This window comes from Sesamum indicum, linkage group LG3 (genome assembly GCF_026168435.1).
Source record: "Sesamum indicum cultivar Baizhima isolate 11 linkage group LG3, ASM2616843v1, whole genome shotgun sequence".
NCBI lineage: Eukaryota > Viridiplantae > Streptophyta > Magnoliopsida > Lamiales > Pedaliaceae > Sesamum > Sesamum indicum.
Window position 1 is genome coordinate 14,091,398 of NC_142659.1, and position 144,179 is coordinate 14,235,576.

The 144,179-nt window shown below is 33.6% G+C and overlaps 2 protein-coding genes and 1 long non-coding RNA gene across 71 annotated transcripts; 1 reads left to right on the plus strand and 2 right to left on the minus strand.

Moving 5' to 3' along the window:
* Positions 1 to 4,287: 4,287 nt before the first annotated feature.
* On the plus strand, positions 4,288 to 41,074 carry LOC105179725 (crossover junction endonuclease EME1-like). 50 transcript variants are annotated; one of them, XR_016064572.1, is made up of 41 exons: positions 4,288 to 4,581; positions 4,745 to 4,967; positions 5,342 to 5,590; positions 6,182 to 6,318; positions 8,761 to 8,933; positions 9,043 to 9,196; positions 9,292 to 9,406; positions 10,135 to 10,554; positions 11,461 to 11,633; positions 11,743 to 11,896; positions 11,993 to 12,107; positions 12,845 to 13,264; positions 14,171 to 14,343; positions 14,453 to 14,606; positions 14,703 to 14,817; positions 15,555 to 15,973; positions 16,880 to 17,052; positions 17,162 to 17,315; positions 17,412 to 17,526; positions 18,264 to 18,680; positions 19,585 to 19,757; positions 19,867 to 20,017; positions 20,114 to 20,228; positions 20,966 to 21,359; positions 22,274 to 22,917; positions 23,655 to 24,047; positions 24,952 to 25,124; positions 25,234 to 25,384; positions 25,481 to 25,595; positions 26,333 to 26,726; positions 27,641 to 27,813; positions 27,954 to 28,073; positions 28,175 to 28,284; positions 29,022 to 29,413; positions 30,318 to 30,490; positions 30,631 to 30,753; positions 30,850 to 30,964; positions 31,702 to 32,094; positions 32,999 to 33,434; positions 33,531 to 33,645; positions 34,394 to 41,074. XR_016064572.1 is itself a non-coding variant. In XM_088878445.1 (40 exons), exons 10-13 carry the CDS (start codon positions 11,529 to 11,531, stop codon positions 12,893 to 12,895), a joined length of 420 nt encoding a protein of 139 aa, XP_088734571.1. In that variant the 5' UTR covers positions 4,288 to 4,581; positions 4,745 to 4,967; positions 5,342 to 5,590; positions 6,182 to 6,318; positions 8,761 to 8,933; positions 9,043 to 9,196; positions 9,292 to 9,406; positions 10,135 to 10,554; positions 11,130 to 11,181; positions 11,461 to 11,528; the 3' UTR covers positions 12,896 to 13,264; positions 14,171 to 14,343; positions 14,453 to 14,606; positions 14,703 to 14,817; positions 15,555 to 15,973; positions 16,880 to 17,052; positions 17,162 to 17,315; positions 17,412 to 17,526; positions 18,264 to 18,680; positions 19,585 to 19,757; positions 19,867 to 20,017; positions 20,114 to 20,228; positions 20,966 to 21,359; positions 22,274 to 22,917; positions 23,655 to 24,047; positions 24,952 to 25,124; positions 25,234 to 25,384; positions 25,481 to 25,595; positions 26,333 to 26,726; positions 27,641 to 28,284; positions 29,022 to 29,413; positions 30,318 to 30,490; positions 30,631 to 30,753; positions 30,850 to 30,964; positions 31,702 to 32,094; positions 32,999 to 33,434; positions 33,531 to 33,645; positions 34,394 to 41,074. The 50 variants fall into 50 exon arrangements, 9 of the variants coding, with proteins under 9 accessions (XP_088734571.1, XP_088734575.1, XP_088734574.1 ...); XR_016064571.1 differs by having other exon boundaries at positions 22,274 to 22,446; positions 22,587 to 22,706; positions 22,808 to 22,917; positions 27,641 to 28,284; XR_016064536.1 differs by adding an exon at positions 6,519 to 6,597 and having other exon boundaries at positions 27,641 to 28,284.
* A 10,412-nt stretch (positions 41,075 to 51,486) lies between these two features.
* On the minus strand, positions 51,487 to 70,487 carry LOC105157512 (AP-1 complex subunit gamma-2-like). Of its 20 annotated transcripts, none has more exons than XM_088878732.1 (17): positions 70,174 to 70,487; positions 68,254 to 68,362; positions 67,650 to 67,733; positions 66,394 to 66,829; positions 65,139 to 65,231; positions 63,687 to 64,048; positions 63,391 to 63,561; positions 62,981 to 63,282; positions 62,083 to 62,432; positions 61,642 to 61,747; positions 58,677 to 58,924; positions 57,690 to 57,853; positions 57,010 to 57,064; positions 55,806 to 55,928; positions 55,224 to 55,705; positions 54,130 to 54,398; positions 51,487 to 53,319 (listed from the first exon to the last, which is right to left on the minus strand). In XM_088878732.1, exons 4-6 carry the CDS (start codon positions 66,616 to 66,618, stop codon positions 63,707 to 63,709), a joined length of 660 nt encoding a protein of 219 aa, XP_088734858.1. In that variant the 5' UTR covers positions 66,619 to 66,829; positions 67,650 to 67,733; positions 68,254 to 68,362; positions 70,174 to 70,487; the 3' UTR covers positions 51,487 to 53,319; positions 54,130 to 54,398; positions 55,224 to 55,705; positions 55,806 to 55,928; positions 57,010 to 57,064; positions 57,690 to 57,853; positions 58,677 to 58,924; positions 61,642 to 61,747; positions 62,083 to 62,432; positions 62,981 to 63,282; positions 63,391 to 63,561; positions 63,687 to 63,706. The 20 variants fall into 20 exon arrangements, with proteins under 20 accessions (XP_088734858.1, XP_088734859.1, XP_088734860.1 ...); XM_088878733.1 differs by having other exon boundaries at positions 61,642 to 61,761; XM_088878734.1 differs by having other exon boundaries at positions 51,487 to 51,644; positions 51,781 to 51,839; positions 53,156 to 53,319; positions 58,677 to 62,432.
* Positions 70,488 to 119,315: 48,828 nt separating this feature from the next.
* LOC148788680 (uncharacterized) lies at positions 119,316 to 122,337 on the minus strand. The gene is made up of 3 exons (XR_016064829.1): positions 122,214 to 122,337; positions 121,634 to 121,701; positions 119,316 to 120,924 (listed from the first exon to the last, which is right to left on the minus strand). It is a non-coding gene; the product is annotated as an uncharacterized LOC148788680 (long non-coding RNA).
* Between the last annotated feature and the right edge of the window lie 21,842 nt (positions 122,338 to 144,179).

The window sequence follows — 144,179 nt, forward strand, 5'->3', positions numbered from 1 at the left end:
TGAGTTCTTTACTACGGGGAGCTGCTAAAGCAAATCAATACGACACTTTTGGCGCTTATACCCAAGGTACACTCCCCTATGTTAGTCACTGATTTTTGTCCCATATCGTGCTGCAACGTACTCTATAAGATTATTGCTAAACTTATTGTCCAAAAGTTGAGTGTGGTATTGGACAAGTTGATTATTCCTTGTCAGGCTGCCTTTGTCCCTGGTCAGAGCATAGGGGACAATATCTTTCTAGCACAGGAACTATTTATTGGTTATAAATAGGTGCGCCTACCACCTAGATGTGCGTTGAAAGTCGATATTAGGAAGGCATAAGTGAAGTGGGATTTTCTCCTAGCTGTGCTACAATTGTTTGGATTCCCGGTTACTTTCATTAGGTGGATTAAGGAGTGTGTCACATCCCCCTCATACTCGGTTCGGCTAAATGGAAAACCACATGGATTCTTTGCAGGTGCAAGAGGACTACGACAGGTGATCCCCTATCACCTTATCACTTTGTTCTTGTCATAAAGGTTATGCACTTGTTGTTCCTATAGATGATCGAGCAGGACATGTTCTCTTTCCACTGGAAATGTGAGGCTGCTCGGGTGTTTCAACTTAGTTTGTAAATGATTTGCTATTGTTCTGCAAAGTTGACATGGACTCTATTGGGGTCTTCAAACAGGGGCTGGACCGATTTGCTACCCTCTCGGGACTCACACTAGATGTTCATAAGAGCCATCTTATTCTCTCCAAGTCAGCACAAGGGATGCGAGAGCAGATGCTTACGATGTTTGGCTTTCAGGAGGGGCATCTTCCATTGAGGTACTTGGGACTTCCCCTCCTTTCATCTAGATTATCCATTAATGACTGTCAGCCTTTATTGATGAAGATTGACCAACGCATTGCTGGTTGGGAGGGTATGGGGTTATTGTACGCGGGACGGATTCAGATTATTATATCAGTACTCATGGCTTTCAGTATCTATTGGTGTTTAGCTTTTCAATTGCCTAAAGGAGTTATTAAGGAGATTGAGACTGCGAGAGTTCCTATGGAAAGGCAGAGGGAACAGTGGCTATGCAAAAGTGGCATGGAAGTATTATTTTAGTCCGCTAAATATGCTTAATTTTAATTTTAGTCCGATAACTATGTCCATTTTTATTTAGGTCTAGTAACTTACGAAATTATTTACTTTTAGTCGTCTAGCTGATTTTCGGACAATTTTATCCCTATGAGTGCATATGGACTAAAAATATCTTTCAAAAGTTGCATAGGGGTAAAATTGTCCGAAAAAGAGGACTAAAACTAAGCAATTTCGTAAGTTGCTGGACCTAAACAAAAATAGACATAGTTATCGGACTAAAATTAAAATTAGACATACTTAGCGAACTAAAATAATACTTTTCTCTATTATATAATGTTCATACATTTTCTACCAATCTTTTAGTATTCCACTTATATTAAAGTCCAAACCCCTATTCCATTTCTTTCAAATAACTATATTTTCTAAGCTTCTCAAACATATATTTAATTTATCAACTAATTCATAAGAATTAATTTAATCAAACATCTTATATATTTATAACTATCATTTTAATAACATCCGCAAATTATATTACCATTGAAATCTCATTTTTCCCCTTTAATAACATAATATTTCTTAAATATAATTTTCGAAACATTTCTACGAATTTTCTACCAATTTATCATTGCTATAAAATTTAATTAAGCAACAATACATAGAATTACATATTTGGTTTAATCATACCGATTGAATTGTTTGAATAACTATAATAATAATTAAATCTAACAAATCTAATATTTTAATTACCCAACTATATCATTTTCATATCAAATGTGATATTTAATACGAAACTAATTTAATTAGCTAAAATCATAAAATACTCCGATTAAATAGTATATAGCTCAATATAAACAACATTCAATAAACGGACTAATTAAATAATATAATTATATAAATTAAAATCAAATTTTATACGTGAAATATGACGGAACTGTTATGTGCAAATGTGTGTGAGAATGTGAGTACTCCACTTTCCAAAGCATATTACATATATATATACATATTTATTTTTAAAGGGGGGTGAGGCGGTGCCAACTCTCCCCTCTTTTATATATTATATACATATATTATTATTTTATCATCATCATCATCATCATCGTTTTTATTATTATTATATTTAATTTTAAACTTTTCTAAAATATCTTTCACGTCCCTCCTAATTTTCTTAGTTAATATAATTTACCCCTAAATGTTATAACGAACTCCAATTTAATTCGTTCAAGTTTTATTTTATCCTAAATTCAGTATATAATTTGTTTAGTAATTAAATCTAAATTCATAATAATTACCAATTAATCTCCCAATTACGTGAAAAATTCTACGAATGTCACATTAAATATGTCAATCTGGAACCGATTTGCATTTAAAATCTTGTACAGCTGGTTGTTGCGTTGTTTTCTTTGGGATTTTGTAACAAAAGACGTTTGTGGGGAGTAAATATTATCTTTTGACTATGCCTATTATCTCATGAGACGTTTATATGTTATATTGGTAACTGAAAATATCTTACAAAGGAATTGTAATAAAGAAAATTTTGATAATTAGTGGTAATTAAGTATAACATTGTAGGGGGTGTCACAAATAAAGATAAACTATCATATTTATCCAAATTTAAATAAAATAAATTTCCTATACACTTATCCGAATTATTTATTAAATAGTTATATATTATTATCATATAGTAATAATATTTTATATGAAAATTTTGTAATTAGTTAATTTATGTTAAAATCAAATTATTAGTTGGATTGTGACTTAGATGTTATATTATAATAGTCTCTCAATTATATATAAAATTCTATGAAAGTCAAATCTTTTGCAACATTTTATTTTTGATAGCATTAATTTATCACTTTATGAAAATTTGTTTAGTTTTATTTGGTTTATTGCTTAGAAAATTCGTTTGAAATATTCAAGAGAAATGGTAAATAGTTATCAAAAACTATTAAAAATATTGGTTCCTAAAGAATTATTTACCACAATTGCTACTTCGGTTCATTCTAACCGTAAACATGGAATGATATGCAAGGTTATTTTGTTTATCATGACCGTTGTATGTTAAATATTTGGACATTCAGTTTGACCCGTTGGTTATATAATGGATTCTAATATAATTAAATTTTAAAAAATTATTTTTAAAAATAATTATTATAATGTTTGTTTATATAATAAATTATACAAATGCAGATTATAATTAAATTCCAAAGCTAACATCATTTGTAACATTACTGAAGGAATTAAACAAAATATTACTTAACGGACATGACGATAAGTAGATAAAAAATAATTATTGCGATTAAAAGTTAAAAATTGTAAGCAATTATCAAATACGACAATGTTCTAATGTTCTTGTTCAGCTATTTGGAGGCTTGCCCTCAATGTTGTTTTTGTACAACTTATTATACATTCATGAAATTTACCCTTAACCATAAAAAGGATAATAATATTAGATATCTGTCTATATCCTTACAAAAACACAATTCTTCATTATTTTAAATAAAAATCTATATCTTTATATAATTGAAAAGCATCCTATTGGTATTTTCTCATACCTTTCTTAAATATTTTTCTCAACTTCCACATACCTTTTTCTTCTTTTTTAATATTTTCTCATACCTTTCTTAAATATTTTTAATAATTTATTTATCTAATTAACATATTTTTTTAAAATAATAATTAGTTTTTTAAATTTAAAATTCATTGTGCACATACATTTGAGTGTGTCACATTATATTAGTACTAATTAATTTTGAAGATGTGGCGAGCCCACCAAGTTGACCCAGTATAATAGCAAATAAAACCCAACAATAGTGTGAGATTCAATATGGGCTCAGTCCTATCAACAAATTGGGCTCGACCAATTACAGCATTTATTTATTACCATAAATTATATTAAAAACTTTAGATATGAATATGCTATTTCATTTCTTTAACTAGTCAATTAATTGACTTTTCACTCATTTTATTTTTTGAAAAAAAATAACAAAAAATAATTGATTTTTCATTATTTTATTTTATATGAGTATACAATCAAATATTGTCATCACTAACACATTGATAATTAAATAAATATAATTTTATTAAATCATGTTGAATTATAATATATTCTATATAAATAATAAATTTAATGATATAAAAAATAAAATTAATAATATTAAAAAAGACAATTAATTAGTATAGAGTAGGGAGAAGGATTATTCCTTAAAAATACAAGGAAATATTGGTAGGAGTAGAGATGGGATAATAAAAAATAAAAAGGGAGAGGAAGAGAGAAACGGTGTGCTGTGCCTTGCTTCACATTCAGTCATTTCACAAATCCAACAAGCAACAAAAACCCTTGTTCCTTCCTCCCCCTGAAGATCTCAGTTCCATACCCACTCAAATTTCTACTGTCAACACACATATCATGATTCTCCAAACTAAAAAACGTACTGGATTTTACAGGTTTTAGCATGTTGAGGCTGCGGAAATAGTACCAGAATTGTTTATCAATCCATCCTGCTAAAACCCAGGTGATTATTTAGGGTTTTAGTTATTTATTTTGTTATTTTTGTTGATACTTTGGGGTTTTAATTAAGTTAGTATAAATATAGTTATCTGAGTTAGTGTTATTTTCAATCTTGAAAAACCCACGACATGTTTTCACCCCCTTTCCTCGGTCCTCTTCTCACCCAGAAAAACAGTGGAAAGAAAATCAAGAAAAGCCTTTATTCACCAATCTGCATGCCTAGTCTGGTGAAAGAGCCTCGGTGGAGTACGCCGAGGATGGCGGAGTCAAGAAGGCGAATATGGCTAAGCCTGATGATGCCCGTTTGCAGGGCAGCACCCGCAGGAGAAGAGAAGCAGCGGCGGAGGTTGGGTACAACACAGAAAAATGCGGGAAAGAAAAAAATCGCTGGTATAAATACTGAAAATCACTGTTCTCTTCCTTTCATTTCATTTCTTGAATTTTTTGTGAAGAGGGTTTCTTCATTTCATTTCTTGGTAAAAATACTCAAAATCACTGTCAGTCTTATGTCTTGCCATACTACGAGCTAATATATTGCATCAAAACAAGTCGTACAATGCTTTTATTTTCATGTGTTGATAATACCTTTGTAACGAGTCAAATTTTCAAATTCATGATACTAGATGTGATTAGTAGAAGAGAGGTTACGAAGTTCCTAGAGAAGTGGTACAATTAATTACGGTTAAAGAGTGAGTACCTGCTAATGTCAACTCTGTGATAGGTTGATACTTGGAAATTGACTTGACAATATTTTCTTTCTGCAGGGTATCTGCCATCTTTTAACAAATATAGGGACATATTGTAAGGAATCCATCTCAGTGTACCCTCCTTATGAGTTATCACATTTGGATGATTCAACAAATGATCCAAATCCCTCATTCGAATTTGAGAATATGGAGATGGACAATTTTGTTTATGAGAATGTTAGTGAAGATTTTGAAGAAAGTAAAATGGGAATTGGAAGAAGTCCTTCCCAGGCCATGCACCCAAAGATTTTCCAGAAGTAGTTGAAGGTATTGTCCCCGGACTAACAACTTTTATATGTGTGAAAGATGTAAGTTGTTAGCCATGCCTCTATTGAGGATAGCTTCAGTATGACCTGTTGGAAATGAATATTTGTGTTACCCAGGTTTAAAGCACTTCTAATCCTTGTGGAACTGATGAAATATTCATCAATAAGTTTGAATTATCTTACCTGTCCTTTTTCTCCTTTTGTTCAGTTCGAGGAAATATTTGGTTGATGCTTTTTTTTTCCCTTCCTTCTGTGGTATCTTTTTTCTTTAAATGTTTCTACATAATGTGAAAAGGATATATCACTTCTGTACTTGGGCTTGCATTAAAATCTAGTGTATCCGATTGCATTTCCCACACAGCTGGATAGTTATGCCTTGTGGTGGCTCGGATGTTCCAATAGTTGGGTCATACTTTTTCCTTTTGATTCTAACTGTTAAATCTCCTTTAGTTTTATTCTCGTCCTTACTAGATGAGAAGCTTTGCAGCTGGAACCGTGTTTACTCCTTATGGTCCTGTGGCTCAAACAGTGATTTCTTTTGAACTATAAGAGTCCAGGATATGAACTTTGATATTGTTTCTGATTGACATAGATACTGGTATCTCTCCGAGGCCTACGCTGGAACATAATGATATGAATGCAGAAGATTGTCCCGGTGCATTGTCTTCGAGTGATATGTCCAAAGATATTGGCGCCCTTGGTGGAACTTTCCTACATACAAGCTGGCAGGTACAAGGTTACCTCTCGGAGCAAGCAGTTGCTATTGAGAAGTGAATGATTGTGGTTTAAGATACATCTAAATTCTTTTTAATCAATCATATTTCAAACAATCAAACTTTGTAATTATTGACCTCAGTGAAAACAAAAAACATATTATTTATCATCTCACTTCATAACCATTGAATTGAAATCATTTACTCTTGCGGCAGACATGGAAGCTCCTTCCCCCTAAATGCTTTTGAATCTATACTGAAAAAGCTTCAGCAATTGGCACCCGAATTACATCGAGTGAGTTGCTTGTTTGGGACTTTGACATCCATATGCTTACTTCCAAAGCTTGCTTTGGGTGCCCTAAGTGAAAATGCATCATTCCTAAACATAGTAAAGCAATTTCATATCTTCCAAAGCTACTGCATCCAGATGGAGGGGAGACACATTCAACTCCTTCTATCCCTGCACTTTATCATGAATACTCGCATAAGGTGATTGCTAATGATATTGAAAGATCCAGAAATCGATATGTTCAAACAATAGGTTTAATACATCACAGTAGCTGATTACAGCTAGAAGTCCCATCATGTAGGTGCATAGGTAAACTTCTGTGTGTATATGCTTACACAAGGCACTAAGGAGATTTCACCATTTGAAAAGTGGTGATTGAACATAATGATTTATTTCAACTACACAATCCCCTCAAAATTCACAATCCTCAGTAAATTAACAGATAAAGCAGTGGATACTTTGGATAAGTAAGATAACAAGTAATTACTCTCCGTTCTCTTAATTGAATTGCAATTAAACTCGGCCCAATCTTTTACTAAAAGGATTGAGCCGAATACAAAGATTCTAAAAAGGCCTTGTTCTTTGGAAGATCTATCTCGTGTCTGGTATTGCATGGTTCCACTCTGCAAGAACTCCGAATCATTCTCTTGAAGCTCATCCTCTTCATCATAAATGATCTGCTTGCCCCGAAATGACCTGGACCAATAGTATGGCTAGCTTTTTCCGACAGCAGCTAACTCGCTTGTTCTCCCTTGTGCCTGGTCTTGGGCTTTTTTCGAGTGGGATCAAGCTTAGAGCCAGAACCAGTTGTTGGAGTTTTCATATCATCCCTTCCATCCATTGAAGATGGAGTTCTTAGTGCAATTCCCTCTGCCCTTTCAATGTCATGCTGGATGAAGTGAAAAGAAAAAAAGGGGAGAGTTCGTTGCTTTGAATGAAACTTCGTCAACAGCAACTTTCACTTGTTAGGAGTAGGGGCTGAAAAGAGCTCTTTGTATAGGTTGGGTTTTCTAGGCTTTGATGTTTACCTTATTATTATGAAAAGGGGCTAACGGGAAACAGGCTAGGGTAGGGAAAGCAGTAGCCCCCCTTGCTTATAGCCCACTCGTGCTTTCCCACTAGGAAATCACTCGTTGCGGTAGCTGCCCGGAGTTTCTGCTTTACTAAACAAGGCAGCTCCGTACGGATTTTTGTTGTTTTTCTCAAGCCCATCCCGGAGGTGAACCAGAGGAGAAGGTGAAGACACAACCGCTACTGCATGGAAGGTACTTGGTTTGTACTTTGCTGGTTAGGTGAGATGGCTCTTAGTTAATTTATTTTGGTTATAACAAGTAGTTTTCATTAATAATATAAGAAGTGGCTTGCATAGTTGTTGGTAGTTGTTTATCACCTCCACAAAGTTACTCGTAGTAACTCATAATGCTTGAATCAAACTAGCTTTTCAAACAAAAATAGAATCACTTTCTGTGTTTGTGCGGTTGGAACACCCCGAACACTTGTTCATGGAAACTAGTCTTATATTAACAGCGTTGCAATTGAGCACATCGCAGCTGGAATTGCGTATAGTAGGCCAAAATGGAATGGAAAAGCTCCACTTATTTTTTTGTAATTCCCCACAGATATGTGTTGCTTCCTAGGCTTCGAGTTTGTGTAGTGCCTAGTGTAGAAGCATTATTATTTACTTTATCACACGTGGAAATTATATAAATCTAAAGAGTCTCGTGCTAGTATTTTTTGAAATTCTATTTGATAAGGATTTTATAATATAGGAAAGTTATGAGAATATGTGTTCTCCGTATGCTCATTATTCCAATAATTGAGTGAATTCATTCCTCGTAGCTGTACTGTTGTTTTGGAGCTTGTCTGAGAAGCTTCCCTTCTAGCAGATTGGCTACGTCACGAAAATATTGCTGCCATCTTTTCAGTGATCATACTCAAATATGTGAGTGGTGTTGGCATATTGATGGCAGCTAGGATATTTTTGGATCCTATTGTATTCGTTTGCATGCCTTTGACACATTTCTTTCAGTGCCATCCAAAGGAGAATTTTCATTAATAGGGGTTGATTGCATCTTATCACCTACCATACTAAAATATGTGAATTAATGTAAATTGATCCATTGTTTATTTTATAATCCTATTTAAATTGTTGTATTGATGATTCCTTAGGCATGTGAAGACAAAGCCTATACAATGGATTTTGTGGCTCAAATCGTGAATCGACAAGATAAACATGGATGGTATACAAAAGAGAAAAGAAGGCATATGAAACAATGAAACCAAAGAGAATATCAAAGGAGGAGATACTTCGTCTAATGGAAGAAAAGAAACAACTAAAAGAAGTAAGTCATTACTCAAAAACTGCATATGAATATGTTTATATGTGGATGTGCTTGTATGTTTTTCATTTATTCGACACATTATTTAATCTACTTGATTCTTCTAAAATAGCAAGAAAAGCTGATTACAGCTGCTTCGAAAGGTGAAGGTGCTGAGACGAAAAATACAAGAAGGAGGATGCAGAAGTGGGAAATGGGGAAATACACTCTAAAATCCATTGTAGCTTAAATTAAACAAAAAGTGGTTGAATTGGGATCAATTGGAGGTAGGACCTTTCGTTATTTGTGTTTCTTTCTTTCTTCTTCCTTTGGAATCCACTCACCGTCTTGAAGGCGCCTAAGCTATTTTTCGCTTTCGTAGCTTAGGATATCTGGTCACAAGGTTTGCAGAAAAAGGGGTTACATATTGCTCAACGTCAAACCCCATGGAAAGAACTATTGTATGGACTACGGTAGTTCCTGAAGAAACTTATGTGGTAATTGTCCTTCACCTCTTGGTGAACATTTTTATGAAGATTTTCTATGTTCTCATTCATTCAATTACCATGAATGCTATATTTTAATACCACGTTGCACACATATGGTGTATAAATATGTGAATTAACTAGAATTGTTGCTCTTATCTCTGTTTTCCGATTTCTCTTAAAAATAATAGTTTTTTGGCTCTTGTTTCTAGTTTTTACATTCTGAATCCTAGTTGTGTCTACTATTATCTTTTGATGTCGAATGACAAAGGATAAAGGGGAAGAAGTCATTTGGTTCCCTAAAAATTGGGCACGAGAATGAGGATGTTGGAGTGCATTTTCAGTGTCACTTGAAAATAGTTCTGTTTCCAAGGAAATACGTAAGTCACTAGGATTGGATAACAAATTAATGTAATTGTGCAGCTCTAGCTTAACTAAGAATTAATGTAGATTACGTGTTGAACCTCATGCATCCATCGTGCAACTCACATTCCATATTTCCAACTTTTTTGCGTAAATGAATTGCAGACTTCAATATGTTTAAATGGATTATTCTGCATAATTTAGCTGAAATTCATTCTACAGAATTAGTGCACAAAAAATGTGCAGCAGAATCAAGTGAAATGCTGCAGTTTGCCTGTTTCGTTTGCTCCATACAATTTCTACTACAGCAACTATTCTTTATAAGTGATAGGTTGTCTTACACTGACCTCTCTACTTTTCTCGTATTTTTTCAACAGATTTCTGGAGATGCCGTGGAGACAAGCACAAGAGAACTAGGAAGCAAATGAGGAAAAACAATATCGACAAAAGAAGAAAAAAGAAATGAAGAAAAAAAGAATATCCCCGAAAAAAAAGAAAAAGAAATAGAAAAAAGCAATATATAGAAAAGAAAGAAGAAGAAAAAGAAACACAAAAAAAAGGGAGTATCCGCAAAAAAAAAAGAATAAGAAACAAAAAAAAAGCAATATATTAAAAAAAAAAAAAGAAGCAAAACAAACAAAAAAAAAACAGTATCCAAAAGTGAAAAGAAAAAGGAAAAAAAAGCAACATCCACTCGCCAACTTGGAGCCGTTGCTCTTGATGCACATAGAATTGAGTGCTCGGAAAACAATTTTTGCTGTTGGCAAGATGAAGACACAACCGCTACTCCATGCAAGGTACTTGGTTTGTAGTTTGCTGGTTAAGTGAGATGGCTCTTAGTTAATTTATTTTGGTTATAACAAGTAGTTTTCATTAATAATATAGGAAGTGGCTTGCATAGTTGTTGGTAGTTGTTTATCACCTCCACAAAGTTACTCGTAGTCACTCATAATGCTTGAATCAAACTAGCTTTTCAAACAAAAATAGAATCACTTTCTGTGTTTGTGCGGTTGGAACACCCCGAACACTTGTTCATGGAAACTAGTCTTATAGTAACAGCGTTGCAATTGAGCATATCACAGCTGGAATTGCGTATAGTAGGCCAAAATGGAATAGAAAAGCTCCACTTATTTTTTTGTAATTCCCCACAGATATGTGTTGCTTCCTAGGCTTCGAGTTTGTGTAGTGCCTAGGGTAGAAGCATTATTATTTACTTTATCACACGTGGAAATTATATAAATCTAAAGAGTCTCGTGCTAGTATTTTTTGAAATTCTATTTGATAAGGATTTTATAATATAGGAAAGTTATGAGATTATGTGTTCTCCGTATGCTCATTATTCCAATAATTGAGTGAATTCATTCCCTTGTAGCTGTACTGTTGTTTTGGAGCTTGCCCGAGAAGCTTCTCTTCTAGCAGATTGGGTACGTCACGAAAACATTGCTGCCATCTTTTCAGTGACCATACTCAAATATGTGAGTGGTGGTGGCATATTGATGGCAGCTAGGATATTTTTGGATCATTTTGTATTCGTTTGACATGCCTCTGACACATTTCTTTCAGTGCCATCCAAGAGAGAATTTTCATTGATAGGGCTTGATTGCATCTTATCACCTACCATACTAAAATATGTCAATTAATGTAAATTGATCCATTATTTATTTTATAGTCGTATTTAAATTGCTGTATTGATGATTCTTTAGGCATGTGAAGACAAAGCCTATACAATGGATTCTGTGGCTCAAATCGTGAATCGACAATATAAAGATGGATGGTGTACAAAAGAGAAAAGAAGGCATATGAAACAATGAAACCAAAGAGAATATCAAAGGAGGAGATACTTCGTCTAATGGAAGAAAAGAAACAACTGAAAGAAGTAAGTCATTACTCAAAAACTGCATATGAATATGTTTATATGTGGATGTGCTTGCATGTTTTTCATTTATTCGACACATTATTTAATCTACTTGATTCTTATAAACTAGCAAGAAAAGCTGATTACAGCTGCTTCAAAAGGAGAAGGTGCTAAGATGAAAAAATACAAGAAGGAGATGCAGATGTGGGAAATGGGGAAATACACTCTAAAATCCATTGTAGCTGAAATTGAACAAAAAGTGGTTGAATTGGGATCAATTGGAGGTAGGATCTTTGGATATTTGTGTTTCTTTCTTTCTTCTTCCTTTGGAATCCACTCATCGCCTTGAAGGCGCCTAAGCTATTTTTGCGCTTTCGTAGCTTAGGACATCTGGTCACAAGGTTTGCAGAAAAAGGGGTTACATATTGCCCAACGTCAAACCCCATGGAAAGAACTATTGTATGGACTACGGTAGTTCCTGAAGAATCTTATGTGGTAATTGTCCTTCCCCTATTGGTGAACGTTTTTATGAAGATTTTCTATGTTCTCATTCATTCAATTACCATGAATGCTATTTTAATACCACTTTGCACGCATATGATGTATAAATATGTGAATTAACTAGAATTGTTCGTCTTATCTCTGTTTTCCGATTTCTCTTAAAAATAATAGTTTTTTGGCTCTTGTTTCTAGTTTTTACATTCTGAATCCTAGTTGTGTCTACTATTATCTTTTGATGTCGAATGACAAAGGATAAAGGGGAAGAACTCATTTGAGGCTCTTTTGGTTCCCTAAAAATTGGGCACGAGAATGAGGATGTTGGAGTGCATTTTCAGTGTCACTTGAAAATAGTTCTGTTTCCAAGGAAATACGTAAGTCACTAGGATTGGATAACAAATTAATGTAATTGTGCAGCTCTAGCTTAACTAAGAATTAATGTAGATTACGTGTTGAACCTCATGCATCCATCGTGCAACTCACATTCCATATTTCCAACTTTTTTGCGTAAATGAATTGCAGACTTCAATATGTTTAAATGGATTATTCTGCATAATTTAGCTGAAATTCATTCTACAGAATTAGTGCACAAAAAATGTGCAGCAGAATCAAGTGAAATGCTGCAGTTTGCCTGTTTCGTTTGCTCCATACAATTTCTACTACAGCAACTATTCTTTATAAGTGATAGGTTGTCTTACACTGACCTCTCTACTTTTCTCGTATTTTTTCAACAGATTTCTGGAGATGCCGTGGAGACAAGCACAAGAGAACTAGGAAGCAAATGAGGAAAAACAATATCGACAAAAGAAGAAAAAAGAAATGAAGAAAAAAAGAATATCCCCGAAAAAAAAGAAAAAGAAATAGAAAAAAGCAATATATAGAAAAGAAAGAAGAAGAAAAAGAAACACAAAAAAAAGGGAGTATCCGCAAAAAAAAAAAGAATAAGAAACAAAAAAAAGCAATATATTAAAAAAAAAAAAAGAAGCAAAACAAACAAAAAAAAAACAGTATCCAAAAGTGAAAAGAAAAAGGAAAAAAAAGCAACATCCACTCGCCAACTTGGAGCCGTTGCTCTTGATGCACATAGAATTGAGTGCTCGGAAAACAATTTTTGCTGCTGGCAAGATGAAGACACAACCGCTACTCCATGCAAGGTACTTGGTTTGTAGTTTGCTGGTTAAGTGAGATGGCTCTTAGTTAATTTATTTTGGTTATAACAAGTAGTTTTCATTAATAATATAGGAAGTGGCTTGCATAGTTGTTGGTAGTTGTTTATCACCTCCACAAAGTTACTCGTAGTCACTCATAATGCTTGAATCAAACTAGCTTTTCAAACAAAAATAGAATCACTTTCTGTGTTTGTGCGGTTGGAACACCCCGAACACTTGTTCATGGAAACTAGTCTTATAGTAACAGCGTTGCAATTGAGCATATCACAGCTGGAATTGCGTATAGTAGGCCAAAATGGAATGGAAAAGCTCCACTTATTTTTTTGTAATTCCCCACAGATATGTGTTGCTTCCTAGGCTTCGAGTTTGTGTAGTGCCTAGGGTAGAAGCATCATTATTTACTTTATCACACGTGGAAATTATATAAATCTAAAGAGTCTCGTGCTAGTATTTTTTGAAATTCTATTTGATAAGGATTTTATAATATAGGAAAGTTATGAGATTATGTGTTCTCCGTATGCTCATTATTCCAATAATTGAGTGAATTCATTCCCTTGTAGCTGTACTGTTGTTTTGGAGCTTGCCCGAGAAGCTTCTCTTCTAGCAGATTGGGTACGTCACGAAAACATTGCTGCCATCTTTTCAGTGACCATACTCAAATATGTGAGTGGTGGTGGCATATTGATGGCAGCTAGGATATTTTTGGATCATTTTGTATTCGTTTGACATGCCTCTGACACATTTCTTTCAGTGCCATCCAAGAGAGAATTTTCATTGATAGGGCTTGATTGCATCTTATCACCTACCATACTAAAATATGTGAATTAATGTAAATTGATCCATTATTTATTTTATAGTCGTATTTAAATTGCTGTATTGATGATTCTTTAGGCATGTGAAGACAAAGCCTATACAATGGATTCTGTGGCTCAAATCGTGAATCGACAATATAAAGATGGATGGTGTACAAAAGAGAAAAGAAGGCATATGAAACAATGAAACCAAAGAGAATATCAAAGGAGGAGATACTTCGTCTAATGGAAGAAAAGAAACAACTGAAAGAAGTAAGTCATTACTCAAAAACTGCATATGAATATGTTTATATGTGGATGTGCTTGCATGTTTTTCATTTATTCGACACATTATTTAATCTACTTGATTCTTATAAACTAGCAAGAAAAGCTGATTACAGCTGCTTCAAAAGGAGAAGGTGCTAAGATGAAAAAATACAAGAAGGAGATGCAGATGTGGGAAATGGGGAAATACACTCTAAAATCCATTGTAGCTGAAATTGAACAAAAAGTGGTTGAATTGGGATCAATTGGAGGTAGGATCTTTGGATATTTGTGTTTCTTTCTTTCTTCTTCCTTTGGAATCCACTCATCGCCTTGAAGGCGCCTAAGCTATTTTTGCGCTTTCGTAGCTTAGGACATCTGGTCACAAGGTTTGCAGAAAAAGGGGTTACATATTGCCCAACGTCAAACCCCATGGAAAGAACTATTGTATGGACTACGGTAGTTCCTGAAGAATCTTATGTGGTAATTGTCCTTCCCCTATTGGTGAACGTTTTTATGAAGATTTTCTATGTTCTCATTCATTCAATTACCATGAATGCTATTTTAATACCACTTTGCACGCATATGATGTATAAATATGTGAATTAACTAGAATTGTTCGTCTTATCTCTGTTTTCCGATTTCTCTTAAAAATAATAGTTTTTTGGCTCTTGTTTCTAGTTTTTACATTCTGAATCCTAGTTGTGTCTACTATTATCTTTTGATGTCGAATGACAAAGGATAAAGGGGAAGAACTCATTTGAGCCTCTTTTGGTTCCCTAAAAATTGGGCACGAGAATGAGGATGTTGGAGTGCATTTTCAGTGTCACTTGAAAATAGTTCTGTTTCCAAGGAAATACGTAAGTCACTAGGATTGGGTAACAAATTAATGCAATTGTGGAGCTCTAGCTTAAGTAAGAATTAACGTAGGTTACGTGTTGAACCTCATGCATCCATCGTGCCACTCACATTCCATATTTCCAACTTTTTTGCGTTAATGAATTGCAGACTTCAATATGTTTAAATGGATTATTCTGCATAATTTAGCTGAAATTCATTCTACAGAATTAGTGCACAAAAAATGTGCAGCAGAATCAAGTGAAATGCTGCAGTTTGCCTGTTTCGTTTGCTCCATACAATTTCTGCTACAGCAACGATTCTTTATAAGTGATAGGTTGTCTTACACTGACCTCTCTACTTTTCTCGTATTTTTTCAACAGATTTCTGGAGATGCCGTGGAGACAAGCACAAAAGAGAACTAGGAAGCAAATGAGGAAAAACAATATCGACAAAAGAAGAAAAAAGAAATGAAGAAAAAAAGAATATCCCCGAAAAAAAAGAAAAAGAAACAAAAAAAAGCAATATATAGAAAAGAAAGAAGAAGAAAAAGAAACACAAAAAAAGGGAGTATCCGCAAAAAAAAAAGAATAAGAAACAAAAAAAAAGCAATATATTCAAAAAAAAAAAGAAGCAAAAGAAACAAAAAAAAAACAGTATCCAAAAGAGAAAAGAAAAAGGAAAAAAAGCAACATCCACTCGCCAACTTGGAGCCGTTGCTCTTGATGCACATAGAATTGAGTGCTCGGAAAACAATTTTTGCTGCTGGCAAGATGAAGACACAACCGCTACTTCGTGCAAGGTACTTGGTTTGTAGTTTGCTGGTTAAGTGAGATGGCTCTTAGTTAATTTATTTTGGTTATAACAAGTAGTTTTCATTAATAATATAGGAAGTGGCTTGCATAGTTGTTGGTAGTTGTTTATCACCTCCACAAAGTTACTCGTAGTCACTCATAATGCTTGAATCAAACTAGCTTTTCAAACAAAAATAGAATCATTTTCTGTGTTTGTGCGGTTGGAACACCCCGAACACTTGTTCATGGAAACTAGTCTTATAGTAACAGCGTTGCAATTGAGCATATCACAGCTGGAATTGCGTATAGTAGGCCAAAATGGAATGGAAAAGCTCCACTTATTTTTTTGTAATTCCCCACAGATATGTGTTGCTTCCTAGGCTTCGAGTTTGTGTAGTGCCTAGGGTAGAAGCATTATTATTTACTTTATCACACGTGGAAATTATATAAATCTAAAGAGTCTCGTGCTAGTATTTCTTGAAATTCTATTTGATAAGGATTTTATAATATAGGAAAGTTATGAGATTATGTGTTCTCCGTATGCTCATTATTCCAATAATTGAGTGAATTCATTCCCTTGTAGCTGTACTGTTGTTTTGGAGCTTGCCCGAGAAGCTTCTCTTCTAGCAGATTGGGTACGTCACGAAAACATTGCTGCCATCTTTTCAGTGACCATACTCAAATATGTGAGTGGTGGTGGCATATTGATGGCAGCTAGGATATTTTTGGATCATTTTGTATTCGTTTGACATGCCTCTGACACATTTCTTTCAGTGCCATCCAAGAGAGAATTTTCACTGATAGGGCTTGATTGCATCTTATCACCTACCATACTAAAATATGTGAATTAATGTAAATTGATCCATTATTTATTTTATAGTCGTATTTAAATTGCTGTATTGATGATTCCTTAGGCATGTGAAGACAAAGCCTATACAATGGATTCTGTGGCTCAAATCGTGAATCGACAATATAAAGATGGATGGTGTACAAAAGAGAAAAGAAGGCATATGAAACAATGAAACCAAAGAGAATATCAAAGGAGGAGATACTTCGTCTAATGGAAGAAAAGAAACAACTGAAAGAAGTAAGTCATTACTCAAAAACTGCATATGAATATGTTTATATGTGGATGTGCTTGCATGTTTTTCATTTATTCGACACATTATTTAATCTACTTGATTCTTATAAACTAGCAAGAAAAGCTGATTACAGCTGCTTCAAAAGGAGAAGGTGCTAAGATGAAAAAATACAAGAAGGAGATGCAGATGTGGGAAATGGGGAAATACACTCTAAAATCCATTGTAGCTGAAATTGAACAAAAAGTGGTTGAATTGGGATCAATTGGAGGTAGGATCTTTGGATATTTGTGTTTCTTTCTGTCTTCTTCCTTTGGAATCCACTCATCGCCTTGAAGGCGCCTAAGCTATTTTTGCGCTTTCGTAGCTTAGGACATCTGGTCACAAGGTTTGCAGAAAAAGGGGTTACATATTGCACAACGTCAAACCCCATGGAAAGAACTATTGTATGGACTACGGTAGTTCCTGAAGAATCTTATGTGGTAATTGTCCTTCCCCTATTGGTGAACGTTTTTATGAAGATTTTCTATGTTCTCATTCATTCAATTACCATGAATGCTATTTTAATACCACTTTGCACGCATATGATGTATAAATATGTGAATTAACTAGAATTGTTCGTCTTATCTCTGTTTTCCGATTTCTCTTAAAAATAATAGTTTTTTGGCTCTTGTTTCTAGTTTTTACATTTTGAATCCTAGTTGTGTCTACTATTATCTTTTGATGTCGAACAACAAAGGATAAAGGGGAAGAACTCATTTGAGGCTCTTTTGGTTCCCTAAAAATTGGGCACGAGAATGAGGATGTTGGAGTGCATTTTCAGTGTCACTTGAAAATAGTTCTGTTTCCAAGGAAATACGTAAGTCACTAGGATTGGGTAACAAATTAATGCAATTGTGGAGCTCTAGCTTAAGTAAGAATTAACGTAGGTTACGTGTTGAACCTCATGCATCCATCGTGCCACTCACATTCCATATTTCCAACTTTTTTGCGTTAATGAATTGCAGACTTCAATATGTTTAAATGGATTATTCTGCATAATTTACCTGAAATTCATTCTACAGAATTAGTGCACAAAAAATGTGCAGCAGAATCAAGTGAAATGCTGCAGTTTGCCTGTTTCGTTTGCTCCATACAATTTCTGCTACAGCAACGATTCTTTATAAGTGATAGGTTGTCTTACACTGACCTCTCTACTTTTCTCGTATTTTTTCAACAGATTTCTGGAGATGCCGTGGAGACAAGCACAAGAGAACTAGGAAGCAAATGAGGAAAAACAATATCGACAAAAGAAGAAAAAAGAAATGAAGAAAAAAAGAATATCCCCGAAAAAAAAGAAAAAGAAACAAAAAAAAGCAATATATAGAAAAGAAAGAAGAAGAAAAAGAAACACAAAAAAAGGGAGTATCCGCAAAAAAAAAAGAATAAGAAACAAAAAAAAAGCAATATATTCAAAAAAAAAAAGAAGCAAAAGAAACAAAAAAAAAACAGTATCCAAAAGAGGAAAGGAAAAGGAAAAAAAGCAACATCCACTCGCCAACTTGGAGCCGTTGCTCTTGATGCACATAGAATTGAGTGCTCGGAAAACAATTTTTGCTGCTGGCAAGATGAAGACACAACCGCTACTTCGTGCAAGGTACTTGGTTTGTAGTTTGCTGGTTAAGTGAGATGGCACTTAGTTAATTTATTTTGGTTATAACAAGTAGTTTTCATTAATAATATAGGAAGTGGCTTGCATAGTTGTTGGTAGTTGTTTATCACCTCCACAAAGTTACTCGTAGTCACTCATAATGCTTGAATCAAACTAGCTTTTCAAACAAAAATAGAATCACTTTCTGTGTTTGTGCGGTTGGAACACCCCGAACACTTGTTCATGGAAACTAGTCTTATAGTAACAGCGTTGCAATTGAGCATATCACAGCTGGAATTGCGTATAGTAGGCCAAAATGGAATGGAAAAGCTCCACTTATTTTTTTGTAATTCCCCACAGATATGTGTTGCTTCCTAGGCTTCGAGTTTGTGTAGTGCCTAGTGTAGAAGCATTATTATTTACTTTATCACACGTGGAAATTATATAAATCTAAAGAGTCTCGTGCTAGTATTTCTTGAAATTCTATTTGATAAGGATTTTATAATATAGGAAAGTTATGAGATTATGTGTTCTCCGTATGCTCATTATTCCAATAATTGAGTGAATTCATTCCCTTGTAGCTGTACTGTTGTTTTGGAGCTTGCCCGAGAAGCTTCTCTTCTAGCAGAATGGGTACGTCACGAAAACATTGCTGCCATATTTTCAGTGACCATACTCAAATGTGAGTGGTGGTGGCATATTGATGGCAGCTAGGATATTTTTGGATCCTTTTGTATTCGTTTGACATGCCTCTGACACATTTCTTTCAGTGCCATCCAAGAGATAATTTTCATTGATAGGGTTTGATTGCATCTTATCACCTACCATACTAATATATGTGAATTAATGTAAATTGATCCATTATTTATTTTATAGTCGTATTTAAATTGCTGTATTGATGATTCCTTAGGCATGTGAAGACAAAGCCTATACAATGGATTCTGTGGCTCAAATCGTGAATCGACAATATAAAGATGGATGGTGTACAAAAGAGAAAAGAAGGCATATGAAACAATGAAACCAAAGAGAATATCAAAGGAGGAGATACTTCGTCTAATGGAAGAAAAGAAACAACTGAAAGAAGTAAGTCATTACTCAAAAACTGCATATGAATATGTTTATATGTGGATGTGCTTGCATGTTTTTCATTTATTCGACACATTATTTAATCTACTTGATTCTTATAAACTAGCAAGAAAAGCTGATTACAGCTGCTTCAAAAGGAGAAGGTGCTAAGATGAAAAAATACAAGGAGATGCAGATGTGGGAAATGGGGAAATACACTCTAAAATCCATTGTAGCTGAAATTGAACAAAAAGTAGTTGAATTGGGATCAATTGGAGGTAGGATCTTTGGATATTTGTGTTTCTTTCTGTCTTCTTCCTTTGGAATCCACTCATCGCCTTGAAGGCGCCTAAGCTATTTTTGCGCTTTCGTAGCTTAGGACATCTGGTCACAAGGTTTGCAGAAAAAGGGGTTACATATTGCACAACGTCAAACCCCATGGAAAGAACTATTGTATGGACTACGGTAGTTCCTGAAGAATCTTATGTGGTAATTGTCCTTCCCCTATTGGTGAACGTTTTTATGAAGATTTTCTATGTTCTCATTCATTCAATTACCATGAATGCTATTTTAATACCACTTTGCACGCATATGATGTATAAATATGTGAATTAACTAGAATTGTTCGTCTTATCTCTGTTTTCCGATTTCTCTTAAAAATAATAGTTTTTTGGCTCTTGTTTCTAGTTTTTACATTCTGAATCCTAGTTGTGTCTACTATTATCTTTTGATGTCGAATGACAAAGGATAAAGGGGAAGAACTCATTTGAGCCTCTTTTGGTTCCCTAAAAATTGGGCACGAGAATGAGGATGTTGGAGTGCATTTTCAGTGTCACTTGAAAATAGTTCTGTTTCCAAGGAAATACGTAAGTCACTAGGATTGGGTAACAAATTAATGCAATTGTGGAGCTCTAGCTTAAGTAAGAATTAACGTAGGTTACGTGTTGAACCTCATGCATCCATCGTGCCACTCACATTCCATATTTCCAACTTTTTTGCGTTAATGAATTGCAGACTTCAATATGTTTAAATGGATTATTCTGCATAATTTACCTGAAATTCATTCTACAGAATTAGTGCACAAAAAATGTGCAGCAGAATCAAGTGAAATGTTGCAGTTTGCCTGTTTCGTTTGCTCCATACAATTTCTGCTACAGAAACGATTCTTTATAAGTGATAGGTTGTCTTACACTGACCTCTCTACTTTTCTCGTATTTTTTCAACAGATTTCTGGAGATGCCGTGGAGACAAGCACAAGAGAACTAGGAAGCAAATGAGGAAAAACAATATCGACAAAAGAAGAAAAAAGAAATGAAGAAAAAAAGAATATCCCCGAAAAAAAAGAAAAAGAAACAGAAAAAAGCAATATATAGAAAAGAAAGAAGAAGAAAAAGAAACACAAAAAAAAGGGAGTATCCGCAAAAAAAAAGAATAAGAAACAAAAAAAAAGCAATATATTCAAAAAAAAAAAACAGTATCCAAAAGAGAAAAGAAAAAGGAAAAAAAGCAACATCCACTCGCCAACTTGGAGCCGTTGCTCTTGATGCACATAGAATTGAGTGCTCGGAAAACAATTTTTGCTGCTGGCAAGATGAAGACACAACCGCTACTCCATGCAAGGTACTTGGTTTGTAGTTTGCTGGTTAAGTGATATGGCTCTTAGTTAATTTATTTTGGTTATAACAAGTAGTTTTCATTAATAATATAGGAAGTGGCTTGCATAGTTGTTGGTAGTTGTTTATCACCTCCACAAAGTTACTCGTAGTCACTCATAATGCTTGAATCAAACTAGCTTTTCAAACAAAAATAGAATTACTTTCTGTGTTTGTGCGGTTGGAACACCCCGAACACTTGTTCATGGAAAGTAGTCTTATAATAACAGCGTTGCAATTGAGCATATCACAGCTGGAATTGCGTATAGTAGGCCAAAATGGAATGGAAAAGCTCCACTTATTTTTTTGCAATTCCCCACAGATATGTGTTGCTTCCTAGGCTTCGAGTTTGTGTAGTGCCTAGTGTAGAAGCATTATTATTTACTTTATCACACGTGGAAATTATATAAATCTAAAGAATCTCGTGCTAGTATTTCTTGAAATTTTATTTGATAAGGATTTTATAATATAGGAAAGTTATGAGATTATGTGTTTTTCGTATGCTCATTATTCCAATAGTTGAGTGAATTCATTCCCTTGTAGCTGTACTGTTGTTTTGGAGCTTGCCCGAGAAGCTTCTCTTCTAGCAGATTGGGTACGTCACGAAAACATTGCTGCTATCTTTTCATCTTTTCAGTGACCATACTCAAATATGTGAGTGGTGGTGACATATTGATGGCAGCTAGGATATTTTTGGATCCTTTTGTATTTGTTTGAAATGCCTCTGACACATTTCTTTCAGTGCCATCCAAGAGAGAATTTTCATTGATAGGGCTTGATTGCATCTTATCACCTACCATACTAATATATGTGAATTAATGTAAATTGATCCATTATTTATTTTATAGTCGTATTTAAATTGCTGTATTGATGATTCCTTAGGCATGTGAAGACAAAGCCTATACAATGGATTCTGTGGCTCAAATCGTGAATCGACAATATAAAGATGGATGGTGTACAAAAGAGAAAAGAAGGCATATGAAACAATGAAACCAAAGAGAATATCAAAGGAGGAGATACTTCATCTAATGGAAGAAAAGAAACAACTGAAAGAAGTAAGTCATTACTCAAAAACTGCATATGAATATGTTTATATGTGGATGTGCTTGCATGTTTTTCATTTATTCGACACATTATTTAATCTACTTGATTCTTATAAACTAGTAAGAAAAGCTGATTACAGCTGCTTCAAAAGGAGGTGCTAAGATGAAAAAATACAAGAAGGAGATGCAGATGTGGGAAATGGGGAAATACACTCTAAAATCCATTGTAGCTAAAATTGAACAAAAAGTGGTTGAATTGGGATCAATTGGAGGTAGGATCTTTGGATATTTGTGTTTCTTTCTGTCTTCTTCCTTTGGAATCCACTCATCGCCTTGAAGGCGCCTAAGCTATTTTTGCGCTTTCGTAGCTTAGGACATCTGGTCACAAGGTTTGCAGAAAAAGGGGTTACATATTGCACAACGTCAAACCCCATGGAAAGAACTATTGTATGGACTACGGTAGTTCCTGAAGAATCTTATGTGGTAATTGTCCTTCCCCTATTGGTGAACGTTTTTATGAAGATTTTCTATGTTCTCATTCATTCAATTACCATGAATGCTATTTTAATACCACTTTGCACGCATATGATGTATAAATATGTGAATTAACTAGAATTGTTCGTCTTATCTCTGTTTTCCGATTTCTCTTAAAAATAATAGTTTTTTGGCTCTTGTTTCTAGTTTTTACATTCTGAATCCTAGTTGTGTCTACTATTATCTTTTGATGTCGAATGACAAAGGATAAAGGGGAAGAACTCATTTGAGGCTCTTTTGGTTCCCTAAAAATTGGGCACGAGAATGAGGATGTTGGAGTGCATTTTCAGTGTCACTTGAAAATAGTTCTGTTTCCAAGGAAATACGTAAGTCACTAGGATTGGGTAACAAATTAATGCAATTGTGGAGCTCTAGCTTAAGTAAGAATTAACGTAGGTTACGTGTTGAACCTCATGCATCCATCGTGCCACTCACATTCCATATTTCCAACTTTTTTGCGTTAATGAATTGCAGACTTCAATATGTTTAAATGGATTATTCTGCATAATTTACCTGAAATTCATTCTACAGAATTAGTGCACAAAAAATGTGCAGCAGAATCAAGTGAAATGCTGCAGTTTGCCTGTTTCGTTTGCTCCATACAATTTCTGCTACAGAAACGATTCTTTATAAGTGATAGGTTGTCTTACACTGACCTCTCTACTTTTCTCGTATTTTTTCAACAGATTTCTGGAGATGCCGTGGAGACAAGCACAAGAGAACTAGGAAGCAAATGAGGAAAAACAATATCGACAAAAGAAGAAAAAAGAAATGAAGAAAAAAAGAATATCCCCGAAAAAAAAGAAAAAGAAACAGAAAAAAGCAATATATAGAAAAGAAAGAAGAAGAAAAAGAAACACAAAAAAAAGGGAGTATCCGCAAAAAAAAAGAATAAGAAACAAAAAAAAAGCAATATATTCAAAAAAAAAAACAGTATCCAAAAGAGAAAAGAAAAAGGAAAAAAAGCAACATCCACTCGCCAACTTGGAGCCGTTGCTCTTGATGCACATAGAATTGAGTGCTCGGAAAACAATTTTTGCTGCTGGCAAGATGAAGACACAACCGCTACTCCATGCAAGGTACTTGGTTTGTAGTTTGCTGGTTAAGTGAGATGGCTCTTAGTTAATTTATTTTGGTTATAACAAGTAGTTTTCATTAATAATATAGGAAGTGGCTTGCATAGTTGTTGGTAGTTGTTTATCACCTCCACAAAGTTACTCGTAGTCACTCATAATGCTTGAATCAAACTAGCTTTTCAAACAAAAATAGAATCACTTTCTGTGTTTGTGCGGTTGGAACACCCCGAACACTTGTTCATGGAAACTAGTCTTATAGTAACAGCGTTGCAATTGAGCATATCACAGCTGGAATTGCGTATAGTAGGCCAAAATGGAATGGAAAAGCTCCACTTATTTTTTTGTAATTCCCCACAGATATGTGTTGCTTCCTAGGCTTCGAGTTTGTGTAGTGCCTAGTGTAGAAGCATTATTATTTACTTTATCACACGTGGAAATTATATAAATCTAAAGAGTCTCGTGCTAGTATTTCTTGAAATTCTATTTGATAAGGATTTTATAATATAGGAAAGTTATGAGATTATGTGTTCTCCGTATGCTCATTATTCCAATAATTGAGTGAATTCATTCCCTTGTAGCTGTACTGTTGTTTTGGAGCTTGCCCGAGAAGCTTCTCTTCTAGCAGAATGGGTACGTCACGAAAACATTGCTGCCATATTTTCAGTGACCATACTCAAATGTGAGTGGTGGTGGCATATTGATGGCAGCTAGGATATTTTTGGATCCTTTTGTATTCGTTTGACATGCCTCTGACACATTTCTTTCAGTGCCATCCAAGAGATAATTTTCATTGATAGGGTTTGATTGCATCTTATCACCTACCATACTAATATATGTGAATTAATGTAAATTGATCCATTATTTATTTTATAGTCGTATTTAAATTGCTGTATTGATGATTCCTTAGGCATGTGAAGACAAAGCCTATACAATGGATTCTGTGGCTCAAATCGTGAATCGACAATATAAAGATGGATGGTGTACAAAAGAGAAAAGAAGGCATATGAAACAATGAAACCAAAGAGAATATCAAAGGAGGAGATACTTCGTCTAATGGAAGAAAAGAAACAACTGAAAGAAGTAAGTCATTACTCAAAAACTGCATATGAATATGTTTATATGTGGATGTGCTTGCATGTTTTTCATTTATTCGACACATTATTTAATCTACTTGATTCTTATAAACTAGCAAGAAAAGCTGATTACAGCTGCTTCAAAAGGAGAAGGTGCTAAGATGAAAAAATACAAGGAGATGCAGATGTGGGAAATGGGGAAATACACTCTAAAATCCATTGTAGCTGAAATTGAACAAAAAGTAGTTGAATTGGGATCAATTGGAGGTAGGATCTTTGGATATTTGTGTTTCTTTCTGTCTTCTTCCTTTGGAATCCACTCATCGCCTTGAAGGCGCCTAAGCTATTTTTGCGCTTTCGTAGCTTAGGACATCTGGTCACAAGGTTTGCAGAAAAAGGGGTTACATATTGCACAACGTCAAACCCCATGGAAAGAACTATTGTATGGACTACGGTAGTTCCTGAAGAATCTTATGTGGTAATTGTCCTTCCCCTATTGGTGAACGTTTTTATGAAGATTTTCTATGTTCTCATTCATTCAATTACCATGAATGCTATTTTAATACCACTTTGCACGCATATGATGTATAAATATGTGAATTAACTAGAATTGTTCGTCTTATCTCTGTTTTCCGATTTCTCTTAAAAATAATAGTTTTTTGGCTCTTGTTTCTAGTTTTTACATTCTGAATCCTAGTTGTGTCTACTATTATCTTTTGATGTCGAATGACAAAGGATAAAGGGGAAGAACTCATTTGAGGCTCTTTTGGTTCCCTAAAAATTGGGCACGAGAATGAGGATGTTGGAGTGCATTTTCAGTGTCACTTGAAAATAGTTCTGTTTCCAAGGAAATACGTAAGTCACTAGGATTGGGTAACAAATTAATGCAATTGTGGAGCTCTAGCTTAAGTAAGAATTAACGTAGGTTACGTGTTGAACCTCATGCATCCATCGTGCCACTCACATTCCATATTTCCAACTTTTTTGCGTTAATGAATTGCAGACTTCAATATGTTTAAATGGATTATTCTGCATAATTTACCTGAAATTCATTCTACAGAATTAGTGCACAAAAAATGTGCAGCAGAATCAAGTGAAATGTTGCAGTTTGCCTGTTTCGTTTGCTCCATACAATTTCTGCTACAGAAACGATTCTTTATAAGTGATAGGTTGTCTTACACTGACCTCTCTACTTTTCTCGTATTTTTTCAACAGATTTCTGGAGATGCCGTGGAGACAAGCACAAGAGAACTAGGAAGCAAATGAGGAAAAACAATATCGACAAAAGAAGAAAAAAGAAATGAAGAAAAAAAGAATATCCCCGAAAAAAAAGAAAAAGAAACAGAAAAAAGCAATATATAGAAAAGAAAGAAGAAGAAAAAGAAACACAAAAAAAAGGGAGTATCCGCAAAAAAAAAGAATAAGAAACAAAAAAAAAGCAATATATTCAAAAAAAAAAAACAGTATCCAAAAGAGAAAAGAAAAAGGAAAAAAAGCAACATCCACTCGCCAACTTGGAGCCGTTGCTCTTGATGCACATAGAATTGAGTGCTCGGAAAACAATTTTTGCTGCTGGCAAGATGAAGACACAACCGCTACTCCATGCAAGGTACTTGGTTTGTAGTTTGCTGGTTAAGTGATATGGCTCTTAGTTAATTTATTTTGGTTATAACAAGTAGTTTTCATTAATAATATAGGAAGTGGCTTGCATAGTTGTTGGTAGTTGTTTATCACCTCCACAAAGTTACTCGTAGTCACTCATAATGCTTGAATCAAACTAGCTTTTCAAACAAAAATAGAATTACTTTCTGTGTTTGTGCGGTTGGAACACCCCGAACACTTGTTCATGGAAAGTAGTCTTATAATAACAGCGTTGCAATTGAGCATATCACAGCTGGAATTGCGTATAGTAGGCCAAAATGGAATGGAAAAGCTCCACTTATTTTTTTGCAATTCCCCACAGATATGTGTTGCTTCCTAGGCTTCGAGTTTGTGTAGTGCCTAGTGTAGAAGCATTATTATTTACTTTATCACACGTGGAAATTATATAAATCTAAAGAATCTCGTGCTAGTATTTCTTGAAATTTTATTTGATAAGGATTTTATAATATAGGAAAGTTATGAGATTATGTGTTTTTCGTATGCTCATTATTCCAATAGTTGAGTGAATTCATTCCCTTGTAGCTGTACTGTTGTTTTGGAGCTTGCCCGAGAAGCTTCTCTTCTAGCAGATTGGGTACGTCACGAAAACATTGCTGCTATCTTTTCATCTTTTCAGTGACCATACTCAAATATGTGAGTGGTGGTGACATATTGATGGCAGCTAGGATATTTTTGGATCCTTTTGTATTTGTTTGAAATGCCTCTGACACATTTCTTTCAGTGCCATCCAAGAGAGAATTTTCATTGATAGGGCTTGATTGCATCTTATCACCTACCATACTAATATATGTGAATTAATGTAAATTGATCCATTATTTATTTTATAGTCGTATTTAAATTGCTGTATTGATGATTCCTTAGGCATGTGAAGACAAAGCCTATACAATGGATTCTGTGGCTCAAATCGTGAATCGACAATATAAAGATGGATGGTGTACAAAAGAGAAAAGAAGGCATATGAAACAATGAAACCAAAGAGAATATCAAAGGAGGAGATACTTCATCTAATGGAAGAAAAGAAACAACTGAAAGAAGTAAGTCATTACTCAAAAACTGCATATGAATATGTTTATATGTGGATGTGCTTGCATGTTTTTCATTTATTCGACACATTATTTAATCTACTTGATTCTTATAAACTAGTAAGAAAAGCTGATTACAGCTGCTTCAAAAGGAGGTGCTAAGATGAAAAAATACAAGAAGGAGATGCAGATGTGGGAAATGGGGAAATACACTCTAAAATCCATTGTAGCTAAAATTGAACAAAAAGTGGTTGAATTGGGATCAATTGGAGGTAGGATCTTTGGATATTTGTGTTTCTTTCTGTCTTCTTCCTTTGGAATCCACTCATCGCCTTGAAGGCGCCTAAGCTATTTTTGCGCTTTCGTAGCTTAGGACATCTGGTCACAAGGTTTGCAGAAAAAGGGGTTACATATTGCACAACGTCAAACCCCATGGAAAGAACTATTGTATGGACTACGGTAGTTCCTGAAGAATCTTATGTGGTAATTGTCCTTCCCCTATTGGTGAACGTTTTTATGAAGATTTTCTATGTTCTCATTCATTCAATTACCATGAATGCTATTTTAATACCACTTTGCACGCATATGATGTATAAATATGTGAATTAACTAGAATTGTTCGTCTTATCTCTGTTTTCCGATTTCTCTTAAAAATAATAGTTTTTTGGCTCTTGTTTCTAGTTTTTACATTCTGAATCCTAGTTGTGTCTACTATTATCTTTTGATGTCGAATGACAAAGGATAAAGGGGAAGAACTCATTTGAGGCTCTTTTGGTTCCCTAAAAATTGGGCACGAGAATGAGGATGTTGGAGTGCATTTTCAGTGTCACTTGAAAATAGTTCTGTTTCCAAGGAAATACGTAAGTCACTAGGATTGGGTAACAAATTAATGCAATTGTGGAGCTCTAGCTTAAGTAAGAATTAACGTAGGTTACGTGTTGAACCTCATGCATCCATCGTGCCACTCACATTCCATATTTCCAACTTTTTTGCGTTAATGAATTGCAGACTTCAATATGTTTAAATGGATTATTCTGCATAATTTACCTGAAATTCATTCTACAGAATTAGTGCACAAAAAATGTGCAGCAGAATCAAGTGAAATGCTGCAGTTTGCCTGTTTCGTTTGCTCCATACAATTTCTGCTACAGAAACGATTCTTTATAAGTGATAGGTTGTCTTACACTGACCTCTCTACTTTTCTCGTATTTTTTCAACAGATTTCTGGAGATGCCGTGGAGACAAGCACAAGAGAACTAGGAAGCAAATGAGGAAAAACAATATCGACAAAAGAAGAAAAAAGAAATGAAGAAAAAAAGAATATCCCCGAAAAAAAAGAAAAAGAAACAGAAAAAAGCAATATATAGAAAAGAAAGAAGAAGAAAAAGAAACACAAAAAAAAGGGAGTATCCGCAAAAAAAAAGAATAAGAAACAAAAAAAAAGCAATATATTCAAAAAAAAAACAGTATCCAAAAGAGAAAAGAAAAAGGAAAAAAAGCAACATCCACTCGCCAACTTGGAGCCGTTGCTCTTGATGCACATAGAATTGAGTGCTCGGAAAACAATTTTTGCTGCTGGCAAGATGAAGACACAACCGCTACTCCATGCAAGGTACTTGGTTTGTAGTTTGCTGGTTAAGTGAGATGGCTCTTAGTTAATTTATTTTGGTTATAACAAGTAGTTTTCATTAATAATATAGGAAGTGGCTTGCATAGTTGTTGGTAGTTGTTTATCACCTCCACAAAGTTACTCGTAGTCACTCATAATGCTTGAATCAAACTAGCTTTTCAAACAAAAATAGAATCACTTTCTGTGTTTGTGCGGTTGGAACACCCCGAACACTTGTTCATGGAAACTAGGCTTATAGTAACAGCGTTGCAATTGAGCATATCACAGCTGGAATTGCGTATAGTAGGCCAAAATGGAATGGAAAAGCTCCACTTATTTTTTTGTAATTCCCCACAGATATGTGTTGCTTCCTAGGCTTCGAGTTTGTGTAGTGCCTAGTGTAGAAGCATTATTATTTACTTTATCACACGTGGAAATTATATAAATCTAAAGAGTCTCGTGCTAGTATTTCTTGAAATTCTATTTGATAAGGATTTTATAATACAGGAAAGTTATGAGATTATGTGTTCTCCGTATGCTCATTATTCCAATAATTGAGTGAATTCATTCCCTTGTAGCTGTACTGTTGTTTTGGAGCTTGCCCGAGAAGCTTCTCTTCTAGCAGAATGGGTACGTCACGAAAACATTGCTGCCATCTTTTCAGTGACCATATTCAAATGTGAGTGGTGGTGGCATATTGATGGCAGCTAGGATATTTTTGGGTCCTTTTGTATTCGTTTGACATGCCTCTGACACATTTCTTTCAGTGCCATCCAATAGAGAATTTTCATTGATAGGGCTTGATTGCATCTTATCACCTACCATACTAATATATGTGAATTAATGTAAATTGATCCATTATTTATTTTATAGTCGTATTTAAATTGTTGTATTGATGATTCCTTAGGCATGTGAAGACAAAGCCTATACAATGGATTCTGTGGCTCAAATCGTGAATCGACAATATAAAGATGGATGGTGTACAAAAGAGAAAAGAAGGCATATGAAACAATGAAACCAAAGAGAATATCAAAGGAGGAGATACTTCATCTAATGGAAGAAAAGAAACAACTGAAAGAAGTAAGTCATTACTCAAAAACTGCATATGAATATGTTTATATGTGGATGTGCTTGCATGTTTTTCATTTATTCGACACATTATTTAATCTACTTGATTCTTATAAACTAGTAAGAAAAGCTGATTACAGCTGCTTCAAAAGGTGAAGGTGCTAAGATGAAAAAATACAAGAAGGAGATGCAGATGTGGGAAATGGGGAAATACACTCTAAAATCCATTGTAGCTGAAATTGAACAAAAAGTGGTTGAATTGGGATCAATTGGAGGTAGGATCTTTCGATATTTGTGTTTCTTTCTTTCTTCGTACTTAGGAATCCACTCATCGCCTTGAAGGCGCCTAAGCTATTTTTGCGCTTTCGTAGCTTAGGACATCTGGTCACAAGGTTTGCAGAAAAAGGGGTTACATATTGCACAACGTCAAACCCCATGGAAAGAACTATTGTATGGACTACGGTAGTTCCTGAAGAATCTTATGTGGTAATTGTCCTTCCCCTATTGGTGAACGTTTTTATGAAGATTTTCTATGTTCTCATTCATTCAATTACCATGAATGCTATTTTAATACCACTTTGCACGCATATGATGTATAAATATGTGAATTAACTAGAATTGTTCGTCTTATCTCTGTTTTCCGATTTCTCTTAAAAATAATAGTTTTTTGGCTCTTGTTTCTAGTTTTTACATTCTGAATCCTAGTTGTGTCTACTATTATCTTTTGATGTCGAATGACAAAGGATAAAGGGGAAGAACTCATTTGAGGCTCTTTTGGTTCCCTAAAAATTGGGCACGAGAATGAGGATGTTGGAGTGCATTTTCAGTGTCACTTGAAAATAGTTCTGTTTCCAAGGAAATACGTAAGTCACTAGGATTGGGTAACAAATTAATGCAATTGTGGAGCTCTAGCTTAAGTAAGAATTAACGTAGGTTACGTGTTGAACCTCATGCATCCATCGTGCCACTCACATTCCATATTTCCAACTTTTTTGCGTTAATGAATTGCAGACTTCAATATGTTTAAATGGATTATTCTGCATAATTTACCTGAAATTCATTCTACAGAATTAGTGCACAAAAAATGTGCAGCAGAATCAAGTGAAATGCTGCAGTTTGCCTGTTTCGTTTGCTCCATACAATTTCTGCTACAGAAACGATTCTTTATAAGTGATAGGTTGTCTTACACTGACCTCTCTACTTTTCTCGTATTTTTTCAACAGATTTCTGGAGATGCCGTGGAGACAAGCACAAGAGAACTAGGAAGCAAATGAGGAAAAACAATATCGACAAAAGAAGAAAAAAGAAATGAAGAAAAAAAGAATATCCCCGAAAAAAAAGAAAAAGAAACAAAAAAAAGCAATATATAGAAAAGAAAGAAGAAGAAAAAGAAACACAAAAAAAAGGGAGTATCCGCAAAAAAAAAGAATAAGAAACAAAAAAAAAGCAATATATTCAAAAAAAAAAACAGTATCCAAAAGAGAAAAGAAAAAGGAAAAAAAGCAACATCCACTCGCCAACTTGGAGCCGTTGCTCTTGATGCACATAGAATTGAGTGCTCGGAAAACAATTTTTGCTGCTGGCAAGATGAAGACACAACCGCTACTCCATGCAAGGTACTTGGTTTGTAGTTTGCTGGTTAAGTGAGATGGCTCTTAGTTAATTTATTTTGGTTATAACAAGTAGTTTTCATTAATAATATAGGAAGTGGCTTGCATAGTTGTTGGTAGTTGTTTATCACCTCCACAAAGTTACTCGTAGTCACTCATAATGCTTGAATCAAACTAGCTTTTCAAACAAAAATAGAATCACTTTCTGTGTTTGTGCGGTTGGAACACCCCGAACACTTGTTCATGGAAACTAGTCTTATAGTAACAGCGTTGCAATTGAGCATATCACAGCTGGAATTGCGTATAGTAGGCCAAAATGGAATGGAAAAGCTCCACTTATTTTTTTGTAATTCCCCACAGATATGTGTTGCTTCCTAGGCTTCGAGTTTGTGTAGTGCCTAGTGTAGAAGCATTATTATTTACTTTATCACACGTGGAAATTATATAAATCTAAAGAGTCTCGTGCTAGTATTTCTTGAAATTCTATTTGATAAGGATTTTATAATACAGGAAAGTTATGAGATTATGTGTTCTCCGTATGCTCATTATTCCAATAATTGAGTGAATTCATTCCCTTGTAGCTGTACTGTTGTTTTGGAGCTTGCCCGAGAAGCTTCTCTTCTAGCAGAATGGGTACGTCACGAAAACATTGCTGCCATCTTTTCAGTGACCATATTCAAATGTGAGTGGTGGTGGCATATTGATGGCAGCTAGGATATTTTTGGGTCCTTTTGTATTCGTTTGACATGCCTCTGACACATTTCTTTCAGTGCCATCCAATAGAGAATTTTCATTGATAGGGCTTGATTGCATCTTATCACCTACCATACTAATATATGTGAATTAATGTAAATTGATCCATTATTTATTTTATAGTCGTATTTAAATTGTTGTATTGATGATTCCTTAGGCATGTGAAGACAAAGCCTATACAATGGATTCTGTGGCTCAAATCGTGAATCGACAATATAAAGATGGATGGTGTACAAAAGAGAAAAGAAGGCATATGAAACAATGAAACCAAAGAGAATATCAAAGGAGGAGATACTTCATCTAATGGAAGAAAAGAAACAACTGAAAGAAGTAAGTCATTACTCAAAAACTGCATATGAATATGTTTATATGTGGATGTGCTTGCATGTTTTTCATTTATTCGACACATTATTTAATCTACTTGATTCTTATAAACTAGTAAGAAAAGCTGATTACAGCTGCTTCAAAAGGTGAAGGTGCTAAGATGAAAAAATACAAGAAGGAGATGCAGATGTGGGAAATGGGGAAATACACTCTAAAATCCATTGTAGCTGAAATTGAACAAAAAGTGGTTGAATTGGGATCAATTGGAGGTAGGATCTTTCGATATTTGTGTTTCTTTCTTTCTTCGTACTTAGGAATCCACTCATCGCCTTAAAGGCGCCTAAGCTATTTTTGCGCTTTCGTAGCTTAGGACATCTGGTCACATGGTTTGCAGAAAAAGGGGTTACATATTGCACAACGTCAAATCCCATGGAAAGAACTATTGTATGGACTACGGTAGTTCCTGAAGAATCTTATGTGGTAATTGTCCTTGCCCTATTGGTGAACGTTTTTATGAAGATTTTCTATGTTCTCATTCATTCAATTACCATGAATGCTATTTTAATACCACTTTGCACGCATATGATGTATAAATATGTGAATTAACTAGAATTGTTCGTCTTATCTCTGTTTTCCGATTTCTCTTAAAAATAATAGTTTTTTGGCTCTTGTTTCTAGTTTTTACATTCTGAATCCTAGTTGTGTCTACTATTATCTTTTGATGTCGAATGACAAAGGATAAAGGGGAAGAACTCATTTGAGGCTCTTTTGGTTCCCTAAAAATTGGGCACGAGAATGAGGATGTTGGAGTGCATTTTCAGTGTCACTTGAAAATAGTTCTGTTTCCAAGGAAATACGTAAGTCACTAGGATTGGGTAACAAATTAATGCAATTGTGGAGCTCTAGCTTAAGTAAGAATTAACGTAGGTTACGTGTTGAACCTCATGCATCCATCGTGCCACTCACATTCCATATTTCCAACTTTTTTGCGTTAATGAATTGCAGACTTCAATATGTTTAAATGGATTATTCTGCATAATTGATTTCTGTTGCTGCTGAAATTCATTCTACAGAATTAGTGCACAAAAAATGTGCAGCAGAATCAAGTGAAATGCTGCAGTTTGCCTGTTTTGTTTGCTCCATACAATTTCTGCTACAGCAACGATTCTTTATAAGTGATAGGTTGTCTTACACTGACCTCTCTACTTTTCTCGTATTTTTTCAACAGATTTCTGGAGATGCCGTGGAGACAAGCACAAGAGAACTAGGAAGCAAATGAGGAAAAACAATATCGACAAAAGAAGAAAAAAGAAATGAAGAAAAAAAGAATATCCCCGAAAAAAAAGAAAAAGAAACAAAAAAAAGCAATATATAGAAAAGAAAGAAGAAGAAAAAGAAACACAAAAAAAAGGGAGTATCCGCAAAAAAAAAAAGAATAAGAAACAAAAAAAAAGCAATATATTCAAAAAAAAAAAAGAAGCAAAAGAAACAAAAAAAAACAGTATCCAAAAGAGAAAAGGAAAAGGATAAAAAGCAACATCCACTCGCCAACTTGGAGCCGTTGCTCTTGATGCACATAGAATTGAGTGCTCGGAAAACAATTTTTGCTGCTGGCAAGATGAAGACACAACCGCTACTTCGTGCAAGGTACTTGGTTTGTAGTTTGCTGGTTAAGTGAGATGGCTCTTAGTTAATTTATTTTGGTTATAACAAGTAGTTTTCATTAATAATATAGGAAGTGGCTTGCATAGTTGTTGGTAGTTGTTTATCACCTCCACAAAGTTACTCGTAGTCACTCATAATGCTTGAATCAAACTAGCTTTTCAAACAAAAATAGAATCACTTTCTGTGTTTGTGCGGTTGGAACACCCCGAACACTTGTTCATGGAAACTAGTCTTATAGTAACAGCGTTGCAATTGAGCATATCACAGCTGGAATTGCGTATAGTAGGCCAAAATGGAATGGAAAAGCTCCACTTAAGTAAGAATTAACGTAGGTTACGTGTTGAACCTCATGCATCCATCGTGCAACTCACATTCCATATTTCCAACTTTTTTGCGTAAATGAATTGCAGACTTCAATATGATTAAATGGATTATTCTGCATAATTAATTTCTGTTGCTGCTGAAATTTATTCTATAGAATTAGTGCACAAAAAATGCGCAGCTGAATCAAGTGAAACGCTGCAGTTTGCCTGTTTCGTTTGCTCCATACAATTTCTGCTACAGCAACGATTTTTTATAATGTTAATTTCATTATTTTGGCAAGTGGCAACTCAAGAAAAAACATGTGTAGTGCTGGCTGGCATCTGGCAATTTCTTGAGAAAAAGTTCCATACAATAGAATCTTTCATGTTTGAACGGGCTTAGGCTTTGACTTTAGCCGTGAATGTTTTGGTTCTTTCTCTGTGATTATGTATTCTCTATCTTGACAACAAGGTTTATTGCTATTATTCAATAGGATGCAATTATATGTGCCTAGGCAAGTGATGCAACATCATTTTCACGTATAAGTGATATACTGGTGGATGAGGCTTTTTATTGAATATGTTTATATGTGCATGTGCTTGCATGTTTTTCATTTATTTGACACATTATTTAATCTACTTGATTCTTCTAAAATAGCAAGAGAAGCTGCTTACAGCTGCTTCAAAAGCCGAAGGTGCTGAGATGAAAAAATATAAGAAGGAGATGCAGTAGTGGGAAATGGGGAAATATACACTAAAATCCATTGTAGCTAAAATTGACAAAAAAGTGGTCGAATTGGGATCAATTGGAGGTAGGATCTTTCTTTATTTGTGTTTCTTTCTTTCTTCTTCCTTTCGAATCCACTCACCGCCTTGAAGGCGCCTAAGTTATTTTTTCGCTTTCGTAGATTAGGATTTTTGCTACAGCAACAATTTTTTATAAGTGATAGGGTGTCTTAAACTGACCTCTCTACTTCTCTGGTATCTTTTCAACAGATTTCTCAAGATGCATTTGGAGACAAGCACAAGAAACAAAGAAAAAAGGAATATCTGCAAAAACAAAAAGAAAAAGAAACACAAAAAAGCTATATATACAAAAAAAAAAGAAGAAAAAAAGAAAAAAAAATGCAATATCTACAAGAGATAAGAAAAAGAAAAAAGCAATATCAACTCGCTAACTGGAGTTGTTGCTCTGGATGCAGAGACAATTGAGTGCTTGGAAAATAATTTTTGCTGCTCGTAAAATGAAGGCACAACCTACGATGTTGCTGCATGCAAAGGTACTTGGTTTGTGGTTTGGTGTTTAAGTGAGATGGCTGTTGGTTAATTTATTTTGGTTATAGCATGTAGTTTCCATCAATAATCTAGGAAGTGGCTTGCGTAGTTGTTGGTGGTCGTCTATCACGTCCACAAAGTTACTTGTAGTAACTCATAATGCTTGAATCAAACTAGCTTTTCAAATAAAAATGGAATCACTTTCTCTGCTTGTGCGGTTGGAACACCACGAACACTTGTTCATGGAAACTTCTCCACAGATATCTATTGCTTCCTAGGCTTCCAATTTTTGTAATGCCTGGTGTAGAAGCATTAATATTTACTTTATCACACGTGGAAATTATATAAATCTAAAGAGGTTTGTGCCAGTATTTGAAGAAATTCTGTTTGCTAAGGATTTTATAGTATATGAAAGTCATGAGAATATGTGCTTTCCATACGTTCATTATTCCAATAATTGAGTTAATTTATTCCCTCGTAACTATAGTGTTGTTTTGGAGCTTGTCCGAGAAGCTTCCCATCTAGCTGATTGGGTACGTCATGTAAACATTGCTGCCATCTTTTCACTGACCATACTGAAATATGTGAGTAGGTGACATGTTGATGGCAACTAGGATATTTCAAAATATTTTTTGATCCTTAGTATTCGTTTGACATGCCTGTGACAAATTTCTTTCAATGCTATCCAAGAGAGAGAATTTTCATTGATAGGGCTTGATGCCATCTTATCACCTAGCATACTGAAATATGTGAATTAATGTAAATTGATCCATTGTTTATTTTATAACCCTATTTAAATTACTGTATTGATGATTCCTTAGGCATGTGAAGACAAAAGCCCGTACAATGGATTTTGTGGGTCAAATCCTGAGTCGATAAGATAAAAATGGATGTTGTACAAAAGAGAAAAAGAAAGCATATTGTAGAATGAATTCTATATCTATTTCCTTACTATTTATATCCTGCCAAATTTATTAAAATATTTTCAAATCAAATAATAAGTCAAATTTAAAAATATTATGTGAGGAGCTCAACAACTTAGTTTAAGTATGATCTAAAATTAAATTTATTCTTTATGTAAAGGATTTGGTAATATAAGTAATTTATTTTGTAAAATATATTGTCATATATTGAGCTTGTAAATTGGATAATTTATGAAAGGTTATCTCACACATTATTTAATCTACTTGATTCTTCTAAAATAGCAAGAGAAGAATTAATGTGTGAATTAATGTAGATTGATCCATTGTTCTCATTCATTTAATTACCATGAATGCTATTTTAATACCACTTTTCAGACATATGGTGTATAAATATGTGAATTAACTAGAATGTTCCGCTTATCTCTGTTTTCCGATTTCTCTTAAAAATGATTATTTTTGTGCTCTTGTTTCTAGTTGTTAATTCTGAATCGTGTCTATTATTATCTTTTGATATTGAATGACAAAGGAATAGGGGATGAACTCAATTAAGGCTCTTTTGGTTCCCTAAAAATTGGGCAGGAGAAAGAGGATGAGGGAGTGCATTTTCAGTGTTACTTAGATAACAAATTAATGTAATTGTGCTCCTCTAGCTTAAGTAAGAATTAACATAGATTACGTGTGAATTAACTAGAATGTTCCGCTTATCTCTGTTTTCCGATTTCTCTTAAAAATGATTATTTTTGTGCTCTTGTTTCTAGTTGTTAATTCTGAATCGTGTCTATTATTATCTTTTGATATTGAATGACAAAGGAATAGGGGATGAACTCAATTAAGGCTCTTTTGGTTCCCTAAAAATTGGGCAGGAGAAAGAGGATGAGGGAGTGCATTTTCAGTGTTACTTAGATAACAAATTAATGTAATTGTGCTCCTCTAGCTTAAGTAAGAATTAACATAGATTACGTGTTGAACCTGATGCATCGATCCTGCAACTCACATCTCATATTTTCCACTTATTGTAGGTAGAGTTCTTTGAGTTAACATATGTGAATATTGCAACTTTTTAGTTTTCAGGGTTTCATCGCGTAAAAGCCATTGATGAAGATAAATAACTTATAGGAAGAGGATATATTGAATCTTATTGCTCTAAATCTATTTGTGGTGATGCAAGGAATGAATAGAGGTTCTTTCTCTTGTATTTTGTTGTATGTATAACCTGTCCATTTTTAATTTATCATATTTAAGTGGGAATAACTCTTCATTTGATGGACTCGCAATCATTGTCCAAAAGCAGTAAGTTCTGCTATTTGTTCAGAAGCAGTAAGTTCTACGATCATTTTGTGGCTTTACTTAAAATATATTGTATTTTTCATGTTATCATTTTATCTTGGGAAGGTTGGTAAATTTTTTATGGCTTTACTTAAAATGTATTACATTTTCCTTCGAGACAAACGAGTAACTCTACTATAGTGTTTTGTGGGAAAAGCATTTGGCCAATAATTCTAGTAATTCGCTTTAATCTATTACTTTTTAATAGTTTTGTGTATTCAAGGGGATGTGTCATAATATGCTTGAAGATAACACTTCCATGCATGCTCTTTTTCTCTTGTATCTTATCCGTCTGGTTATCATGATATTCATCCATTAATATATCCTAAAATATAATTAAATTTTGCACAAGTTAATTCTCTGTATTAATAATTTTATTCATGCTCTGTGAATACATTTTGATAAATTTGGTAGTTATGGATATATGAGTGAAAAACTGGAATCAGTTTAGAGATATGGTATATAATGTCTGTTGGAAATTTTAGCTTTTAGGTGGCTTTACTTAAAATATATTAAATTTTCCTACAATCATTTTCTCTTGCAAAGTTGGGTAAACTTTTGGTGGCTTTACTTAAAATATAATACATTTTCCTTGCATTTTTTCTTGACAAATGAGTAAGTGATTTAGGTCAATTTTGTTGTTTACTAATTGTTAACTACAATTTCTTTTTATTTGCATATATGAGTGAAAACGTGGAACCTTGTTTATATTTTGTCGAAAATTTTTTAGCTTCTACTCTGCCATGTGAATCTTTTTTGTCAAGTTATTGTGACCTAAATTCGGAGAGTTCTTCGGATGATTGTTAGTTGCTTATCATACCACATTTGCTTGTTGTGAATGGTGGTACTATGGTTGTGATTCTTCACTCAGATGTATATTCTGATTATTATGTACCCTATTAAAAAACTGAACTTGCCAGTCTTGTCAATAGTTTTAAATTTCTTTCTTTGAACAACAATGAAGGTGAAGGTTAAGTTTAAAGACATAATGTAATGAAATAGGTAGAATGGTAAGTATCTTGGTCCTTGTTCTGATATTGTTGGTAGAGTTATAGCTTTTTTGTTTGTGGGTTTCACCTCGTAAAGTCTTGAAGAACAAAAATAATAGTAGTTGTAGAAAGGGGAGACATTGAATGTTAATGCTCTAAATCTATTTGGGAAACTATCCCCGATAGAGGTTCTTTTGTTTACTTTGTTGTATGACTAATTGTTGCATTTGATTGGGAGTACATCTTTTGTTTGTGGACTTGCAATCTTCCAAAAGCACCGGACACAAGTTCTGCGATCATTTTATCTTGAGAAGGTCAGTAAATGTTTTTAGTGGTGCAATCATTCTCTTGGGGAGGTTGGTAAATTTTTGTTGGCTTTACTTAAAATGTATTTTTCTTGACAAACGAGTAACTGATTTTTGTTTTCTACTGGTGTTTTGGAATAGTTGGGGGATGTGATCATATGAAGGTTTTTCAATGGCTTATTAGGTATTAATTTATTCTGTTTATTCATAATTATTGTGTGGTAAGTGACTAGTTAATTTTATTTAATAATAATTATCCCTTATTATTTATACCTTTTTTAAGAATAAATCATCAATACAATTTATTGTAGAATATACAAATTTATAATATAATTAATCTATTGGGGTATCCATATATTTTGTGACATAAATAATTTATTATAAAATATATTTTCAGCTTGTAAATTGCATAAAATATAATGTGAAATGCTCATCTAATTAGTTTAAGTTTATTATTTGTGTAAATATTTATCTACTAATCTAATAAAGTGTTTTTTAGAAATTTCTCGATTTGAAAAGTACTTATTTCAATTTTATTTTATTATTAAGTAGTAATTATTTTTTACATATTACAATATCGGTGATTGAAAGGACAGTCCAACTCTATACCTAATACGGAAATCATGAAATGGATAAATTAATTTTCTCTATTTTATTATTATTGGTTGATTCACACGGTATAATTTTCGTCAAGTAAGTAGAGGGGATTTCATACTTATTGTTATTTCTTCATTCACACGATAAACCAAATGTGAGGAGAGCTTAACTAATTTAAAATTAATTTATCAAATTGGGTCCGGTAACTCTATAGTATACTTGTTGTTATTTTAGTGTACAAACGTGAAATTATATTTTTCACCCAAAAATTAAAATTATACTTAGGTCCTCTTTTTCATTTAAAATTATACTTACGTCTGTCCTCTATTTAGACTTTGGGTTTGCATTTTAGTGTTTTGCTCAATTTGGTATTTCCATGAGCTCCTTCTTAGGTATGTGAATGTGGCTTCATTACCCCTATTTTATTTGCTACAGGTATTGTTATCTTATAATTATTATGTGATTAATTTTAGGGATTGCGTTTATAATATTATTTAATTTAAATAGATTGTGACATGGATGAATTAGTTTTTTTTATTTTATTATTATTTTTTAATTTGCAAAAAAATAATTGAAAGGATTCACCATCTTATATTGCTACGAAGAAATCAAATGTAAGTGTAAAATATGTGGTAAATATTTATTAATATATTTTAAATTTAAAATATAATGTAAATGTTTATTAAATATTTTAAATAAATTTATTGTTAATTTTAAACAGAAATAAAGATAATAGTTTTCTCGATTTTGTTAATAAATTTCTCTTTATATTGGAAGGGCTTGCCATTTATATTTGTTTTCCTCATTATACCCTGTTATATTGTTTTACGTAACTGTTATTTATTAATTATTAATATAGGTGAAATTTGTATAATTTATTTGGTTAATAGACCAGGAGATGGATAAATGTGTTCTCTCTATTTTGTTAAATCTATCAAAATATTTTCCAATCAAATAATAAGTCTAAAATTAATTTATTATTTTGTAAAACAAATTTCTAATAATCTGTTTATTAAAATTCATTATAATTTAAAATTTTAATTTTATTATTTAAATTTCACTATTTATAAAAGAAACTTTATTTATTATTATAATTTGTTGTCAAAGTTTATTTATTAATTGATGCATTATTTATAATAAATAATAATTTATATTTTAAAATGAAACTAAATCAGATAGTTAATTTTAAACATTAAAGATAAGTTGGATCATTTAGTTTTCTCTATTTTATTTATTAGTAAGTATAGCTTATAATTAATTTATTCTTTATGTAATTTTTTCAAATTTTTGTTTTAAAAATTAAATTTGGATTTATTATGATGTATGGTTGAAGTTTATTAATATAATAAGTTATTATTTAAATTCAGAAAATAATAAATAGGTATAAATTTATTAAATGCAAATACTATATTTATAATTTAAAATTAATTTATTAAAATAGATAATTTTATTTTTCTACTATTATTTTCTCTTACGAAGGCGGATAAATTTTTGGTGACTTTATTTAAAATGTAATTATACTTTTTTGCATTTTTTCTTGACAAATGAGTAAGAATTTATTACTTTTTAAGAGTTGAGCGTACCAAGGGGACGTTATCATATGAGGGTTTTTTAATGCTTCATCATTTTTCTCTCGAATACAAGAATAATATACGTTACTTACCAATAATTAAAAATAAAAGTTGAAAATTGAATTTTAATTTTAATGAAAAGCATGTACTAAATTATTTGTAACTTGATGTTCTAAATTAAATGATGGAAGGTGAATTGTATTATCTGTGTTTATGATTTTATATTATCGTGATGAGTATTTATGTTATAGAGTAAATTTGGTTCTTAAATTATTTAGTAGATTTTTAATAAGCTTATTTTATAAGACACAGAAAACATCTGTTTAGCATAAGTAAAAATAAATTATTTAATCAAATTAATATTGGCATAAATTATTAATAAAACAATAATTTACTAAATTTAGTTGCAAAACTTTATTTAATTAGTGGATAAGAAATAAAAATTTTAGTTATTGAATTAATCCATATTTAAGACCAACCATAATAATTTATTATATTATCTGCTTTGGTCATGGATTTATTAAAATATGCATTTATTGTTTCAATTTGACATATTTGGACCTCATCAGTTTTAATCCACAAATAAAAAGAGCTAAGCTACTTATTTTAATTATAATTTAAAATTAATTTATTATTTTTGTAAAATAAATTTCTAATAATTTGTGATAAATATTTTTCTAATAATTTCTCTGTAATACAATTCATTATAATTTAAAACTTAATTTATTTACGTTGAAAGAAGAAAAGGAAATTCTATTTATGATTTTATTTTATAAATTATATTTTTATATTATTATGCTGAGTGTTTATGTTATAGAATAAATTATAAACTATTTAGTAGACATAAATTGAATTTTAATTTTGATGATTAAATTAAATGGTTGAAGCTGAATCGTATTACGTTTGTGTTTATAATTTATTAAATCATATTTTTATATTATTGTGATGAGTATTTATGTTATGGAGTAAATTTTGGTTCTTAACATTATAAATTATTTTGTGATTAGTAGACTTTTAATAAAGCCTATTTTAGTCATTATAAGACACAAAATAAATAAATTCATCTTAATTCAAAAATCTAATCAAATTAATTATTTTGTATTTACATAAATTATTAATAGAACAGTAATTTTCATCCATTTTCAAATTATACAGAGAAAAAGTTCATAAAATAATAACAATATTAAATTGTTATATATTTGGGATTACATTATTTTATTTGTTTAAAATAGCAAAATTGTCGGGATCCCGTTATCATAAATGTACACCTAATTATTGTTTGGACCAAAAAATTCTTGGCAGCCACAAATGGTCCAATTGTGTGGATGAACGGCCCATCATAGGAATGATCGGCCCATGTTGCTGGAGCAGCCCAGTGAAATGTTTCGGCCCAGCTAAGCTTTGGGCCCAAGTTGGTGCGGTCGAAATTTTGAAGATCGATTTCAATAGTGTTCAACCCAAGTCAACGAAACTAAAAACGCCCAAGTCTCTATCTTTTGGTAGTAAATTATATATTCAATAATAATAATAAAATTAATGAGGTCATATTAGTAACAAAAAATTTGTTATGAATAAAAATAAAAATTTAAATCTTTTACTTCTAAAAATAGATAATTTTTAATCTAATTTATTTCTTTTTAACTATTAATATCAATTAAATATGTAATTTAATATAAAGATTCTATTCATTATAAGATACAGAAAACAAATAAAAAATAAATTATCGTAATTCAAAATGTGGATGCAATCAAATTAATTATTTTGTATTTCCATAAAGTATTAATTTTCATCAATTTTCAAATTATACAGAAAAAGAGTTAATAAAATTTTAAATTATTATAATAAAATAATAAAATTATTTTATTTTTTTAAATAGGGAAATTGTCATCAGGAATGTACATAATGCTATTATGGTTTGGGCCCAAGTTGCTGGAGCAGCCCAGTGAAATGACGTTTTGGGCCCAATGCAGAAGCAGCCCAATCCAAATTTTTGTAAATTATATATTCAATAATAATAATAATAAAATTATACCTTATTATTGCATTCATACCCCCTCTACCTTTTAGTAACAAAAAATTTAGTTATGAATAAAAATAAAAATTTAAATCTTTTACTTCTAAAAATAGATCATTTTTAATTTAATTTAATTCAATTATTAAGAGATGCAATTTTATATTTTAACTTAACAAAATATAAATTTATATTAATATAAATAAATATATACACCATATTATTCATTCTCATAAATATTTTTTGACACGTTTGAGTAATAAAAAATAAAAGATTAATCTTGATAATTTTTTAACCTGAATTTATAACCTAATATATTAATTAATAATTTAGTATTTTCATTATAAACTGGTGTAATTTTATACATAAAAAAAAGTTGTGTTATTTAAATTATCATAATAAAAGAATATTGGTTTGATACTAAAAAATTAGCTATAAATAAAAATAAAAACTTAACATTTTTAATTTTAAAAAATGTTAACATAATTATACATGGTAATTTTTAATTTAAATTTGTAACATAACAACTATTTTAATATATAAAAATAAATAAAGTCAAATTCATTCTATTTTGGCATCCCTTTTACCTTTTGGTATTAAAAATTTATTTATAAATATAAACCAAATCTGAGAAGAATAATTCTATAAATTTAAATAATTTATACATAAAAATTAATAAAATAATTTAAATATAAATTAGTAAAAAAATTAAATTCATCTTAATTCAAAATGTGGATCAATTTTTAATAATGTAATCAAATTAATTATTTTGTATTTGCATAAATTATTAATAAAACAATAATTTTCATCCATTTTCAAATTATTCAGAAAAAAAAGTTAATAAAATAGTTCATCCATTTGTGGTTACATTATTTTATTTTTTTTAAATAGGAAAATTATCGGGATCCCGTTATCAGGAATGTTTTGCTTCTTGGCAGCCACAAAATGGTGGATGAACGGCCCAGCAGAGGAGTAGGTGTGGGCCATGTTGCTGGAGCAGCTCAGTGAAACGTTTTGGCCCAATTTAGAAGCTTTAAGCCCAAGTCTGTGCGGTCGAAATTTTTGCAGATCAATTTAAATAGTGTTTAACCCAATTCAATAAACCCAAAAACGCCCAAGATTAAATAGTCTATCTTTCAATTAATTATAATTATTTTATAATTATAACTTAATCCTTGCGATGATGTCCACTTGAAATGATTAAAAAGTTCACTTTAAAATTATGTATGAAATATGGTTAGGCTATATAAAATTATATATGTAATTTAAAATTCAAAAATATGTTATAAGAAAAAAGATTGTGACGCAAGCTGGTTTGATAATATAAATTTATAACTTTAACATAATTATACTTGCAATTTTTTAATTTAAATTTGTAATCTAATAATTTAACATTTGAATTTTAAGAAGAATAAATTTCAATAATAGTATAAAAATAAATAACGTCATATTCATTCTTTTTGGCACCCCTTTTACCTTTTGGTATTAAAAATTTATTTATAAATAAAAATTAATTTTATAAGATGTGTAAATTTATACATAAAAAAAGTTAGATTATAAATAATAAAAAAACAAAAAATTAATATTTTAATTTAATAATCTATACAAATAGAAAATTTGCACTTAACAAATTTATATAAGTAAAAAATTAATTAATTATTACTTTATTTGAATCTTATAGATTCAATAGACATTAATAAATAACTATTTAAATTAGTGTAAATAAATAAAAATATACTTCATTGAATATTGCTTTGACCCCTCTACCTTTGTTAAGTTATAAACAAAATAAAAAATTAATATTATAAAAAAAATTAATATTAAAACCATACAAAACCAGTGAAACTTGACCAACCCAATCAAATTATAAAAAAAGATAACAAGCTGAATAACAAATCGGGTGGAAAAGAAGGAAAAAAAGTTAGTGGTGGATGAAAAGAAGGAAAAGGGGGTGGGGAAAGAAGAGGGAAAGAGGAGATAGCAAAAATCGAACCTCACGAGCCGACTTGATTCGTCTGCCAGTTGGGATTGGAGAAGCAATGGAGGTGGGTGGATATATTATATATATATATTAGTTTGGATATATCAAATTAAATGGAATCTAATTAATAAATTTTAAATTTTATTTTTATCTTAATCAATTAATAGATAGTATGCATTAATATTAACTAGTTAGACCACTGTTGGACCAGTGACCCAGTAATTTGACTAGTTCGATTTTGATAATAATTTAAATTCTTATTTTTTATGTATAAAATCACTTCTCTTTATAATGAAAGTACTAAATTATTTAATTAATATATTAAACAATAAATTTAGGTTAAAACTTATCAAAGATTAATTTTTTATTTAGACTAATTTAAATTTAAATTATTAATATCAAATATTTAATTGTTTTAATTTTAAATTGAGTAAATTACATACAATTTCAATAATAATAATAAATTTAATGAGGTCATATTTTCATTCCCATAAACATATTTTGACACCCCCCTCTAGCTTCTGGTAATTTAGAAATTTATGTATTAATATATCTATTAAATATGTAATTTAATAGAAAGATTCTATAAAAAATTAATAAAACAATTTAAATACAAGTTATAAATAATAAAAAATATACGGTATCATATAATCCTTTCAAGTAGTGCTTTGACTTCTCCTATCTTTTGGTAATTAATATTTAGTTATAAATAAAAATAAAAAATTTGAATTAGTTTATACATTTTTAATTTAAATTTATAGCCTAGTAACTAATTTTTAATATATTAATTAAATAATTTAATATTTAATTATTAAGAGATGTAATTTTATATATTGATTTAATGAAAAAAGTTAATAAATAGTTAAATTTAAATTAGTATAAATAAAAAAATATATTAGGATCATATTATTCATTATCATAAATATTATTTTGACGCCTTCTGATAATAAAAATAAAAAATTAATCTTGATAATTTTTTAATGTAAATCTATAACATAATATATTAATTAGATGATTTAGTATTTTCACTATAAAGAGGTGTAATTTTATGCATAAAAATATAAGAATGTAAATTTGTATAAATAATAAAAAAATTGGGAACATATTATTAGTTCTCATAAATATTGATTTTGACACCTCTATCTTTTGTGTGATAAAAACTTAGCTATAAATAAAAATAAAAAATTAATCTTTTAATTAAAGATTTAACATAATTTATACTTGATGATTTTAAATTGAAATTTATAACATAATAATTATATTATTAATATATTAATCAAATAATTTAATATTTTTAATATTAAGAAGAGTAAATTACAGATTCAATAATAATAATAAAGTTAATGAGGTTATATTGTTCATTCCTATAAATATATTTTAACACCCGTTTAATCTTTTGGTTATAGAATTTTCTTATAAACAAAAATAAAAAATTAAAAGAATTTATATTTTTTACTTTACACTTACAACATAGCAACTAATTTTTATTAATATTAATTAAATAATTAAATTATTAATTTTTATATACAAATTCAATACAAATTTAGTAAATAACTAAATAATTTAAATTTAAAAACTAGATTAGTAACAAAAATACATAGAGGTTCTTATTATATTGCTTTGACTCCCTTTATATCTTTTGGTAATAAAAATTTAGTTATAAATAAAAAGAAAAAAATAATCTTTTAATAATAAATTTAAATTATTTATACTTGATAAGTTTATAAATTTATTATTAAAGGTAATATTCTCATTTTTGAGTAAATTAAATACATATTCAATAAGAAGATTAATAAAATAATTTTAGATTTAGTGAAAATGATATAGAAATATATGAGGCCGTATTGCTCATTCCCATAAATTTACTCTGACACTCCTATTTTTTTATAATAAAAATAATTCATGCAAGTGTGATAATCTAATTTTAATTCAGTATTTCAATTAAGATATGTAATTTTATATACTAAAAATACTTGGATCATATTATTGATTCTTGTAAATATTACTTTCATACTCCTTTCTACCTTTTCGTAATAAAAAATAAAAAATTAATCTTTTAATATTAGAAATAGATTATTTTTAATTAATTTATAAGTGGTAACTATTAATAATTTATAAATAATTTGTTAATTTATATCTGTACATAGCAGACATTAACTCCCACCCTACCTTTTGGTAATAAAAATTTCATTATAAATAAAAAAATAAATCTTGCATGATAGATAAGAAAAACATAAAACAAATTAACCTTTAATTATTATAAAATAATTTAATACTGCATTGGCACCCACCTTATTTTAAATTTACAACATATATAAATGAAACAAAAAAATTGATAAAATAATTGAAATTTTGGTAAAAATAATCTTATACAATCAAAATAATTTTTTAATATTAAATTTATAACTTAGTTATTAATATACTAATTTAATTATTATAATTTTTATAAATTTATAACCTAGTAGCTAATTTTTAATATTAAAAGACATATATGGATTGGTTATAAATATTGCTTTGACGCCGTCCCCCTTTTGGTAACAAAAATTTTAATACTCCATTAAATATTTAATATTGAATTATTAAAAGAAGTGCTTAATAAATTTGATTACGTATAAATTGTAACTGCAATCTTAACATTAATAAATCAATTGAATAATCTAATATTTCAATTAAAAGAGTAAATTACATACAAATTCAATGAAAAAGTTGTTTTGGTCTTATTGTTTATTTTCATCAATATTACTTTTAACATTTCCTCTATCTTTTGGCAATAAAAATTAAAAAAAATATATATTAAAAGATTAATTTTAAATATTTTAAATAATTTAAAAGAACTTAGTTGATAAATAGAAATTGAGTATGTTAATTTATTTCTTAAAAATAAAAGTAAAAAAAATGAAAAAAAAAAAAAAGAGACTGGTGAGTCCTATTTTTGATTGTATAAGTAAAGAATTAAAACATGTGTTTCATTTAATGTTTTCACTAATAAAATATATAAGATGTAAATATATATAATGACTTAAATTAGAAGTTGAAGCATAGTTTAGAAAATATTACAATAAATATCTAAATTTTATAATCTATATATAATAGTTACTATTGAAATATAATCAACATAACTATTAGGCCATAAAATACAAGATATAAATATTTTGATAGTTAGGAATTGTTCAATTTATACTTTTCTTTAAAACAAAATAGCTAATAATATCAAAGTATTTATAAATTTAAAAAAATAAAAGAATAACAAAAGAGGAAATGCAAATCTATAAGACGAAGACAGTTGCTCTTGCCAATTCATCCACAACAATCAGATTCCTGCACAAAGAAGAGGAGCTATTTGATACATTAAGGATTAGGTAATGGTGTATGCTAATTGTACATATGAGAAACAATTTCCAATATAAATTGTGCCGAAACAATGTTCAGACGTTGCACCTTCAATAAATTAAAAACATATTAAAGAATAAATATTATAAAATCACCATAAAAAAATTATCGATTAGAAGCGCGTCTCATGAATTTGAACGATAGATTGAACTTCGTTGGCTTCTTGTCAATAGGTTGTACGCACAACGGTTAGAAAAGAACACAAATAAATAAAAAAAAATCAATTTAAAATTAAATAATATAAGTTTATGATAATTTAAAATAGTATAAATAATTGAGAAATCTAGATGGTTCTATTATTCATTCCCATAAATATTACTTTGCCACCCTCTCTAACTTTTAGTAATAAAAGTTTAGTCATAAAAAAATAAAAATAAAAATGTAATCTTTTATAATTTACACCAAGTATAGTAATTTTTTAATTTAAATTTATAACCTAGTAACTAATTTTTATAATATGTTTAACCTAATATTTTGATTTTTAAGACATGTAATTTTATATAAAAATTTTATTTTAATAGAACTATTTAAATTCTAATAACAAAATAATATATACGATATCATATTATTCATTCCATTAAATATTGCTTTGACGAGCGGTCTACCTTTTAGTAATATAAATTTAGTTGTAAATAAAAATAAAAATCAATCTTTAAATTTTAAAATCAAATAAGAAATTAATTTAAAATATTTATACAATTTTAAATTAAAATTATAATCTATATACAGATTCAATAAGAAAAGTTAATAAAATAACTTACATCTAAATTAGTATAATTAACAAACAAATATATAGAATCATATTACGTATTTTATAAATATTGCTTTGATGCCTCGTCTACCATTTAGTAATAAAATGTTTTTTATAAATAAAATTAAATAATTTATAAAAAATTTTAGTTTAATTTTATAACTTAATAGCTAATTTTTATAGTATATTTAATTTAATATTTTATTTGTTACGAGGTGACATATTTAAATATTGATTTTAAATAAACATTAAATAATTCTTAACTTTTTTGTAATTTGAATTCATAACCTAATAATAATTTTATTAATATATTAATTAAATAACTTTTACGATTCAACCAAAAAAATAAATAAAATAATTCAAATTTTAAACTAATATAGATATAAATAAACAATAAATTGAATTTTTTAATTAATATCAATTAAATAATTTACTATCTCAACTATTAAGTGGTAGTTTACATACAAATTCAATTAAATTATACTAAATTAATGTAAAAAATTTTAATTTAGATTTAAATTATTGATGCCTCTCTACCATTTTTGAAAAGTAAATAAAACTTTAATTACAATCTGAATAAAAACAATTAATAAATAAAATTCTATTATTCATTCCCATAAACACGACCCTTCCTAATAAATATTTAATTTAAAATAACTCCATATCTATACAGATTCAATTTTTATAAAAATTTAAAATAACAATCCATTCATTAGATTTAGTCCAAAATACATGTACTAGTAAATAAATGCATTTATACTAAATTGTTGATTATTCGCTTGTTATTAGATAACTAAAATAAAATTTGAATTATGAAGAACTGAAGATGTAAATTAAAATAATTGAAATATATATTCGTTTGGGCTCAGGCAGGTAAACTGAATTACACTCCCTACCTACTACGCATTCCTCAAAGCTCCCTATGAATAATTCAATTCCATACATACATAAATATTTAGTCATAAAAAAGAATATATTTAATAATTTTATTTAAATAATTAATACACGTGATTTCTAATTTAAAAATTTATAACCCCACATCTAATTTTCAGTGTTATGTTAATTAAATAACTTTTTTAACAGATGTATCTATATACAAATTCAATAAAACAAGTTAATAAAATAAGAAATTCATAATTCGTTTCCGAAAAATTTTATTAGCATAGACAATTTAAATTTATAACCTAATAACTAATTAAATATATACAGATATTTATACCCCTCTACATTTAAAATTTAATCTCTTAATTTATATTTTAAATTAATATAAATGATTAAAAAATACAAGGTCTTATTATTCATCAAAATTATCAATCAGAAGCTCATCTCATAAATTTAAAACAACTCAGTACTGTAACCAATGGAATGAATTCATTGGCTTCTTGGCAATAGGCTGTAAGCAAAACAAAATGAATGGTTAGTAAAGAACACAAATAAATGAAAAAACAAGTTTGTTTATTAATCTTGTTTCTTTCCTAAGGTTGAAGTAGGAATGGAAAAGAGCTACATTAGAATGTAGATGTTCTCACCATACAAAGTGAATCCGTGTTTAACCATCACTGGAAGGTTACCATCCTCAGTTTAGCAACTGTTTTCATTCCCTGCGAAGTGTTATTACATGGCTACAAGGCTGTCTTTACAAGGTGGTAAAATTGAGAAGCTTAAAGCTCAGTCCAAGCTCGCAAGAGCATAGTGAATACCACAAGAACAGATTAATTCCCAGTTTACATGAGTTTTAATTAACAAGGCATCTTTTAGAATGAGTTACAGAAGGCAAGGCAAGGCAAGTCACTTTTTCCTGAATGTCATTCCAATTATAAGAAACAAGGAGAGTCACTTTTTTCAAGATGTCAATCCAATTATGAGATATAGAAATATGTTTTGCAAGGTGCCTGCTAAGACTGCCCAAATGGCAGAGCCCTTGGGATATCTCCACGTCGGAGGACTCTTAACGTACACCCCTAAGAAACAACACAATCAATGCTAGATAAGTTTTTAACATCTATACAATCAGCCAAGCACATTAATCCCAGCTTTGCTGATAAAGAGGAACATTAACATTTTCATCATTTTGCTTTAATCTCATACAGTATCTCTTTCAATAGAGAAGCGAATTTAAGCAGTTAAGCTTAACTCCACCCCAGTGTTTGGGATGAAAATAATGCTTGTAAGGCGACTTCCAGATTGACAAAAAAGAAAAAGTAATATTTGATACCCAAAAGCTTCTCTTGATCCATTAGTGAAATAATTATTAGCAACACAAATAAAGAGGCATACAACAGACATGTTATCTCCGTACTAACATAAAGCCACAAACAACAAACCTGGCACCACACATCAACATGAATGAGATTATGTATAACTACAATAAACTACAACCAATTAATATAGCAGGTCATGCATGTTTTACTACTTGGGTGATCACAGGCCACAACACAACATGGAAAAGAAGAGAAAAAATATGTGAAGGGATAGAATTGAGGTAACTGAGAAATATGTGGCGGTGAAAGACAATAATGAGAGCAAAAATAAGGTTTTGACATGCAATACATTTTCAGTAAAGGAGCTAGAGGGACCACTAGTAGGGAAAAAGAAGAAAGACCTTTTAAATGTCCTTAAACAATTGTTTCAGAACAAAGCAAATATCTGACCTATAAGACAAAGCAAAATCAATCAATAACCATACTTTCTTAAACCTTGAAAGTTGGAGAAAACAACTTATCCAGAGACCAAATCAAGCAGATATTTTGTAAAGTACTCCATAGTTATGAGCTGCTTCAAGACACATGGACACACATTCACATGAAGTCATGAACATAGCATGCATCAAACATCATATTATAAAACTAATTGGACAAGAAAGCGAGCAAACCTTATAGATAAACTATAGATCATTCAACTTACTTCTCCACAATTGAGCAAATTTTGACCGTGAGGTCTCCCTTAAATTCCGGTTCACTTACTTCTAGATAATCAACAAGCTCCTTTGTCAAAGGCTTCACATTGCTTTCATTTACTAGAAGATAAACAAGCTTGAGGGCCCTTTTACGGATCGAAGCATCTGGATCCTGCCATCAAATAAGAATCCATAAACAGCTAATTCTATTCTTATCATAGTATTTAATGGCGCGTGCGATAGGCGCAGCCCTCGAGCCATTCGCAGCCTATGGCGTGTGCCTTCACAATGGCGCGGCCATGGATGCGCGCCTGGGCGCCATTTAGTCATTGCCCAGGCACGTGCCAGGCGCACCTTTATGAAGACGGGCCTGGGCAGCCTCAGCCCATCAATAAAAAAAAAACCCTAATAAATAGGGGAATTTCAGCATAAATAAATATCTGCATGCACATGAGTAACCTGTTCATTCCTGCCTCTTCTTTCTTCGATTCTCTTCTTAATTTTAGACTGTTACTATTTTGCTTTAATTATGTAATTGTTTGTAGACTAGTAGCTATGATTATGTTATTTATTTCTTAATTAAACATAAATATAAATTAAAATTACTTGGTTTTCGTATGTTTTAATGATATAAGTATGTTATGAAATTTCAGTTTCAGACTTTCAATCATTCAACTATAAGGTTATATGTATTGTTTAGTTTTTGAAGTTTTGTTATGTTGAATTTGTTGTTTTATTACGCCTTATTTAACTCCTTATACATTAATCTAGTCAAAATAAAACTAATTATATATTCCACAAGAAAATTTGACTATGATGATGTCTTGGTTAATGTTATTATGGCAGACAATGTACAAAGACTCAATTTCTACCAACAGTCGTTCTCGCTAGACTGGGAAAAGCAAATAAAAACTTAGTACTTTAATAGCATAACAAAAGAATAAATGAAAAGGGTAAACAATTGGTGAACTAACACTACTACCTTATCTTGTCCTCCACCATAGGAATGTTTGCCACTGCTGGCATGATCACATGGATCACAGGGACGCTACACTCCCAGCACTCCCAGAAAGTGGAACATGGGCTCCAGCCACAACTGCATGATACTCTCACTTTCTTTCGCTCAGTGCTCGAATCAAATGAAGAATCATATTCGAGGTTTTGACCCAGCACACATGCGTTGGCACATAGACCGAATTTGATCTGCCGATATTGGCATATGTGAAGGACCATGTTTCTTTCTTACCAAACCTGCAAATGATCATACCAAAGTACAAATCATAAGTCACTGTCATACTTTTAACATAAATAGATTAAAAAAGAAAAGAACACTGCAAGTTCTTTATGCACTACATCCAAAAGTGATTGTTGCACCAAAAAATCACCATGAGCAATCTAGGCGTACCTAATACTAATATTCTGCAAAAAGAATGTATAATTAGACTTTGGACCTTTGGGATGGTTGCATAGCCAACACATCATTTTCAGCATATGGGCATACAACAGTCATAGAATTTCTTCAATTAACACTCAGAAAGCAAAATCGCAAATTAGAAACTACAAACATACTGACCCTTTGCATAAAGGAGCTATTAAAAAAAAATAAAAAGGCTACCTCCATTTTGATACTGGAACCAACTCTGAGTAGATCAATCAACGTAACAAAAGCATTTAACTTCTCTTCAATGCTGAAATCTGGATATTCACTCTCCATTAGTCCTAACAACCACACTCTCCTGGATTGCTCTCATCAACTTCATTGTATACTCAGCAGTGATAATATCAAACAACTTCACATTATAATTAATGAACTAGGCATGCCCAAAGACATGTAAGAGAAGTACTTACGACATGCCAGAGAACATGTAAATGAAGTACCTACCAAAATGGAGACAAAAACCTAAACTCATGTACCAACATCATGCTCATTATCATAATACTGTTTCCATCCCGCTCAAGACCAAGTATGTAAACCAAGTTACTGTGATGCATTTCAGATTGTTCTATCCTCTCTAGACCCAGAAAAAGAAGCAGAAGGTTAAAATGGATCTAAAACAAAAGTATTGCAAACTATACCTTGAAACACTTCGGTTATTGCTCACATAAAAGAATAAAATTGAGAGAAGTGCCAGCCTTTAACTTTTCCAATTGAGATAAGCATCTTTTCCTTGACGGAGTAAAGACTTCCGAATTGTCAAGGAGAGTTAGTTGACCCTGATCGGACAAAGCCAGAACCTTCCATTTTTCAGCAAAGCACCTTCCCAATTTTTTAACGTTACTGAACGCTTAACACGTAGTATCATGATTGTCGAATAGTTATTAGTTCTTGGTGTCTAATGGACAAGATTACCTACATCCACCACAAATTTGTGGACAACTTTAACATTCGGCACGCCCAATTAATACAAAAGTCTGGAATTCTGATTATAAAAGAAAATTAAGAAAACTTTCAAAAAGCGTGAACATATCCTTTCCTCCACATCAAGCATGCCAGAATTACCAACCAACATCTCGCCATATTCTCCAATGCACCATACAGCAACTCGAACAAGAGTTTCCTGGTGCAGACATAGCATATATTTAGGACATGAGTGCATGCATACAATAAAACTTAATCAAATTTCACAATGAATTTACATTGCTGCTGCCATAACATACCTGTCCGCCTGCTGTTTGTACAGCCTTGTTAAGTGCTTTAACAGTATATCCATGGAGGTTAGGAGCATTAGTAATTACAATGATAAGGGCATGCCAGACTTCATCCTTCACATAATTCCCAGCCTGCAACACTATCACAACAATCAATTCTCTCTTTTTAAGTGAGACAAAAGATCAACATAAAATGCTGAGGTCACCCTCTGCCCAAGTCTACAGAAAATTGTAAAATATCATGTTCCTAGACCTCATTGGTCATAGGATAATATATGGCCGATAAGCGAATCTTGAAAATCTAAATTTTACTACCATCAAAATTAAGCTATCTTTGCTTAAAGGCAATATCATTTACTGTTACCAGGCGAAAAGCTCATGACGACAAGACAATAAAATAAAAAATTATAAAGGTTAAGTATCATGTTGGACCAAAAGGTCAATCTGGTTTATTAAAATGCAACCAAACTTGTGCATTTGACGCAATAATCACAAGAAAGTACTAGGAAAAGACCTGCTCTTTTTCATTTAGATAAGAGATCATCATTTTAACCCTGTGATCCATAACAACCACTTCCTATGTAACCAACTTCTTGACTTTCTGACATACTGCACTCACACCAATATATTAACTACAACTAGTAATTGTGGCACACTCAATGTGCGTGCAAAATGGATCGAAATTCACTTAATACCTATATAAGTATATAATATTCATTAGATAGGATAAATGTGATTTGTTGTTATACATAATGTATTATGATTCTTTTCAAAAATAAATAAATGAAATGATAGTTATCGCGAATACTGCAATGTATTTTACAAAAAAAAAGGTTGGGAAACTTACATAGATAAAAAGTATAATACAATGGAGAGGAGAGGAGAGAGAGAACAATGAGAGAAGGGAAAAATTGACTTGTCATTTCTATTGATCTAGGGTTAATCTAGTTCATAATCCATACATATAGTGCACACCAAGGTGGTTGTTCTACACCCCTCAAAATAAAAAATATAGTATACATGAAAATGAAATCACAAGCTAGAGTTGCATATTTTTCTTGATACTCTAGGTACATGATAAAATAAGAAGGGTATAAATATGATTTCATGCCTCGAGCTTAACATGGATACTAATTCATCAATCATCATGGCAGATCTCTGCCTTACAGTGAAAATCAGTGAAATAAGAAATCCAGAAAGGTACAAATTTTACCTGTGTTAGAACCTTCACCATCTGATCAATGTACCATATTCTTTCAGGAGAAAACCTGGCACCACACAACAAGATGAATGAGATTATGTATAACTATAATAAACTGGAAGATACATCATAATTCAAGTTCAAACAATTTATTTATATTGTCAACCTATATAGCAGGTCACGCATGTTTTACTACTTGGGTGATCACAGGCCACAACACAACATGGAAAAGAAGAGAAAAAATATGTGAGGGCATAGAATTGAGGTAACTGAGAAATATGTGGCGGTGAAAGACAATATTGAGAGCAAAATAAGGTTTTGACATGCAATACATTTTCAGTAGAGGAGCTAGAGGGGCCACTAGTAGGGAAAAAGAAGAAAGACCTTTTAAATGTCCTATTACTGAAATAATTGTTTCAGAACAAAGCAAATATCTGACCTATAAGACAAAGCAAAATCAATCAATAACCAAACTTTCTTAAACCTTGAAAGTAGGAGAAAACAACTCATCCAGACACCAAATCAAGCAGATATTTTGTAAAGTACTCCATATTTATGAGCTGCTTCAAGACACATGGACACACATTCACATGAAGTCATGAACATAGCATGCATCAAACATCATATTATAAAACTAATTGGACAAGAAAGTGAGGAAACCTTATATACAAACTATAGATCATTCAACTTACTTCTCCACAATTGAGCAAATTTTGGCCGTGAGGTCTCCCTTAAATTCCGGTTCACTTACTTCTAGATAATCAACAAGCTCCTTTGTCAAAGGCTTCACATTGCTTTCATTTACTAGAAGATAAACAAGCTCGAGGGCCCTTTTACGGATCGAAGCATCTGGATCCTGCCATCAAATAAGAATCCATAAGCAGCTAATTCTATTCTTATCATAGTAGTTAATGGCGCGCGCGAGAAGCGCAGCCCTCGCGCCATTCGCAGCCTATGGCGTGTGCCTTCACAATGGCGCCGCCATGGATGCGCGCTTGGGCGCCATTTAGTCATTGCCCAGGCACGTGCCAGGCTCACCTTTATGAAGACGGGCCTGGGCGGCCTTGGCCCATCAATATAAAAAAAAGAAAACCCTAATAAATAAGGGAATTTCAGCATAAATAAATATTCTGCATGCACATGAGTAACCTGTTCATTCCTGCCTCTTCTTTCTTCGATTCTCTTCTTAATTTTAGACTGTTACTGTTTTGCTTTAATTATGCAATTATTTGTAGACTAGAAGTCTATGATTATGTTATTTACTTCTTTAATTAAATATAAATATAATTTAAAATTAACTGGTTTTCATATGTTTTAATGATATAAGTATGCTATGAAATTTCAGTTTCAGACTTTCAATAATTCAACTATAAGGTTGTATGTATTGTTTAGTTTATGAAGTTTTGTTATGTTGAATTTGTTGTTTTATAGGGTCTTATTTAACTCCTTATACATTAATATAGTCAAAACAATACTAATTATATAAATATTTCCACAAGAAAATTTGACTATGATGATGTCTTGGTTAATGTTATTATGGCAGACAATGTACAAAGACTTGGTTTCTACCAACAATCGTTCTCGCTAAACTGGGGAAACCAAATAAAAACGTAGTATTTTAATAGCATAACAAAAGAATAAATGAAAAGGGTAAACAATTGGTGAACTAATGGTACTACCTTATCTTGTCCTCCACCATATGTACTACCTTATCTTGTCCTCCACTATAGGAATGTCTTGCTACTACTGCCATGGTCACATGGATTACAGGGATGCTACCGTCTCAGCAGTCTCAGAAAGTGGAACATGGGTTGGCCAGCAACAGCTGCATGATACTCTCACTTTCTTTCGCTCAATGCTCGAATCAAATGAAGAATCATATTTGAGGTTTTGACCCAACACACATGCTTTGGCACATAGACCGAATCTGATATGCAGATATTGGCTATCAGAAGGACTATGTTTTTTTCTTACCAAACCTTCAAATGATCATACCAAAGTACAAATCATAAGTCACTGTCATATTTTCAACATAAATAGATTAAAAAAAGAAAAGAACACTGCAAGTTCTCTATGCACTACATCCAAATAGTCCCTGCTCATGTTTAGAACCTCTCTTTGTTTTAGAATATACCAGCCATGCATAAGGAGGCATAGAAGGAACCTCACTGCACATCAATGAAAAATCATCATGAACATTATAGTATGTAGTTTTGAACTCAAGATCAGGAGTGCAAATTCGATTTCTATCCTCATACTGTCATACATTTATACTTTATTTTCATCTCATTAATAAAATAGCTACATATTATAAGCATGTAAACGTATATGGAATTAATATATTTACTAATTATATTAAAAATATAATTAGCATATTCTAAACTAAAACTATAGACTATAATTAAACAAATTTTTAAGTAGAAAGTAACTGTAAATAAAATATGTGAACAATAAAAGAACAGAAAGTAGTATATAAAGGGGCAGAAGACGACACACAACATTAATTATAAGACATGCTAGCTCTAAACAAAAATCCCCTCACCACAATAACACAAGAGTTAAACCACACTCCTACAACTTCCACTATGAAGTGAAAAAAACTATCACCTACCTTACACACCCACTCCCATCCTCTAGGAAATTGAGGTAACTTAACATCACTAAAGTATGTAATAAAATCTTTCCCAATCACTCGAATAAGCATGCATATGAGCTTTAAAATATATCTTATTCCCCCACACTGAAACCATGACTGCCCTCAAGCATGTCTCAATCCAAATACACAAATTATCCAAGTAGCAATTCTCAAATATCCTTTCATGTCACTCAAGTATATCCCCTATACTAATAAGACTTAATAGTATAAGAAGAGCCAATAATATTGAGACAAGCGCTTGCAGTACAACATACAATATTCAACACACAAGTATCCCATTGACTTCATCAAAATAAAATGAAACAAGTCTCAATACTCTCACAAAGGTATCAGTGTAATCACTCCACTCATAAAGTGTTTAAGAATTTGGGTTCCACTCAAATCAATACATAGAATGCCATTACCATAGGCTTGCTTGTGAATCAAATCTCCTCCAGCAACGAAATGAAAATTAATACATGAATCAAAGGGTCTTTTCAAGGGTTGTAATGGGGCTTAGGACAAGGTGTGGCAAAAGATAGGCCGAATTGGGGCTTATGAATTCAAAGGAGCGATGCCGACCTAGTTGCTTATCTTTCCAACCTCATTGCCATTCAACTCGATTCAAGTACTTTGAACAATCAAACACCTCCAATTTTTTCGTTTGCTATTTCTTTTTCTTGTTTTTTTTCTCAATCTTTTCTTCTTTCCTTTCGTTTTTTTTTCTTCTTTTTTTTTTTCCTCATTTTCTTCTTTTCTTTCTTTTTTTTCTTTTTTTTTCCTCAATATTTTCTTCCTTCCTTTGTTTTTTTCTTCTTCTTTCTCTTCTCCTTTTTGTTCGTCTCTTTGTTCTTTCTGTTTCATCATTTGTTTTTCATCTCCTCGTTCCATTTCTCTTTTTCTTTTCCTTGGGGATAGCAGTGCATCCGTTGTTATTCACTCATTTTCATGTCAATTTACAAGCAACCACGCCAACACCATCCCCTTAAATGGGTTCAAAAATCAATTCAGGACATAATCAAGAAGGGGATAATTCAGCTTATGACGTGGTTTAACCAACAAAAGAAAAGCCAAGGCTCAAATGAGTTATTCTATAGGTGAATTCAAGGTAGGCTCTTTTGAGGTAATGGGGTATTCCTAAGTGCCCTTATCACTTTCATGCACCAATTTTACAAGAATGCGGACTCAAAATGTATTACACAAGCAAGTTCTAGAATGGACACACTAAGTTTGATGCCCTCGATCAAAAGAAATGTAGCACTATTTAAATGAAAGTGCTTTGGTCCAAAAGCTCACACAAAGGCTTTTGTGTTGATTCTTGAACATTGTTCATTTGATGTAGTCAATGGGACACACTTCACACTACTTTTTTTTTTTATATGCCACTAGTGCTAGTCTCTCCTGCTTATCTCGACTTATACCAAAAATTCCTATTAATCTAAGGGATAACACAAGACAACAATCAGAAAATTCAAGTGCTACCACAGGATAATTCGCATATTTTTCTCAAGACACTAACTTCCTTCACAAGTTTCGGTGTTCACTAAAAATTGTCAACCCCCAAATAAAAACTTTTAGTCCTCACACATCCACATTCCAACACATTAATTCCCCAACTAATCTAATTCAATTGTCACATTGAATATTGGGCTCCAATCTCTTGTTACTTTATTACAAGAAAGATTGTTTGGCAAGTCACTCTAATCCAATAGGAGTAATATGTCATAATACATAGAGTGCACAAGCAACAATAAATCAAAGTTTTGGAAGTTCCAAGTCGTATCTTCCTTTATTTTTCTGAAACAAGTCTTTCATAACTAAGTTCTACAGTGATTTGCACCTGTTTCTGATCTAATTCAATTGTCAAAATGTATTAATTAGAAATAATGAGCTACAGAAACTAAAGAAAAGATAAATTCAAGCATAGCAAATATTTTCTACATATGAGAACTGCGAAACTTACCTATTAATCACAAAGCAAAGATAAAAATGCAGCAAATTTCATGCACCTCTCAAACAATAATAAAAAAATGACAGCCATGTAGAGCTGTGGCTGCCGCTATCAAGGGGTGCACATGCGAGGAAAGAGCCATGAGTTCCACCAGCCTACCTTATCTGCATTGCCATTGCTAAAAAAATTGATTAAGTAAGTAGATACTGCTTCAAGAGAGACAAATACATTTTAACAGAATAATTCCAAGACTAGTATGAGCCGCGATCATCTTGCATCGTTTAAGGTAGACTAGAAAATTATTTCTGATGAAGATATGTTCAATACAAAATTTAAAAAAAAAAAAGGGAGCTTTTAAATGGGTTAGTGAAAAGATGATATAATAAAGTTTTGGTGAAGTTGGGATAACGTGCAAAAAGGCTGATAGCAGACTAACAAGTGTCCACGAAATCCTCACAGGTATAAAACAGAAGAAGTTTGATTAAAATTGACGATATACTTGGTGAAAATTCAGGTCTAGTTCCCTTATAGTTTAAAGCCAAATCAGGACAAGTAATCAGAGCTCGTTTGTCCTGATCACCGAAAACAGCAACAGAGACAGAACCGCAACTAGTTTTTACTATATGTTCCTGTAAACCAGTGCAAAAAGTTAGTTTGTATGATTGTCAAATAAATAACAAAAGTATGCCAAGAAGAATTGTCTTCACAAGTAAGGTGAAACCCGGCCCTGGATAGAAGATTTCTGAAGATGTCTTCTTCATCTCCACTTAGATCTTCACTGTCATCAGAATCAATAAGTTCGTCAGGGTTAGTTGTCAGGACGTCTTGATCATCTTCAGAAGCTAAAACCTGAAAAACAATGTATTGAATTAACACCAGGGCATGACGTCAAATGTACATTATAATGGCTAACAATGAGAAAGATAACTGGTGAAGACATATTTCTAGCTCAATATGAATCTCTTGGCTGCCTTTATTCACCAATCGTTGTTTTCTTTAGACAATTTAAGAGAGTGGAAAAATTGAGTGTTCAAGTTTTGAATCCTTTTAGATGGCAGCTTTTTAACTTGCATGCTTGCCAACAGATAAGAGAGATGGTCCTTTATAGAATAAGGGGAGACGAAATACAGCATAAAAAATGGTCCATTCACCACAAAAATCAACCAAAAAATTTCACTCAAGAAAGAGTGCCCAAAGCAACAAAATATGGCTCCACACATACGCTAGAATAACTAAGGCCAAGATTTCTATTTTTTCAGAAGGGAGAACAGAACCAATGAGGATTTATGTTCATCAGTAGAGTTGCTTATAGTCAACAGAATCCATGATTACCCATATATGGCTTTGGTTAATAGGACCGAGTGACCAGGTACTGAGAATAAAAAGGACCTACTAACCTCGAAGTCTGAAAACTCGAACCATGGACAACAGTCCAAGATCTCACAAACAAATACAACTGTGTCTCGCAGCAAAAATCATGTATCAGCTTCCAACATGTCAGATACCTTCATAAACTGAATAATAGAATTGTTCCAGGTCTTTGTGCAAATGGAAGACTCTTTCCAAACAGTTTTAGATGGATTCTTTTGGTTCACAATAGCCATCCTATATCTGACCCAAAAGTTCTTCTCGGGATCACTGCCAACTGACTGATCACTCTCCAAATATATACATATGGTGTCAAAAGACTCATATACTCCTGCACAATCAAAGGCGGCAACAAAGAATTAGAATAGATCATCCACCATAATTCCACCAGCTGCTGCAACAATTTGCATTGAAATAATTCAAGCTTTTAAAGAGCTACCTAGCAATCCGAAGCTCACATCCACCAGCTTGAAAGAATTTGCTAAAAATTTTTCTAGTTTCCATTATTTCCTTGAAGGACAAGAAATTCTCTACTTTCCAGGTGAATGAGCTCCTCTTCCCAATTCCATCTGACTGAGAACAGGCAGTCAGTTTCTTGATCAGTGAAGTCCTGCATTATGGAAGTTTCTTTCAATATAAGAACCTCAGCAGAGAAGATATCAGTATTTTGGACTAGAAATCTAGAATCCTGATCAAAGAGACTAGTGAATGTCACAAACTCGAAAATAATATCACCTCATATCAGGGACGTCGTTCTAATGATTGAACCAGGGGCCGGCACCACCATTAACATGCCCATTTCTATGGATCCCAACACCATTTGGGATAAGCGGAGGAGGCAATCCAACATCCATTGGAGGCGGAGTAGGTGGATACAACCCATGTGTGGGAGGTAGGTTGTGGGAACTTACAAGTGGACTCCCAGCTGGACTTCCTTTACGCTGTTGTATGGCATGTATCTGCCTCAGCCCTTCTTCATGGATACGTGATATCGTCTCGAGCTCCTTCATTGACAAAGCTTCCAGCCCAGCACCACATAGAGGAGCATGCCGTGACATCTCTTCCTGAAGTTGAGCCTCTAGATGGTGGATGTATTGCTGCAAGAAAATAGCACTCTATCAGCAACAACATCAAATAATCAGATGCCTTCACATAAAGGAGCTGACATTAAGGAAAATCGTTCAGGAGCTAAAAAGTCATTTTTTAACGAGAGAAAAGTCAATAATCCAATCAAGTACAAGCTAATTGAGATACTGCCATTTAAGCAACTTCAGCAAACACAACCTCGCAGGCCTGCAATTTGGACTCCATCCCATCAAACTTTTTATGTGAAGTATCTCAAAAACACAAAATAGACATGAGAAATCATTTGAAAGTAACAAATAAGCTCTCTCATGACAATAACATAGTATGAAAACGGTTCCCACAACCTATCTAGTAGCTTCAACATGAAAGCAGTCTACTATCATATTCACAATTACCAAGAAACTGAATACATAGACCATTAATAGATGTAGACCAAATAAACGTAAATAAAATGATAATGGACTTTTATAGAGTTGCAAACCAACTCAACTTGCTACCCCAAAATTATTTCATTGCCTAATGCGAATTTTATGTTGACATGGAAATTCTTTTTTCCATCATGAATCATCTCAGTCAACCCCTCCCTCAAAGACTCTGACTAGTACTCATGAAATTACATGTCCTAATCAGTGTGCTAGTACCATTCCTAAATTGCAAAATAACATCTTAATTAAGTCGTCGCGCTATATCATCATCGTCAGGCTACACTTTCACAAGTCTTTGTTTCTTACTTCATCTTCTTGTTGTAATCCAAGTCCACCTTAATATTTAAATGTTAAGGGTAACATGGATGTTTTTTATCCAAGAGGATCATTACAATACCAACATTATTGCAACTTCCTACAAAACCTGGAGGGAATTTGTTCACCAGAGACCACATAAACCCCCAACTCTATTATTCTCCACTTGACAATCAGCCCTAACTTCAGTAACTTGCACCCTTCTGGTTATCAATCACATGAATCAGAAACATAAATAAAACATACGATAAAACTACAAACTTGTACCACATTTGAAGAAGCTAAAACATGTAAGCCAACTTAGTTCTCAATATTCAATGAAGATTGATGCATGACAACAAACAAATCATAATCAACTAACCTTGTCTCTGGCAAGTGGATGAGAAAGAAAGCATGTCATTTGCTTGTGAAGATAAGCATTGTACATGTAGTAGACCATATCCTCATCATCATTCTGCATGAAAAGACACAACTGCAATTGATCGCCAGCCCAAGGACATAGATATAGAAAAACAATCTAAGAGCTCCTTAAGGTCAACCAAATATCAATTTAGATAAAGGTGGTGCCACTTGTCTTATTAAGGAAAGGGATGATATAGTATAGCCTTAAGATTCAAGCATGAAATGCAAATGTACGTGTATAGCAAGGGAGACACCAACTTAAGAAAGAAAAGAAATAAGGGGAGAAAACTCAGCACCTGTTATAGCAATATTTACTTAGTTCTGGAGAGCATTTACGAAATCAAGCACTAGTGGTCAACTTAATATGTTCTAAAAATTCAAAGGTCGGTATCTAACAATTTAATTAAGGTGCAGAACAGATCAGACAAGTCATTGGTTTTGGTTAAACAGTCCGCAGCGAATTAGTACACGCGAGACTTGAGGATACACGAATAGAGCTCCTTAGGTGTGAATAAAATGGAATGAAGCAAAGAGCATAAGAGAAGTTTTACTACATGCATAACATGTTTCAAAGCCTTCAGTTACGAAACGCAAATTCCGAGCAAGAACCATCCTTCAGTTTTTATTGGAGGGGTTGAAACAAAAGGAAGAAAATAAGGAAAAGAGAAATAAATTTTCTTTCAGAAAAAAAAAAAATACTAATATCTCTTCACTTTTGCTGAAGTTCACTTATCAAACTTTCCATTACTTCAAGTCACTCCAATGGAGCAAGTCATAAACCAACCTTCAGGATCGGTATATGCTACAGATTACAGAAAACAACTAATCAGGGCCAGATGTAGCCAAGTAATTAAACGGAACTATCCTCAACGTAAGAATTGCATGATGCAGACACCTACTTTCCCAAAGGTTGAAGCCAATTCAAAACAAGATGGTACCATCAAATGCTGCGTCCATCCCTAACTTTCTTAGGATGAAAGAACTCAAAACTACTAGGTAGGTTCTGGAGATTGCATAAAAACCAAATGTTTTTCAATAAAGAATTCATCCACAGAGAACAAATGGGGTTTTACACAACATCAGTTTAGGACTAGTCATGATTCAGGAAACCAGGAAGTTTTCATTCCAGTCAAGAGCCTGATTAAAATTAAATGAAGGAGCTTGCAATACCACCTCTGGTGTCAAATTAGCTTTCAGAAAGATTAATCACCAACCTGATATGCTGCTGTATGAAAGATCTTATCCAGCCAAAACTGTAAAACGTTATTGGCAAAACCGACGTCCAAACATGAACAAACACTTTTCATATCATTAGACAAAGTACTTGTCAGTGCCTCGTTTGCATCATTTCCATCTTGTACCATAATCAAATGTACAACCCATGCAAGCCTTACACAATCAACAAAGCCTTCAACTACAGTATCATTTCCAGCAACCATCACCTGGAAGAAGCACTGGATCTAGTACGGTTCATAATGTCATAAACAGAGGTATAGTGTCAAACAAATAGGTAAGGTTTTATCATACAATCTCATGAAATTCACGCCTAAAAGAAGCATCCTGGGACAAGACAGGCGCTTTGTTTGGTACTGTGCACAAAGCATCTGATATGAAAGCGATGACAAGAGAGAATAGAAGGCTATATGCTATCTGCACAAACACAGAGAACTTTGCATTATCAGTAATAACAAAATAGAAAATGACATAAACATGATAGTCGCATTCAGAATTTCCTAACCAAACAAGAATCAAAAATGAAAAAGGAAGGAAAAAGCAAGCAAGTGTAAATAAACAATTCCATTTTTCCAAAACAGATACTAGTTTATTGATGGAGGAACTTTTGGCTCTAGCATATTCATGCTCCACGTAAATATGAAACTTACAGTGCTTTTGCATATAAAATAAATCGCAGATGACCTTAAATCATATTGTCAGAAATTGGTTGAACACTTGCAGAAAAATCATACCATGAAGAAATCTATAAGCAAAATTTCATGGTAAGCCTATAAGAATACATATTCTTTTTATATGGTCATCAGCAAATATAAAATAGAATATACCGCATGTACGCTAGAACATACAGAAGTTCCCACGCTATTAGAAAATGAGTACCGGTCCATCAATTCTTTGTTCTCACTTCTCAGTCTGTATTGACATTATATAACTGTATTTAACCTATGTAATTAGTACAGTGGGATCGATTTCTGTAATAAACATAAATAATCTCAGTCAAGGGAAGAAAATAAATTCAATGTACACCTTCATAGTAATGGCCGAGGGAAACTTGAAAGAGCACTAAATCAGTATAGATTAAGAAAAGGATGATCTCTCCGAGATACATAGACAACTGAAATAAATGTTATGTGAGTACATTTGAACTGCATGCACCTAATGTATAACCAAACTCTGAAATGCCTTAGTGCAACTAAGGTGCACTATAAAATACAGAACAAGATAAGAAGATACGGACCTGATGCTTCAAGGAGTCCAAACCCCCACTGAGTTCCGCGACTCTCTTTCAAAGCAGAAAATATATCTTTGATGTCTTTAGAGCCTGCAGGAAGCAAATGCTATCAGATCATTTACGTCAGTTCTTACAAAGAGAAGCCAAGAAATATGTTGAGCACCCCTCCTATCCTAGCTCTTTTAGAATCACTTCATTATCACATTGAAGCATGAGAGAAAAATCATCCAGCTGTTCATGACAAATCACAGGCTGCAAACCAAGAGGAATATTTTGATGCACCATAATTAGCAAACAACAAAATTTCTGCAGTGGAAACGGAAATCTACTGCATATTTTAATGCACCATAATTAGAATTCTCGTGATTCTGCTACTACATAATTGAGCTTCTGCAGCAACACAATTCAATTGTGCAGCAGAATCCAATTAAACACCCCTAATGCACAACGCAAATATAAGATTTCAAAGGTTGCAGTAGAATTTGATTTTGAATTCTACAATTCTTCTAATTCTCGAGCAACAGAATGCAGACTCAATGCAATTTTACAGAAAAATTCATTTACACATCACAAAAGCAGAAGAGAGAGTTAAGAGGTTCAAGGTTCTTACTTGAGTAACACTTTTCCACTTGCCCCTCTTCCTTTGGATTCTTAACCTTGTGTTCTCAGTCTCTCCCTACGCCAATAGCAGCGTTCATTCCTTCTCAATTTGTGAATAACTTTGGTGTATCCACATGAAAAGAAAGTTCATGAGTTTGTGTACAAACAAGAAAAAAAAGCTATTGCACACATATCGAAGAAACATAATTCAAACAACTTTGTGATCATCAATAGCTTGTTTAACTTACATAGGCAAAAAACAATCCATATAAATAGGAAAAATCAAATCATTGTACAATAGAGAATTGAAAACACATATTTCTTAGTGAAAACTGAAAATTGAAAGTGAAACATATAAACAAAGAAGGTGTGCCTTCTAGATCCAACTGGTGAAATTATGTTCATTGTCGAACATGTGCCTCTAGATCCAACTGGTTCAAATGCCAATGAACTGTGTCCTATATTTTGTTCTGAGTAATTTTAGTACGATAAGCATGTACTTTAGATGCAGCATTGTTAGTAGTCAATTAGTTGAAAGTGCATTGGTCACAAAGTTCCAACCACAGATGTCTACAAATATTCACAAATCATGAAATAAAAGGAAATGAAAAATAATGGTCAGAATTCAGAAATTGGGACCCGTACTGATTAATCGAATGCCCGAGATATCTTACGTAATAAAGATAGGTATAAGTAAAATTACAATGACATAGATATGAACTGGAAAATGGAAAAAAGGAAAAAGGCAAGGAGCTCTCATTAGAGAAGAAGGCTATATAGTTCTCACTGATCCAATATCTCTATCTGCGCTCATGCAACTCTTGAATGAGCGTAGGCAATAGTTAATTAAACTTATATATTTATGATTAATATACAATTTTAGCATGGGCATACTGCATTGAAATATAGACCTTCCGAAAATAGTTGTCAATTATTGACTAGAATTAATTAACTTCAATGAGTAAAATATATAACCTGGACGGCATAAACGGATATATGACTTATCCAAAAAAATATACCATCTACATTGCTGTAGCAATGATTTTGACATAGAAGCATGATACATGCAGCAGAATGCAAATAACATAAAATAATGGTTCAACAAGGATTTGATCTTTCCCTTATGATCTAGAGCATGGCACACTACATCAACCATATTAATAAAATTCTTAGATAAATTATAATGCAAAATTCTCCTCAAATTTCAGTTAATAAAGTTGTTTATTTGTGAAATTCAGTCCTATTTTAGTATGATTAAAATAAATAGAAATACTAACTTGCTTTTTCTTTTAAAATACATAGTACTGACTTGATAACATAATTTCCAATTTTCACATGTAAAAGTATTATATTCATAAATAATAAGTACCTTATATTGTTATAACTTTGAATCTGTACGAAGAATTCTATAAGTGAGTGATATTTTGTCGAACTATAGCAAATAACACCCAAATTCAGACTTTAAGAGCAATCAGCATTGCGAATCCTCAATTTGTAATATGCATGCAACTAACCACCATAGAACCAACAATGAAATAATCTAAAAGTCAAGGGATAATATGCATGTGTCTGTCTTTTACCAGTAAAACAAATAGATAGATCGTATAACTGCAAATAGGATAAAAAGAGTGGGAATAAAAGAGATAGACAGCAAAATCCCCTTCCCCACACACCATTCTTCCAACAACAAACAGATAGATGCATACACCCTTACATATCCCTGAAACAGTTGGAAGGAATCGTGGTATTATTCCCTCAAAGAAGCACTTTCTTTACAACTCTCCTTTGAAACTCCTCCACATCAAAACCCACCATCAAAGGAGAAACCCTTTTCACCAAAAATTCAAGAAATAAACTGAAGAAAACCTTTTCACGAAATATTCAAGAAATGAAATGAAAGGAAGAGCAAGATGATTTTGAGTATTTTTACCTGTGGCTTTTTTCTTTCTCGGATTTTTCTATCTTGTACCCAACCTGCGCCGCTGCTTCTCCTGCCGGCGCTGCCTAGCACAGGGGCACCATCACGCCCCATCACGTTCACCACCTCGACTCGCCCATCCTCGGCGCACTCCACCGTGGCCCCTTCACCGAGACTACGCATGCATGCAGATTGGTTTACAAAACGCCATTTTCTTAATTTTCTTCCCTCTGTTTTTCTGGGTGAAAAGGGAACAGAGGAAAGGAATTTACAGCATTGTGAGACGGGGGGAGGGGGGTTTGACGAGGGTTTCTCAGCAGCGATTTGGAGGGTTTTACAAAATAGAACAAAAATGGGAAGGATAAGGGAATGAGTAATTTTGTATGTTACAATAATACCCTTTTAGTTTCTTTCTAATATTTTTTTATCCTTAAATTTTGGTGTTATGATTATTTTGATAAATAGAAACATTAGCAATTTTTATTATGAATTAATTGAAAATTTATGTTTTCTGTGTCCTTTTAATTTTGATTTCTAGTGCAAATACATTAAAATTTCATTAACTTTTATTTCTATTATATGTGTGTATATATGTAGGCAACTTAATTTTTAATTTCAGTGGAATTAGTATATAATAACTTGAATTTTTGATATACTTAGTCGTTATGCCACGGTATCCCTGCATGCATATAATGAGTAACTATTTATACTTTAAAATATATTATAAATAAGAATAAAATACATAAACCAACACATCATATTTTTAAAAAAAAATAATTAATTAAAAATAAACGAATTTAGCGATATTATCAACCCCAAAAAATTTGTTGTCGTTGTTTTACAAACTAATGTTTGTGAGTGAATTTTTCATATTAGTATAGATATATAATTAAAAATAGAATTTGAGTAGGAGTGGTTGAAAATGCATAAGGATATTTTTGGTATTTAAAAAATTAGTGTTGCGATGTAACTAACCGCTATTTGTAAGTGAAAATTGAGTATTCTTTTTTATATAGTATATATTGATAGAATTAATTTGCACAAAGAGACATACAACTATAAATAAGTTTCTAGTCTTCTAGTAAGAATGTAGTGAGGTTGAGCTATTAATATTTTAATAAATCTTGATTTATTACTCACCATAAAATAAATGAATCATTACACCTCTCATCCCTAAGGTTTGATGTGATTATACGAAGAAATCCTGTGGTTTGTAAATTGCAGTTAGTACTTTTAAAATTTGCTTCTATCTGACAAATATGTCACATCATTAGTCAAAATTCATTGAATTTATTGATATTAACAAAAAAATTGAACGAAAAATAATATTTACCTTACGTTGACTTATTATTAACTTATTGGATATTAAACAAGTATTCTCTAACTAAACTGCACTTGCAAGGGTGAAGATACACTTTCTCATACATATTAACTTATGATGTATGGGGATAGTTTGGTCGTAAAAAAACTTTTTTAATCTATAATAAGTAAGTTATAAGTTAATCGGAGGTAAATATAAATTTTTATCTAATTTTTTTGTTGATATCAATAATTTTGGTGAATTTTAACTGCTGAAATGACTTATTTTTTATACGAAAGTAAATTTCAGGGGTACTAAATTTAATTTTTCAAACCATTAGGAATTTACATGTAATTATACTAAACCTTAGGGGACAACAATGTAATTATATATCTCTAAGATAAAATGTTCAAGGGAAGATTAAAATCTTATTAGCTGCCAATAAGATTTAACTATCCATTAGGGTTTTTTGGTCTGACATTGAGAGGGCGAATTCAAAGGAACTTGATCGAAAATTTGATTTGTTTACCCTAAATAGAACCAAAAATACCAATTTTAAGGTTCGTAGGTTAGATTTGGGGTTTGGATTCGAGGAGAAGGTGGAGCTGCATAGAGGTCGTTCGTGTTCTTGAAGAAGAACGAGTAAGTTTTTATTTTTTATTTGTTTTGAGAAAAATATTGTGCTTCTTTTAAGATTTTTGTGGTTTTGTTCGAAAATATGTAGGGTTTTTATTTACATTTGATATGGTTACTGATTTTTTTTTTATATGTGTGTATTTTGTTGTTTACTAGTTATTTAAAATATTTTTTCGTATTTTGGTTCCCCCTCCCAATTTTTGTGTATTACTGTTTTTGGTCCCTGCAGTTTTTTGTGTATTACAGTTTCTAATTGTTTGTTTTTGTATTTCCTTTTACTACTAAAAATGTTTAGCTATGCTTTATTGTTGAATTTTTGCGGTTAATAACAAAAATATTTACAATTTCTGTAGTAATTAATTATCAATTTTATGTGTTATGGCTAAGTTAGTTTCTTAATTAATTTGCAGAGAATGGTTTTCGGAGACTATGCAGACTTTTTTGTGTGATTCGGTGGGGTTATAGAATGCGTACCAACTATTAGCTATGTTGGGGGGTATAAGGTCTTTTTTTCATGACTTGATCAAGAAAGATTATCCTATGATAACCTAATAACAATATACACTAAAGCTGGGGGCAAGGGTAGTAATGTAGTAATCTATTATTCACTTCCTCAAAAAATATTACGAATGTTTATAAAGATTGTAGAAGGGGATGAGGGTATTAGAGAGTTATTAAGAGACTATAAAGGCTGTAATGTATATCAATTTACATTGAAAAAAAAGCAGGCCCTTTGTTATTTGTAGATGCTAGTGGTAATATTCTTAATTCTGAAGAACCTATGCTACTATTACAGTATAATGTTGAGGGTGCAAGGGATGAGGAAGGGATTGAGGCTGAGAATGAGTGTAGGGGTTGAGGAAGGGGTTGAGAATGAGGTGTTGAGGTTGAGGAAAGGCCTGAAGAAGGGGATGAGGCTGAGAATGAGGGTGTTGGGGTTGAGAATGAGGGGGTAGAGGCTGAGGCTAGGAATGTTGAGGAAGAGACGGAGGCTGTAGAGGGTGAGGAAGTAGGGAATGAGATAGGGGCGTTTTGGGGAGACTATGTTGATTGGGGTGGGGTACAGGGAGATTTTCAAACTGAGGTGGAATTGGGGTTGATGCAGAGGTTCAAACTAGGGTTGAGAATGAAGTGCAAAATGATGAGTCAGAATCAAATTCTAATTCATCATTAATGTTAATCAACACTTGAAAAAAGATGTTCTAAAAAGCTGCTTCAACTTATAGTGTTAACCAAAAGTTCAAAGAATATACCCAAAAAGGGATGCAGAACAAACATCATATGAATGGTTGGCTGAAATACCTTCAGTGTATTAGGCAAGATGCTTCTTTCCAACTAAGACAAGATGTGATGTGCTAGTGAATATTTTACGAGTTTGGCTATTTAAATTAGTGTCGAATTAAATATCACATTTGATATAAAAATGACATAGTTGGTTAATTAAATTATTAGATTTGTTAGATTTAATTATTATTATAGTTAATTTATATTATTTCATCGGAATGATAAATCAACGTAATTCTATATATTGTTGTTTAATTAAATTATATAGTAACGATAAATTGAAAAAAAAATTCATAGAAATGTTCAGAAAATTATATTTAAAAAATATTATGTTATTAAAAAGAAAATAAAGTTTTACTGGTAATATAATTTAGAGATGTTGTTAAAAACGATAGTAATAAATATATAAGGGGTTTGATTAAATGAATTCTTATGAGTTAGTTGATAAATTAATTATATATTTGGGAAGTTTAGAGAGTGTCGTTATTTAAAAGAAAATTGAACAGGGGTTTGGACTTTAAAATAAGTGAAATATTAAAATATTGGTGGAAAATGTATGAAGAGTTTAAGATATTCCATATATTGATTATATGTATAATATTCTATTATAGGACGTGACGACAAAATAGAGGGTTGAGCAGTCCCTTGTGTTAATTGAAGTATTTTGGAATTGAAGGTAAGTATAGTCAATTAGATTTAGATATATATATATATATTTATATGTTTAGTACTATATATTATATATATATATATTGGTTTCTTATATTTGATCATGAACTTGGATTTATATTAATATACGTGGATTTTGTATATTGGTTGTTTATATAATTAGGGGATTATTTGTTGAATTACCTTAATACCGGTGGAATTGTTACTATGTGTTATATGTGATTGTAACGTACGTACGTGAGAGGTATGATTATGTGATGATCGTATAATTGATTGTTGTATGAAATCAAATTGGGAAGTTACTATTGAAAAGTAATTATTATAGAGAATAGAATGATGATCGTGACTTGGAATAAAAGATGGTGTTTACCTAATTGGGAACTTAGTCAATGGTTTATGATAATGTGATTGATGATGATGTGATTAATGATGTAATATGAAAAATATATGAATCAAGCTAGGTACCATAGCGGGTAGGGTACCGGGTGGTGGGGAATGTCCTGTGTTGTTAGCTACACACTGGGGTGGTATGGAGATACCATGTTTGTTGTGATGTTCTGTGTTGATATTGCTACACACTGGAGTAGAGAGTGTGGGGATATCACATACAACGGGTATCATGTGCTGTATATGATATGACATTGACTGAGATGATGATGGCCAGCAAAACCATTGATTAATGTACTCCAATTAGAGTAAGTAGGGCCCTTAGTTAATAAACGGTAACATCAAATATTATGTCGTGGATTGATTTATAGTTGTGGGTATGTATTATTCCTTACATCTGCTATTGCTATACGAGGAATATTTGTTAGTTGATGTGATTGCATTGTACATGACTTGCGGCCTGGGTGAACCTAAAGAGTTACACAAATCCAAATCTAACTAAGGGTGAACCTAAAGAGTCACACAAATCCAAGTCTAGCTGAGCGTGAACCTAAAGAGTCACACACAAATCACTATGAAATTGGTGGAATTAATTAAAGAAGAAATGAAGTAATTTAGTTTGATTAAATTAATTCAAGGAGAATATATAAATGATTGGCCCATTTATTTAATAATCCATTTGATGGATGGCTCAAGAATTAATTAATTGGATTAATTATTTTTTAGGCTTAACACCTTTAAATTAATTGAATTAATTTATTAGATTTGGCTTAATTAATTGATTAGATCAATTAATTAGTGTTTGGGCTTAAATTTATTTAATTGAATTTAAATATATCTTTATCTTAACTGGTTAAAATTAATTTAATTAATTATTGTCCAATGGACTTTGGTTGGGCTTGGTTTAATTTGATTAAATCAAGCCCGGTGCATATTTGAAGTCCAAGCCCATTTGAGGGAGGTTGGAGCAAGTTAAGAAGGAGTTGAAACTCCTGACTATGATGAACATGATGGAGTAGTTATTTCATCATGGTTGAAGGTTATATGCATGTGGTTGTATAGGTTGCCTTGAATGCAAACTTGGTAGTTATTGAATTTTGAATTCAATTGTATGTGATATACAAAATTACACACATATCCAACATAATCTACCTCCTAAGCCACGAATTTTGCTCTCTTTTTCTCTCTAAACATATTCTTCTTGTGTTCTATATTGAATTTGATCCAAGTTAGAACATAAAATAATCCAAAAAACAATAGTGTGGGTTTTGAGTTGTTTTTTCTTCTTGTTCTTTGTTCTATCTAGCAATAGAAAAAAAACTATATCTATTTCATTTTGTGGTGTGGACAACTTAGAGGAATTCAAATTTGAATTCTCAAATGAACGGGAGAACGTAAAGGGAACCACACACGTTGCTGCTGATTGTTTATATATTTGCTATTATGCTTTTCAACACAAAACGCCCGGGAATTTCAAAGGGAACACCCTTTGATTCGGTTTTTAATTTTTTTTTATTTCACGTTTCCATCGTCTTCCCAGGTCATACCGATTCTTTTGTGATGGATTCAAAAGTTCTAGAAATATGCGATTTACACCCTTTTCCCCTTTTTTTCCTCTTGCGCCGCTTTTGTCGAGTCCTTCTCTCTCTCTCTCTGGTTCTTCGCCAACTTGTTTCGATGACATTGGAAATCTACCACCGCCTCTTTGTTCTCACTCCCTCTTCCATATCTCTCATCTATAAAGCCATCTATGACTTTTGATCCCTGATTAACCGAACAAAAAATATCCCTCTCTCATTCTATGATTGATATCAATTCTTAGGAAACTGTTTCTAAGAAACTAACCTAAGTGGTTCTTGTGTGGGTCTTGGTGACCGAGGTTCTTAGTGACTATTATTGGGTTTTCGAGCAACAGTCAGAGTTATCGTCCTTTGGTGGTTGAGGTCTTGCTCTCTGATTTGTTGGCTCCCTGAGTCGATCTATTGGGTTCTTTAGTTTTCTGTCTTAGTATTATCATTTCTATAATTGTATATTTATTCTGTAGTCTATTTATGAAATTATTGTATAAGGGTTTGAAAACCCAGTATTATCTCTATAATAGTTTTTAGGGCTCATCACTTTGGGGATAAATTCCCAACAGTGGTATCAAAGCTTGGTCTCTGATCTCTCGCCTTGGTGGTGGTAACCTCTAAACCCCTCCTCTTTTATTTTGCAATTTGTTTATTATTATTGATAATTTCTTCTATTAATATTTGCTGAAAATAATTCTTTGAATTGCCACTTTTTTCCTGTCGATATCTCTTATAAAGTTTATCTCAAATACTGTTTTTGCTTGGTGCGGAAATTTTTTGAGATTATTATTTCTGCTTTGTGCGAAATATTTATGGATATTATTCTCTGAAATTGTGCAAAATATTTTTGAAATTATTTTTCTTAGTGCAAAAATCTGTTGATAATTATGCTCAGTGCAATATTCCTGTTGTGTTCAAATTTTTTGAGGAATTAGTTAACTGTTGCTTAGTGAAAGAGTTCTGTTGATAATAATAATATTATTTTGCTTGGTGCAAAATATCTTTCTGCTAAGTGCATCTACTGAAATATTTTTATCGATTATTTACTATAAATTTTTTTTGTTAAAAATCGAGGCTTAATTCCTTGTTAATCCCCCACCTGGCCGGACCCTTGAGGTCTTCGGGTATCTGGTCTAGATTTAGTTTGGGAGGCTTTAACTGTGAAATTTTGATATTCTTTATACTGTATATTTTTCTATCATCTTTGCCTTTAGTTTTGTCATTGATTAACTGACAAATTTTCTATAAATGGTTGTGTATACCTCTATTATGATGGTTGGCTATAATTTACATCCTTTTGATGTAAATCTGATTTTAATATTTCGCAACAAAAAATGAAAGGTATCCTTATTCAACAAATGGTTTAAAAAGCAAAGAAATAGATTTGAAAGCTAATAAACCTGGTCAGGACCAAAATGAGGTTAATTTTGTAAGAGGAAGAACAAAATATAGAAATTCTTTTTATAAAATAGATAGTAAAGAAAAGAATAAAAATCCATAACAGTTTAAGTCTACTGATAATGAGGAGAAATCTAGGGATGAAAAACATAAAGATAGGAGGTGCTGCAATTGTGGTAAAAAGAGTCACTTGAGAAAATGTATAATAGAAATAAGGGAGAAGCAAACATAACATTTGAGGAAACATTTGAGAGGAATTAACGGTTTATTGATATTGTATCAAATCATAATTTTTTGCTTTGTGATCCCTATGTTCAATTTTATGCTAAGTGCATTAAAAATGTTCCTTCATGGATGATGTTAGTCTTTGTGACTTTGCCTTGGTCGTAGTTTAGCCTTTGTGGCTGTATACTTTGTGACCTAGCCTCGGTGGCTGAGTGTCTTTGTGATTGTGCCTATGTGATTATGTAATTAGCCTTGGTGGCTGTATGTGAGTGCTTGTGTATAATGCCTAAGTGGCTAATTGAGTCTTTGTGAATGTGCCTTGGTGGTTGTTGAACTTCGCCTCGATGGCAATGGGCTATAGCATGGTTATTACTTGGAAAATTAACTTAATGCTATTTATTGTGTGCAAATGTTAAAGATGCTTAGTGCTAATTGTTGTGTGCAAATGTCATATGTCCTTAGTGCTATAAGCTATGTGCTATGCTTTGTGCTTGAGATACCATAAGTCGAATGCTATTACTAACATCTCTTCTGAAGGTAAAAGTTCTCGACAGTGATGAAATGCCAAAAGTCGAACTTGGGCTTGGCTCCTTTTGTAGGTCCTGGTCCAGGAGGGGAATTGTTATATTTTTGTGGCCCATGACCTTTATCATTGACGGCCCAAAACCCATCAGCCCAACTCCTTCACTGGATGGCTCGACCCACTTAGTCACGGCACACTGGTTTTACCCGACCCACTACCAACCCTTGACCATGCAACCTATACTTAATCCAAACCCTAACCCTTTTCCCCCTTTTTTCCTCTTACGCCGCTTCTATCGGTTCCTTCTTCCTCTCTCTCTGGTTCATCGCCACCTTATTCCGATGAAATTGAAATCTGCCACCGCCTCTTTATTCTCACTCCCTCTTCCATATCTCTCATCTATAAAGCCATCCATGGCTTTTGATCCCTGATTATCTGAACAAAAAATATCCCTCTCTCACTCTACTATCAATCTCAATTCTTAGTAAACTGTTTTTGAGAAACTAACCTAAATGGTTCTTGTGTGGGTCTTGGTGACCGAAGTTCTTAGTGACTGTTGTTGGTTTCCGAGAGTTGCCGGCCTTTGGTGGATGAGGTCTTGCTTTCCAGTTTGTTGGCTCCTTGAGCCGATCTATTGGGTTCTTTAGTTTTCTGTCTTAGTATTATCATTTCTATCATTGTATATTTATTCTATAATCTGCATCTGATATTACTGTATAAGGGTTCGAAAACCCACCATTATCTCTACAATAGTTTTTAGCGCTCATCACTTTTGGGATAAATTCCCAACAGGGATGTTTGGGTATTTCGACCAAATCTCAGGGAGCGCCAATATAATTTACTCTTAACTTTTTGATATCCTTTCATCAATTTTGGATACGAGATTAGTTTTTAGGGCGAATTACATCCACATCTCTTGAAGTTTAGTATAATTATAAATACATTCATATTAGATGGAAAATTACATTTACCCTCTCTAAGGTTTGCGAAACATTACAATGCTTGCCAAAGTGCGCAAATACAAAACTCCCTCAATATATTCAGCCAAAAAAAATAAAAAATAAAATTTTAAAAAGACAAAAATATCCTCACACAAAAACTCCCTCTTTTTTGCTCCAAAACCCCATCCCTTCAAATTTAATTATATAATATATAGTTTTAATTTTATTATTTTAAATGTAAACCGTTGATTTGAACAGATAAAATCTACACCGTTGATTAATTAGTTAAATTTGGACCGTAGATTGATCAAGAACCAAAGTTTGTTAAATAAGTATATAAATATTATATTAAATTTTAAATTAAAAAAATAAAATAAAATATATAAAGGGGAATGTAATTTACAAAATGCATGGGGGGGGGGGGTTAAATTGGTCTATTTCTAATAACATAGAGAGGTAAATTGCTCATTTCCATTAACATAAGGGCAAATTTTATTTAACCCAATATTTACTATGTTTTTTTTAGCAAAAGACGGTGATTTTATAACTGAAATTCCAAAAAAAAGTAGTTAACGTGCACAACCAAAAAATTAGAAAAGAAAAACTTACATGCCCTAAGCTAGCAAAAATTAGGCAACTAAATTAAACCCAGGAATCTGATGAAGAAATGGTCTAGTGGCCTCGAATCCTTCAGCCCCCAAGTGATGTTCCAACAAGCTCGCCTCATAGCTTGAAACACGTTCCAAGAGGTTGCTGGCCAGGATATTAAGGCTCTCAAACATAACTTATTATGAGCCCACCATAAGAATCAATAGATGAGAAGAGCGTGATGAAATCCCTCCTTATCTTGCTTTTTGTATAGCTCAATAATCCACAATCCAGGACTGCTGTGGTCACACAAATAAGTCCGACAGGAGAGATTGGACATTGCCCAAACCAAACGAGGATAATGGCAGCGCAGAAGGACGTGAAGCAGGTCTTCTGCAGAATCCCCACACACTAGGGACAACCACTGTTGGAGTGCACACCACGCCGCAGTAAATTGGTAGATGTGGGAAGAGCATTACGATAAATTTTCTAGATGACAGTCGAACCTTCGGAGGGGCTATTACCTGCCAAAGAAAATTCTAGTGAAATGAAGGTGATTGTCGTCGAACCTTCGGAGGGGATATTGCCTGCCAAAGAAAATTCCAGTGAAATGAAGGTGATGAGGAGGAGCCAGGAACAACCTGTGCACTACCCTCTCGAACCATTAGGTGGTAGGCATTCCTAACTGAGTAGCGTCCGTTCTTCTCATAATGTCAATGAAGGACATCAATGCAGCTTGCTTCCAGTGGAATATCCAAGATCATATCTGTGTGTGCATGTCTGAAAACTGATCGAACAAGGTTCTCATTCCATACTGCACGTCCCTTCTCCATCAGAACATCCACAATCACATCAAGGGCAACACGGTAGGGGAAGTAATAACCCGGAATGAAAAATAGGCCGTGGAATCCACCGATCATACCATATACGGACCTTCTTTCCATCGCCTAAGTGCTATTGGGATCCTAAGATAATCACAGAACGTGCCTCCAACATACTCCTCCATGTGAAGGAGCATCCATGGCCGACTGGAACAGTGAGAGCATTAGATGTAGGGAAGTATTTATGCTTGAGCAAACGACTTAGTAGGCTGTCCGGATTAAAGATGATCAGCAGAGCTGCTTAGTCAACATGGCAAAGTTAAAGGCTCCCATTTTCATAAAACCAAGATCTTCATCCTCATTGCGAGCACACATCTTATCCCAGGTGATACAATTAATTTTGCTAACTCCCTTGTTGTGCCAAAAGAAATCGGCCAGTAGACCCTCAATTTCGTTGCAGATTGAATCGGGCACTACAAAGAAACTCATCACATATGTCAGCATCGTTTGGATGACTAATTTGAGCAAGCCTTGTCGGCTTGAGATAGATTTTTGCACTTCCAGATTTGAAATCTCACCCACACCTTGTGTTTGAGATTAAGGAAAACCTCTCTCTTAGACCGACTGACAATAGCAAGCATACCCAAGTATTTATTGTGCTTAGCCACCACACTAACCCCAAGAATTTCTGCCAAAGCCTCCTGTTCGTCAATAGCAAAATTCTTGTTGTAAGCAACATAGGATTTTTGGAGATTGACCTTGAGCCTAGGAGCCGCCTCCAAAGTTCGAAGAGTACGTCTAATACACTGCATGGCCTCCGCTATAGCCCGACAAAAGATAAGTGTGTCATTAGCGAAGAGGAGATGAGAAATTCGAGGTCCACCGCGACTGATAGCCACACCCTTGATCTCGCCTGCTGCTTCAGCCAAGCTAACAAAACTGCTAAGCACTTCTACACAAAACAAAAAGAGATACGGGGTCCGGGGGTCCCCTTGACGAAGACCCAGCTGAGGGTGAAATTAACCAAATTTCTATCCTGAGAGCATCACTGAATAAGAAACAGTGGATACACAAGAAGGATAAGGGAAACAAAGGACGAGTGAAAACCTAATCTAGCCAAAACTCTCAAGAAAAATCTGTTCCATCGCGATCATAGGCTTTGCTAAGGTGTAGCTTAAGGGTTGCGTGTCCCACCGAACCCCAGTGCTTATGCGCCGAATAGTGATTGGTCTCGTAAACAACAAATACATTAAGTTATGAGCCTACTGGGCAAAAGCAGATTGAATTTTAGATATAATTTATGAGAGAAGAGGTGTTAACCTATTAGCAACCGCTTTAGAAGCAATCTTATAAGTGATATGCAAAAGACTAATGGGACGAAAGTGACGCGTAAACTCAGGATTAGGACATTTGAGAATGAGCACGATATAGTTAAAATTGAACTTAGGGTAAAAAACTTTATCATGCAAGATGTCCATAACAAAAACAATGATATTAATTCCTACAATATGCTAATATTTTGTAAAGAATATGGGTAACATAGCGTCTAGCCCTGGGAACTTATATGGTTACTTCTGAGAAAGAGCAAGTTTTACCTCAAGTGCTGAGTAAGGTTGGAGCAACTGTTAGTTCATCTCAGCACTGACTCTTGCCGAAAACCCCCTATAGCTGCCTTAATATCCTCATCCAAAAGCCGAAACGAAGTGAAGAGTTCTCAGAAATAGTTAATAATAATTTGCTACACTTCCTCAGCCAAGTGGCTCCAAGAACCGTCCCCAAGCTTTAGACAAGAAATGGCATTTTTGCGTAGTCTGACACTAGCTTTCGCATGGAAAAAAGGTCCTATTCCATTTCCCTTCACACAACTATTGCACCTTGCCCCGTTGTTTCCACATGATCTCCTCCCTAGCAAGGTTCATCCAATTTTTCACGCAAAGCTGCTCGCGTCGAACTCATCGCTGTACTACTCAGACTGTCAATGAGACCCAATAATTCCTCCTCTGGCTCCTTGATTTGCCTTTTAACATTGCCAAAGTTCGACTTCTCCCAAGACGACAGCTCTTGCTATATAAAGCGTATGTTATGCTTCAGGCTATCTCCTGCTGAACCTGTAGCGAATAAGTTCTAAGCATGACAAATAGTGTCTTCGCACTCCGCATCACGAGTCCATATAGCTTCAAAACGGAAGAGCCTATTCCTAATGTGATAATGAATGGAGTATGATTGGAACCACGAGCCCTCTTTGTGTGCATCCACTACACAGGGAAACATGGTTTTCCAATCCATAGGAGGACAGCACGGTCTAGCCGTTCACAAACATTGGCGGGGTTCATATGGTGATTACTCCAAGTGAATTTGCTCCCTTTAAAACCCAAGTTTAATAATTGATAGTCCCTAAGGTAGTCACGGAAATCCTTAATCTGCTTGCGAGGTCTCGGAGCTCCCGTCTTCTCATCCTAGAACAAGATCTCGTTAAAGTCTCCCACACACAACCAATGTTAAGGTGAGTCCCTATGCAAGGATTGTAGCAGCTGCCAAGTTTCCTTCCTCCTCGAGGCATTTGAATGGCCATACACCCAGGTGAAATGCCACCCTTCTGTACCATCGGCCATAAAAATCACAACGTTAATGTGCGAGTGAGAGTAGGATCGAACCACTAAATCAATATCCTTTCGCCAAAGAAGCATCAAGCCCCCTACCCTGCTACATGAATCAACAGTAATACCAAACAAGTTAATTTCTCCTTGAGATTATCTCATTTACGCCTCCTGCACTTAGCCTCGGAGAGGAAAACTAAGGCGGGGTTGTGGAGCCAAATGAGCTCTCCAAGTACCATAACAGTCCAAGGAGACCCCAACCCTTGACAGTTCCAATTAGTAACCTCCATCGATATCACATTAAATTCTTCGTCAAGTCAGTGACAATGCTTTGCCTCCCTCATAGAATTCCCACCAAGTTTGATAACATAAACTGGTCTGTGACGCTTATAAGAAGCAACCTGTCATAGAACCACCCGACAGTGTCCCCCTACTGCCGTAGAAAGCTGGATTGGAACAACAACCAGCCCGTCAGCGACCGCTATATCTCCTACTTCACCAGAACCGGACCCTACAACTTAAGCTTGATGCATGAGTAATGTCTCCTGCTGATTTGAACGAGGTGCTGCCAAATTCTGCTCTTGGACATCCTGTGCCATAATCCTCGTCTCCAGAACATGAGACTCATTACTAATTGGGGGAGAAGGGACTAACCGACATAGACGCTTTTGTTCTACTGCAAGGGGGGATTACTAGTGGAATGGACCTCTTCAGCATCGTGCTCTACAACATTCGTCCGAGTTTGATTAACTTCTTCAACAAAAACCTCCATGCCACGTCTAGCTCTCGAGGGGCCTTCGAACGAATTTAACCCTTCTTGAGAATGTGCCGACATAGGACGATGACGTAGGCTTGGTGGAGAGATCCCAGCTGAACTCTGAGACAAATTCGAACCCCAATCACGTGAAGAGGCACGCAAACAATAAACAAGGGAGTGTAGATATAATTATCTCTAATTAGATATAACTAGATATAATTTATAACCTACCTTTAACAGTAAAACCATCAAATAATTAAATCAAAATGCAAACAAACAAAAAGATTTGAAGACCCATACTTTTATTTATTGTTTATAATTTAAATTTAAATTATGTTATTATTTTTTTATTAAATTTTCAATTAATATATTAATAAAAATCAATCACTAAGTTATAAATTAGGGATAGTTCCATTACACTTAAACAAAAAATCGCCATCACATTTTAATTTAATTTTTTTCAGAAATGCTTTCAGAGTGTTTCTATAATTACCAAAATATAAAAGTGTCAAATTAATATTTATCAGAAAGAATAATGTGACCCCATGTATTTTTTTGTTATTATAAAAATTTTTAATTTAAATTTTAAGTTCTAACCTTTTTATTTAAGTTTTGTAACTTACATCTCTTGTACATTTATACATACATATTTTGATAACGGACTGTCGAACGGCAAAGGACATGGTGGTAGGGCTGGGAAAAAAGGAATAATTTTTTTAAAAAATAATTTAGTAAATTAAAAGTATTTTGCTAATTCTAATATGATTATTTTGGATTATTATTTATTAATTTAATAAAATTTAATTATAAATAAAATAAATGATATTTTAAATATAAATTAAAACCTAGTAAGTAATTTTATGTAGAGGTTGATTGAATTAAAAATTAATATAAGTAATAAAAAAATTCTTATGCATTATATTACACATACATGATGCTCCATCCCGTTGCATTTCTATCCGTTAACCAGATCAACAGGAGTATTTTGAAATTTTAAAGTTTTTAGGAGCTATTTTTATAATTTTTCAAAAAGTAGAAGTGGTTTGCGTAAAAGAACAATAGATGAGGAAGCATAAAAAACCAATTGATGAGGGACTGCAAACCAACAAAAAATTAAAATTTAAATACGCAATAAATAATATAATAAATAATTAAATTTTAAATCTAACTATATTAGTCAGTATGGGAGACTACTGCGACAAGTCAATACGATGATCATTGCCTTAATTCCCCAAGTACATAATCCTTTGACTGTTGGTGATTTTTGTCCTATTTCCTATCGTAATGTGCTTTATAAAGCAATTAGAGTCGTACTTGATAAATTGATTAGCCCTACGCAAAATGCATTTGTTCTGGGTCGCTCTATTGGGGACAATGTATAGGTTATAACTAACAGCGCCCTCCACCCCGGTGTGCGTTGAATGTGGAATTGAGAAAGGCTTATGATATGGTGGAGTGGAATTTTTTATTTGCGACACTGTGGCTTTTTAACTTTCCGGAGATCATTGGCTGGATCCGGGAGTGTGTCACCACCCCTTCTTTCTCGATTGCCCTCAGTGGGGTATTCATGCTAGAGGGTGAGATAGGTGATCCCATGTCTCCTTACCTTGTTTTGGTTATGGAGGTGCTCAGACTTAATTTTCAGCAAAGAATAGAGCAAGATGGCGGATTCCTTTATCATTGAAAATGCGATGAGATTGGGTTATTCCAACTATCCTTTGCTGATGATTTACTTCTATTTTGCCAAACTGATGAGGGGTCCGTCCGGTTGTTCAAGGAGGATTTGAAGATGTTTGCTTCTTTGTCCGGACTTCATACGAATGCTTCTAAGAGCCATATTATCTTCTCGCTCCGCATATCTAATTCGAGGTATACTACTTGGCATTCTTGGTTTTCAGGAAGGGATGTTGGAGGGTTGCTGCTCACTTTGTCTAGGCTTACTATTACTGATTGTTGCTGAAAATAGATAAGCGGTTACAAGGTTGGGATGCATTTAAGTTGTCCTTTGTAGCAAGGATACAACTGATAAAACTTATGGCTCTTCAGATCTACTGGGCGCATAAAGAGATTAACAAAGAGATTGAAAAGCGACTCCGCAACTTTTCGTGGAAAGGTACATCAACTACTGGTTACCCCAATGTTGCTTGGCCACTAATATGTCGATCGATGGAGGAAGGTGGCCAAGGACTTAAGGACCTTATTAGACTTATCTTGGCACTTATTACACGTCATATATAGAAGGTGGTCACTTCGAACCCTTACTCTATTTGGTTTTCATGGATTAACTCAGTGCGACTGCGCAAAAAATCTATATAGATTAACTTGATGATTAAACCTTCACATCTATTCCTGAATATGAGGAAAAGATGACATATGTGGGGTTTAGTCCTAGTAATACTAATCAAACTCATGAAGAGTTAGATGAACCTAGACGGAGTAAGAGAGTTAGGGTTGTCAAAGAATTTGGAATTGACTTTGTCAGTTATAATATCGACTATAACCCGATTACTTTAAAAATGTTATGGCTTCTTCAGAAGCTAAGTAGTGAAAGAAGCTGTCAAAAGTGAGATGAACTCCCTTTTGTACAAACTTTTAGTTATTATTACGCTTAGCAAATTTACCACACAAATTCTTGGGTCTAGACCAACGTTTGGGTCAAGTTTCGTCGAATTCTAATAACGTTCAAAATTTAGCTGTTTTGCACGATTTTATTAAAGCAAGTTTGTTTTCCTTTTATACAAACTTGTAGTTATGTTCCACACGATGAGATGGAAGAAGAGGGGAGTTCGAACGACGGTTTTTGAGGAGTGATTTTTTAGGGTTTTTTCAGTTTGTTGATTTTGTCGCGCGGTGAGAAGGAATAAAAGGGGAGTTCAAATGAGGGTTTCTAAGGAAGACGGTGATTATGAGGGTCTTTGCTCTTTCTTGATTTTTCCGTGCGTTGAAATGGAATACGAGGAGAGTGCGAACGAGGATTTTTGAGAAGTGATTTTGAAGGATTTTTTCACTTTCTTGATTTTTTCGCACGGTGAGATTGAAGAAGTGGAGAGTTCGAACGAGGGGTTCTTAGAAAGACGGTGATTATGAGGGTTTTTTTTTCACTTTTTAGATTTCTTCGCATGGTGAGATGGAAGGAGAGGGGAGTTCGAACGAGGAATTATGAGAAGTAATTTTGAGGGTTTTTTAACTTTCTTGATTTTCTGCGCGGTGAGATGAAAGATGAGGGGAGTTCGAACGAGGGTTTCTGAGAAGTGATTTTGAGGGTTTTTTAACTTTCTTGATTTTTTCGCGCGGTGAGATTGAAGAAGATGGAAGTTCGAACGCGCGTTTCCGAGGAGGACGGTGATTATAAGAATTTTTTCACTTTCTTGATGTTTCCGCACGGTGAGATGGAAGAAGAGGGGAATTCGAACGAGAATTTCTAAGGAGGACGGTGATTATGAGGGATTTTTCCACTTTCTTCATTTTTCGGCACAATGAGATGGAAGAAGAGGGGAGTTCCAACAATGATTTCTGTGGAGGACAGTGATTCTGAGGGTCTTTTCACTTTCTTGATTTTTCCACGCGGTGAGATGGAAGAAGAGGGGAGATCGAACGAGGGTTTCTGCGAAGTGATTTTGAGGGGTTTTTAACTTTTTGATTTTTTTACGCAATGAGATTGAAGAAGAGTGGAGTTTGAATGAGTGTTTCTGAGGAGGAAGGTGATTATGAGGGTTTTTTCACTTTTTTGATTTTTCCATTCGATGAGATGGAAGAAGAGTGGAGTTTGAAAGAGGATTTCTAAGGAGGGTGGTGATTGTGAGGGTTTTTTCACTTTCTTACTTTTTCCACGCGTTGAGATGGAAGAAGAGAAGAGTTCAAATGACGGTTTCAAAGGAGTGATTTTGAGGGGTTTTTCAATTTCCTGATATTTTCACGCGGTGTGATGGAATAAAAGGCGAGTTCGAACGAGGGATTCTGACGAGCACGGAGATTATGGGTTTTTTGACTTTCTTGATTTTTCTGTACGCTGAGATGGAATACGAGGCGAGTTCGAACAAGGGTTTCTGAGGAGGACGGTTATTAAGAGAGTTTTTTCACCTTTCTTGATTTTTCCACGCGGTGAGATGGAAGAAGAGGGGAGTTCGAACGACAGTTTCTGATCAGTGATTTTTTAGGGTTTTTTCACTTTTTGTATTTTTTCGTGCGGTGAGATTGAAGAAAAGGGGAGTTCGGATCAGAGTTTTTGAGGAAGATGGTGATTATGAGGATTTTTTCACTTTCTTGATTTTTCCGTGCACTAAGATTGAAGAAGAGGGGAGTTCAAACGAGGGTTACTGAGAAGGACGGTGATTATGAGGGTTTTTTTCACTTTTTAGATTTCTCCGTGCGGTGAGATGGAAGGAGACGACAGTTCGAACGAGGGATTCTGAGAAGTGATTTTGAGAGTTTTTTAACTTTCTTGATTTTTCCGCGCGGTGAGATGAAAGAAGAGGGGAGTTCGAACGAGGCTTTCTGAGAAGTGATTTTGAGGATTTTTGAACTTTCTTGATTTTTTCGCGCGGTGAGATTGAAGAAGAGGGGAGCTCGAATGAGAATTTCGGAAGAGGACGGTGATTATGGGGATTTTTTTTTCACTTTGTTCATTTTTCAGTGCGATGAGATGGAAGAAGAGAGGAGTTTGAGCAAGAATTTCTATGGAGTATGGTGAGTATGAGTGTTTACTTCACTTTCTTCTTTTTTCGGCGTGATGAGATGGAAGAAGAGGGGAGTTCGAGTAAGGATTTCAGTGGAGGACGGTGATTTTGAGAGTTTTTTTTCACTTTCTTCATTTTTCCACGTTGTGTGATGGAAGAAGAGAGGAGTTCAAACGACGGTTTCTGAGGAGTGATTTTTTAGGGTTTTTTCACTTTTTTGATTTTTCCGTGTGCTGAGATGGAATACGATGGGAGTTCAAATGAGTGTTTTTGCGAAGTGATTTTGAGGGTTTTTTTCACTTTCTTTATTTTTCCGCGCGGTGAGATGGAAGTAGAGGGGAGTTCGAATGAGGGTTTCTGAGAAGAACGGTGATTATGAGGGTTATTTCAATTTATTGATTTTTCCACGCGGTGAGATGGAAGGAGAGGGGAGTTCGAACGACGCTTTCTGAGGAGTGATTTTGAGGGTTTTTTCACTTTCTTGATTTTTTCGCGCGATGTGATGGAAGAAAACGGGAGTTCAAATGAGGGTTTTTGAGGAGGATGGTGATTATGAGGGTTTTTCGCTTTCTAGATTTTTCCGTCATTGATATGGAATACGAGGGGATTTCAAACGAGGGTTTTTGTGAAATGATTTTGAGGGTTTTTTTCACTTTCTTGATTTTTTTTGCACGGTGAGATGGAAGAAAAGGGGAGTTCGAACGAGGGTTTCTGAAAATGATGGTGATTATGAGGGTTTTCTTTCACTCTTTAGATTTCTCCGTGCGGTGAGATGGAAGGAGTGGGGAGTTCGAATGAGGGATTCTAAGAAGTGATTTTGAGGATATTTTAACTTTCTTGATTTTTCCGTGCGGTGATATGAAAGAAGAGGGTAGTCTGAACGAGGGTTTCTGAGAAGTGATTTTGAGAGTTTTTTAACTTTCTTGAATTTTTCGCGTGGTGAGATTGAAGAAGAGGGGAGTTCGAACGAGGGTTTCCGTGGAGGACGGTGATTTTGATGGTTTTTTTCACTTTTTTGATTTTTCAGCGCGATGAGATGGAAGAAGAGTGGAGTTCGGCGAGGATTTCTAAGGAGGATGGTGATGATGAGGGTTTTTTCACTTTTTTGATTTTTTCACACGGTGAGATGGAAGAAGAGCGAAGTTCGAACGACGGTTTCTGAGGTGTGATTTTGAGAGTTTTTTCAATTTCTTGATTTTTTCGAGTGGTGAGATGGAATAAAAGGGGAGTTCGAACGAGGGTTTCTGAGGACGGTGATTATGAGGGTTTTTTTCATTTTCTTGATTTTTTCGAGTGGTGAGATAGAATAAAAGGGGAGTTCGAATGAGGGTTTCTGAGGACGGTGATTATGAGGGTTTTTTTCACTTTCTTGATTTTTCTATACACTGAGATGGAATACGAGGTGCGTTCGTACGAGGGTTTCTGAGGGGACGGTGATTACGAGGATTTTTTTCAATTTCTTGATTTTTTTCGCGTGATGAGATGGAAGAAAGGGGAGATCGAACGTGAATTTGTGAGGACGGTGATTCTAAGGGTTTTTTCACTTTTTTGATTTTTTACGCGTCGTGAGATAAAACAAGAGGGAAGTTTGAACAGGGGTTTCTGAGTAGGATGGTGATTATGTTGTTTTTTCACTTTCTTGATATTTTCGCGCGGTGAGATGGAAGAAGAGGGGACTTCGAACAATGGTTTCTGAGAAGTGATTTTGAGGGTTTTTTCATTTTCTTGAATTTTTCGTGCTGTGAGATGGAAGAAGAGCGGAGTTTGAACGAGGGTTTCAGAGGAGGACGATCATTATGAGGGTTTTTCACTTTCTTGATTTTTCAGCGCGGTGAGATGGAAAAATAGGGGAGTTCGTACAAGGGAGTCTGAGAAGTGATTTTGAGGGTTTTTCACTTTCGTAATTTTTCCACATTGTGGGATGGAAGAAGAGAGGAGTTCGAACGACGGTTTCTGAGAAGTGATTTTTTAGGGTTTTTTCACTTTCTTGATTTTTTCGTGCGCTGAGATGGAATACAATGGGAGTTCAAACGAGTGTTTTTGAGAAGTGATTTTGAGGGGTTTTTTCACTTTCTTGATTTTTCCGCGCAGTGAGATGGAAGAAGAGGGGAGTTCGAATGAGGGTTTCTGAGAAGGACGGTGATTATGAGGGTTTTTTCAGTTTATTGATTTTTCCACGCGGTTAGATGGAAGGAGAGGGGAGTTCGAACGACGCTTTCTGAGGAGTGATTTTGAGGGTTTGTTCACTTTCTTGATTTTTTCGCGCGGCATGATGGAATAATACTGGAGTTCAAATGAGGGTTTTTGAGGAGGATGGTGATTATGAAGGTTTTTCACTTTATTGATTTTTCCGTCACTGAGATGGAATACGAGGGGATTTCAAACGAAGGTTTTTCTAAAGTGATTTTGAGGGTTTTTTTCACTTTCTTGATTTTTCAGCGCGGTGAGATGGAAAAATAGGGGAATTCGTACGAGGGATTATGAGAAGTGATTTTGAGGGTTTTTTAACTTTTTGTCTTTTTCGTGAAGTGAGATTCAAGAAAAGGGGAGTTTGAATGAGTGTTTATGAGGAGGAAGGTGATTATGAGGGTTCTTTCACTTTGATGATTTCTTTCCCCGATGAGATTGAAAAAGAGGGGAGTTCGAACGAGGGTTTCAGAGGAGGACGGTGATTATGAGGGGTTTTTAATTCTCTAGATTTTTCCGTGCGCTAAAATGGAATACGAAGGTGTTCGAACGAGGGTTTCTGAGGAGGACACTTATTATGAGAATTTTTTCACTTTCTTGATTTTTTCGTGCGGTGAGAGGGAAGAAGAGGGGAGTTCGAATGAGAATTTCGGAGGAGGATGGTGATTATGAGGGTTTTTTTCACTTTCTTGATTTTTCTGTGTGCTGAGATGGAATGCGGGGTGAGTTCGAGGGTTTCTGAGGAGGACGGTCGTTATGAGAGTTTTTTCACCTTTCTTGATTTTTCCACGCGGTGAGATGGAAGAAGAGGGGAGTTCGAACGATAGTTTCTAATGAGTGATTTTTTAGGTTTTTTCACTTTCTGTATTTTTTCGTGTGGTGAGATTGAAGAAAAGAGGAGTTCGGATCAGGGTTTCTAAGGAAGACGGTGATTATGAGGATTTTTTCACTTTCTTGATTTTTTCGTGCGCTGAGATGAAAGAAGAGGGGAGTTCAAACAAGGGGAGTTCGAGTAAGGATTTAAGTAGAGGACGGTGATTTTGAGAGTTTTTTTTTTTCACTTTCTTCATTTTTCCACATTGTGGGATGGAAGAAGAGAGGAGTTCAAACGACGGTTTCTGAGGAGTGATTTTTTAGGGTTTTTTCACTTTCTTAATTTTTCCGTGCGCTGAGATGGAATACGATGGGAGTTCGAACGAGTGTTTTTGAGAAGTGATTTTGAGGGTTTTTTTCACTTTCTTGATTTTTCTGCGTGGTGAGATAGAAGAAGAGGGGAGTTCGAATGAGGGTTTCTGAGAAGGACGGTGATTATGAGGGTTTTTTTTGAGTTTATTGATTTTTCCACGCGGTGAGATGGAAAGAGAGGGGAGTTCGAACGATGCTTTCTGAGGAGTGATTTTGAGGGTTTTTTCACTTTCTTGATTTTTTCGCACGGTGTGATGGAAGAAAATGGGAGTTCAAATGAGGGTTTTTGAGGAGGATGGTGATTATGAGGGTTTTTCACTTTCTTGATTTTTCCGTCATTGAGATGGAATACGAGGGGATTTCAAACGAGGGTTTTTGTGAAGTGATTTTGAGGGTTTTTCTCACTTTCTTGATTTTTTTTGCGCGGCAAGATGGAACAAAAGGGGAGTTCGAACGAGGGTTTCTGAAAATGATGGTGATTATAAGGGTTTTCTTTCACTCTTTAGATTTCTCCGTGCGGTGAGATGGAAGGATTGTGGAGTTCGAAAGAGGGATTCTGAAAAGTGATTTTGAGGGTTTTCTTAACCTCCTTGATTTTTCCGTGCGGTGAGATGAAAGAAGAGGGGAGTTCGAACGAGGGTTTCTGAGAAGTGATTTTGAGGGTTTTTTAACTTTCTTGATCTTTTCGCGTGGTGAGATTGAAGAAGAGGGAAGTTCGAACGAGGGTTTCCGTGAAGGACGGTGGTTATGATGATTTTTTTCACTTTTTTGATTTTTCAGCACGATGAGATGGAAGAAGAGTGGAGTTCGGCGAGGATTTCTAAGGAGGATGGTGATTATGAGGGTTTTTTCACTTTTTTGATTTTTTCACACGGTGAGATGGAAGAAGAGCGAAGTTCGAACGACAGTTTCTGAGGAGTGATTTTGTGGGTTTTTTCATTTTCTTGATTTTTTAGACTGGTGAGATGGAATAAAAGGGGAGTTCGAACGAGGGTTTCTGAGGACGGTGATTACGAGGATTTTTTCAATTTCTTGATTTTTTCGCGCAATGAGATGGAAGAAAGGGGAGATCGAACGTGAATTTATGAGGACGGTGATTCTAAGGGTTTTTTCACTTTCTTGATTTTTTACGGGTCGTGAGATGAAACAAGAGGGAAGTTTGAACGGGGGTTTCTGAGTAGGAAGGTGATTATGTTGTTTTTTCACTTTCTTGATATTTCCGCGCGGTGAGATGGAAGAAGAGGGGACTTCGAACAATAGTTTCTGAGAAGTGATTTTGAGGATTTTTTCACTTTCTTGAATTTTTCGTGCTGTGAGATGGAAGAAGAGGGGAGTTCAAACGAGGGTTTCAGAGGAGGACGATAATTATGAGGGTTTTTCACTTTCTTGATTTTTCAGCGCGGTGAGATGGAAAAATAGGGGAGTTCGTACGAGGGATTCTGAGAGAAATTTTGAGGGTTTTTTCACTTTCTTGATTTTTTCCGCGCAGTGAGATGGAAGAAGAGGGGAGTTCGAACGAGGGTTTCTGAGGAGAACGGTGATTATGAGGGGTTTTTTTTCACTTTCTTGATTTTTCCGCGTGGTGAGATGGAAGAAGAGGGGAGTTCGAACTAGAATTTCTGAGGACGACGGTAATTTTGAGGATTTTTTCACTTTCTTCATTTTTCCACACGTTGAGATGGAAGAAGAGGGGAGATCGAACGAAGGTTTCTGCGACGTGATTTTGAGGGTTTTTTAACTTTTTAATTGTTTCGCGCAGTGAGATTGAAGAAGACGGGAGTTTGAATGAGTGTTTCTGAGGAGGAAGGTGATTATGAGGGTTCTTTCACTTTGTTGATTTCTTTCCCCGATTAGATTGAAAAAGAGGGGAGTTCGAACGAGGGTTTCTGAGGAAGACCGTGAGTATGAGGGTTTTTTCACTTTCTTGATATTTCTGCGAGGTTAGATGGAAGAAGAGGTGAGTTCGAACGATGGTTTCTGAGAAGTGATTATAGGGTTCTATAACTTTTTTTATTTTTTCGCGCGGTGAGATTGAATAAGAGAGGAGTTTGAACGAGGGTTTCTGAGCAGGACGGTGATTATGAGGGTTTTTTTGACTTTCTTGATTTTTCCGTTTGATGAGATGGAAGAAGAGTGGAGTTCGAACGAGGATTTCTTAGGAGGGCGGTGGTTGTGAGAGTTTTTTCACTTTCTTACTTTTTCCACGCGTTGAGATGGAAAAAGAGAGGTGTTCGAATGACAATTTCTAAGGAGTGATTTGAGGGTTTTTTCAATTTCTTGATTTTTTCGCGCGGTGAGAGTGAAGAAGACGGGAGTTCGAATGAGAATTTCACAGGAGGACGGTGATTATGAGGGTTTTTGACTTTTTTTTTTATTTTTTCACGCGGTGAGATGGAAGAAGAGAGATGTTCGAACGACGGTTTCTCAGAAATGATTTAGTGGGTTTTTTCACTTTCTTGATTTTTTCGAGTGGTGAGATGGAAGAAAAGGGGAGTTGGAACGAGGGTTTTTGAGGAGGACGGTATTATGAGGGTTTGTTCACTTTTTTTATTTTTTCGTACGCTGAGATGCAATACGAGGGGAGTTCTAACGAGGGTTTCCGACGAGGACTATTATTATGAGGATTTTTTCACTTTATAGATTTTTCCGCTCGATGAGTTGAAAGAAGAGCAGAGTTCAAACTAGGGTTTCTGACGAGAATGTTGAGTTCGAGGGTTTTTTCACTTTCTTGATATTTCTGCGCGGTGAGATGAAAGAAGAGGGGAGTCCAAACGAGGGTTTCTGAGAAGTGATTTTGTATGTTATTTTACTTTGTGTATTTTTCTGTGTGTTGAGATGGAAGAAGAGGCGAGTTCGAACGAGAGTTTCTGAAGAGGATGGTGAGTATGAGGGTTTTTTCACTTTCTTTATTTTTCTATACACTGAGATGGAATACGAGGCGCGTTCGAATGAGGGTTTCTGAGGGGGAGGTGATTACGAGGATTTTTTCAATTTCCAGATTTTTTCGCGCGAAAAGATGGAAGAAAGGGTCATCTAACGTGAATTTATGAGGAGGACGTTGATTGTAAGGGTTTTTTCACTTTATTGATTTTTTACGCATCGTGAGATGAAAGAAGAGGGAAGTTGGAACGAGGGTTTCTGAATAGGATGGTGATTATGTTGTTTTTTCACTTCCTTGATATTTCCGCGCGGTGAGATGGAAGAAGAGGGGACTTCGAACAACGGTTTCTGAGAAGTGATTTTGAGGGTTTTTTCACTTTCTTGATTTTTTCGTGCTGTGAGATGGAAGAAGAGGGGAGTTCGAACATGGGTTTCAGAGGAGGACGATCGTTATGAGGGTTTTTCACTTTCTTGATTTTTCAGTGCGGTGAGATGGAAAAATAGGGGAGTTCGTACGAGGGATTCTGAAAAGTGATTTTGAGGGTTTTTTCAATTTCTTGATTTTTCCCGCGAGGTGAGATGGAAAAGAGGGAGTTCGAACCAGGGTTTCTAAGGAGGACGGTGATTATGAGAGTTTTTTTATTTTCTTGATTTTCCCATCAGTGCGATGGAAAAAGAAGGGAGTTCGAACGAGAATTTCTGAAAAGTGATTTTTAGGGTTTTTTAACTTTCTTGATTTTTTCGCGCGGTGAGATTGAAGAAGAGGGGAGTTTTAACGTGAGTTTGACAAGAGGACGGTGATTATGAGGGTTTTTAAAATTGATTTTTTCGTGCGACGAGATTGAAGAAGAGTGGAGTTCGAACGAGTATTTCTGAGGAGGACGATGATTATGAGGGTTTTTTCATTTTCTTGATTTTTCCACGTGGTGAGATGGAAGAAGAGGAGAGTTCAAATGATGGTTTCTAAGGAGTGATTTCGAGGGTTTTTTCAATTTTCTTGATTTTTTCGCTCGGTGTGATGGAAGAGAAGGGGAGTTCGAACAAGGGTTTCTGAGGAGACGGTGATTATGAGGGTTTTTTCACTCTCTTGATTTTTCCGTGCATTGAGATGGAATACGAGGGGAGTTCGGATGAGAATTTCTGAGGAAGACGGTGATTATGATGGTTTTTTTCAGTTTCTTGATTTTTCGGCGAGACGAGAAGGAAGAAGAGGGGAGTTCAAACAAGGGTTTCTGTGGAGAACAGTAATTATGAGAGTTTTTTCACTTTCTTGATATTTCTGCCCGGTGAGATGGAAGAAGAGGGGAGTTCGAACGATGGTTTCTGAGAGGTGATTTTGTTCGTTTTTTACTTACATAATTTTTCTGCTCGGTGAGATGCAAGAATAGGGGAGTTCGAACGAGGGTTTCTAAGGACGACGGTGATTGTGAGGGTTTTCACTTTCTTGATTTTTTCATGCGGTGAGATGGAAGAAGAGGGGAGTTCGAACGACGGTTTCTCAGGAGTGATTTTGAGGGATTTTTTCACTTTCTTGATTTTTTCGTGCGCTGAGATGGAATACGATGGGAGTTTGAACGAGTGTTTTTGAGAAGTGATTTTGAGGGTTTTTTTCACTTTCTTGATTTTTCCGCGAAGTGAGATGGAAGAAGAGGGGAGTTCGAATGAGTGTTTCTGAGAGGGTTTTTTTCACTTTTTAGATTTCTCCGCGTGGTGAGATGGAAGGAGACGGCAGTTTGAACAAGGGATTTTGAGAAATGATTTTGAGGGTTTTTAACTTAGTTGATTTTTTCGCGCGGTGAGATGAAAGAAGAGGGGAGTTCGAACGAGGGTTTCTGAGAAGTGATTTGGAGGATTTTTGAACTTTCTTGATTTTTTCGAGCGGTGAGATTGAAGAAGAGGGGAGTTTGGACGAGAATTTCTGAAGAGGACGATGATTATGAGGATTTTTTTCACTTTGTTCATTTTTAAGTACGATGAGATGGAAGAAGAGGGGAGTTCGAGTAAGGATTTCAGTGGAGGACGATGATTTTGTGAGTTTTTTTTCACTTTCTTCATTTTTCCACGCTGTGGGATGGAAGAAGAGAGGAGTTCGAACGACGGTTTCTGAGGAGTGATTTTTTAGGGTCTTTTCACTTGATTTTTCCATGCGTTGAGATGGAATACGAGGGGAGTTCGATCGAGGATTTTTGAGAAGTGATTTTGAGGGTTTTTTCACTTTCTTGATTTTTCCGCGCGATGAGATTGAAGAAGAGCGGAGTTCAAACGAGGGTTACTGAGAAGGACGGTGATTTTAAGGGTTTTTTTCACTTTTTAGATTTTTCCGCACGGTGAGATGGAAGGAGACGGCAGTTCGAACGAGGGATTCTGAGAAGTGATTTTGAGGGTTTTTTAACTTTCTTGATTTTTTCGCGCGGTGAGATGAAAGAAGAGGGGAGTTCGAACGAGATTTCTGAAGAGGACGGTGATTATGAGGATTTTTTTCACTTTGTTCATTTTTCAGTGCGATGAGATGGAAGAAGAGGGGAGTTCGAACAAGAATTTCTATGGAGGATGGTGATTATGAGGGTTTTCTTCACTTTCTTCATTTTTCGGCGCGACGAGTTGGAAGAAGAGGGGAGTTCGAGTAAGGATTTCAGTGGAGGACGGTGATTTTGAGAGTTTTTTTTCCACTTTCTTCATTTTTCCACGCGGTGGGATGGAAGAAGAGACGAGTTCGAACGACGGTTTCTGAGGAGTGATTTTTTAGGGTTTTTTCACTTTCTTGATTTTTCCGTGGACTGAGATGGAATACGATGGGAGTCCGAACGAGTGTTTTTGAGAAGTGATTTTGAGGGTTTTTTTCACTTTTTTGATTTTTTCGCACGGTGAGATGGAAGAAGAGGGGAGTTCGAATGAGGGTTTCTGAGAAGGACGGTGATTATGAGGGTTTTTTCAGTTTATTGATTTTTCCACGAGGTGAGATGGAAGGAGAGGGTAGTTCGAACGACGCTTTCTGAGGAGTGATGTTGAGGGTTTTTCACTTTCTTGATTTTTTCGCCCGGTGTGATGGAAGAAAACGGGAGTTCAAATGAGGGTTTTTGAGGAGCATGGTGATTCTGAGGGTTTTTCACTTGATTTTTTCGTCACTGAGATGGAATACGAGGGGATTTCAAACGAGAGTTTTTGTGAAGTGATTTTGAGGGGTTTTTTTCACTTTCTTGATTTTTTTCGCGCTGCGAAATGGAAGAAAAGGGGAGTTCGAACGAAGGTTTCTGAAAATGATGGTGATTATGAGGGTTTTCTTTGAATCTTTAGATTTCTCCGTGCGGTGAGATGGAAGACTTGGGGAGTTCGAACGAGGGATTCTGAGAAGTGATTTTGAGGATTTTTAAACTTTCTTGATTTTTCCGTGGGGTGAGATGAAAGAAGATGGGAGTTCGAACGAGGGTTTCTGAGAAGTGATTTTCAGGGTTTTTTAACTTTCTTGATTTTTTCGCGTGGTGAGATTGAAGAAGAGGGGAGTTCGAATGAGGGTTTACGTGGAGGACGGTGATTATGATGGTTTTTTCACTTTCTTGATTTTTTTCGCGCGGTGAGATGGAAGGAAAGGGGAGTTCGAACGAGGGTTTCTCAAAGTGATGGTGATTATGAGGGTTTTCTTTCACTCTTTAGATTTCTCTGTGCGTTGAGATGGAAGGATTGGGGAGTTCGAACGAGGGATTCTGACAAGTGATTTTGAGGGTTTTTCAACTTTCTTGATTTTTCCGTGCGGTGAGATGAAAGAAGAGGGGAGTTCGAACGAGGGTTTCTGAGAAGTGATTTTGAGGGTCTTTTAACTTTCTTGATTTTTTCGCATGGTGAGATTGAAGAAGAGGAGAGTTTGAACGAGGGTTTCCGTGGAGGACAGTGATTATGATGGTCTTTTCACTTTCTTGATTTTTCAGCACGATGAGATGGAAGAAGAGTGGAGTTCGAGCGAGGATTTTGGAGGAGGATGGTGATTATGAGGGTTTTTTACTTTTTTGATTTTTTCACATGGTGAGATGGAAGAAGAGTGAAGTTCGAACGTCAGTTTCTGAGGAGTGATTTTGAGGGTTTTTTCATTTTCTTGATTTTTTCGAGTGGTGAGATGGAAGGAAAGGGGAATTCGAATGAGGGCTTCTGAGGAGGACGGTATTATGTGGGTTTTTTCATTTTCTTGATTTTTTCGTGCGTTGAGATGCAATACGAGGGGAGTTCGAACGAGGTTTTTCTGACGAGGACTATTATTATGAGGATTTTTTCACTTTATAGATTTCTCCACTTGATGAGTTGAAAGAAGAGGTGAGTTCGAACACGGTTTCTAAGGAGAACGTTGAGTTTGAGGGTTTTTTCACTTTCTTGATATTTCCGTGCGGTGAGATAGAAGAAGAGGTGAGTTCGAACGAGGATTTCTGAGAAGTGATTTTGTGGGTTATTTTACTTCGTGTATTTTTCTGCGTGGTGAGACAGAAGAAGAGACGAGAGTTTCTGAGGAGGACGGTGATTATGAGGGTTTTTTTCACTTTCTTGATTTTTCTATACACTGAGATGGAATACGAGGCGCGTTCGAACGAGGGTTTCTGAGGAAGACGGTGATTACGAGTATTTTTTCAATTTCTTGATTTTTTCGCGCGATGAGATAGAAGACAGGGGAGATCGAACATGAATTTATGAGGACGTTGATTCTAAGGGTTTTTTCAATTTATTGATTTTTTACGCGTCATGAGATGAAAGAAGAGGGAAGTTTGAACGATGATTTCTGAGTAGGACGGTGATTATGTTGTTTTTTCACTTTCTTGATATTTCCGCGCAGTGAGATGGAAGAAAAGGGGACTTCGAACAATGGTTTCTGAGAAGTGATTTTGAGGGTTTTTTCACATTCTTGAATTTTTCGAGCTGTGAGATGGAAGAAGAAGGGAGATCAAACGAGGGTTTCTGAGGACAATGATCATTATGAGGGTTTTTTACTTTCTTGATTTTTCAGCGCGGTGAGATGGAAAAATAGGGCAGTTCGTACGAGGGATTCTGAGAAGTGATTTTGAGGGTTTTTTTCACTTTATTGATTTTTTCTGCACGGTGAGATGGAAGAAGAGGGGAGTTCGAACAAGGGTTTCTGAGGGAGTGATTTTAAGGGTTTTTTCAATTTCTTGATTTTTTCGCGCGGTGTGATGGAAGAAAAGGGGAGTTCGAATGAGGGTTTCAGAGGAAGACAGTGATTATGAGGGGTTTTTAACTCTCTAGATTTTTCGTGCGCTGAAATGGAATATGAAGGCGTTCGAACGAGGGTTTCTGAGGAGGACGCTTATTATGAGGATTTTTTCACTTTCTTAATTTTTTTGCGCGATGAGAGGGAAGAAGAGGGGACTTCGAATGAGAACTTCTGAGGAGGATGGTGATTATGAGGGTTTTTTTCACTTTCTTGATTTTTCGGGGCGATGAGATGGAAGAAGAGGGGAGTCCGAACAAGGGTTTCCGAAGACAATCGTGATTATGAGAGTTTTTTCACTTTCTTGATATTTTCGCATGGTGAGATGGAAGAAGAGACGAGTTCGAAAGATGGTTTCTGAGAGGTGATTTTGTTGGTTTTTTACTTACATAATTTTTCTGCTCGTTGAGATGCAAGAAAAGGGGGGAGTTCGAACGAGGGTTTCTGAGGGGAACGGTGATTGTAAGGTTTTTTTACTATCTTGATTTTTCTGTGCGCTGAGATGGAATACAAGCCGAGTTCGTATGAGGGTTTCTGAGGAGGACGGTTATTATGAGAGTTTTTTCACCTTTCTTGATTTTTCCACGCGGTGAGATGGAAGAAGAGGGGAGTTCGAACGATGGTTTTTGATGAGTGATTTTTCAGGGTTTTTTCACTTTCTGTATTTTTTCGTGCTGTGAAATTGTACAAAAGGGGAGTTCGGATCAGGGTTTCTGAGGAAGACGGTGATTATGAGGATTTTTTCACTTTCTTGATTTTTCCGTGCGTTGAGATGGAATACGAGGGGAGTTCGAACGAGGATTTATAAGAAGTGATTTTGAGGGTTTTTTCACTTTCTTGATTTTTCCAAGAGGGGAGTTTGAACGAGGGTTTCTAAGTAGGACAGTGATTATGTTGTTTTTTCACTTTGTTGATATTTCCGCACGGTGAGATGGAAGAAGAAGGGACTTCGAACAATGGTTTCTGAGAAGTGATTTTGATGGTTTTTTCACATTCTTGAATTTTTCGTTCTGTGAGATGGAAGAAGAGGGAGTTCGAACGAGGGTTTCAGAGGAGAACGATCATTACGAGCGTTTTTCACTTTCTTGATTTTTCAGCGCGGTGAGATGGAAAAATTGGGGAGTTCGTACGAGGGATTCTGAGAAGTGATTTTGAGGGTTTTTTAACTTTCTTGATTTTTTCGTGCGGTTATATGAAAGAAGAGGGGAGTTCGAATGAGGGTTTCTGAGAAGTGATTTTGAGCGTTTTTTAACTTTCGTGATTTTTTCGCGTGGTGAAATTGAAGAAGAAGGGAGTTCGAACAAGGGTTTCCTTGGAGGACGGTGATTATGATGGTTTTTTCACTTTCTTGATTTTTCAGCGCGATGAGATGGAAGAAGAGTGGAGTTCGAGCAAGGATTTTTGAGGAGGATGGTGATTATGAGGGTTTTTTCACTTTTTTTATTTTCTCACACGGTGAGATGGAAGAAGAGAGAAGTTTGAACGACGGTTTCTGAGGAGTGATTTTGAGGGTTTTTTCATTTTCTTGATTTTTTCGAGTGGTGAGATGGAAGAAAAGGGGAGTTCGAACGAGGGCTTCTGAGGAGGACGGTATTATGAGGGTTTTTTCACTTTCTTGATTTTTTTCGTGCTCTGAGATGCAATACAAGGGGAGTTCGAACGAGGGTTTTTGAGGAGGACGGTGATTACGAGGATTTTTTCAATTTCTTGATTTTTTCGCTCGATGAGATAGAAGAAAGGGGAGATCGAACGTGAATTTATGAGGACAGTGATTCTAAGGGTTTTTTTTACTTTTTTGATTTTTTACGCGCCGTGAGATGAAAAGAAGAGGGAAGTTTGAACGAGGGTTTCTGAGTAGGACGGTGATTATGTATTTTTTTTCACTTTCTTGATATTTCCGCATGGTGAGATGGGGGAAGAGGGGACTTCGAACAATGGCTTCTGAGAAGTGATTTTGAGGGTTTTTTCACATTCTTGAATTTTTTGTGCTGTGAGATGGAAGAAGAGGGAGTTCGAACGAGGATTTCAGAGGAGGATGATCATTATGAGGGTTTTTCACTTTCTTGATTTTTCAGCTCGGTGAGATGAAAAAATAGGGGAGTTCGTACGAGGGATTCTGAGAAGTGATTTTGAGGGTTTTTTTCACTTTATTGATTTTTACCGTGCGGTGAGATGGAAAAGAGGGGAGTTCGAACGAGGGTTTCTGAGGAGAACGGTGATTATGAGTGTTTTTTTTTCACTTTCTTCATTTCTCCGCGTGTTGAGATGGAAGAAGAGGGGAGTTCGAACTAGAATTTCTGAGGAGGACGGTGATTTTGAGGGTTATTTCACTTTCTTGATTTTTTCGCGCGGTGAGATAGAAGAAAAGGGGAGATCAAACGAGGGTTTCTGCGAAGTGATTTTGAGGATTTTTTAACTTTTTGATTTTTTCGCGTAATGAGATTGAAGAAGAGGGAAGTTTGAATGAGTGTTTCTGAGGAGGAATGTGAGTATGAGGATTCTTTCGCTTTGTTGATTTCTTTCCCCGATGAGATTGAAAAACAGGGGAGTTCGAACGAGGGTTTCTAAGGAGGACGGTGAGTATGAGGGTTTTTTCACTTTCTTGATATTTCCGCGAGGTGAAATGAAAGAAAAGGGGAGTTCGAACGATGGTTTCTGAGAAGTGATTTTAGGGTTTTTTAACTTTTTTGATTTTTTCATGCGGTGAGATGGAAAAGATGGGAGTTCGAACGAGGGTTTCTGAGGAGAACGGTGATTATGGAGAGTTTTTTCACTTTCTTGATATTTCCGCGCGGTGAGATGAAAGAAGAGGGGAGTTCGAACGATGGTTTCTGAGAGGTGATTTTGTTGGTTTTTTACTTACATAATTTTTCTGCTCGGTGAGATGCAAGAATAGGGGAGTTCAAACGAGGGTTTCTGAGGTGGACGGTGATTGTGAGGGTTTTCACTTTCTTGATTTTTTCATGCGGTGAGATTGAAGAAGATGGGAGTTCGAACGACGGCTTCTAAGGAGTGAGTTTGAGGGTTTTTTCAATTCTTGATTTTTTCGCGCGGTGTGATGGAAGAAAACGGGAGTTCGAACGAGGTTTTTTGAGGAGGACGGTGATTATGAGGGGTTGTTAACTCTCTAGATTTTTCCGTGCGCTGAAATGGAATACAAAGGTGTTTGAACGAGGGTTTCTGAGGAGGACGCTTATTATGAGAGTTTTTTCACTTTCTTGATTTTTCGGGGCAATGAGATGGAAGAAGAGGGGAGTTCGAACAAGGCTTTCTGAGGACAATGGTGATTATAAGAGTTTTTTTACTTTCTTGATATTTCCACGTGGTGAGATGGTAGAAGAGGGGTGTTCGAATGAGGATTTTTTAGAAGTGATTAAATTTTTAACTTTCTTGATTTTTTCGCGCGGTGAGATTGAATTAGAGGGGAGTTTGAACGAGGGTTTCTGAGCAGGATGGTGATTATGAGGGTTTTTTCACTTTCTTGTTTTTTCCGTTCGATTAGATGGAATAAGAGTGGAGTTCAAACGAGGATTTCTAAGGAGGACGTTGATTATGAGGGTTTTATCAGTTTCTTATTTTCTCCATGCATTGAGATGGAATAAGAGAGGAGTTCGAATGACGGTTTCCAAGGATTGATTTTGAGGGTTTTTTCACTTTCTTACTTTTTCCACGCGTTGAGATAGAAGTAGAGAGGAGTTCGAATGACGGTTTCCAAGGATTGATTTTGAGGGTTTTTTAAGTTTCTTGATTTTTTCACGCGGTGTGATGGAAGAAAAGAAGAGTTCGAACGAGGGATTCTGAGGAGGACGGAGATTATGAGGTTTTTGACTATCTTGATTTTTATGTGCGCTGAAATGGAATACGAGGCGAGTTCGAATGAGGGTTTCTTAGGAGGACGGTTATTATGAGAGTTTTTTCACCTTTCTTGATTTTTCCACGCGGTGAGATGGAAGAAGAGGGGAGTTCGAACGACGGTTTCTGATGAGTAATTTTTTAGGGTTTTTTTTCACTTTCTGTATTTTTTCGTGCGGTGAGATTGAAGAAAACGGGAGTTCGGATCAGGGTTTCTGAGGAAGACGGTCATTATGAGGATTTTTTCACTTTCTTGATTTTCCCGTGCGCTGAGATGGAATACGAGGGGAGTTCGAACGAAAATTTTTTAGAAGTGATTTTGAGAGTTTTTTCACTTTCTTGATTTTTCCGCGCGATGAGATTGAAAAAGAGAGGAGTTCAAACGAGGGTTACTGAGAAGGACGGTGATTATGAGGGTTTTTTCACTTTTTAGATTTCTCCGCGCGGTGAGATGGAAGGAGACGGCAGTTCGAACGAGGGATTTTCAGAAGTGATTTTGAGGGTTTTTTAACTTTCTTGATTTTTCCATGAGGTGAGATGAAAGAAGAGGGGAGTTCGAACGACGGTTTTCGAGAAGTGATTTTGAGGGTTTTTTTTAACTTTCTTGATTTTTTCGCGTGGTGAGATTGAAGAAGTGGGGAGTTCGAACGAGGGTTTTCGTGGAGGACGGTGATTATGATGGTTTTTTCACTTTCTTGATTTTTTTCAGCGCGATGAGATGGAAGAAGAATGGAGTTCGAGCGAGGATTTCTGAGGAGGATGGTGATTATGAAGGTTTTTTCACTTTTTTGATTTTTTCACACGATGATGGAAGAAGCGAGAAGTTCGAACGACGGTTACTGAGGAGTGATTTTGAGGGTTTTTTCATTTTCTTGATTTTTTCGACTGGTGAGATGGAATAAAAGGGGAGTTCGAACGAGGGCTTCTGAGGAGGACGGTATTATGAGGGTTTTTTCACTTTCTTGATTTTTTCGTGCGCAGAGATGCAATACGAGGAGAGTTCCAACGAGGGTTTCTGACGAGGACTATTATTATGAGGATTTTTTCACTTTATACATTTTTCCGCTCGATGAGTTGAAAGAAGAGGGGAGTTCGAACGAGGGTTTTTGAGGAGAATATTGAGTTTGAGGGTTTTTTCAATTTCTTGATAGTTCCACGCGGTGAGATGAAAAAAGAGGTGAGTTCCAACGAGGGTTTCTAAGAAGTGATTTTGTGGGTTATTTTACTTTGTGTATTTTTCTGCGTGGTGAGACGGAAGAAGAGGGGAGTTCGAACGAGAGTTTCTGAGGAGGACGGTGATTATGAGGGTTTTTTCACTTTCTTGATTTTTCTATACACTGAGATGGAATACGAGGCGCGTTCGAATGAGGGTTTCTGAGGGGGAGGTGATTACGAGGATTTTTTCAATTTCCAGATTTTTTCGCGCGAAAAGATGGAAGAAAGGGGAGATCTAACGTGAATTTATGAGGATGGTGATTTTAAGGATTTTTTCACTTTCTTGATTTTTTACGCGTCGTGAGATGAAAGAAGAGGGAAGTTTGAACGAGGGTTTCTGAGTAGGACAGTGATCATGTTGTTTTTTCACTTCCTTGATATTTCCGCGCGGTGAGATGGAAGAAGAAGGGACTTCGAACAATGGTTTCTGAGAAGTGATTTTCAAGTTTTTTTTCACATTCTTGAATTTTTCGTGCTGTGAGATGGAAGAAGAGTGGAGTTCGAACGAGGGTTTCAGCGGAGGACGATCATTACGAGGGTTTTTCACTTTCTTGATTTTTCAGCGCGGTGAGATGGAAAAATAGGGGATTTGGTACGAGGGATTCTGAGAAGTGATTTTGAGGGTTTTTCACTTTCTTGATTATTTCCAGGCGGTGAGATGGAAAAGAGGGGAGTTCGAACGAGGGTTTCTGAGGAGAACGGTGATTGTGAGGGTTGTTTTTTCACTTTCTTGATTTTTCCACGCGTTGAGATGGAAGAAGAGGGGAGTTCGAACTAGAATTTCTAAGGAGGACAGTGATTTTGAGGGTTTTTTCACTTTCTTAATTTTTTCGCGCGGTGAGATGGAAGAAAAGGGGAGATCGAATGAGGGTTTCTGCGAAGTGATTTTGAGGGTTTTTTAACTTTTTAATTTCGTCGCGCAATGAGATTGAAGAAGATGGGAGTTTGAATGAGTGTTTCTGAGGAGGAAGGTGATTATTAGGGTTCTTTCACTTTGTTGATTTGTTTCCCCGATGAGATTGAAAAACAGGGGAGTTCGAACGAGGGTTTCTGAGGAGGACGGTGAGTATGAGGGTTTTTTCACTTTCTTGATATTTTCGCGAGGTGAAATGAAAGAAGAGGGGAGTTCGAACGATGGTTTCTGAGGATTGATTTTGAGAGTTTTTTCTGTTTCTTGATTTTTTCATGTGGTGTGATGGAAGAAAAGGCGAGTTCGAACGAGGGATTCTGAGGAGGATGGAGATTATGAGGTTTTGTGACTTTCTTGATTTTTCTATGCACTGAGATGGAATGCGAGGCGAGTTTGAATGAGGGTTTCTGAGGAGGATGGTTATTATTAGAGTTTTTTCACCTTTCTTAATTTTTCCATGCGGGGAGATGGAAAAGAGGGAAATTGGAACGACGGTTTCTGATGAGTGATTTTTTAGGGTTTTTTTCACTTTCTGTATTTTTTCGTGCGGTGAGATTGAAGAAAAGGGGAGTTCAGGTCAGGGTTTCTGAGTAAGACGGTCATTATGAGGATTTTTTCACTTTTTTTATGTTTTCGTGCGCTGAGATGGAATACGAGGGGAGTTAGAACGAGGATTTTTGAGAAGTGATTTTGAGGGTTTTTTCACTTTCTTCATTTTTCCGCGCGATGAGATTAAAGAAGAGGCGAGTTCAAACAAGGGTTACTGAGAAGGACGGTCATTATGAGGGTTTTTTTCACTTTTTAGATTTCTCCGCGCGGTGAGATGGAAGGAGACGGCAGTTCGAACGAGAGATTCTGAGAAGTGATTTTGAGGGTTTTTTAACTTTCTTGATTTTTCCGCGCGGTGAGATGAAAGAAGAGGGGAGTTCGAACGAGGGTTTCTGAGAAGCGAGTTTGAGAATTTTTCAACTTTCTTGATTTTTTCACGCGGTGAGATTGAAGAAGAGGGGAGTTCGAACGAGAATTTCTGAAAAGGATGGTGATTATGAGGATTTTTTTCACTTTGTTCATTTTTTAGTGCGATGAGATAGAAGAAGAGGGGAGTTCGGACAAGAATTTCTATGGAGGACGGTGATTATGAGGGTTTTCTTCACTTTCTTCATTTTTCGGCGCGATGAGATGGAAGAAGAGGGGAGTTCGAGTAAGGATTTCAGTGGAGGATGGTGAGATTGAAAAAGAGGTGATTTTGACTGTTTTTTAACTTTTTGATTTTTTCGCTCAGTGAGATTGAAAAAGAGGGGAGTTTAAATGAGTGTTTCTGAGGAGGAAGGTGATTATGAGAGTTCTTTCACTTTGTTGAATTCTTTCCCCGATGAGGTTGAAAAAGAGGGGAGTTCGAACGAGGATTTCTGAGGAGAACGGTGATTATGAGAGTTTTTTCACTTTCTTGATATTTCCGCGCCGTGAGATGAAAGAAGAGGGGAGTTCGAACGATGGTTTTTGAGAGGTGATGAACGAGGGTTTCTGAGGAGGACGGTGATTACGAGGATTTTTTCAATTTCCTGATTTTTTCACGTGAAGAGATGGACGAAAGGGGAGATCGAACGTGAATTTATGGAAGAAAGGGTTTTTTCACTTTATTGATTTTTTACACATCGTGAGTTGAAAGAAGAGGGAAGTTTGAACGAGGGTTTCTGAGTAGGACGGTGATTATGTTGCTTTTTCACTTTCTTGATATTTCCGCGCGGTGAGATGGAAGAAGAGGGGACTTCGAACAACGGGTTTCTGATAAGTGATTTTGAGGGTTCTTTCACTTTCTTGATTTTTTCGTGTTGTGAGATGGGAGAAGAGGGGAGTTCGGACATGGGTTTCAGAGGAGGACGATCATTATGAGGGTTTTTCACTTTCTTGATTTTTCAGTGCGGTGAGACGAAAAAATAGGGGAGTTCGTACGAGGGATTCTGAAAAGTGATTTTGAGGGTTTTTTCAATTTCTTGATTTTTTTCGCGAGGTGAGATGGAAAAGAGGGGAGTTCGAACGATGGTTTCTGTGGAGGACGGTGATTATGAGCGTTTTTTTATTTTCTTGATTTTCCCATCGGTACGATGGAAAAAGAGGGGAGTTCGAACTAGAATTTCTGAAAAGTGATTTTGAGGGTTTTTGAACTTTGTTGATTTTTTCGCGCGGTGAGATTAAAGAAGAGGGGAGTTTGAACGTGGGTTTGACAGGAGGAAGGTGATTATGAGGGTTTTTGAACTTTCTTGATTTTTCCGTGCGATGAGATTGAAGAAGAGTGGAGTCCGAACGAGGATTTCTGAGGAGGACGATGATTATGAGGGTTTTTTTATTTTCTTGATTTTTCCACGTGGTGAGATGGAAGAAGAGGGGAGTTCAAATGATGGTTTCTAAGGAGTGATTTTGAGGGTTTTTTCAGTTTCTTGATTTTTTCGCTCAGTGTGATGGAAGAAAAGGGTAGTTCGAATTAGGGTTTTTGAGGAGAACGGTGATTATAAGGGTTTTTTCACTCTCTTGATTTTTTCGTGCGCTGAGATGGAATACGAGGGGAGTTCGAACGAGGGTTTCTGAGGAGGATGATTATTGTGAGGATTTTTTCACAATCTTGATTTTTTCACGCGGTGTGAGGGAAGAAGAGGGGGGTTCGAATGAGAATTTCTGAGGAGGACGGTGATTATGAGGGTTTTTTTCATTTTCTTGATTTTTCGGCGCGATGAGATGGAAGAAGAGGGGAGTTAGAACAAGGGTTTCTGAGGAGAATGGTGATTATGAGAGTTTTTTCACTTTCTTGATATTTCCACGTGGTAAGATGGAAGAAGAGGGGAGTTCGAACGAGGGTTTCTGAGGAGGACGGTGATTGTGAGGGTTTTCACTTTCTTGATTTTTCATGCGGTGAGATGGAAGAAGAGGGGAGTTCGAACGACGGTTTCTGAGGAGTGATTTTGAGGTTTTTTTCAATTTCTTGATTTTTTCGCGCGGTGTGATGGAAGAAAAGGGGAGTTCGAACGAGGATTTCTGAGGAGGACGATGATTATGAGGGGTTTTTAAGTCTCTAGATTTTTCCGTGCACTGAAATGGAATACGAAGGGAGTTCGACCGAGGGTTTCTGAGGAGGACGCTTATTATGAGGATTTTTTCACTTTCTTGATTTTTTCGCGCGGTGAGAGGGAAGAAGAGGGGAGTTCGAATGAGAACTTCTGAGGAGGACCGTGATTATGAGGGTTTTTTTCACTTTTTTGATTTTTCAGGGCGATGAGATGGAAGAAGAGGGGAGTTCGAACAAGGGTTTCTGAGGACAACGGTGATTATGAGAGTTTTTTCACTTTTTTGATATTTCCACGCGGTGAGATGGAAGAAGAGGGGAGTTCGAACGATGGTTTCGGAGAGGTGATTTTATTGATTTTTTACTTACATAATTTTTCTGCTCGGTGAGATGCAAGAATAGGGGAGTTCGAACGAGGATTTCTGAGGAGGACGGTGATTGTGAGGGTTTTCACTTTCTTGATTTTTCCATACGGCGAGATGGAAGAAGAGGGGAGTTCGAACGACGGTTTCTGAGGTGTGATTTTGAGGGTTTTTTCAATTTCTTGATTTTTTTCACGCAATGTGATGGAAGAAAAGGAGATTTCGAACGAGGGTTTCTGAGGAGGACGGTGATTATGAGGGTTTTTTAACTCTCTAGATTTTTTCATGCGCTGAAATGGAATACAAGGGGAGTTCGAACGAGGGTTCCTGAGCAGGACGCTTATTGTGAGGATTTTTTCACTTTCTTGATTTTTTCGCGCGGTGAGAGGGAAGAAGATGGGAGTTCAAACGAGAATTTTTTAGGAGGACGGTGAATATGAGGGTTCTTTCACTTTCTTGATTTTTTGTCGCGATGAGATGGAAGAAGAGGGGAGTTCGAACAAGGGTTTCTGAAGAGGACGGTGATTATGAGAGTTTTTTCACTTTCTTGATATTTCCACGCGGTGATATGGAAGAAGAGGGGAGTTCGAACGATGGTTTCTGAGAGGTGATTTTGTGGATTTTTTTACTTTCTTAATTTTTCTACGCTGTGAGATGGAAGAATAGGGGAGTTTGAATGAGGGTTTCTGAGGAGGACGGTGATTGTGAGGGTTTTTTCACTTTCTTAATTTTTCTGCGTGATGAGATGGAAGAAGAGGGGAGTTCGAATGAGGGTTTCTGAGGAGGACGATGATTATGTGGGTCTTTTCACTTTCTTGATTTTTCCATGCTGTGAGATGGAGAAGAGGGGAATTTGAACGATGGTTTCTTATGAGTGATTTTGAGGATTTTTTTAATTTCTTGAATTTTTTGCGCAGTATGATGAAAGAAAAGGGGAGTTCGAACAAGAGTTTCTGAGGAAGACGGTGATTATGAGGGTTTTTACACTCTATTGATTTTTTCGTGCGTTGAGATAGAATACGAGGGGAGTTCAAAAACGAGGGTTTTCTAAGGATGATGGTTATTATGAGGATTTTTTCACTTTTTTTATTTTTGTCGCGTGGTGAGTGGGAAGAAGAGGGGAGTTCGAACGAGAATTTCTGAGGAGGACAGTGATTAAGAGGGTTTTTTCACTTTCTTGATTTTTCGGCGAGATGAGATGGAAGAAGAGGGGAGTTCGAACAAGGGTTTTTGAGGAGGACGTTGATTATGAGAGTTTTTTCACTTTCTTGATGTTTTCGCGCGGAGATATGGAAGAAGAGGAGAGTTCGAACTATGGTTTGTGAGAGGTGATTTTGAGGGTTTTTTTACTTTCATAATTTTTCTACGCGGTGAGATGGAAGAATAGGGGAATTTGAACGAGGGTTTCTGAGAAGGACGGTGATTGTGAGGGTTTTTTCATTTTCTTGATGTTTCTGTGATGAGATGGAAGAAGAGGGGAGTTCGAACAAGAATTTTTGAGGAGTACGGTGATTATGAGGGTTTTTTTCACTTTCTTAATTTTTCCACGCAGAGAGATAGAAGAAGAGGGGAGTTCGAACGATGGTTTTTGAGGAGTGATTTTGAGAGATTTTTCACTTTCTTGATTTTTTCACGCGGTGAGATGGAAGAAAAGGGGAGTTCGAACGAGGGTTTCTGAGTAGCATGGTGATTATGAGGATTTTTTCACTTTCTTGACTTTTCCGCGTAGTGAGATGGAAGAAGAGGGGGTTCGAACAAGAATTACTGAAGAGGACTGTGAGTATGAGAGTTTTTTCACTTTTTTGATTTTTTACGCGTCATGAGATGAAAGAAGGGGGGAGATCGAACGAGGGTTTCTGAGGAGGACGATGATTATGTTGTTTTTTCAATTTCCTGATATTTTCGCACGGTGAGATGGAAGAAGAGGGGAGTTCGTACAACGGTTTCTGAGTGTTTTGAGAGATTTTTCACTTTCTTTATTTTTTACGCGTCGTGAGATGAAAGAAGAGGGGAGTTCGAACGAGGGTTTCTGAAGAGGACGCTGATTATTTTGTTTTTTCACTTTCTTGATATATCTGTGTGGTGAAATAGAATAATAAGGGAGTTCGAACAAGGGTTTCTGAGAAGTAATTTTGAGGGTTTTTTCACTTTCTTGATTTTTTACGAGTCATGTGTTGTTTTTTCACTTTCTTGATATTTCCGCGCGGTGAGATGAAAGAAGAGGGGAGTTCGAACAAAAGCTTCTGAGAAGTGAATTTAAGAGTTTTTTCACTTTCTTGATTTTTTCGTACTGTGAGATGGAAGAAGAGGGGTGTTCGAATGAGGGATTCTGAGAAGTAAATTTGTATTAAAATACTAAATTATTTAATTAATATTAATAAAAATTAGTTGCTTTGTTAAGTGTAAAGTAAAAAATTACCATATTTTTTAAATTATTTGTGTAAATTATTCTAATTTTTTCAAAATTAAAAGATTAGTGTTTTGTTCTTTTTATTATTTATACTAATTTAAATTTATTAAAACTTTTTTTATCTATAAATGTTTTAAATTTATAATTCTTCTCAGTTTTTGTTTTTATTTATAAATGAATTTTTAATACCAAAAGGTAAAGGGCACTAAATAGAATGAATAAGACTTTATTTATTTTTATATATTAAAATAGTTGTTAAGTTACAAATTTAAATTAAAATTACCAAGTATAATTATGTTAATATTTTTAGAATTAAAAATGTTAATTATGCACTATCAAAATATTTTCCAATCAAATAATAAGTCAAGTTTAAAAAGAGCTAAGCAACTTATTTTAAGTATAATTTAAAATTAATTTATTATTTTTTTAAAATAAATTTCTAATAATTTGTGATAAATATTTTTCTAATAATTTCTCTGTGATACAATTCATTATAATTTAAAACTTAATTTATTATTTATAAAATAATAAAATTTCACTAAATTTGTGTTTTGAAAAATAAATTTTATTTATTATAATTTGTTGTCAGATTTTATTTAAATTAAGGAAATAGTAAACAGGTTAGAATTTACAAAATACAAATAAAATTTATTATTTATTTCAAAAGTGCCTATTTCCCACAATCCACTTCCCCTCCAATCAGGCACCTAAAGGCAAATAGCTTTGGATTAACTTTGCAAATTGGGGTCCAGAAAAGCAAAGTTAATTTATTAATTAATTATATGAATGCATCATTCTTACGTGTTATTTTAACAAAAATAAAGATAAGTTAGATCATTTAATTTCTTTATATTTACATCTCCATATGGTAGATTGAATTCTATATCTATTTCCTTGCTATTTATATCCTGCCAAATTTATTAAAATATTATCAAATCAAATAATAAGTCAAATTAAAAAATGTTATGTGAAGAGCTCAACAACTTAGTTTAAGTATGATCTAAAATTAAATTTATTCTTTATGTAATTTACTTTGTAACATATATTTTCATATAAGTAATTAATATAATTTATGAAAGGTTAGAAAAATAAGTGAGATGGGATTTAGTGCTATTTTAATTTAAATGTGTCAATTTTAAAAATATAATGCCAAGGGCTCAACTGCCTAGTTTAATAATGAATTTCTAATGATCTGTGATAAGTGCTTATTAAAATGTTTTCCGAAAATTAATTATTATTTACGTTGAAAGAAGAAAAGGAAATTCTATTTATGATTTTATGTTATAAATTATATTTTTATATTATTATGCTGAGTGTTTATGTTATAGAATAAATTTATAAATTATTTAGTAGACATAAATTGAATTTTAATTTTGATGATTAAATTAAATGATTGAAGCTGAATCGTATTACATTTGTGTTTATAATTTATTAAATCATATTTTTATATTATTGTGATGAGTATTTATGTTATAGAGTAAATTTTGATTCTTAATATTATAAATTATTTAGTAGATTTTTAATAAGCTTATTTTATAAGACACCAAACATCTGATTAGCATAAGTAAAAAAAATAAATTCATCTTAATTCAAAATGTGGATCAATTCAATAATCTAATCAAATTAATTATTTTGTATTTGCATAAATTATTAATAAAAAAATAATTTTCATCCATTTTCAAATTATACAGAAAAAAAAGTTAATATAATAATAATTTTTTAAAATTATTTTTAATAAAAAAAATTTGGGATTACATTATTTTATTATTTTTAAATAGGAAAATTGTATTCTTGGCAGCACAAAATGGTCCAATTGTTGTGGATGAACGGCCCAAGTTGCTGGGCAGCCCAGTGAAATTTTGCGGCCCAGCTAAGCTTTGGGCCCAATTCAGAAGGTTTAAGCCCAAGTCTGTTCGGTCAAAAGTTTTGCAGTAGTGTTCAACCCAATTCAACAAAACCAAAAAAGCCCAATGTGTGTGATCTAATTCTGTGTACTCATAACCAACGAGCAAAGTCGTCTCATAAAACTCAGCTTTCACATAACATCCCACGAATTCTATCCCTTCACATAACAGCCCTTCAACGGATGCTTAGACGGTCTCTATCCTCAGAAAAGAGATCGCGAACGAGAGCGAGAAGAAGCGCTTGCCGATGAAGAAGAATTTGGGATTGATCATCCAATGGGCGGCCTCACCATCATCCCCTAAAGTGAGGGTTTATTCGTTGATATCACCTCTAGCCTGAGCAGAAGATGATGCATTTGATCAGTTTTAGAGGAATATTTATGTAGAAAAATTAATATATACAAATAAACAAAGTCATATTCCCTTTACCTTTTGGTATTAAAAAATTATTTATAAATAAAAATAAAAATTGAGAAGAATAATTTTATTGATAAATAATACAAGTATACAAATAAATAAAGTCATATTGATAATTTTTTTATTTAACTATTGTATTAATTTATTATCAATTAAATATGTAATTTACCCAATTCAAAAATATGTTATAAGAAAAAAGATGGTGACGCAAGCTGGTTTGATAATATAAATTTATATCTTTAACATAATTATACTTGTAATTTTTTAATTTAAATTTGTAACTTTAATAACTATTTTATTAATATAATAATCTAATAATTTAACATTTGAATTTTAAGAAGAATAAATTTCATACAGATTCAATAATATTATAAAAATAAATAACGTCATATTCATATTCATTCTATTTGACACCCCCTTTTACCTTTTGGTATTAAAAATTTATTTATAAATAAAAATAAAAACTGAGAAGAATAATTTTATAAATTTAAAATAATTTGTGCAAGTATGATAATCTAATCTAATTTTTATAGAAGATGTGTAAATTTATACATAAAAAAAGTTAATATTAATAAATTAAATTAGTATAAATAATAAAAAAACAAAAAATTAATCTTTTAATTTAAAAAATTTAGAATAATTTTATAAAAATAAAAAATTTACACTTAACAAAGCAACTAATTTTCAATAATATTATTAAATAATTTTAATAATTACTTTATTTATAGATCCAATAGACATTAATAAATAACTATTTAAATTAGTGTAAATAATAAAAATATACTTCATGAATATTGCTTTGACCCCTCTACCTTTTGTTAATAAAATTTTTAATTATAAATAAAAATAAAAAATTAATTTTTAAATTTTAAAAATTTAAATTAATTATACTTGACAATTTTTTAATTTAACTATTGTATTAATTAATTTATTATCAATTAAATATGTAATTTAATATAAAAATTCTATAGAAAATTACTAATTAAAACTTATTAGAATCAGTGAAACCTGACCAACCCAATCAAGTTATAAGAAAATATGACAAGCTGAATAACAGATTGGGTGGAGAAGAAGGAAAAAAAATTAGTGGTGAATGAAAAGAAGGAAAAGGGGGTGGGGGGAAGAAGAGGGAAAGAGGAGGTAGGAAAACTCGAGCCTCACGAGCCGACTCAACTCGTCTGTCAGTTGAGATTGGAGAAGCAAAGGAGGTGGATGAATATTATATTTATATATATATATAGTTTGGATATATTAAATTGAATGGAATCTAATTTAAAATTTTTAAATTTTATTTTTTTCTTAATCAATTAATAGATAGTATGCATTAATATTATATATCTGGTCCAACTGGTCAGACCACTGTTGGACCAGTGACCCAGTAATTTGACCGGTCCAATTCTAATAATAATTTAAATTCTTATTTTTTATGCATAAAATCACTTCTCTTTATAATAAAAATACTAAATTATTTAATTAATATATTAAACAATAAATTTAGGTTCAAAAATTATCAAAGACTAATTTTTTATTTAGACTAATTTAAATTTAAATTATTAATATAAAATAAATTAATTGTTTTAATTTTAAATTGAGTAAATTACATACAATTTCAATAATAATAATAATAATAAATTTAATGAGGCCATATTTTCATTCCCATAAACATATTTTGACACCCCAATCTAGCTTCTGGTAATTTAGAAATTTACGTATTAATATATCTATTAAATATGTAATTTAATATAAAGATTCTATAAAAAAATTAATAAAAGAATTAAATACAAGTTAATATAAATAATAAAAAATATACGGTATCATATAATCCATTCAAGTATTGCTTTGACTTCTCCTATCTTTTGGTAATTAATATTTAGTTATAAATAAAAATAAAAATTTGAATTAGTTTATATGTTTTTAATTTAAATTTATAGCCTAGTAACTAATTATTAATATATTAATTAAATAATTTAATATTTAATTATTAAGAGATGTAATTTTATATATTGATTTAAAGAAAAAAAGTTAATAAATAGTTTAAATTTAAATTAGTATAAATAAAAAAATATATCAGGGTCATATTATTCATTATCATAAATATTGTTTTGACGCCTTCAGATAATAAAAATAAAAAATTAATCTTGATAATTATTTAATATAAATTTATAACATAATATATTAATTAAATAATTTAATATTTTCACTATAAAGAGGTGTAATTTTCACTATAAATAACATAAACTATTAATTAACTATATTGATGCGCTATTCTTACGTGCATATAATAAATAGTATTTTATATTTTAAAATAGGACTAAATCAAATAAATTTATAGATAATTTTAAACAAAAATAAAGCATTTAATTTCTTTATATTTGTAGTTAACTCCTGCTAATTACTTTTACAATCTGCGTATTGTAGATTGAATTCTATATCTATTTCCTTACTATGTTGGATAAATTATTTAGTAGACATAAATTGAAAATTGAATTTTAATTTTAATTGGATGTACTAAATTAAATGATAGAAGCTGAATCGTATTACATTTGTGTTTTTGATGAGTATTTTGGTTCTTAATATTATAAATTATTTTGTTATTAGTAGTTTTTTAATAAGCTTATTTTAGTCATTATAAGACAGAAAACATCTGATTAGTATAAGTAATAAAAAATAAATTCATCCTAATTCAAAATGTGGATGTAATCAAATTAATTATTTTGTATTTTCATAAATTATTAATTTTCATCAATTTTCAAATTATACAGAAAAAAGTTAATAAAATTTTAAATTATTATAATAAAATAATAACATTATTTTATTTTTTTAAATAGGGAAATTGTCATCTGGAATGTACATAATGTTATTATGGTTTGGGCCCAAGTTGCTGGAGCAGCCCAGTGAAATGACGCTTTGGCCCCAATGCAGAAGCAGCCCAATCCAAATTTTTGTAAATTATATATTCAGTAATAATAATAAAATTATACCTTATTATTGCATTCATACCCCCTCTACCTTTTAGTAACAAAAAATTTAGTTATGAATAAAAAAAAAATTTAATCTTTTACTTCTAAAAATAGATCATTTTTAATTTAATTTGTTACCTTGTAACCATTAATATCAATTAAATATGTAATTTAATATAAAGATTCTATAAAATTTTAAATAAAATAATTTAAATATAAATTTAGTATAAATAAATGGGATCATATAATTCATTCATAAGTATTGCTTTGACACTCCCTACCTTTTTGGTAACTAAATTTAGTTATAAATAAAAATAAACAAAAAATTATTACAAAAAGTGATAATTTTTTAATTTAAAATCATAACCTAATAAATAATTTTATTAATTTATTACTTAAATAATCTAATATTCAATTATTAAGAGATGCAATTTTATATTCTAACTTAATAAAATATAAATTTATATTAATATAAATAAATATATACAGGTCATATTATTCATTCTCATAAATACTTTTTGACGCGTTCGAGTAATAAAAATAAAACATTAATCTTGATAATTTTTTAACCTAAACTTATAACCTAATATATTAATTAATAATTTAGTATTTACATAAAAAAAAGTTGTGTTATTTAAATTATCATAATAAAAGAATATTGGTTTGATACTAAAAAATTAGCTATAAATAAAAATAAAAAATTAACATTTTTTAAAAAATTAAAATATTAATTTTTTATTTTTATATACAGCTCAATTTTTATTACGAAAAGATAAAGGGAATGTGATATCAATATTTATATTTTTTTATATGTACAAAATTACACCTCTTTATATTGAAAATACTAAATTATTTAATAGGATATAAATTTATATTTTATTCAAAAGCCGGAGGTGATTTATGTAAATAATTTATCATTATTATTGAATCTGTATGTAATTTACTCTTCTTAAATATAAAATATAAAATAGTTTTTAAGTTATAAATTTAAATTTAACCATTACCAAGTATAAATTATGTTAAATTTTTAAAATTAAAATATTAAATTTTTATTTTGTTTATAGCTCAATTTTTATTACCAAAAGATAGAGCGGATGTCAAATCAATAATTTATATTCTTATTTTTTTATGTATAAAATTACATCTCTTTGTATCGAAAATACTAAATTATTTAATAGGATATAAATTTATATTTGCTTAGACACTACACTTTGTGTGTTCCGCGTGTACTTGCAGCTGCTTTTTTGCCTCAACTGGGGCTTTTCAGTGACACTGGAAACTAAAGAAGGTTGGGCTTCTTGTCTGTTACATAAACATGGGTTGAATGTTGCTTTCTGCAAATATTTCTTTACCAAAGCAATAGAATATTTCAAACATGTTATAAATTGGGGATAATTATCCTTTCTTTAGTTAAAATTCACAAAACTTGATAATATTAATAAAAAAATTAGATAAAAATTTATATTTTACCCTTAATTGATTTATTACTGATTTACTGTAGGTTAAATAAATCTTTTTATGACCAAATTACCCATAAACATCTTCATGCCGTTGATGCATGTGAGAAGGTGAACTTTACTGTTATGAGGGTAGTTTAGTCATAAAAAATTTCTTTACCTGACAATAAGTCAATATCAATTCAATCAAGGGTAAATATCGATTATATTCAGTGTTTTTGTTAACATCAATAGATCTAGTGAATTTTGATTGGCGTAATTTGTTAGATTAAAGCAAGTCTCAGAGATACTAAATATAATTATCAAATCATATGAGGCCTATATATAAATAAATCAAACTTCGCCAAAGATGAGTGTAATTATAATATTTTCAGTTGCTGATAAGCATTTAATTTTCACGACTTCCTATGTGTATGTTGATCTTTTATGCAAATTTATGAAAATATAACACCAACATCAAATTTTGGTCGAATTCTATATGCTTAGGGGGGTTTTTATACAATTACACTGCACATATTTTTCCTACATTCACATTATAAATGCATTTTTTTTTTTTTTTTGGTTAACATTGAAATAACAAGACATGTATTTTGTAAATTTAATGCCCATAGCGACCCAAACGGCAGAAAGAGCCTCAGTCTAATCTTCTCGTGAAAAGCCCATCAATGTCCTTGCACGGCTAAAGCCCGAACGTGGATAAAGACACAGGTTGTTCCCTAGCTAGAAAGCCACGTGGATCGAAAGTTGTTGCAAACTAACTCAAAAAGGAGGAACGGGATAGGCACAATCCTTAAATATGTTGAGAGTGTAGGGAGAATACCCTCAGTGATACCTCTTTCAGAAGAATTTTAGTCAACTATTACAAAAATTATATGGAGTACTCAACTCCTTAATACAGACCAGATTATAAAATATAAGAATGTACTGGAAGTAAATAACAAATCAAAATAAAGAACAAATTTGATTTTGAGAAACGGCTCAGGACGTTACCAGATCCACCACTGAAACTTTCTCGTTTTCAATCAGTCACCAAGACACCTCAAATGTTTGGCCAAACCCACGGTTACTCCACGAAATACCCTTACTCACGGATCACAGAGATCTAGTATCAGAAATCGGTCACAGAGACCCACACTAGGAGTTCACAGAGAACAGTTGTATGAGTGAAGGAGAGGGTGTATTATTTCTGCCTTTGGACCGAGAAGAAAGACGCCCTTTTATAGGTACGAAGGAAACCGTAAAAGGGAAGTCTAGGGTGGCTCCCTTTAGCATTAACTTGGCTAAGGAAAACCACCACCATTGTAGATGGTGAAGATAGAAAGAAGAATCCATGACTTGGAATGGAACAAATGAGGGAGAAGAGAGACTACTGATTGTCGGCGCAAAGAGGGAGAGAAATGAGGGATTAAGTTAGGGCTGCAGAAATATAAGAGAGAAAGACATGGGTCGGGTTACCGGGTAGTGGGTCGGGTAGACTAGGTGGGCATCCAAGTGGGTTTGGGCCTCCGTCCATATGGCCCTACCAATTGGTCATTGGGTCATATTTTTATTACATACTCCACCTTGGACCAATGATCCTTAGGAGTGCCTTTGGATCTGGCAGTCTCATCACAGCAAAAAACACAGACCCTCCATGCTTGTACCTGCAAAAAACAGCTATGACAGAAAGACAAGTTAGTCAGGAACTAATCTTAAAATTTTTAAACACGTAGTGAAATTTTCCACCGAGAGGCTTTTGGTTCCCATATCAGCGGGGTTATCCTCAGTTTTGATCTTCTCTAGTTTTATAATTTCCTTATCCACGATGTCACGGATTAAATGAAATCTCACATCAATATGCTTCGTGCGATCATGAAAGACTGGGTTCTTGCAGAGCTGTAGAGAGGACTGACTGTCAGAAAAAATCACCAATTTTTCTTTTGAAAACCCAATTTCCTTAATAAGACCATCAAGCCAGATGGCTTCTTTGAAAGCTTCGGTTGTCACAATGTATTCCGCTTCAGTGGTTGATAGGGCAACTATGTGTTTGTAGCACCCCCTTCGCTACAAGAGCTATATCTACCCTAAGCGTCATACTTATAGTAATCCCTGTGTTCATATATATACATTTGTACATAATCATCTAATCAATTTGCATACATAATCCCAACATGTTATAATAGGTATTATCAACCCACAACATTATATATATACATATCAAACACCACAAGTAATCTCCATGCTTACGTTCCCTCTATACAACAAAATATGATTTGTACTCTAACTAACAACGAGGAGAAAACAACACACTGGCCCGACCTGCCTGAGTATAGCGCGTAGACCTAATCTTCAACAATCAGACACCTCAAAGTCTACTCCGGAAAGAAAATGTCAACAGAGGGATGAGCCTGCCACTCAGTAAGTAAATAATCAGCCCTATCTATATTTGTATATCAAACACAATCCAAACAGGACAAGTAGGCAACATGCATGGGTTACAGTCAATTTAATTCCAACATAATCAATTATAGTATACCACATAGCTATCTCACAATAAAATAATCAATTAAACTTTCTTTTTCCTAGTTTGCTTACCAGAAGGTGATATCGTGTTTTTCCCGTCAACCCAATCTCACCGTTAGATAAATTTAAGTGAATCCCCTTGACAGCCAGCTCATCAATCTCATTTCGCATCATAGCTCTTTTCACATCACATCTTTTTCATATCGCATCAAAGCTCTTTTGATTTCATTTCTTTCTCATATCACATCAAAGCTCTTTTCATTTAATTTCGCCTTATAGGCTTTTCAACACATCAAGGGGTATTCACGCTACAATATATTCAATTTCCACCACTCCCTCATTTTCACATATCACCATTCTTGTAAGCAACTAGTAACGTAAAACAGTATATCCATATATTCTCATTTTCAGATATCCACAACACATCAAACAACAAACATAATATTTCAACGTATTTTCTCATTCCACGTACACAATACCATCAATCAAATCAAATCATCCATCACTCATATACTTTCAGATAAATTCATGTCACCATAATAGTAAAATCATAATTAAAGATACATATATAGATAATACTAATTATTTCCTTACCTCGACCTTACAACGCCTTTATCTATTCAATAGGTAGTGGTTTGGTCTTTTCACTTTACCCCCGTATCCTATAATGAATTATACCACATACAGTTAATATATCGAGAATATCATAATTTCTTTTAAATACAATATTAAATATTATTCGTATAATTTCTACTAATTCTTTAATATTCCACTTCTATCGAAGTACAAATCTTCGTTTTTCCTCTTTATTAATATATCATTTATTAAATATAATTTTCGGAATATTTCTACATATTTCTTATCAATTTCTCGCTATTATATAATTTAATGAAATAACAACACGTAGAATTGCGTATTTAGTTAACAATTCCGATGGAATTATATAAATTGGCTGTAGCAACATTCAAATATAATAAATTTAATAATCTAATTAACCAACGATATCATTTTTATATTCGATTTTATATTTAATTTGACACTATTCTAAATAGCCAAACTCGTAAAATATTCCGATTAAATGGTACATCACTCAATATAAATAATATTTAATAAACAGAATAATTAAATAATATAATTATATAAATTAAATAAAATTATAATTATAATTTCATACCTCTGTTTTCTCGTTCGGCCGAAGGAAGAAATTGCAATTTAGAATTGTGTTGTGTGTGTAATTGTGCATGTGTGTGTGAATGTATGTGTACAATCAACAAAAAAAAGAAAAGAAAGAAAGAGTGAGGCGGTGGGGTGGTGGCCCCCACCTCCCACTCTCAACTCTCTCTCTCCTGCTATATGTATATATATACATATTATTTTTATATGTATAATATTATTATTATTTTATTTATTTAATTAAATTTTTCTCAAAATATCATTTACGTCCTTCCTAATTTTCTTAATTAATATAAATTGTCCCAAAATATTATAACAAACTCCAATTTAATTCATTCAAGTATTATTATATTTCAATTATGGCCCATAATTTATTTACTAATTAACTAAATTTCATAAAAATTTAGCAATTAATCCCCAATTATATATTATAATTTTTGGGGCGTCACAGTTCTCCCCTCCTAATAAAAAATTTCGTCCTTGAAATTTAACTAACTTACCGGCTCAAGGAATAAATATGGGTATTTCTCTCTCATGTTCTCCTCAACTTCCCAAGTGGCTTCCCTTGGAGAGTGATGACTACTTGACCTTCAGGATTAGTATTTCTTTATTCCTCAATTTCTTTATACTCCGGTCTAGAATTTCTGTTGGCTCTTCTACATATGTCAATCCCTCTGATATCTCTATCTTTGGCTTATGCAAAATATGACTAGGGTCGGATCGGTATCGCCGTAGCATAGAAATGTGAAACACGTCATGTATGTGCGATAATTCTGTCGGTAATGCTAATCGATAGGCTAGTGGTCCAACTCGCTCCAGGATTTCATATGGCCCAATATATCGCGGACTCAGCTTTCCCTGCTTCCTGAATCTCAAGATTCCTCTCCATGGTGATACTTTTAGAAAAACATTTTCCCCCACTTCGTATTCCATCTCTCTACGATGCTTATCAACATAACTTTTCTGCCGATCTTGTGCTGCCTTCAAACACTTTTTAACTATTTTTATCTTGTCCACTGTTTCTTGTTAGCCCTTCAAGCTGTCTCAATCCTTCAATATCCCAACAGATCGGGCTTCGGCATTTTCTTCCATACAAACCTTCATATGGAGCCATACCAATACTGGAATGAAAACTATTATTATAAGCAAATTCCATCAGTGGTAGATGATCATCCCAGTTTTCTTTGAATTCAATTAGACAGGCTCTCATCATATCCTATAATGTCTGAATCGTTCTTTCTGACTGTCCGTCGGTCTGAGGATGAAACGCTGTACTGAAATGCAATTTTGTAGCTAGCGCCATTTGCAAGCTTCCCCAGAAATGAGAAGTAAATCGAGGATCTCTATCAGAAACTATGGAGGTAGGAATTCCATGTAATCTCACAATCTCTGAAACATATAATTCGGCGAGCTTATCCAAGGAATCATTTTGACGGATTGGCAGGAAATGTGCAGATTTAGTCAATCTGTCAACAATCACCCAAATAACATCATGTCTTCTGAATGTACGTGGTAACCCAATGACAAAATCCATGGTAATCTTTTCCCACTTCCATTCAGGTATAGTCAAAGAATGAAGTTTACCAGCTGGTGCTTGGTGTTCAGCTTTTACCTGCTGATAAGTTAAACATTTTGCTACAAATTCTGCCACATTTTTCTTCATTGTTGGCCACCAGTAATAAGGTCTCAAATCCCGATACATCTTGGTACTGCCAGGATGCATAGCATATGGTGCGTAGTGCGCCTCGTGCATAATTTCCATTCTCGACTCCTCTACGTTCGACACGCATATACGTTTTCCATTGAACAATGTGCCATCTTCTTGGATTATAAATTGATCGCTCTTTCCTTTTTGCATCTTAGCTTTCATCCTCAGTAGATATGGATCTCTAGCCTATGCACCTTTAATTTTATCCTTGAGGGAGGGCTTCACTTGTATCGTAGCCAGTAGAATATCACCACCAATGCTAAAATGTACATCCATAGCTCTGCGGGCAGTCAAATACTCTATGTTATAGCAGATCATACCCGCAAGTTGGTCCATTGTCTTTCTACTCAAAGCATCTGCTACAATGTTTGCCTTTCCGGGATTATAGTCAATGGTGCAGTCATAATCTTTCAAAAGCTCCATCCATCTTCTTTGTCTCAAATTCAACTCTTTTTGCGTTGGAATGTACTTTAGACTTTTGTGATCTGTAAATATTTGAAACGTCTCCCCGTATAAGTAATGCCTCCAGATCTTCAATGCATGTACTATGGCTGCTAACTCTAGATCATGGGTCGGATAGTTTATCTCATGTGGCCTCAACTGCCTCGAAGCATAAGCTATAACTCTCCCATGCTGCATCAAAACACACCCAAGTCCTTGTTGTGAAGCGTCAGTAAATACCACATATCCTCCATCCCCAGACGGCAAAGCAAGGATAGGTGCTGAAGTGAGTCTCTTCTTCAACTCCTCAAAACTCTGAGCACATTTGTCATTCCAATTAAATGGTGCATTATTCTTCAACAAGTTCGTCAGAGGTTTTGCGATTATAGAGAAGTCCTTTACAAATCTTCTATAATAACCAGCCAATCCCAGAAAACTCCGGATCTCTGACACATTTTTAGGTGGTTCCTATTCTAAATAGCCTTAACTTTTGTTGGATCAGGTTGTACCCCTTCTTTGGAAACAACGTGCCCCAAAAAAGCAATTTCCTCCATCCAAAACTCACATTTGCTGAATTTACCGTACAATTGTTTCTCTCTCAGGATCTGTTAAATTGATCGTAAATGTTGTTCATGTTCCTCGGGACTACTCGAATATATCAAAATATCATCAATAAACACAATCACAAATTGATCAAGGAATGGTTGTAACGTCTTGTTCATCAGAGCCATGAAAGCTGCAGGGGCATTCGTCAATCCAAATGGCATAACGACAAATTCATAGTGGCCATACCTGGTCCTGAAAGCTGTCTTTGGGATCGACTCTTCCTCAATCCGTAGTTGCCAATATCCTGACCTCAAATCAATTTTAGAGAACACAGTGGCACCCTTTAGCTGATCAGGCAGATCGTCAATCCGTGGCAGAGGATACTTGTTCTTGATTGTGATTCGGTTTAGCTGTCTATAATCGACACATAATCTCATACTCCCATCCTTCTTCTTTACAAATTATATTGGTGCTCTCCACGGTGAAGTACTAGGTCGGATGAACCCTTTATCCAATAGCTCTTCTAACTGCTTCTTCAATTCTTTCAATTCTGACGGAGCCATTCTATACGGTGCAATTGAAATAGGTGCCGCCCCAGGAATAGTATCTATTTCAAAGTCTACTTCTAGATGAGGTGGTATTCCAGGTAATTCATCAGGAAAAATATCAGGAAATTCCCTCACCACTGGAACATTTAATACACCCGGACTAACTTTCATGGTATCGTCCACTAGCTAGATACACCTCACACACTTCTTTAATCAGATTAAAAGCGGTCACAACACAAATTAAGCAGTTAGGTATCACTTTTCTTTCCCCCACTATAATCGTCTTCATCTGCCCATTGACTTCAACCCTCACCTCTTTTGTTTGACAATCCACTAAAGCATGATTACTAGCTAACCAGTCCATCCCCAGAATGACATCAAATTCCCTAAGGTCTATTACAACCAAATCTGCATATAAAGTAACACCCTCCACCACTACTGGACAAGATCTCACCACCGTATTCACTAATACAAACCCACCGGTAGGTATAGACACATACAAATCATGTCAAAATGGTTCTATTTTAGCATGTAAATGAGATGCAAAATCACGTGATATAAATGAACAAGTAGATCCTGGATCAATCAATACATGTGCACTAGAATCACAAATAGAGAAGGAACCAGTGATAACCTCGGGTGCCGTAGGAGCTTGTTCTTTTGTGATTGCATACAACCTGGCTTGTGGCTGAGGCTGACTACTTTGTCCTATTGACGTCATAGAAAGATTCCCACTACCTCGACCACCTCTACCTCATCCTCTACTCGTACCTGCCCGTTATGAGTTCTCCCCTACACTGCTCACCCTTGAAGTCTGGGGTCCTCTAGTATCATCTCCCCACGTGGGACAATCTCTAACAATGTGTCCTGGTTGATGGCAACGGTAACATACAATTGGTCGGGCTCCCCAACAGTCACTAGTGTGTCTCCTACCACAATTAGCATAAGGGGGAATAGATCTTCCACTGAACGATCTGGCTGGACCGTGTCTTGCTCCAGATCCAACCGAAATAGACCCACCTCTACTCGAGAACATTGAAGGAGACCTGCTAGTTTGACCCACTCCTCGACCTCTAAACCAACCTCTCTGCGAACCAGAACCCCTAAAGAAAAATGCACCACTCTGTCCCACTGTAGGATTCAGGTTACCTGTTAATTTCTTTCGTTTAGCTTCAGTTGAGCTTCTTTCAATGGATGTCTCCTATGCCCTCAGTGCCGCTTCCAGCAGTACACCATAACATGGAGGTTTAATTGCTATTTTCTCGCAGATCTCAAGTCTCAACCCCCTTTCAAATCTGTCTCTTCTCAATTCATCGGTACTCACTTCTTCTGGGGCATATTTTGACAATCTCACAAATTGCAGTTCATATTCAGCAACAGATAACTCATTTTTCTTTAATTCCAGGAATTCAACTTTTTTACAGTTTCTGTATACTGGTGGAGTATATTTGTCAGCAAATTCTTTCAAAAAGTCATTCCAAGTGAAAGTGGCGGGTCGGTTCTTGCTCCCTGGGACTGTTTCCCACCAATCTAAGGCATCTTTCTCCAATAAGGACACTGCATACCTCAACTTTTGCTCAGAAGTACACTCGATCCTGTCCAACACCTTTTCCGTGTTTCTCAGCCATTCCTCTGCTTCAGCAGGATCAGTTGTACCGGCAAATAACTTTGCCCCCTGTCTCCTTACTATTTCATAATTTTTATCAATAACAGCATCCTGTGCTTGTGATTGTGGCGGTGGAGCCATCCTCTGCATCATTTCCATAAACTGTTGTATAAAAGGGTTTATTTCTGATTGTGGGGCATTTTTATTTTGGGATTCTAACCCCTGATGTTCTGATCCAGAATCATGACCCTGAACAGACTCTAATGACTCAGTTGGGCCAGCAGCGTTTTTCCTTGACTTTTCCATCCTATATGAAATGCACACATGTGAGTGGTTTCCTAGTATATACATTTTACGTATACTATTATATTTCATCTACTATCCCTAGGGAATCTAATCCCTGCTTTGATACCACCTAATGTAGCACTCTCTTCGCTACAAGAGTTATATCTACCCTAAACGTCATACTTATAGTAATCCCTGTGTTCATATATATACATTTGCACATAATCATCTAATCAATTTGCATACATAATCCCAACACGTCATAATAGGTATTATCAACCCACAACATTATATATATACATATCAAACACCACAAGTAATCTCCATGCTTACGTTCCCTCTATACAACAAAATATGATTTGTATTCTAACTGACAACGAGGAGAAAACAACACACTGGCCCGACCTGCCTGAGTATAGCGCGTAGACCTAATCTTCAACAATCAGACACCTCAAAGTCTACTCCGAAAAGAAAATGTCAACAGAGGGATGAGCCTGCCACTCAGTAAGTAAATAATCAGCCCTATCTATATTTGTATATCAAACACAATCCAAACAGGACAAGTAGGCAACATGCATGGGTTACAGTCAATTTAATTCCAACATAATCAATTGAAGTACACCACATAGCTATCTCACAATAAGATAATCAATTAAACTTTCTTTTTCCTAGTTTGCTTACCAGAAGGTAATATCGTGTTTTTCCCGTCAACTCAATCTCACCGTTATATAAATTTAAGTGAATCCCCTTGACAGCCAGCTCATCAATTTCATTTCGCATCATAGCTCTTTCAATTCGCATCATAGCTCTTTTATTTCGCATCATAGCTCTTTTCACATCACATCTTTTTCATATATCATCAAAGCTCTTTTGATTTCATTTCTTTCTCATATCGCATCAAAGCTCTTTTCATTTAATTTCGCCTTATAGGCTTTTCAACACATCAAGGGGTATTCACGCCACAATATATATTAAATTTCCACCACTCCCTCATTTTCACATATCACCATTCTTGTAAGTAACTAGTAACGTAAAACAGTATATCCATATATTCTCATTTTCAGACATCCACAACACATTAAACAACAAACATAATATTTCAACGTATTTTCTCATTCCACGTACACAATACCATCAATCAAATCAAATCATCTATCACTCATATACTTTCAGATAAATTCATGTCACCATGAACCACAAATTCAGGTAATAGTAAAATCATAATTAAAGATACATATATAGATAATATTAATTATTTACTTACCTCGACCTTACAACGCCTTTATCTATTCAATAGGTAGTGATTCAGTCTTTTCACTTTACCCCCGTATCCTATAATGAATTATACCACATACAGTTAATATATCGAGAATATCACAATATCTTTTAAATACAATATTAAATATTATTCGTACAATTTCTACTAATTCTTTAATATTCCACTTCTATCGAAGTACAAGTCTTCATTTTTTCTCTTTATTAACATACCATTTATTAAATATAATTTTCAGAATATTTCTACGTATTTCTTATCAATTTCTCGCTATTATATAATTTAATTAAATAACAATAAATATAATTGCGTATTTAGTTAACAATTTCGATGGAATTATATAAATTGGCTATAACAACATTCAAATATAATAAATTTAATAATCTAATTAACCAACGATATCATTTTTATATTCGATTTGATATTTAATTTGACACTATTCTAAATAGCCAAACTCGTAAAATATTCCGATTAAATGGTACATCACTCAATATAATAATATTTAATAAACGGACTAATTAAATAATATAATTATATAAATTAAATAAAATTATAATTATAATTTCATACCTCTGTTTTCTGGTTCGGCCGAAGGAAGAAATTGCAATTTAGAATTGTGTTGTGTGTGTAATTGTGCATGTGTGTGTGAATGTATGTGTACAATCAACAAAAAAAAGAAAAGAAAGAGAGAGTGAGGCGGTGGGGTGGTGGCCCCCACCTCCCACTCTCAACTCTCTCTCTCTCCTGCTATATGTATATATATATATATACATATTATTTTTATATATATAATATTATTATTATTTTATTTATTTAATTAAATTTTTCTCAAAATACCATTTACGTCCTTCCTAATTTTCTTAATTAATATAAATTATCCTAAAATATTATAACGAACTCCAATTTAATTCATTCAAGTATTATTATATTTCAATTATGGCCCATAATTTATTTACTAATTAACTAAATTTCATAAAAAATTAGCAATTAATCCCCAATTATATATATAATTTTTAGGGCATCACAGTGTTGTAGTTGGGATTTCCAACTAATGCAAGCACCACACAAAGTAAACATATAAGAAGTAGTGGACTTACGACTATCACGATCATTTGCATAATTACAGTCCAACATATCCAACAAGTTGAGCATAATCAGAATTTTTAGAAAAGGTGATGCCAATGTCAATAGAACCAAACATCTAAGCAAGTATTTCAATGCTTCCCAATGGGGTGTACCGGGATTTGACATGTACCTATTAAGACAACTAATGGCATATGCGATGTCGGGCCTTGTGCATACCATGAGATACATAATGGAACCAATGACATTTGAATAAAGGACCTTTTCCATTTTGGCTTTTTCAGAATCTGTTTTGGGAGATTGATCTTTTGAAAGTTGAAAATGTGCAGCTAGAGGTACCGAAACAGGTTTTGCATTTTCCATGGAAAACTTTTTCAAAACAGACAAGATGTAGGATTTTTGGTTTAGAAGAATGGAAGATTTTTCTCTATTTCTAGAGATGTTCATACCAAGAATTTGCTTTGCATTTTCAAGATTTTTCATTTCAAAAACATTACAAAGCTGTTTTTGTAAATCACTAATAAGATGAGAATTTGGGCTAGCAATAAGCATGTCGTCAACATAGAGAACAAGAAAAATAGGTGAATCACGCACATGCTTAAAATAAAGGCAGTGATCATAATGACTCCTATTAAATTTTAAAGAATGCATGAATGAGTCAAATTTCTTTTTCCACTGTCTAGGTGATTGTTTTAAACCATATAGCGATTTTTTCAGCAAGCACACATAATCAGGTTTAGAGACATCAACAAAACCAGCAGGCTGACACATATAAATATTTTCATCCAAATCACCATGTAGGAAAGCAGTTTTGACATCCATTTGTTTGAGTTCCCAGTTGTAGTGTGCAGTGAGAGCAAGGATAATGCGAACGGTTGTATATTTAACGACAGGAGAAAAAATCTCGTTGTAATCTATCCCATCTTTTTGCGTGAACCCCTTAGCTACCAACTTAGCCTTGTATTTAGTAGGGTTTTCTTGCTTGATTTTATAAATCCACTTGCAATCTACTATGGAGGCATTTTTTGGTTTTGGAACTAAAATCCAGGTTTTTGTTTTCTTTCAACGACTTCATTTCATCATTCATGGCACTAAGCCATTGTTTGGATTTTTCATAGCCTCATCTATGCTAGTAGGTTCAGTAATTTCAGTGTGGAAGGCAGTCTCAAAATCTCTAAGTGTTACGGGAGTTCTAATTTGTCTTCTATTTCTATCCCTAGCAAGTTGATAATTTTCTAACGGGTTTGGTTCAGGATTTTCTAGGTTTTTTGCATTTTCTGTCTCACTTTCAGGTTCTAATGTGTTATCTAATTCTCCCCCCTGTTGGTTATCCCCTAGATTATTCTCCACCTTATTAAAAGTTTTCTCTTTTTCTAAAGACTGTGTTTTCTCTAAGCAAGGCGTTTCGTTTTCATTGAATGTAACATCTCTACTGATTAAAATCTTGAAACCGGGTTGACTCCGTACCCAAAGTCTATATCCCTTAACCCCCACAGGATAACCAATAAAAACACATTTTATGGCCCTAGGTTCTAATTTATCAACAGATTGATGAACAAATGCAGCACATCCAAAAGCACGTAATGTAGATAAGTCAGGAATTTAACCAGTCCAAACATGTTCAGGGGTTTTTCCAAATAATGGCACAGAAGGAGACAAATTAATCAAATGTGCAGCAGTAAGAATAGCCTCACCCCAAAACGTTTTTGGCAAACCAGAACTCACAAGTAAGCATCTAACTTTATCAAGCAATGTTCGATTCATTCTTTCAACAACTCCATTTTGTTGAGGGGTATAGGGGTTGGTTTTATGTCTTTTTATGCCATGTTGATCACACATTTCCGAAAAACTTTGATTACAAAATTCCAACCCATTATTAGTACGAAGAGATTTCAATCTTTTTCCAGTTTGATTTTCAACTAAAACTCTCCATTTTTCAAATTTTTCAAACACTTCAGATTTGTGCTTCATTAAGAAAACAAAAACTTTTCTAGAAAAATTATCTATAATAGACAATAAATATTGATTACCACCATGAGTAGGCACATTCGAAGGTCCCCAAACATCAGCATGCACATAATCAAGAATACAAGTAGACATGGAGGGATTTGGGGAGGGTGAAGCAGGGAAATGCACTTTAAGATGTTTACCAAGTACACAATCATCACAGAAATCCAGTTTTTCAATGTTCTCATTCAAAATGCCATCTTTTTTCAAAAAATCAAGACCCTTTTGACTAATATGACGAAGTCTCTTATGCCACAAAGTGGTTGAGTCACATTCAGAAACAGATGCAGCAAGATAGTCATTGGAAACAGCGCATATACAAAGATTACGCTTTCGTTCGTAAATTATATATAGATTCAATAGAAAAAATAATAAAATTTAAATTAGTATAAATAATAAAAAAAATAAGAGAAATCATATCATTCATTCTCATAAATCACTTTGACACCCCTTTGATAATAAAAGTTTAAAATTTAAAATAATTTATACTAGTGTGATAACTTTTTAATTTAAATAACTATATAATAAATAAATAATTTAATATTTTAATTATTAAACGGTAATTTATACAAGTATGATGAATTTTTAATTTAAATAAAAAAATTACATAATTTAATATTTTAATTATTAGAAGTGTAATAGTATTAATATCATAGTAAATCCTCTCCATGGGTGGTTTCATACAATTATTATATGCAGATTCAATAAAATAAAAATTGAATAGAATAATTTAAATTTGAATTAGTATAAACTATAAAAATAAATAAATAAAGTCATATTACTTATTTTCATAAATAATATTTTGCCACATCCTCTACCTATCGATACAAAAATTCATTTATAATTTTTTAATATTTCAATTTTTAAGAGGTGTAGATATGATCATATTATCCATTTGTATTTGTACTTGGTAACTAAAAAATTAATCTTCTACGTCCAAAAAATTTACAATAAATTATACTAATGTGATAATTTTTTAATTTTATTGAGATATTAAATAAATAATTTGATATTTCAATTATGGGATCACAAATCACATTATTCATTCCCATAATGCCCCCTCTATCTTTTGATAATAAAATTTTAATTATTAATAAATATAAAGAAATGAACCTTATAATTCTACATTAATATTCACAATTTTTTAATTTAACATATAACCTACACTAATTTTTATTAATATTTTTGTTAAATAATTTAATATTCACTAGAAGTGTAAATTGTATACAATAAAAAATAACAAAAGATTCACAAGATTATATTATTCACTCTCATAAATTTTCTTTCCGAATAAAACTTAGTTACAAGTAAAAATAACAAATTCATTAATACTAAAAATTTAAAAAAAATTGTACAAGTATTAGAATTTTTTAATTTAAATTTTATAACATAACAACTAATGTTATTGATATATTAGATAAATAATTTAATATTTTAATTATTAAGACATGTAAATTATTGCAGATTCTTTAAAGTTAATAAAATAAAGTTATAGAAAAGTTGTAAATTGTATATAGTAAAAAAATACAGTATCATATTATTCATTCTCATAAATTTAGATAAAAATTTAGTTACAAGTAAAAATAACAAATTAATTAATTTTAAAAATTTAAATAATTTTGTACAACTATGAGATTTTTTTAATTTAAATTTATAACATAACAACTAATATTATTAATATATTAGGTAAATAATTTAATATTCTAATTATTAAAAAATGTAAATTATTACAGATTCATTAAAGTTAATAACATAAAGTTATAGAAAAATTATATCAGGCCCTCCACTTTTTTGTAATAAAACTTTCTTTCGAAACCAAATATTCAAAACTATAAGAATATAATTTTTTAACTTAAATTTATAATCTAGTAACTAATTTTATTAATATATTAAATAAATAATTTAATATTCTATAAAAAAATTCAATAAAATTATAAAAAAAATATATAAAATTATATTTTTGATTTATGTAAATAATTACTTTGACACCCCCTCGAAATTATACAAGTGTGATAAACTTTTTAATATATTAAATAAATAATTTAATATATATATGATTCAATAAAAAAGTTAATAAAACAATTTAATTTAAGTGTAATCATATATCCATACAATGAATTAATTTAAATTTTTATTATATACAGATCCAATAAATTATTTAAAATACAAATAATACGCGGAATATAAATGTAATTCATATTATAACCTAGTAAGTAATTTATATTTACATATTACTAATTTAGTGTTTTTTAATTATTAAGAAGTGCAATTTCAAAAAAAATTAAAATAATTTAAATTATTTATATAAATTATAGAAATGGTATGTGATGATATTATAAATTCCCATAAATATTGCTTTGACCCTCTACCTTTTGGTAATAAAAGTCTATATAGAAAGAAAAAAAAATCTGCTCTAAAAACATACAAGTGTGAATACATTAACAATAATTATTCAACAATAAATTCAGAGGTTTAATAAAAAATATTAAACAAATATAACTATTATTCAATCCCATAAATATAAGAACTCCACCTTTTGCTAATAAAAATTAAAAATTAGTCTTCTAATTATAAAAATTTAAAACAATTTATAAAAATGTGATAATTATTTAATTTAAATTTGTAACCTAGTAATTAATTTTATAAGATATGCAAATTATATACAAATTAAATAAAATAACACAAAAAAAATATATATGTTGTTATAGTGTGTAATCCTAAATATTATTTGACATAGCTTCTACTTTTTGATAAAATAATTTTTTAATTTTAGAAATTGAAAATAATTTATACAAATTAAAACAAAATTTATTCAAGTATGATAATTTATTAATTTAAATTTATAGCCTAGTCACTAATTTTAATAATATATTCGATAAATAATTTAATATTTTAGTTATTGAGAGGTTAAATTCAATCTACAGATTCAATAAAAGAAATTAATAAATTAATTTAAATTTAAATTAGTAAATATAAATAAAACTTATGAGTTTATATTATCGATTTTCATAAATATTGCTTCAAACACCCCCTCTATTTTGGTATTAAATATTTAGTTATCATAATAATAAATAATTTAATTTAATAATTTATACAAATCTGATAATTTTTTAATTAAATGTATAAATTTAAATTTGTATAAATTATATAAAACAATCCCCTACCAGTTTTAATAAAAATTTAGTTATAAATACAAATTAAGATTACAAAGATATAATCCTTCAATTTAACTAGTGTGATAATTTTCTAATTTAAATATATAACAAAGTAACTAATATTCTTAATATATTAATAAAATTACTTCATATTTTAATTATTAAGTGGTGTCAATTAGAAAATTAACAAAATGAATTAAATATAAATAATACAAAAATATATAGAATCATATTATTCAATCCCAATCATATTATTCAGTTCCATAAATATTATCTGCTTTTTTGTAATAAAATTTAAAAATTAATCTATTAATTTTAAAACTTTAAAATAATTTATACTTTAAACTTTTATATACTAGTAACTCATTTTATTATTTATTAAATAAATAATTTAATAATTATTAAGAGGTGTAAGTTCTATATACAATTTTAATTAAAAAAAAAGTTAGTAAAATATTCAAGTTAATATATACTTAAAATTTAAATAAGTATAAATTATTATAAAATAATCACATAATTCATTCCCATAATGCCCCTTATCTTTTGATAATAAAATTTTAATTGTAAATAAAAATAAAAAAATTAACCTTATAATTTTAAAATCTAAAATAATATTCATAATTTTTTATTATAATTTATAACCTACACTAATTTTTATTAATACTTTTGTTAAATAATTTAATATTCAATTACTAGAGGTGTAAATTATATACAATAAAAAAATAATACAAAAATATACATGATCATATTATTGTTTTTCTTTCAAAAACAAATTTTGGTTACAAGTAAAAATAACAAATTAATTAATGCTAAAAATGTACAATATGAGAAATTTTTAATTTAAATTTACAATATAACAACTAGTATTATTGATATATTAGATAAATAATTTATTAGTTTAATTATTAAGACATGTAAATTATTACAGATTCATTGCAGTTAATAAAATAAAGTTATAGAGGTGCAAATTATATAAATATCAATAAAATAAGTTAATAAAATAAATTAGTATAAATAATACTTTCTCATAAATATTGTTTTCCCTCTACCTTTTGAAAACAAAAATTAGTTACTTGTAGTGTAATAAACTTTTAATTTAAATTTTATAATCTAGTAACTAATTTTATTAATATATTAAATGAATAATTTAATATTCTATAAACAATAATTTGAATTATAAACTTATATTTGTATAAATTATATAAAAAATCCACTACCCTTTGATAATAAAAATTTAATTATAAATACAAATTAAAATTTAATCCTTCATAACCTCATAACTAATTGCCCCTATAATAAAAAAATTGTTATTAGTTAAAATAATGATAAGTTTTATAACCTATATATTGAATATGATAACTAATAAAAAATCTATAAACAATTAATATCACCAACATTCAAATAAGGTAAATAAAAAGAATAAAAAATAAACATTGAACTAGAAGAAACTTAGAAAATAAATAAATATATATATATATATATATATATATATATTTTCAAAAAAATTAAGATAGGAAACTTAAGTGATTGAGTTAAGTTAGAAGTTGAAGCAATATGTGTTTCATTTAATGTTCACTTAAATAAAAAGCGTATTAAATAATAAACATTATAAAATCACCAATAAAAAAATTATCAATCAAAAGCGCATCACATAAATTTAAGTATTGTGACCAATGGATTGAACTTTGTCGGGTTCTTGTCAATAGGCTGGGCGCAAAAAGAAACGAATGGTTAGTAATGAACACAAATAGATGAAAAATCAATTTGTTTATTAGTCCTGTTTCTTTCTTGAGGTTGGAGTATGAATAAAAAAGAGCTATAATAGGATGAATGAAAGGAGCTATAATAGGATATTCTCACCGTGTAAAGTTAATCCATGTTCTCACCGTGTAAAGGTAATCCATGTTCTCACCGTGTAAAGTGAATCCGTGTTGATCGGCATTGGAAGATTACCCTCCTCAGTTCAGCAACTGTTTTCATTCCCTGTCATGTCTTATTATGTTCCTACAAGGCCGTCATCAGAAAGTGGTAAAATCAGCAATTGTTTCATTCCCTGTCAAGTCTTATTATGAGGCTACGAGGCCTTGTCAGAAAGTGGTACAATCGAGGAACTTCAAGCTGAGTACAAGCACTGAAGGGCATAGTGTATACCACAAGAGGCATCTATTTTTCAGACGTCATTCCAACTATGAGAAACAAGGCAAGTCACTTTTTCAAGATGTCATTAGGCTCTGCTTTCACTCCCGATACTAACTTATCACTGTTTGGAAGAGACTTCCAAGTAGAATTCACCTTCATCCCTTGAACTCTCCAAGCTGGAAGGAGCCACCTAAGACTTACCGAAACACATCCCATGAACTCTCAATTGAAAGAAACAACACAATCAATGCTAGATAAGTTTTAACATTTACATAATCATATTCTGCTGATAAAGAGGAACATTAACAGTTTCATCATTTTGCTGTAATATCTCTTTTTGCATAGAAGTTGAGCAATTAAGCTTAACTACACCTCAGTGTTTGGGATGAAAACAATGTTGGTAAGCCAACTATCATATTAACAAAAAAGATTTACTAACCTCAATTTTGAATGGACTGCAAACCAAATGCTCATACTCAGAATCATTTCCATCCTTTCCACCAGTAACTTTAGAAATGTCATCCATGCTCCCAAAGTCTACAGAATCACAGAGAAAATTAATGCATTCTTTGTCAGCAGCACAAATGCGTAATAGATACCCAGATGACAAGATCTTTTCTAGAGCTAAAGTGATCAAATTCTCTAGGTCATGGAGTGTATCCACGAGGTTCAACTCAAAATTCATGGCAAAAGAAAATTCCCCACTAAGTAAAAGCCAATAATATCTAAAATTGCTAGTTGGCATGCTTAAATGTAAGCTACCAAACATAGAAACCACAAACTCACTAATGAAGATTTTGCCAACATTTTCATCCCCCTATTTCCTTGTGTTGTTCTCCCTTCAATGTACCAGGGTTTAGGCCATACTTCTCCAAAAGATTGACTCCCTACAAAACGAGAACAAGCAGGATTAACAAATATTTCCACGAGGAAATTTGACTTTGATGATGTCTTGGTTAATGTTATTATAGCAAACAATGTACAAGGACTCAGTTTCTACCAGCAATCGTTCTCGCTACACTAGGAAAAGCAAATAAAAAAAAGTACTTTAATAGTACAACAGAAGAATAAATGAAAAGGGTAAGCAATTGGTGCCCTCTAGTTCAACATGTTTGAACTAACAGTACTACCTTATATTGTCCTCAAGCAAAAGTCTCAACCTTAGGAATGTCTTGCCACTGTTTCCGTGATCACATGGATCACAGGGATGCTACAGTCTCAGCAGCAGCAATAGCGTGATAACTCACTTTCCTTGGCTCAGTGCTTGAATCAAATGAAGAATCAGATTCGAGGTTTTGATCCAGCACACATACTTTGGCACATGGATTGAATATGATCCGCACATATTTGCATATCATTGGCATATCAGAAGGACCTTGTTTCTTTCTTACCACACCTGCAAATGATCATATTAAAGTACAAACCATAAGTCACTGCCATATTTTCAACATAAATAGATTAAAAAAAAAAGAGCACTACAAGTTCTCATGCACTACATCCAAAAGTGAATGTTGTTGCACCAGAAAATCACCCTCAGCAAACTAGGCATACATAATACTACTATTCTGCAAAACCAATGTATAATTAAACTTTCTTGCCCTTTCCATTTCTAACTATTTCCATATTGTATGCAAAACAAGAGTCATTTAATTACTCACACCACAAAACTTACACTATTGTTTTAGCACTACTGCATATGCCCAAGCAAATTTTGATAGAAATATGAACTTTGAATTAGTTTAGGAAAAATAGTCAATATGTTACGAGAAAGGGAATGCCTACAAAATGATAAATTTTCAATAGACCATTTTCTGAGTACAAGGAGGAGAAAATACCTTAACCAAGGTTTGTGTTGGGAGACTTTGCATCTCTGATGTGATTGTGGCCATCATCACCAGCACCCCAATAATTAAATGTGCTACAAGTAGCTAACAATAGATAACGAGCAGCTGCTTCAATAGCAACATAAGACAAAACACAAAATCCCACAAGTGACACATGAAAATAGTCCCTGCTCATGTTTAGAATGTCTCTTCATTTAAGAATCTACCTTTTTCTTTCTTAAGGTTGGACTAGGAATGAAAAAGAGCTATAACACGTTCTCACTGTGTGAAGTTTGACAGGCACTGTTAGGTTTTGTTCCCTCCTTAGTTCAGGAGCTGTTTTAATTCCCTGTGATAGAGAATGGAACACCAGTATATGCATCAACTTTTGATTAGCTAACTTGGCAGAGTTTCATAAACATAACTTTCAAGCAACAAAGTCTAAAAAATAACAAAACGGCAGAAAGTATTCAAACATAACAATTGTGGCGAGTCACTGCACACAAATCATATCATATGCAAAAACTATTGAAGGCACTGTTTAACACTTCAATTTCATTCTTATGAGCTGTAATTATACTAGAAGCAAAGAGAAATCTAGAAGAAACACTAATTATGAGCAGCTTATTATGGTGCACAAGCAATGCAAGAAAAAAGATTTTCTCAAGGATACATGAAATTATATCACATGGTATATGTAGACCAACTTATTCCGCTTTTGTCAGTCAATTGTTGTTTATTACACTTAAATCAGCAATATTATTTCCTCCCGTGGCCCTGTCTCCAACCATGAAGAAAGATTGGTTAAGAAAGAAGAAACAAGGTTTAAAGCACCAAAACCCCAGCATTCCTTCTCTTTTTTTCTTTCTTCTACCAATAACATGAAAGTTCAATAGCACCACTAAATCACCAAAACCTGAAATAGAATATTATTTAGGAAAATGAAATACACATGGAGAGGATTTACTATGAACACTAAAAGTCAGGAGAATCCTTACTTGTCAGATAGCTGAAAATTTTCGCATTGTTTGCAAACCCAAGGATTTCCAGCAACCATCAGAATGCAACAACAGCAATGGATGCAGGCATGTCGTATGTGCACCATGATGAAGCGTTCCTTCAAGGGAAATATTGTTTCACTGAGCTACGTAAACAAAGTAAGTTTGAGAACCAAAAAATGGGAGCAGTAGCCACAATTCTACTTCATATGTGTGAGGACGACAGTCGCACAAAGAATGAAATAAAGGCATAGGGTAATAAACTAAAAATTGTATATTAAGCTAATGCACTTAAAATTATGATATAGTAGGACGATAACAAGAATATCAAATTTGATAGATGCTAAAATGAAATGATCCCTGCCTACAACACAGAAAAGCACAAGTAAACTTTTCGAATTTGATAGCTAAATTACTTTGTTCATTAGCCGCAAATCCTTTGATGCATGGCCAGAATGCCTTTCTTCTTGATACATCATGTCCACTGCAACACCAGGCCAATAATCTCTATAAAAGTATGGCAACCAAGTTGCAGTTACCTTTACTTTACATTCACTGGTGGACACAAAGAAATGATCATAGAGATTAGTAAGGTCAACTGCAATATTTTACCTTGCAGCTTTTCTTAGCATGGACAAGTAACTAAAACCAAGGCGATAATTCAAGTAAAATAGTGGGACAAACTACCTCACAACTCGCAATCTATAGTCTCATGATCAAACAATCATCAAACTTACCACTCCCTCAGTTCAAGCGAGTTTGGTGTCTTCTGAATTTCTGGATGGCAATACAAATGTAATCTTCCCCTTTCATCGGAGGGCAAGACCATATATAACAGCATGTGAAACCACGCTTTTTGCAGTATTCTAAGAATCCAATCTAAAAATATAAGAACATGATGGGTACTAACACAACAAAAATTGCAACTATAATGTCGCAAAAGAGCAACGGTCCAGAATACTTGCCAATATTTCATGGTACACAAATGTTCACAGAACCTCTCCAGTGACTGCATTCACCTCAGGCATGAAATACTTAAGTAAGTTCACAATGATGATTAAAATCTTTGATCAACATGCAAACACTAACATTCAGGGCTCTGTATGGCCATGAACCATGTGCATGAATGTCTTTACCAATCACAACAAAATCACAATAAACAGACAACACATAATACTTACCTGGCATACCCACTGTCTAAAACCTGTAAAATGCTGTAATATGATGCCAGACTTGTCCTGGGGTGAACAACTTTGTCAACGATAGTCCTTTCGTATTTGGCTTTCCAGACTTAGATGCGTTCTTTGAATGTAATAGCAGATTTTACATCTTAGACTTCTCCATTTCCTTCTTAGCTTTAATGACCTCCTGTAAACCAAATCCAGTAGAGCAATTTTGCAGTAGGATCCCTACGGCCTCTGGATGTAGGCAGTTTCCATGTCATGCTTTTTATTTGAATCATTTTGTAACTTAATTGTCGAACACTTCTAGAAACTTCCAGTTTGTCTTACCACTGCTGCCATGATCACATGGACCATAGGGGAAGCTACAGTTTCAGCACTCACAGCAGTCAGAGATAGTGGAACATGGGCTTGGCCTACAGCAACTGCATGATAGCTCTGACTTTCTTTGGCTCAGTGCTTGAATCACATGAAGGATCATATCGGGTCTTGACCCAACACACATGCTTTGCCACAGAGATCGAATCTGAATCACGTATATTACATGTTTCTTTCTTACTAGCCCTGCAAATGATCACATTGAAGTTCAAATCACAAGTCATAGCCATATTTTATGCAAAACATGAGTCATTTAATTATTCACACCACAAACTTTGGAGCTGTGAAGTCTCATGGGATGGTAAATGGTCGTATAGAGAACACATCATTTTCAGCATATGGACGCATATGGACATACATCAGGCATAGAATATGACAAGTAGAAGAGTAGTTAATGCTCGTTACATGAGTAAACCTGATCCTTATGCTATTGTTTTAGCACTACTGCATTTGCCCACACAAATTTTCATTGAAATATGAACTTTGAATTAGTACCCAATATGTTACCAGAAAAGTAATGCCTATAAAATGATAAATTTTCAATAGACCATGAAAAAGAAGGAGAAAATACCTGAACCAAGGATTCTATTGGGAGACTTTGGATGTCTGACGTGATTGTAGTCATCATCACCAGCACCCCAATTCTTAAATGTGATGCAACTGGCTAACAATAGATAATGTGCAGCTGCTTCAATAGCACCACAAGCAAAACAAAAGAACCCACAAGTGACAACACATGAAAATATTCCCTGCTCATGTTCACAAGCTCTCTTTGTTTCAGAATCTACTAACTATGCATAAGGATCCATAGAAGGAACCAACTGCAGATCAGTGAAACTTCATCACAAGCAATACAGCATGAAGTTTTAACTCAAGATCAGGACTGAACATTCGATTTCTATCCTCGTACATTTATACTTCATTTTCATCTCATTGATTCATTAATATGAAATAAATAAAATAACTTACATATTCTAAGCATGTAAATGTATATGAAATTAATATCTTTACTAATTATATTAAAAATATTAGTTAGCATATTCTAAACTAAAACCATAGACTATAATTAAACAAATTTTTAAATAAAACGAAACTGAAAAGAGAAGATATGAATAATAAAAGAAAAGAAGTGTAAAGTAGTATTTGATACCTAAAGGCTTCTCATGATCCCATTGGTGAAATAATTATTAAGAACAAAAATAAAGAGGCAAAAGACGATACACAACATTAATGTTAAGACATGCTAGCTCTGAACTTCACACAAAAATCCACTCACCACAATAACAATAACACAAGAGTTAAATCTCACTGCTATAACTTCCAACTATAATGTGTAAAAAACTGTAACCTACCTTACACTCCCACTCCCACTCCCATCTTCTAGGAAAATGGGGTAACTTAACATCATTAAAGTATGCAGTAAATTCTTTCTTAATCACTCGAAATAAGTATGTATAAGTATTTTAAAATATATCTTATCAGATTCCCCCACACTAGAACCATGACTGTCCTCAAGCATGTCTCAATCCAAATATACGAATTATCCAAGTAGCAATTCTCAAATTTGTTTCATGTAATCCAAGTATATCCCCTACAGTAATATGACTTAATAGCATAAGAAGAGCCAACAATATTGACACAAGCACTTGCAGCACAACATTCAGCACACAAGTATCCCATTAACTTCATCAAAATAAAATGAAACAAGTCTCAGCACTCTCGCAAGAGTATCACTCTAATCACTCATAAAGTGTTTAAGAAATTTGGGTTCCACTCAAATCAATATATAGAATGTCATTACCATAGGCTTGCTTGTGAATCAAATCTCCTCCACCAACGAAATGAAAATTAATACATGAATCAAAGGGTCTTTCCATGGGTTGTAATGGGGTTTAGGACAAGGTGTGGCAAAAGATAGGCTAAATTGTGGCTTATGAACTCAAAGGAGTGATGCCGACCTAGTTGCTTATCCTTCCAACCTCACCGCCGTTTAACTCGATTCAAATGATTTGAACCATCAAACACCTCCAATTTTTCCTTTTGTTGTTTCTGTTTCTCTCTTTTTTTTTTTCTGAATCTTTTCTTCTTTCCTTTCTTGTTTTCTTCCCTTTCTTCTCTTTATTCTTTCTGTTTCATCATTTGCTTTTCATTTCCTCGTCCAATTTCTTTTTTTCTTTTGTTTCTCTTTTTTTTCTCAATCTTTTTTCTTTCGTTTCTTCTTTTTCTTCTTCTTTTTCATTTTCTCTTTATTCTTTCTGTTTCATCATTTGTTTTTCCTTTCCTCGTCCCATTTCTTTTTTTTTTTCTTTTCTTTGGGACTAGCAGTGCATTGCTTGTATGCAACCTCATTTCATTCACTCATTTTCATGTCAATTAACAAACAACCAAGCTAACACCACCCCCTTGAATGGGTTCAAAATCATTTCAGGAGATAATCAAGAAGGGGATGATTAAGCTTATAACGCGGTTTAACCAACAAAGGAAAAGCCAAGGCTCAATTGAGTTTTGCTATGGGTGAATTCAAGGTAGGCTCTTTTGAGGTCAATGGGGTATTCCTAAGTGCCCTTATCACTTTCATGCACCAATCTTACAAGAATGTGAACTCAAAATGTATTACACAAGCAAGTTCTAGAATTGACACACTATGTTTGATGCCCTTAATCAAAAGAAATGTAGGAGCACTATTTAGATGAAAGTGATTTGGCCCAAAAGCTCACACAAAGGCTTTTGTGCTGATTCTTGAACATTGCTTATTTGATGCGGTCAATGGAACACACTTCACACAATTTTTTTTTT

Bases quoted from the DNA above. Each gene is read 5' to 3' on its own strand.
- LOC105179725 (XM_088878445.1), top strand. From the start codon at position 11,529: ATGGTGTACAAAAGAGAAAAGAAGGCATATGAAACAATGAAACCAAAG. The intron at 11,634-11,742 runs GTAAGTCATTAC...CTTATAAACTAG, and splicing joins AAAAGAAACAACTGAAAGAA to CAAGAAAAGCTGATTACAGC. The intron at 11,897-11,997 runs GTAGGATCTTTG...TTCGTAGCTTAG, and splicing joins TGAATTGGGATCAATTGGAG to GACATCTGGTCACAAGGTTT.
- LOC105157512 (XM_088878718.1), bottom strand. From the start codon at position 66,618: ATGGTTGCTGGAAATGATACTGTAGTTGAAGGCTTTGTTGATTGTGTA. The intron at 65,232-66,393 runs GTTGGTGATTAA...CTTTTCATGCAG, and splicing joins TTCATACAGCAGCATATCAG to AATGATGATGAGGATATGGT. The intron at 64,049-65,138 runs GTTAGTTGATTA...ATTTTCTTGCAG, and splicing joins ATCCACTTGCCAGAGACAAG to CAATACATCCACCATCTAGA.